This window comes from Ceratotherium simum, chromosome 33 (assembly GCF_057802395.1).
Source record: "Ceratotherium simum simum isolate JZ-2026a chromosome 33, ASM5780239v1, whole genome shotgun sequence".
NCBI classification, from domain to species: Eukaryota; Metazoa; Chordata; class Mammalia; order Perissodactyla; family Rhinocerotidae; genus Ceratotherium; species Ceratotherium simum.
This window is the reverse complement of record NC_141932.1, coordinates 21,346,085-21,476,317: the sequence shown is the minus strand read 5'-3', so window position 1 is coordinate 21,476,317 and position 130,233 is coordinate 21,346,085. Positions and strand designations below refer to the sequence as shown.

The window sequence follows — 130,233 nt, the reverse complement described above, 5'->3', positions numbered from 1 at the left end:
TATCCTTTCTCCTCTATAGGTAAGGTTGTTTTCCCCTCTGGCTTCTTCCAAAATTTTTTTGTCTTTGATTTTCTGCAGTTGGAATATAACATGCCTATATATGGTTCTGTTTTGTTTTGTATTTATCCTCCTTAGTGTTTTATGAACTCCCTGGATCTGTCTGTTTGTGTCTGTCATTAATTTTGGGAGGTTGTCAGTTTTTAATGCTTCAAATATTTCTTCTGTTTTTTCTTTTTCTTCTTTTCGTATTCCTATTACACGTTGTGTATCACCTTTTAAAATGGTCCAATACATTTCTAGTTTCATACCATTGTGATCAGAAAAGATACTTGATATGATTTCAGTCTTCTTAAATTTGTTAAGATTTGTTTTGTGGCCCAAAATATGATCTACCCTGGAGAATGTTCCATGTGCACTTGAGAAGAATGTGTATTCTGCTGCTGTTGGATGGAATATTCTGTATGTCTGTTAGATCCATTTGATCTACAGTATAGTTCAAGATTACTGTTTCCTTATTGATTTTCTGTCTGGATGATCATCTCTGTCTCTGCCTTTCTCTTACAAAGAAACTTGTTATTGGATTTATGACCCACTCAGATAATCCAAGATGATATCCTCATCTCAAGATCTTTAGCTTAATTACCAATTGCAAAGATTCTTTTTCAAAACAAGGTAACATTCACAATTTCCAGAAATTAGGACATAGACATATCTTTTGAAAGCCACCATTCCACCCACTTCACCTAGTCTACATACAAATGAGTGTATAAAATATATGTAAATCTTTTTTTGGACTGTTCCAAAAAAAGAAAATGAACACTCATCACTTAGCTTAGGAAATAAAACATTATCAGTACTTTAGAAGCCCACTCTGTCTGTCCTTTCCAATCATATCCTCTGCCTTCCCCCAGAAACTACTTCCATTCTGTATTTTCTGTGTATCATTCTCTTGTCTTTCTTTATACTTTTGCAAATATGATTATTCTTAGACAATACATTGTTACATTACATTAATTTTGCCTGTTTTTAAACTTTATGTAAATGGAATCACACTATATATATTCCTCTGTGATTTATTTTTTTCACTCATTATTATGTTTCTGCAATTAATCCATGTTGATGCATGTAGCTATAATTCATTTTCATTCATGGATGAATATGTTGTGTAAATGAATTCACTTTATGAAAGCACCAAAGTCTATATATCCTTTCTATTGTTGATGGACATTTTGGGTTGTTTCATGACATTTTTATACATCTCCTTGTGCATACTTGCATGAATATCTTCAGGGCATACACATTTAGGAGGGAGATTGTTGAGTCAAATTTGCTCAGTAAAGCAAAACTTTTTCAACATTGTCACATAATTTACAGTCCTACCATTTGTGTAAAGAGATTCTATGGGAACAAATTCTCTCCTTCAGTTGCTATTATCAGATACTTTTAGATTTCGCTGATTTGGTGAGTATCAAAATGATGTCTCAATTTGATTGCAATTTGCATTTCCCTGATTACTAGCGAGGTTAGGTATCTTTCACATGTCATTGATCATTTATATTTCTTTTTCTGTAAAATGATTGTGTCTTTTGTTATTATTGATTCTTAGAAGTTATTTATATTCAAGGATATTAATCTTTTGTCAGTTCAATGATTTTATTGTTTAATATTTAACTTATTCCATCCAGACTTCTTGGAGCAGATGGTTTAAGGTAATATCTACCTGCTAACAGTTGTTCAAAGATGGAGGCCTTCTTTATACTTCCAGTGTTTCTCTCTTGGCCCCTGACATCTTTCTGCTAATCTCCTTGGGATCAGCAGAAAAAGGCATAAACACATAAAGACAGGGATAAAATGTTGACCTAGCTAATCCTCAAATTATGGGGAATGCCAACAACCTTGTGTGCATTTTCCTGAGATTTTAAAGTCCCCACTCTCTAACTTACCTTAAACCCAAGGCTGACTCAGAGTTGAAATCTGACTCAGAAATTGTTGAAATCCTCAAATGCAGGAAAAGTACAAAGATGCCAAAAAAGAATTCAAACTACTTAAGAGAGCCTGAAGCCATGCTGTCATCAAAAAGCAGTTGTGCAATTTATTTAAGGATTAAAGTTAAGTGAATGTGTCATTAGCAAATTGAGCTCTACATGAACTGATTTCACTCAAATCAGCCTTTTCTTGTTCCTTTTAGTATTTCCAACACCTTGCATGGCAGGCTACAGTATTGTGTAGTGATTAAGAGATCGATCTTTGTAAACAGACAGACCTAGGTACAAGTTTTGGTTCTGCAGTGCCCTAGTTGGTGACCTCAGCTTCTTCATTTGTAAACTGTAAATAATAACATCACATAATACATAACAAATCTCACAGACCTGCTGGGAAAATTAAACAAGGTATTGAATGTAGGCCACTCAGCATAGTTCTTGGCACATGTCATTCAATAATCATTAGCTACAATAACAAATATAGTCATTGTATTAGTCAAATATAGCTGGCTTGTTATAAGATGCCATTTTTTTCTTTCCTGCTTTCGTGTCCCTTCCCAAAGTAGGTTCCTGGGCAGAATATCTTTGACCTAAATTCCTGGACACATTCAGAATGTAAACTCCATGGGGTCAGAGGTTGGACTGTTTTGCTGACTGCTATATCCTCAACACTTAGAACAGTGTCTGGCACATAGTAGGTGTTCTATTAATATCTGCTTAACAAATGAACCACTTGTCCATTTCCCAATCCTACTCAGAATAGGCTTTTCTCTCAAGAGCACAGCTTTCCTAACACTCTCTCCAATGAAGGTTACTCATTTGACTATCTCCAATGAGCCTCAGAGTCAGAAGGTAGGGTCAATACCTCTTGCTTCTCAATACCACTTTGATATCCTTGAGCATAGACATTGTAGGTGCTTTTAAAATCTGGTCAGCTAAATTCCAAGATTAGGATCATGCCAGGGTCGGTCTCCATCACTTGCTTTTTTTTATTGAGGATGGCCATATTTTCCTGTATCTTCATATGCCTAGTAATTTTGGATTTTATCCTGGATATTACAAGTGATACATTGTAGAGACTCTGCATTCTGTTATGTTCTGTTGAAGAATATTGAATTGTTTTATTTTGTTTGGGAGTAGTTAACTTGGCTGAGCTCAAATGCTTAGTTCTGAAATCTCATTTCAGTTTTTTTTTAGACTTGGCTGGCATCACTTGTAATTTGCCAGTGCATAAGCAGTTCAACAATTAGTCAGAAGTTTGGACAGAGTTTATACATAGAATTTGGGGCTCTTCATCTCTGGGTCTCTTCTTTTTGAGAAGCTACCACCACTACCACTAGGTGATATAGTCACCCTGAACTCAATCCTCTGGTTTTTCAAGTCAGAAAAACTACAAAGTTTCTATCTGGATTTGAGACACCTCAAGGTACCGTCTAAGACCTGTCTTCAGGCCAAAAGCTATAAGAAACAGGAAATTCCCTTCTTCCAACTCCTTTCAGTATCTGCCTGCTTTTATTCACTCTCCAGTGATTTCATGAAATTAATTTTTTTAAAATGTTTTATTCTGAGTTCGTAGTTGTTATTTTCAGGATGCTGGATACAATAGGAGCTACTCAACCATTATCAGAATCAGAAACTCCTCAGAGCACTTCTAGAGTATAACTCCTCCACTCCCTTATAAAAATTCATTTTTTGTCTGTCTCCTTCATCCTTGTCATCTTTCAAACTTTTACCCATCTCTCTACATAAAGTCCTGCCATTCTCCTGGGAAGGAGGCACTTCAGTGGTCATGGGCATGAGCTGTGAAATCAGACAGAAAGAACCATGACTTTCTTCTCTTCTGTGACCTTTTCCTTCACTCCGTCTCAGCCAACACTTCCCCAGCCCCACCATAATCCTTATCATCATTCTGAGATCTGAAACACAAACATATCACACTCTGACCAAAATTCCTTGTTCTCCATGCTCACTTAATATCTCATTGCCAATGGCCTGGGTGGCAACTGGTTGACTGGTCTTTGGTTAATGTACCAAGGAATGCAAAAATAATAGAAAGTCAAGTCTCTCTCCCATTAAGAGACCTTTTTAAATTTTATAACATTTTGGAATATTTTGTTTCAGGCTTACAGGCAAGTTTCTCAAGAACCACAGGCTATCAGGGACAGATTTCTGATGCTTTAGAAAGAAAAAAGGTGGGGCGTGGCAGTCCAGAGTGGTGGTTAAGAGCATGAAATTTAGAGTTACACCAGGCTGTGCCCAGGCTCTTCCCTTATTAGCTGTGGAACCCAAAGAAACTCACTTCAAACTCTTTGGGCCTTACTTAAATCATTGGCAAAATGGGGATGATAAAACCAACCTTATAGGCTTGCTATGAGGACTTTAATAAGATCATGCTCATAAAAAGCTTCACATAGTAAGATAATAAGCTCAATGAATGATATAATTATTAGCACTACTAGCATTTAAATTTAAAACCAGAAGGTTCACTGAAGATTCTCATTTGGAAGTGTTTTGGCACTAGTTAGCGGTGGTAGTTTCCCAACACTGTGAATGTACTAAAGGGCACTGAACTGTTTGCTTTAAAAGGGTTACGTTCATGTTACGTGAATTTCACTTTAATGAAAAAAAAGGTTCTCATTTGGGCCAGGGTCGTATATTTCAGGCAGCTTGTGGGCATGAGACAGGTTTTTCCTGAGAGTTTTTGGTCAGGCTAGGGGATAGAGGATAGAAAGTTGATTGATGAGTTTGGTGGAGGGAGCAGAGGGTGCAGCTGTCAAATATATTTGTTCTGTTCCATCCATCTCACATGTCCAAGCCCTGGCTTGTTTGGCTCTCTTTGCCTGAACTGCCCTCCTCTCTTCTCCTATCTGTGAACTCATCCCGCAAGACTCAGTTCAAATGATACCTCCTCTAAGAAGCTTTCCCAATCCTCAACCCTAAGTAGTAAATTATTACTAAAAATTACTAATGAGATCATTGAGGTCTTTAATTTATCCAGGTCTGCTCTCCCACTAGTCTAAAAAAATATCTAGGAGTAGGGACTGTGTCTGGTTCACCAACATGTCCAAAGTTCAACTCATTATCTCCTGCCTCCTAAACCTGCTCCTTTAACTGTGTCCCCAAATCAGTAAACAACACTATTATCTATCCCCTACACTGGACTCCTCCCTCACCCTTACCCCCCACAGCAAACATATAACAAAGTAAGAATTAGTTCTTCCATCTATATCTTTCTCCAACCCACCCCCTCGTCCCAATCCTCATGGTCCCATCCTTTCTCGCCCAGATGCCTATAGAAGCTACTTCCTCATCTCTCAGCTTGTAGTGTCATCTTCTCCAAAAATCTGAATAATCTTTCTGAAACATAAATCTGACAATTTTGTTCCCTTGCTTAAAACCCTCTTTGTTTCCCCATTGCCTCAGGACAGAGTCCAAACTCCCCACCATGTTGCATAAGGTCCCCCAAGGTCGGACTCCTGCTGATGGCTCCGGCGTCACCAGTGAACACAGCCCCAGATCTCTACTCTCTAACAGGACTCAACCATGCTCCATGGGTCTCTGGCCTTTATACAACCTGATTCCTCTGCTGGGAACTCTCCCTCCCAGCTCTCCCTATTCTTCCATGGAAAATCCCTACTTAGCCCTCCAGTGCCTTACCCTGAACCTATAAGTTTGAATCAGTTGCCATATCTGGGCTCTAGAGATACCTGTACCTCTCCTATTCCAGCTCTGACCCCTCTGCCTGTGCCTCCCTCATCCTAGTTCTGATCCTTCTGCCTGGGCCTTCTCATTCCAGCACTGTCCATTCAGAGCTGTCACTGTCTTGTGACTGGTCTGTTTCCCCCTCTGGACTGAGAGCTCCATGAGGGCAGAGCCCAGGGCTGTGTTGGTCACTCCTGTGTCCTCAGCATCACTCAGCACTGGCCAACACTGAGTAGTGAGTTTGTTGAACACTAGTTGAATGACTCTGTTAAATTTGTTGAATGGCTTAAGAGGCTGGGGTGATATTGTGGGAAACAGAATTTTCTTAGAGGATATTTAAATTGGTCCAATGGGAGTGACTTACCTCAAAAAGCTCTCAGGACACACCCGTCCTATGGAGTCTTTTTCTACCTAGTGTGACTCTTGAAAATGGAGGGAGGTAATATCCTGAAAAATAAGAGAACTACTTGTTTTTTTTCAGATGGATAATGGAGGTGGGCCATGGCTGTGTTTGAATATCAGCATAGACAGGCACAAGCAGATCTCATATGCTCACGTGTATACAACCTGGCCCACGTGCCTACATACTACACCAGAATGCACGCAAAAGCATCCATATACTCATATACAGTGACCAGTTGTACATGCAGACACACAGATGTGAATACACAGTCATACATCAGGTAGACATCCCCCGACAGGCATGTCCCAAAGCATGTACACATATTACTCACAGACAGACAGAGAGATGGGCTTGTTTGAGGCACACTGGCATAGACACACACACATCTTCTCATGCATTCACACAGATGTGCATGCATAGACATAAATAGGTACGGATACCCACTTATGCATAAAAACACACTCCAGAAAGATATGTGTATGCATAAATTAATATGTCAACATGGACATGCTGAAACACACATACACACAGACATACATAGACACCCCAAGCACGCACCCAAAATGACACACACACAACCACGTGTCACTTAATGACAGGGATACATTCTGAGAAATGCACCTTTAGGTGATTTTGTTGTGTGAACATAGTAGAGTGAACTTACACAACCTAGATGGTACAGCCTACGACACACCTAGGCTATATGGTACCAATCTTAGGGGACCACCACCATACATGTGGTCCATTGTTGACCGAATTGTTATGCAGTGCTGACTGTATACCGATATATACACAAGGAGAAATGTGACTGAGGCATCTAGGACAAAATGCACCAAACATCAAGACATCCAGAAGCACACAAGAGGGTTGAAGGGCAGGCTCACTTGCAGGGAAGGAGAAAGCGCAAGACAGAAAGTCAGAGACAAGGAGAGAGAGAGAGACAGAGACAGGCAAAGTCTTGTGCAGAGCTTCATGCCCATCCAGAACAACCTGAGGGTCTAACCTTGACCCACCCTTCTTTAGATGCTGCCTAATCTACCATCCCTCTAGGGGGCCACTAGAATATCAATTTCCTATTCACAGCTCCAGGATATAAAGCTGGGCTGTGCTGAGGAAGGAATGGGGAGGGAGGATCCCCCAAAACTTTCTCTCTCTTCCTTCTCTCCCAAGGGAAAATCTTTGGGAACTTTAGACCAAAGAATGTGAAAGTCAGAAGGGGGTTTAGTGAACCTCTCTTCCATATCCTTCATCACTTGGATTAATAAAAAGAACAGCTAATATTTATTGAGCACTTAGTGCCATGGATTTCACATGCATTAACCCATTGACTACTCATCAAAATAGCTAAACAGGTGGGTACTGTTATTGGACTCCTAAGGCTCAGAGAGGTGAGGTTACATGTTCAAGGTCACACAACAAAGAAGCGATAAGGTTAGGGTTCTAATCCATGTCTTAATCTGGCTCTTAACCACTGTATCATCTGTCCAGAAAGAGAAACTGAGGCCCAGATAGGAAAAGGGATTTCCTGGGTTCACGACCAGCTCACTCTAGAAGCCTATCCTGGGGCACTGCACACTTGCATGTGTCCTGCCTCTAGGAGGTAAGCCAGGTGATGACAGACACTGATCTCTCACTCCGTGTTCCAGGATTATCAACAAGCCAACCTCCCTTGACCTCTCTGTCCCCAAGTGCTTCTTCCAGTCTTATCCCCTCAACCCTTCCCTGCCCAGCTCATGGCAGCCTTCTGAACACTCAGTGCCATTTCTGGTGACAATCCCATTGAGAAACAAACTCCCCAAATTTCTAGCTTCCTCATTCTCAAGGAACAAGAGGCAAGAGGAGGAGTCCACGCTTGTGGCCAACGCAGATGCAGGCTGGTGATGGGACTGGGGTGATCAATGCATGCCAAGCCCGTGCTAATCCTCCTCCCTCCTCTTCTCCCTCCAAAGCCAACAAACAACTTCCTTTTCTCTGCTTTGTTCTCTGCCCAACGTTCCCTCCCCACAGCACTCGGAGTTCAGTGGCCTAGAATGATTTGAGCAAGAGCCAGTCCTGGGGGTGCCAACCTCACCCACCTACACTTGTCCAAAGTGAAAGGCAACACCTGAGGAGTAGTCCAACTGTCAGAGCCTGCCCAGTGCCCAGCTGGGACCCCTCTCAGGCCCACATAGGACCAATGTCAGCATCCACCTGATGCACATGTCAGAGTCTGCTGGGACCAACCTCAGAGCCTATATGGTGCCTCATGTCCTCCTGAAGCCTCAATGGCCACATGGGCCTACTCTCAGAGCCCTCCTGGCACCACAAGTGGCTCTATTAATGTTCTCCTGGTATCAAGTTTAGTGCTAACTTGTTTTCAATCCTAATGTTTACCAGGGGGCAACCTCAATGTCAACATGACACCATTCCCTCCCTGGGCCAACCTGATGCCAATAGCAGAACCTGCCAGTGTAATCCCTGTGTCCAATGCTGACGCCAGTCTCAGCACCCACCTGTTGCTAAACTTGGTCTCCACTTGGCACCAGGGAGGGCTAGACTAGTCAATGATGAAGAAAGGGAGAGGGTTCAAATCCCAGCTCCCTCACTTACTACCAGTATGACCTCAAGCAAGTGGCTGTATGGAGTCTGGGTCTTATGAACTGCAAAATTAGGATGATAATGAACCAGCCCCATTGTTATAATGATTAGATGAGATCATGCATACATAGACTTAATCTTCACAATTAGTGCTCACCAAAGGGTATCTGTCCTTATTATTGAGGAAGAATGTCAATGAGGGAAGGACAGCAGGGCCACTCATCTTTTCTCTACTCCCACCTTTAGCATCCCAGGGCCCATCTCTGTTCCCTACACTGGAGTTTACCCAAACCTCTCCTGCTGTACTTCCCTCTGCCTGCTAATAGCAGCCCTGATGAACCAGGAATCAGACCTAAAGGGAACTTTACACACCCTCAAATATGAATTCTCTTCCCACATACTCTCTTTCTACTGGTGGGAAAACCCAGTCCCAGAAGTGGGGGAATAAGATTGCAAACGAGGAGAGACAGGAGTCATACGTGGGCCCCCTGCCCAGTCTCTGTTTTCTGTCCTCAGCATACCCATATAGAAAGTGGGAAACACTGATAATGATAATAGCAATAATAATAGAAATGATAATCAACCTAGTGAGCTTCCCTAAGGATCTGGGTAGGGAACCAGTGGAGCTCTCTGTAAATTATAACCCTTGAGACAGTTGGTACTTTTTGGTACCATACTGGTGGTTGTCATCACTATTTCTCAAGTCCTGCCCAGTACCTCTGCCAACTGAGACCATGAGTTACTCCTCTCCTGTTCCGTGGACATTTGCACTGAAATGTGGCTATGGACTTCTACCTCTTTCCCAACCAGAGATGGGCAGTCCTATGACACTATTCCGACCTTGCTTTGAGGTTCTGATGAGGATTCTGGGCACAAAGAGGCAGTATTGTGTGCAAAACACCAGTGGGTCAATGCCTGGGGTCAGGCGCTGACTCAGTGATCCAGCTGGACTCTCCATATATTTCTCCTCCAAGAGACTCCACATCCACAGTCTGGGGTCCTCCCTCACCTCAAGACCCTCAGATCTATTCCCTGGAGTCTCTGCTCTTGAGACATTTAAACCTACATCCCTCCTCAGCAAAAGACCCTTAGGTCAGCAGCCACACATCCTATCTCATTCCAATACCATTATCCCAAGTCTTTGGATTCTTCTCTCCTGAGACCCCCAAGTCCACAACTTTGAGGTCCCTTCTCACTCTGAGAGTCCAAATCCCCATCTCAGGGGCTCACCTGGGGAAATATTCCAAAACCTTCTGCTCCGGAATTTATCTACTGCCCCACCCACCCCTAAAGCTGTGTAAAGCCACAGCTTTGGGTTGGCTCCTCTTGAGGGGCCACAAATTCATTCTTGAGGCCCACTATCTATTAATCTGCCCCAGGGTTCCCCTCCTCCTGCCTTGCTGGCTGTGTCCCAAGCTAGGTGGGGAGCATGGTGGGGGTGTAGTTGGGAGGTGAAATCAGCCAATTATATAATCAGGAGCAAAATCCACCATCTCTCCCAGGGAGTATAAAGGCAAACCATCCCAGCCACCACCATCTGCCAGTCACTATCCGTGCCACCATGCCGGCCTCAGGGCTGCTTGTGGTGGCTTTGCTGGCCTGCCTGACTATAATGGTCCTGATGTCTGTTTGGAGGCAGAAGAAGCTCTGGGGGAAGCTGCCTCCTGGACCCACGCCGTTGCCCTTCATCGGGAACTACCTGCAGCTGAACACAGAGCAGATGTACAACTCCCTCATGAAGGTGTCATGGGGCAGAGAGATGGGTGGAATGGGGGGGGTGTGGGGGTATTCCTAGTTTGTGGCTTTGTGGCAGGGGATTGTCAAGGTTGGACCAGAGTCTTAGGGAAGGGGAGTTTTGAAGTTTCAGCATCAGGGTCCTAGCCAGGAAAGACCAGATCTTGGGATGTCCATCCCCTTGACTGTCAGAACCTGGGGGGAATGCATCCCAGTACGTGAGGTCTGGGTACAGGGCCAGTTCAGAGTAGGGGCTGCTCCCTCTGACTACTCCCTCCCTGCTCCATCAGATCAGCAAACGCTATGGGCCAGTGTTCACCATCCACCTGGGGCCCCGGCGGGTCGTGGTGCTGTGTGGATATGAAGCTGTGAAGGAGGCTCTGGTGGACCAGGCTGAAGAATTCAGTGGACGAGGAGAGCAGGCCACCTTCGACTGGCTCTTCAAAGGCAATGGTGAGGGGGCCTCCTGGTGGGGGAAGGTGGGCAGGCTGACTTAATGGCCTCAGTGAGGTCTGTAGCCTTCTCCTTCCTCCCCATCCACTCAGGCTGTGGCAGAGCCTTCTTCTGTCTTCTCTGCCCCCGCTCCTGTTCACTGGCGCCTCTCCCTGTGTCTCTAAATCATCTTAGAGTTTCTGCGTCTCTCCTCTTCCCTGCCTTTCTCTGCCCCATCTCCCTGTTCTCTCTCACCAGAGGTCTCTTCTTTCTCTGTGTCTCTTAGAAGCTCTTCGGATTTCTGCTTTGGAAGCCTGGTCTTCTATCTCCCTGTGTCTTTTGTGTTTTTCTTCTTCTCAGCTTCTGTGCCTCCCCATGTTTCTCTCTCTCTCTCCTGCTTTCTCTTCTTCCTCATTCGTAGAATCTCACATTATTTCTGCTTCAAAACCCCCAAGCCTCTGTCTCCTGGTAAGCGTCTCTCCTCTCTCCAGACCCTCTCAGCTGCTCTGTCTGTATTTTTTTCTCTTCTCCGGCTCAGTTTTAGAATCCTTCACATTCTTATATCCACCTCTCAGATCTCCACATATCTCACTTTCCCACCTCCTTCCTCTATATCCTCAGATGAGTGTCTTTGCATCTCTCTGTTTCTTTGTGCATCTGTCTTGCTTCTCTCTTTAGTCTTTTCTTCCAGCTTAGTCTCTCTCTCTCTATTTCTCTGACTCTGAGTTTCTATGTCTCTTCTACTCTCTCTCTCTGCTCTCTCTGCAAGAGTCTCTCCATCTTTCTCCCACTCCTTCTTTCTGCTTACCCCCCTCTACTTCTCAAGAGCCCCTGGGGCTGGTCTGTGGTCTGTCCCCCACCCTCTCTGCCCTCTCGCCACTCCTATGCTCCCTCCCCAGGTGTGGCATTCAGCCAGTGGGAGCGCGCCAAGCACCTCAGGCGCTTCTCCATTACCACACTGCGGGACTTTGGTGTGGGCAAGCGTGGCATTGAGGAGCGCATCCAGGAGGAGGCGGGCTTCCTCAATGACACCTTCCGGAGCACAGGAGGTAAGTGGGTGCTCCCTGGAGTGTGGGGGAAGGAGGAGAAAGACACCTGATGCAGAAATGCCCATTCTGGCCCAGGAAGGGGACTAGGTTGGAGGAAAGCTTCCAGGCTCCCAGCTCTGGGGTCTGGTGCTGGAAGTTTGGCTCATCACTTCAGTGCTCTCCTCGAATTCTCAGACTGGCATTAGACTGCTGAGGTGACTCTCCCCCAAATCCCTGTCTCTCCCCGATGCCCCCCACCCCCACCCCAGGCACCTTCATCGATCCCACCTACTTCCTGAGCAGAGCAGTCTCCAATGTCATCAGCTCCATTGTCTTTGGGGACCGCTTTGACTATGAGGACAAAGAGTTCCTGTCACTGCTGCGTATGATGCTGGGAAGCTTCCAGTTCACAGCTACGTCTACAGGGCAGGTAACCCATCCCAGTCCAGCTCCACCATGCCCTAGCACAACATGCCAACTTCTCCTCCACATGGAGACAGATGCCCCCAACTCCCATCCTCCTCTAGACAGGTCCCTCAAATCCAACCCCCACTCTTGGACAACTTAACCAGATCCAGGACAGGTGCCCAATACCAAGTCTCTGGGGACACCCGGATATCTCAACAGATGCCCCCACTCCACCCACCTCCCAAAAGCAGAACCACAGACTGCAGGCAAGATTCATGCCCTCAACCCAGCTCTCTCACCTGAACAACTGTACATAGCTCCCAATCCAGATCCCCTAAATATCTGGACCGTTGTCTCCAACTGAGTCCACCTGAATGCCTAAACACCTAGACAGGTGACCTTCCCCCAATACCAGTCCTACTTGAATAGCTAAACAACTGGACAGGTGTCTCCCAACCCCACCTCACCAGAATATCTGAACACCTAGATGTGTGCTCCAATCCAGCCTCACCTGAATATCTGAAACCTAGATATGTGTCCCAATCTATCTCAACTAACTTCTTGGACAGGGGCCCTCACACTTAACTCACATGAAAACTTAGACGTCTATTCCCATCCAGCCCCATCTAAATACCTCAACATCTGGGCAGGTCCCTTTAACCCAATGCCTTCCTTGTCCTGAGACAGGTCCCACTGCCACCAAGTCCTGCCCACGAGAGTGTCCTTCCCTCTCCTTCTTCTCTCCCCCACACTCAGCTCTATGAGATGTTCTACTCAGTGATGAAACACCTGCCAGGGCCACAGCAGCAGGCTTTTAAGGAGCTGAAGGGGCTGGAGGACTTCATAGCCAAGAAGGTGGAGCAGAACCAACGCACCCTGGATCCCAACTCCCCGCGGGACTTCATCGACTCCTTCCTCATCCACATGCAGGAGGTACACCCCAGCAGCCAGATGGGGAGGTCCAAACCCAGGCAGAGGGAAATCAGGCTGGGGCAGGAGAGAACAGAGGCCCTTTCAAATGAGTCCCCTATTACAATAATCCTCACAATCCCCCTTATAATTAACATCACTGTTCCATCTACTGAGCACTTACCCACGGGCAGGACTTGTGCATGCAAATGATAACAGCAAGCACTTCCATAACACTACCATGTGCCAGGCACTGTTTTACGGGCTTTATGGTACTGGACTACTGAACACTCAGAACAGGTCTTGAAGGAGGTTCTATTATGAAACCCAGTTTTACATCTGATGAAACTAAAGCCTGGGGAGTATAAGTGGCCTGCCTGCTGTCACACAGCGAGGAAGCAGTGGGCTCTAGCTCAAACCCTGGTCTCTCTGACTCCAAGGCTGGTGCTTTTAGCCACCGTGCTCTTACCTTTTGTTCCCTGGTTATCAGATGCACCTGTGTGGACAGGTGACCTGGCTTTACTATGAGACAGTGGGGGGGCCCTGACCCCATATGGATGTCAATCTCCCTTCTATGAAGAAAGGAGATCAGGATTTATGGAGTCTGAAGTTCAAGGTGAAAGGATCAAGTGAGGGATTCCTCCATAGTAAGCTTCAAGATTTTTAGTGAAGGAATAGGATACTGTTGCTTAAAATTTTGTCTGTGTCTCAGAAAAATCAGTATCTCTTTAACTCTCTAACTCATTCTATCATGCCATCTCTGTCCCTCTTTCTCACTCACAGTCTCTTACTATCCCTGTCTTTCCAAATATTCTGCCACAAAACAAGACAACTAAGCTGATAATTAAAGGACAGATAGTCAACTGGCAAAGAATTTGAGAACATTTCAGACAGAGCCACCAACCTGGGCAATGGCTTGGAGAGCAGAAAGAGCCTGGCAGAACTAGTGTCCCCCTTTCCACCATTGGTCTGGATTTAAGAGAAGTGGGTCCAAAAGAAAAACCCCAGAAGGGCCCTGAGAACATGGAGGAGTGGGCTCAGCCTGAAGCCCTCTCTCCCTGCAGGAGCAGAAGAACCCCAACACGGTGTTCTACTTGAAGAACCTGGTATTGACCACGCTGAACCTCTTCTTTGCGGGCACAGAGACAGTCAGCACGACCCTGCGTTATGGCTTTCTGCTGCTCATGAAGTACCCAGATGTGGAAGGTAAGGCTGGAGGGGGCAGGGAAGTGGGCGTCACAGATCCTCAAAATAAGACCACTGCAATGTCCCCAACTCTCTCAGATCCCTGGGCCCTCAGGCATGCCCCGCTATCCATAGTCTGGGTGAAAATTAAGCCGATAGGTACCAGCTGCATTTCACGAGCTGTTGAAATATTTAAAATATCTGAATTCTTATGGCTGAGTAGTATTCCATTGTGTGTATATACCACATCTTCTTTATCCATTCGTCCCTTGATGGGCACTTAGGTTGCTTCCAAGTCTTGGCTATTGTGAATAACGCTGCAATGAACACAGGGGTGCATGTATCTTTACACATTGGTGTTTTCAAGTTCTTTGGATAAATACCCAGCAGTGGAATAGCTGGATCGTATGGTAGTTCTATCCTTAATTTTTTGAGGAATCTCCATACTGTTTTCCATAGTGGCTGCGCCAGTTTGCACTCCCACCAGCAGCGTCTGAGAGTTCCCTTCTCTCCACATCCTCTCCAGCATATGTTGTTTCCTGTCTTGTTAATTATGGCCATTCTGACGGGCGTAAGGTGATATCTCATTGTAGTTTTGATTTGCATTTCCCTGATAGTTAATGATTTTGAACATCTTTTCATGTGTCTGTTGGCCATCTGTAGATGTGGTATATATACACAATGGAATACTACCCAGCCATAAGAAATGATGAAATCCAGCCATTTGTGACAACACGGATGGACATTTCGGGTATTATGCAAAGCGAAATAAGTCAGAGGGAGAAGGTCAAATATACTATGATTTCCTTCATTAAGTAGTAGATAATAACAACAATAAACAAACACATAGAGACAGAGATTGGATTGGTGGTTACCAGAAGGGAAGGGGGGAGGGGGGAGGGCGAAAGGGATAATTCGGCACATGTGTGTGGTGATGGGTTGTAATTAGTATTTGGGTGGTGAACATGATGTAATCTATGCAGAAATAGAAGTATAGTGATGTACACCTGAAATTTATACAATGTTATAAACCAATGTTACTGCAATAAATAAAAAATTAAAAAAAAATAAAATTTAAGGCATCAAAAAAAAATCTGAATTGATAAAATAGCTCCTGTGCTAAACCCACTGAGTGCCACGGCCTGCCCTCCCACCCATCCCCCAAGACCCCTCCTTTGTACCTCCCTATGATTCTGGCGCTATCAGGTGAACAGGACCCTGCACCAATAACGCATATGGCAGAAGTCTGTTTTGAATGGTCTACATCCACGTCACACATGGACATACCATTGTTCATATTTGGACCATCATTCCTGCCTTGAGACCTCTAGATACCTAAACACATTCCGCTCCTCCCTCAGCCAAGGTCCATGAGGAAGTTGACCGGGTGATTGGCAAGAACCGTCAGCCCAAGTTTGAGGACCGAGCCAAGATGCCCTACACAGAGGCGGTGATCCATGAGATCCAAAGATTTGGAGACTTGATCCCCATGGGCCTGGCCCGCAGAGTCACCAAGGACACCAAATTTCGGGACTTTGTCCTCCCTAAGGTGCTGCCCTGCCCCACCTAGAGGGACATCCAACCTGTGCCCTCTGACTCAGCACCCCATCCCCCTTAGAAGCTTCCAGACCCTGTCCTGCTCCCTCAATCAAAGACTTCCCCAGCCACCACATCCCTTCAACTTCCCACTCAGAGACTCCTGAATCCCATATCTCCCCAATCCTCTTGGCTCAGGGAATATGAACCCCATGTCCCCCAAACTTCCTTTCTCAAGGGATATGAACATCAGTTCCCCTAGACGTCCTTCTGCAGGTACATGAACCCCACATCTCCAAACTTCCAGTCTCAGGGAGCATGAACCCCCATGTCCCCCAAACCTCCTCCTTCAGAGGACCAGAACTCCCATGCCTCCCATTTCTCTTTACCTAGGTCTCCCAAATTCCCCCTCCAACCCCCATGGGCTTTCAGCACACCTGTACCCCATACCACCTTATTGAAAAACCCTGCCTTCTTCTCACCAGGGCACCGAAGTGTTTCCTATGCTTGGCTCCGTGCTGACAGACCCCAAGTTCTTCTCCAATCCCCAAGATTTCAACCCCCAGCACTTCCTGGATGACAAGGGGCAGTTTAAGAAGAGTGATGCTTTTGTGCCCTTCTCCCTTGGTAAGAGACCACTATCTGCTGTCAAGCCACCACTCACACCAACAGGGGCCTCCTTCATCCCAGCTCCTCTCTCTGAGGCGTAGCCTAAGATCTTTCCCAGCTTGGAAGTCCCTTTTAGAATTTTCCCTGGAGCCAACCAGCTGCAACCCCCATAACTATCAAGGGCCTGGGCACAGGCAAAAGAAAAAGGATGTTCATATGCATTTCAGAGATGGGGAAAATCAAGGCCCAGAGAGAGTCAGAGATTTGTCCAAGGGCACTTAAATTCTTCATATTGCTAGGAAGGAGATGAGAGTCCAGCAGCCATATTTGAGTGTGTATTTGGCAGGAAGGGGCATCTACAGTCCTATTGCTACAGTCTGGTGTGGCTCACTTCCTTCCTATGTATGGCGGAAACTGAGGCTCAGAGAGGATTAGAGACGTCTCAGAAATCTCTGAGGCCACGGTATTCTAGCCTCTCCTCCCTGGGATCACGCAGCTGGGGGTCAGCAGTGCGGCGAGGCAGCCGTGAGAGTCAGCCTCACATCTGCCTCTCCCACCTCCTCTCTTCAGGAAAGCGGAACTGTTTTGGAGAAGGCCTGGCTAGAATGCAGCTCTTCCTCTTCCTCACCTCCGTCATGCAGAACTTCCGCTTCAAGTCCCCACAGGCGCTGCAGGACATCGATGTGTCCCCCAAACACGTGGGCTTTGCCACCATCCCACGAAACTACACCATGAGCTTCCAGCCCCGCTAAGCCTGGTCTTTGCCAGGGCGGGGCTCGTGGGAGGAGCAAATAGGGAGGGAGGGGCAGAATGGGGCTAATAGGAGGGGCGGGGCTAGCAGAAGGGCGGGGCTCAGGATAGGGAGTGGGCACGGGAAAGGAAGTGGGTTAAGGTGGCTAGGAGAGTAGAAGAAACAGAATGGGCTCTGTCTGTTCACCTTGATAGAGCTAGAACTTTCAGACCTGGGATGAGAGGAAGGGAAACCTTACACTATACTGTGAAGAAAATGAACAGCTATTGTTTATTGAGCAAGTACTCTGTGTCGGCTCTATGCTAAAAGCGTTACACATCATCTCAGTTAATGCTCACAAACCTAGGTGGCCGGGAACACTGTTCTTGCCCATCTCGCAGGTGACAAACGTGAGGCTCGGATAGGTTAAGTCTCTATCTGAGGTCCCAGAGAACACAGTAAGTGCTCAGCAAGTACTTGAACACAGATCTGTGCAGGGATGGCTACCCTTGGCCCACAGTCCTTTGGGTAGATTCTTAAAAGGCATCCCTTAAGTGAAAAACAACTTAGTATATTACTACACAACCGGAACAGCTCTGTCCAGGGGGTTTTTCCAGAGCCCTGACAGGCAGCTGACCTGGCTTCACTACACACTTGCCCACACTCTTGCCCATCCTTGCACACTTTGTATGCTAGGGCATACTTCGTGCCCCCCCACCAGATAAGGCCACTGTGTCCAATCAGAGTCAGACCTGGGGACAGGACTCAGCCCTCTTAATGAAGTGGGTGGGGGAGAGAAACACTTTCAGAGAATGCTGGGAGAACTTTGGTCATAGCACAGCCATGGACGTGTGTGCGTGTGCACAAATGTGTGCATGCTGGTATATGACTGCATGTTCTCCTGAGTGTGTGCATGAAGTCATATTTCCTATGAGTTTCTGAAGGTGGGGCCCTGTCTGATGGATCTGAGATCTATAGTAAGACCGAGCTAAGAGTCTCAGAATCATCTGCCTACTCACAAATAAGTTAGTGTATGTTCCCTTAGAAGCGGCATCCTTCAGCAGTGCGCATCTGAACATTCATACACATCAGCCTTAGATCTTGGTGTTAGATCTAGATTCAGATGTAGCCATAGATCTAAATGCTACACAGACCCCATCCCCACAAAACTTGCAACACCTGAAGGACCAGTGGTTGAGATCAAGTGAAGGGAAATTTGGTCTTCTAAACCCTGCATGCTTCATAACAGGATGTGATTCTCAAGTTTCTCAATTTCCACTATCTGTGTTTTGCAACTTGAGTTTCATGAGTTGGCTACTTCCTGCTCATTGGAGAAGGATAAAGATGGACCCATAAAGTCACACCCTTTGTTCTTGCAAAGAGATTAGCAATCCAGTCAAAATCACACTTCATCCATCCGTGTGCATGTCACCTTAAGAGGCTTCTAGAAAGCTCGACTGGGGAAATCTTAGAATTGTAGTCTAACAAAAGTGTTGAATCTTGGAACTGCGGAGTCCACAATTAATAATCTTGGAATCTCCGATCACCAGAACTTTAGACTCAGTGTATTTGAATCACTGATGCTTGGAACTCTTGATGCTCAGAATTTAACATCAGAGATTCCCCTGTGCACATCTTTGGGAACTGCATTCCCAGCCCCTCTGGGGGCAAATGTCAATTGTCCAAGCTGAATGTTCCTTCTGAGAAAGAGTCAAGAGAAGGGCTGGAGCTAGCTGGCTTCTGCCAATGAGGCCTATCCCCATGGGAAGAGAGAGTGGCTAGCAGGTCTTTTCCCTGCAAGGGAGAGGGGAGGGGAAAAAGAGAACAAGTATTAAGCCCCATAATCCTCAAACTTATACCTGGAAAAGAGAAAGCAGGAGTCCATCAAGGTACTACCAAAGGTGCTGAGAGAAGTCATATTGTAGCCACCAATGCCTGAATCATACCTGTCCAGACAGGACACTCTGAGCTTTGGTGCCTGGAAGGGCAAACTACCCAACCCAGCAAAGAGATAGTGCTGGGGCGGAGATGGGAACAGGAGCCCTGGATTCTTGTCCAAGCTCTGCTGCTAACTCCTTTGGCCTTCTTGAGCCTCTCTCTGGCCTCACTTCTCATCTGCCTCCTTCCTCACAGGATTATGTGAAGGTTGAATCATAGTTTGGTGTGGAAGAGTTTTAAAAACTCAATGGCTGTAGGAATGGGAGGATGAGATGGTGATGTTTCTGGGTAGCTCATTCTTTAACACCCTCTTCTGCCAAATCAAGAGTCCCTAGAGTTACGTACACTCACACACACACCTGTTCTTGCCATACTGTAACAGCAAGTAGCATGAGTGAGTGCCTGCTATGTGCCAGGCATTGTGCTGAGCCCCTTGTACTATTTTCCTAGGATGACTGTACCAAACCATCATGAACCAGGAGGCTTAAAACAACAGAAATGTATCATCTCAAAGTTCTGGAAGCTAGAAGTCCAAAATCAAGGTGTCAGCAGGGTCACGCTCTCTGTGAAATCTGTAAGGGAATCCATCCTTGCCTCTTAGCTTCTGGTGGTTTGCTGGCAATCTTTGGAAATCCTTGGCTTGCAGCTGCATAACTCCAAACTCTGCCTTTGTCATCACATGGCACTCTCCCTGTGTGTGTGTGTGTTCACGTGGCTGTCTTCTTAGAAGGGTAGAAGTCATACTGCATGTGTATGAAATTCTGGAAAAGGCAAAAATAGTGTGTTGAAATTAATGAAAGAAATCTTAATTAAATTGGAATGGGGAAGGCCTGTGGGCGGAGCTCTCACACCCTATCATACCTCATCAATTACACCAAAGGGGAAGAGAGGGAAGCTTGCGTCTCCTACAGGAAGTACAACATCTCTACTGTTGAAGGAAAGTTTCTCTCCCTACCCTGCAAAAGCCTAGCCAATGAGAAACAGTACAGCTCAGCCAATGAGAAGCCACTGCCATGCTGAACGGTTACTTTCTCCAAAGGGACTTTGCTTTACAACAGCCCATCACTATTTCCCCTTTATCTCTATAAATGTAAGCTCCTCTGCTTTGTTTGCTGGATTTGCCTATTGTTTCCCATAGCATGCACATCCTGGGTTTCAATTCTTTTGCTTATTCCTGAATAAACTCACCTTGAGGGTAAAATAACAGGTGAATTTGCTTTTTAAATTGACAACTATACAGAGACCAGATACATGGTTGCTAGGAGTTAGAGGTGAGGGGAGGATCTGAATACAAAAGACAGCAGAAGATAACTCTTTGGGGTGTTAGAATTATTAAGTAAGTATCGTGTCTGCAGTGGTAGTTATAAGAACCTATGCAATGTAACATCTCCTTATAAAAAGTGAGTTTTACTGTATGTAAAAATAGTTTTTTAACAGAATAAAGTGTAACTAGGAGATATTTTTTAAAAGATTGAGCCAAACATATAGGCAGATTTATGAAAAAAATCGTAGCTACAGATGGTATAAAATGTCCTGTTAGCTTGAGGTCACTTTGAACAGTCATGTGACATTTCATAATCCTATCCATAAAGGCTTAATCATAGAGCTTCATAAAACTGTGAGACAACAGACACTGGAAGTTGAAAGGGCTTTCTCCAAGGCCAACTTCTGTAGAGCTTATGGAAACCAAAGCCCAGGCTTTGATGCAATGCCATGTTAAGTGTCTATTGAAAAAGGTTTTGCCTTCCAAAGGATTAACAATCGTGCTGGAGAAAATGCAGAAGAAAATATCATCCAAATTGAGGTCTGGACAATTTCCAAAACAACTATTCTATGCTACTCAAAATGTCAAGGTCGAGAATGACAAAAGCTGAGAATCTATTCCAGATTAAAGAAGATCAAAGACATAACAACTATATAATGCATGATCATGGATTGGATCTTGAACTGGGGGAAAGGGGCAATTACTACAAAGGCTTATTGGGACAATTGATGAACATTTAACATGGACTGTGGATTTGGTAATAGTATGGTATCAATGTTAAAATCTCTGATTTTGATAATTGTCCTGTGGTTGTGTAAGAGAATAAATAAATAAATAAATAAATAAATAAATATATATATATATATATATATATATACATAAACAGAGAGAGAGAATGTACACTGAGAGGATAGGCTTACCCTGAATTATGTACGGCCCCATCGGGTGGCTGCTCATCAAATGGCAATCTTTAGGCAGTAAAAGAGAGAGTGAGAAAAAAGGGAAAAAGCAACCATTAGGTGGCCTGCTAAGGTCCACAGTCCTAAAAGTGGATGGCTCTCTAGGACGCTTAATTACCTCTGCTGATTTTGCCTAGGCCTCTGTTGCAACAAACATTCTGATTCTTAGTGTTATAGCAGAAAACATCCATGAAATACCTGCAGCAGAGTTAAGGGGTTCATTCAAACTTGACTTAAGCCTTATAAAGCAACTATTGCCATAGGGGATGCCCCTTATCCTGATGATACTGATTTGAGGCTCTTTAGAGTAAGAAATTTATAAGTATGAGCAGAATAGAGATGACCACCCCCTTCCTCCAAATATCCAATGATTAAAAAAGAAAGGAAGGAAGGGGGAGAAAGAGAGAGAGGGAGAAAGGGAGGGACGGAGAGAGAGAGACCTGAATACGGGGGTTGGAAACAAAAGAAAAAAACTGAAAAAAATTCCCCAGTCTGATCCAATTAGAAATCCTAAACTTACTGAAAGAATTTAGAGCCGAAAGATAAAAGGGGCTGGTTAGCTTTTGTGCCTCTACCACACAGGTTCTGAATTAACTTTATTTATTTATTTATTTTGCACATATAAAATTTATTTTATTTTATTTTTTCAGGAGAGAGTAGCACCCAATTGTTTCAGGCTTTGGAAGATAGGTCCAACCCCCCATGTGGTTCTTTGAGGAGCACAAGTCTTCTGCAGCTGACAAGCCCCACTGCCCACATCTCCACACACACAGTCAACACAGTCCTTTCCCGTGCGTGCACCCCGACCTCCTGAAGTGGACCCAGTCTCTCCAAGGCAGGAACCCCACACACTCCACCACCTCTCCACACTCTCCACCCACTCCTTGCACATGCCCTGTCCCACAGAGCTGGACCCTTTCACCAGGCTCCTGAGAATCCAGACAGCTCACTTAGCAGGCTCACAAGTTCCCCGAGGGCTTGTTGTTGGGTGGGGCCAGTCCCTAGGGTGGTCTGCCTGCCCCAGCTGAGCTGGATTAAATTGGTGTTCTAGTTGGTGGGGCAGACCCTGGGCTAGTAGGTGACATGGAGAACTCCAATGGTGTTTGCCAGTGTCTGTGTCAGCACAACCACACCAGGCCACAACAATGTCCACTGCCAATATCCCAGCCCCTGGAGAGGTGTCACCTCTCACCGAGAGCCTATCAAGTGTCTCTTTTCACCAAATGACTGTGTACCTTTCTTTATGGTGATTTTATGTTGCTTTCTGAATTGGGTGAGTTTTGCTTGGGCCCTGTATGAGCTGCCTTTAATTTCCTTGTGAACCAGCTTTTCTAGGGGTACTTCCCAATGTTGTTACTAGCAAGCAAAGTCAGATATTAGGCCACTTTTCTCAATTGTGCTGGGTCCAAAAAATGCCTATAGCACTGGCACTCCCCAGCCCAGGTCCCCCACTCCTCCAGGGAGGGCTGCCTACCTTTGCGTTGCTCCTGGGTGGCCATGAAGTGTTGTGGCTTGTGAAGGTGGCGTTTTTTCTCTCCAGAGGGGAATTTATGCCTCTGCCATCTCAATTAGGATTGTTGTTTGTTGCAGGAGTTCCTCTTATCCAGTTTTCAGATCTCTCTCAGGGGTAATTTTTCCAAGAGTAGTTGTAAATTGGCTGTGTCCATGGGAAGAGGTGAGTTCTGAGTCTGTTACACTGCCATCTTGACTTCTCTCCCGTGAATTAACTTTAAAATGTGCTGAAATGTACCAATTGGTAAGCCTTCATGACATTAATCAATACAGGGGCTCAAATTATAGTTACACCTGGGGATCCTACTAAATTTAAACATAGTACTCCCTATAATCTTAAGGGAGTTATTGAGTATAAAGTAGAAGACAAACAAGTATGCCCACATTACCCATTGGAACTATTGCCTTGCTTATGTTGCCCATGATCCTACTACCCATTACACTAAAATATCCCATCATGGGCATGGGATCTCTGACACAACAACAGCTATACACCAACAAACCGGATAACCTAGAAGGAATGGATAAATTACTAGAAACATACAACAATCAAGACTGAATCACAAAGAAATAGAAAATATGAACAGACCTATATCTAGAATGGAGATTGAATAAATAATAAAACCTCCCAACAAAGAAAAGCTCCAGACCAGATTGCTTCACTAGTGAATTCTACCAAATATTTAAAGAAGAATTAATGTCAATAATTCTCAAATGCTTTCAAAAACTTGAAATGGAAGGAACATTTTCAAACTCATTTAACAAAGCCAGCATTACTCTCCTACCAAAGCCGGATAAGGACACTACAAGAAAAGGAAACTACAGGCCAATATCCCTGATGAGCACAGATACTAAAATCCTCAACAAATACTAGTAAAACAAGTTCAATAGCACATTAAAAGGATCACACACAATGACCAAATGGGATTTATCCCTGGGATGCAAGGATGGTTCAACATATGAAAATCATTACCCATGATACACCACATTAGTAGAATGAAGGATAAAAACCACATGATCATCTCAATAGATGGAGAAAGAGTATTTCACAAAGTTCAACAGCCATTCATGATAAAAACTGTCAACAAATTAGGTATAGAAGTAAGGTACCTCCATGTAATAAAGGCTATATATGAGAACCGTATAGCTAATATCATACTACTGGTGAAAAACTTTTCCTCCTCTGAGATCAGGGACATGACAAGGTTGCCATCTCTCGCCACTTCTATTTAACATAGTACTGGAAGTCCTAGCCAGAGCAATTAGGCAAAAAAGAGAAATAAAGAGCAACCAAATCAGAAAGGAGGAGTTAAATTGTCTCTGTTTGCAGATGACATGATCTTATATGTAGAAAATCTTAACGACTCCACACAAAACTTATCATGCTAAGTGAAATAAACCAGACAGAGAAAGACAACTACTGCAAGATTTCACTTGTATGTGGAAGATAAACAAACATGTGGATAGAGAGAACAGATTGGCTACCAGAGGAGAAGGAGGCTGGGAGGTGGGCAAAAGGGTTAAAGGGGCACATATATATGATCATGGATAAAAATTAGACTACGGGTAGTGAACACGATGAAGTCTATACAGAAATTGATAAATAATAATGTACACCTGAAATTACACAATGTTATAAACCATTATGATCTCAATAAAATAATTGGACAAATTAGCTAAAAAAACCCCAACTATTGAATATATTCAATAAAGTTGCAGGATACAAAATCAACATTCAAAAGTCAGTTGCGTTTCTGTACACTAACAATGAACTCTCAAAAAGGAAATTAGGACAGCGATCCCATTTACAGTAATATCAAAAAGAGTAAAATACTTAGGAAAAAACCTAACTGAGGAGGTGAAAGCCTTGTGAAAACTACAAAACATTGATGAAAAAAATGAAACAAGACACAAATAAATAGAAATACATCCCATATTCATGGATTGGAAGACTTAATATTGTTAATATTGTTCATACCACCCAAAATGATTCAATTCGTTTGAAAATGAATTGAATTCAAAATGATTGCAGATTCAATGCAATCCCTATCAAAATCCCATTGGCATTTTTCACAGAAATAGAAAAAACTGTCCTAAAATTAATACAGAACCACAAGTGACCCCTAGGAGCCAAAAAAATCTTGAGAAAGAAGAATAAAGCTGGACTCAATACACTTTCCAATTTCAAAACATTACAAATCTACAGTAATTAAAACAGTATCGTACTGTCATTAAAAGCAAACACATAGACCAATGGAACAGAATAGATAGCCCAGGAATAAACCTTTGTGTGTTCAGTCAACTGATCTTCAATTAGGGTGTTAAGAATAAACAATGGGGGAAAGGATAGTCTCCTCTACAAATGATGTTGGAAATACTGAATATCCACATGAAGAATAATGAAGTTGAACGCTTGTCTTACACAATAGACAGAAAATAAACTCAAAATGAATTAAAGAATTAAGGACAAGATCTGAAACTGTAAAACTCCTGGGAAACGTAGGGGACAATTTTCATGATATTACTCTTGATACTCTCTTGGATGTGACACCAAAGCATGGACAACAAAAGCAAAAATAGACAAGTGAGAGTACATTAAACTAAAAAGCTTTTGCAGAGCAAAGGAAACTATCAACAAAATGAAAGGCAACCTACAGGATGGAAGAAAATATTTGCAAACCATAAATCTTACAAGGGGTTAATATTCAAAATATGTGAGGAATTTACATAACTCAATAGCCGAAAAACTAATAACTTGATTCAAAAATGAGCAGAAGACTTGAATAGATATTTCTCTAAAGAAGAAATACAAATAGCCAACAGAAGTATGAAAAGATGCTCAACATCACTAATCATAGGGAAAAACAAATCAAGAGCACAATGAGATGTCACCTCACACCTGTCAGGATGGCCATTATTAAAAAAAAGTAACACATGTTGGCAAGGATGTGGAGAAATTGGAACACTTGTACACTATTGATGGGAGTGCAAAATGGTGAAACTGACATGGAAACAGTACGAATGTTCCTCAGAAAACTAAAAATAGAACTATGATCCAGAAATCCCACTTCTAGATATTTATCCAAAAAAATTGAAATCAGGATCTCAAAGAAATGCTAGCACTCCCATGTTCATAGCAGCATTATTTCTAACAGCCAAGATGGGAAAGAACCTAAATGTCCATGGATGGGTGAATAGTTAATGAATATGTGGTATATACATACAGTGGAATATTTTCAGCCATAAAAAGGATAGAAATCTTGCCATAGGTGACAACATAGATGAACCTTGAGGACTTTATGCAAAGTGAAATAAGCCAATCAGAGAAGCAAAAATACAGCGTTATTCCATTTTTATGGGGTTTCTAATATATTCAAACTCATAGAAGCAGAGAGTATAATGGTGGTTGCCAGGGGAAGGAGAGGTGCAAATGGAGGGCTGCCATTCAATGTGTTTAAAGTTTCAATTATGGAAGATAAATAAATTCTAAAAATCTGCTGTACAACATTGTGCCTATAGTTAACAATACTGTATTGTAAACTTAAAAAATTGTTGAGTGTAGATATCATGTTGTATTCTTTCCACAATAAAAAAAGAAAAGAAAATGAATAAACAAAAAGTTGGAAGGATTTGCTGACACCCTAAAAGAGTGGATTAAAAATCACCTCAAAATGATGAATAACCTAGCCTTTATGAATTCTCAGGTCAACTTAATACATGAACAGTGTTTGGTAAGAGCATAGTGGCCTTTGTTTTACACGTATTTAATTTAGGCGACAGTGTGCACACAAACAAAAATGATTAAGTTGAAAATATAAAAATTATGGCTATAAAAATTAGTACGGACCTAGAAGTCAAATGCAAATAAATATCCTATTACACCTTGGAGAAAGTATCTTCCTATACTACCTTATTCACCTCAACCTCCTCACAAAGGAATGCTAGTAATTTGGGAGTAATATATAATGAAGGTGGGACATCCATCACAGGTATCATATTAGATGTTTAGAAATTTTTATAAATCTTTATAAAAAATTTCCATAACTTGAAGACATTTGTATATTTAGTACTCAAATATGTAGGGATATTTTGGAGAATTGATATGCTTTGAATTCTTGAGAATATCAATGAATACTGAACCATCATATCTTTTCAACTATGATGTAATATTGTATGAGAAGACTATATATTTCTGAAGAGAAAAACAGATCAATGTAAAACCCAAAATAAATCTAGCCAGAGTTGGAAGAAAACAACCAAGAATTTAAACCTGACGAGACAGGGACCATGTCTGCCTTGTTCTCCAACATAATTCTACTAACTAATACAGTGTCTAGCACCTATTATTTATCAAGGTAATATTTAAAATATTTAACATCTGGTAGGTCAGAGCACTGACCATCAGAATGGATACTATTCTTGCCTTTTCCCTATCTATTGAAAAGCAGTGTTTAATATCATGGACACTGGTGCCAGAGAAGTTCAGTTTAAATCCCAGCCCTATATCTTCCTGGCACTGTGACCTTAGAAGTGACTTAGTCCATCTGTCCCTCAGTTTCCCAATCTGTAAGTGGAGATGATAATAATGGTATGTAGTTCATGGGTCTGTTTTGGGACATAAATGAGTGAGCACATTTAAAGCATTTAGAACTCAGGCAGGTACATGGTTTGTTATGTGTAAGACATTATTTCTTATTCTCTCTGTCTATATTTTGCTCTCTGTTTATCACTTTCTATTTGCCTCTTTCTCTGTACATCCCTCTGTTATTCTCCCATTCTTGCTCTGGGTCCAGTATCCCTTCTGGGTTCTTATCTTTTTCCCTTCCACCTGAGACAGGAACTAGCCTAGCTGAGATGGGCCCTTGGTGTTAAAACCACAGGGCCTCTGACCAATCAGTAAGCTAACAAGACAAGACAAAATCTCACAAGAACCCCACCCCACTGCCTTGGGACTTTCCTGCACTCGTGCTTTTGTCCTAGCACCGAAAAGTTGACTGAAAGTAACATTTGCTTCATTATCATATTAGAAATCACTCACCTTGGCACCACAACAGTTTACAATTGGCATGGCAACAAAGGAAAATGCCCAAATTAGGCTATAAATGAGGTGGAACCTTGATTTCCCAGAAAAGCCTGCCCAATCCCCAGGAAGGCTCATGAATAATCCCTCCCAGCAATTATAGATAAGTCCCTCCCCATGCACAAATCTCAATAAATACCTAGAACCAAGACAGAATGGGGAGCCACTCACCTCCCTCTCCTCTCCTCCCTTTGTGTGGCTGGCTCCCTTGTGCACAAGCTAATAAATTCTCCTTCGCTTTGCTCTCAATCATTGTCTCCCTTGATTTATATCGTCAGGGATGACAAGAACCCAAGGTGCTGGTAACACACCTTGGTTCTTCTTTCTCTGTCTTCTGTCTTTAGTCCTTTACAGTCTTTGCCTCCCAGCCTGCTCCCAAAACTTTGATTCCACCACCACAGCTTCCCTGAGGTGAGAGCAGGAGTTATGCCTTGTTCCAGCTCCCTCCTTGCAGCCAGAACCAGCAGAGGTGGGCTCCTTCTATCTTTCCCAAAGGACCATTCTCCTCCCTTAAATCCAGCTGACTGTATCGGATTTATTTACAAGATAACTTTACTAGGAAACCAAACAAAAAATCCAGAGGAAGGTGAGACATGGACAAGTTTCAGGGCCTGTAAGTGACTAAAACAAAGGCATAGACTGGCCCTCTCTTGTGTGTTTTGCTGACTGTGGGTTGGCAGAAACCATGGGAGGGTGAGATTTAGAACAATGTTAGACTGATTTGGGGTGAGGTGAGAGGTTTGATGGCAAAAATAATGTAGCAACAGAAAGAGTGGAAGATGAGAAACACTGGCAGCCAATGTGGGTGGGGTCTCAGCGCATATGCAGGTGCATCTGGAAGGGCCATGGCAGCTTGTTGGGGCCAGATCCAATTGGGGTCAGGTCAATGTCTTTGAGTTCACACAGCAGATGGGGTGAGAAGCTCTGCAGGATGGTCATGAGGTAGAGGAACAGCCATGTCTGCCAGGGACTTGCCCAGGCATGTCTGACTCCCTGGAGTAGGGATAGGTTGTGAGTTGACATGGTAGATGAGATGAGAGATTAAGTGACTTTCTCAAGGCCTTATGTTACTGCACAAAATTGGCGTTCACTGCCTGATGCACATAAACAAGCCAATTAATTATGGCATCAGCCTTTGGGGATACAAGTCAGTTTTTATTCTGTAAGATCAATCTGCAGAGAGATGGGGGCATGTGCCATCAGATCTGTCTCCCCAATGCAGGATTTGGGGTGAAATTTAAGATGTTAGGGAGAATAGGCTGGCATGAGGAAATGCTGGTGGGACAAGTTTTGATTGGTGGGCTTCAAGCATTTATGGTAAGGTTTTAAACATTTATGAAAGGGTTCTAAATATTTATGATGGGGTTCTAAACATTTTTTATGAGGTGGTGAAGGAATTTTAACACCAGATCTTCCTGAATGAGGGACCTCTCGCTTCTGATAAGAATCTGACTTTCAAGTTCTGGTCATGTCATGGTCCTTGGGTTCTGTGGGGAGGAGGATCTTTAGTGCTGAGGTCATTTCAGGTCACAATTTCTTCTTTTATGCATACTCTGGCTATATGACTTTGCAGTTTTTCTGGAAGACAGTTCTTAATCACTCTGCTGATAAGAGACAGTGTCAGTTGAACTGGTCCTAGAGGGCCTGCAGTTACAAATCTCCTCTTTTTGTTGTTCATTCCTCATTCTTGGGGAACATAGGGTGATGACTGCTCTAGCTTCTTCCTGCTGATAAGGGGCATAGGTTGTTCCATATCATTAAATGAGTCTCTTAGTAAGACCGTGATGCAGGTGGGCTCCCAAAGTTAGGCTTATATTGTGCAAGCAAGAAACCAGGTATTTAATAAGAAGCATTTCTACAGAAACAAAAGAAAAGCAAGGTTAATGGTGGGGACAAATTATAAACCAGTTTATGAACCCAGGGGGCAGTCACTCAAAAAGATCTCTAGATGTCAGAGTTAAAGCATCTTTCGCAGTTTGAAATGTCTCTGATGATGTCATCAGGTGTTCAGGTATCTTTCTGAGTGGCTTACACAGCAACAGACACGAATCTCTCTTAAGTTTATATCACGTTGTCCAGCTTCAGTTTGCAGGGCTTCAGGAAAAAGGGCAGTTTCAGTTCTCAATGATTCCGAATGAAGAAATTATGGAAAAAAATTGAAAAGATTAGTTTGGATATTTGTACCCAGATATTTCAGGAGACTAGGAGAATTCAGGATCCAGTCCAGTTTACAGATAGGAAAAAAACCCTCAAGGATGGTTATCAGGACTAGAACATAATATCCACGAATGTGTACTATAGTTTCTGTTGAAAAAAATTTTCTCTCTCTAAAATCACCCACATTTTTACCAAAGATAGCCAATTAAGACTCAATGGTTGGCAAAATAAGTCTAATTTCAATAAAATTGGCCCAATATTACAGTAAGACTAGCAATGGATTACATAGGCTCTTTCAAATCTGCCTTGCTGGAACTTTTTATAAGAAATCTCAGATTGAACTTTATTGACCTCTTGAGGCCAGGAAAGCCAAGCCAAGGCTTCTGCCTGTGATACCTACAGATGTGGGTGAATTCCTCTCTTTTCTTGAGAGCCCTCAAATATTCTGAGGTTCCAGGCAACTGCCAGAGAAGTTACTTTCTTTACTCAACTGGTAAGGTTTCTGGGAACCCTGTAAACAAGGCACAAGGCTGGTATTTCCAAGTGGCTTTATTTCATAAAGTCAGCCTTTGTTCCTCAAAAGCTGTCTTGTCATATCTGAATCTGCATGTTTCTCTCAAATATTGCATTCCAGTCAAAGTTTTTGTAACATAACCTATGTGTCCAATTGTGTCCTGTTACAAGGAGAACGGATTTTTATTGAACTTCTGCAAATAATTGTATTGTCATGAAAACAATACTCACTCACTAAGAGTTTCCAAATTCCAGAGGGATCAGGTAGGGAGAAAAAAAATAAATATTCCAGTTCTGCTTACAAAGGTATAATTTTATCAAATTGCTATAAGTCATAGTTAGCTTAAGAGAAAGAGAAAAAGGTTTCCTTAAATATGGAAAAAACATAACATCAAAAAATCAGCAATATCTCAAACAAAAGGTTATATAAATTATAATCATCCTCATCAGTTCGTTCCATCCTGTGTAATTGATTCTTGATCTTAATCTTCTGTTAGCAGTTTCATGAAATCATCAGTTTCTCTGTTTGAGTTCTGTAATTTCTTCCCAAGTTCAGTTTTATGATCTGAAAGTTTATCAGAAACCTATATTCTAAAGTAAGTGTCAGAGTCCTTTCCATGAATCTCTCTGAACATGAAACATATTTACAAAAGCATCAGAGTAAAACAGCACTATCTGCAAATGACAAAAGACTCAAAAGGGCAATTGACATAGAAACTTGACTATTTCTGTGACATACAACACTTCAAGATAATAACTAGACTTATGACTGACAACCAGGATAGATCAGAATTTTAGGAATGTTACATAAATTGTAAAACATTTATATTAATAATGTTTACCCAGATAATACCACCAAAGAAGGTTTATCATCACTTATTTGACAATTCTTCCCATGTAATTTAACATACCAAATTAGCCTAATTAGTTTAGTATCTTCTTCTTTATAGAAAGAGAGTGAGTGAATATCTTTGAGTAGTCTCAAGGGTTCTCTGAAAATTCTCAAAGAAAATTTTTTCCTTCAGGTCAAAAGGAAGACTTCATTTAGGATTTGAATTTTGGGAGAAGCTTGTCAAAAATATCAAAAGGTTTTAGAACACTTGGTCAAACAGGAAACAACACTCACTGTGAAACAATGCTGTTATCCATTCAATCAAAGTGACAACAGAACCAGTAAAGGGCAAACAGAGAGTTAAAACAGTCAAAAAACACCTTAATAGAGAGCCTTCAGTCTTGTTGAACCTAGGACATTTTTTTTTAACAAAACATAGATCTTCTGTCTTTTAGGTAAACTTACTCCAAAGGTAAAGAAAAACCTTTTATAACATCTTTATCAAGAGCAGATTAACAGTCTAGGAAATATATCCTCCTGAGAGAGAGAGAACAAAATTTTAATTTTTGCACTAGATTATTTTTGACATTAAAACTCATTTACTTAATTAGATTTACTTCAATCTTAGCCAACTTGACCACGCATAAAACTCTTTTTAAGGTTCCTCTTTCACAAACCTTCTATAACTTTCTTTTTACATTCAGAATTTGTCCCATGCCTTCTTTCTTCCCTTCTAGTACTTTAGGACAAATTTATCTTTCTTAGCAAACAAAAATATTTCCATTATTTATACCTTCTTTACTGAAAACATACATCTTACATTTCTTGAATACAAAGATGTTTTCCTTATTAATTTTTAGTAGAATTTTTAACCCTTACAGACCTTAGTGAAAAGTAAAAAGCAAGCAATTATGAACTGTCTTTTGTATTATTCTAAACAGTTTTCATAATTTCTAGAACATGGTACTTCATAGTATAATCTTTAATAGAATATAAGGCCTAAGCATATTTTAGTTTCTCTGTAATAAGAAGCCAAAGGTAGATAAAGTTAGACAAGTTTAGTGATAATGTTTCAGTATGTTATCTTATTTGAAAATGACCCAGATATCCAGTGAGTTTTTATCATTTAATTTCACGTAGAAAATCTTCAAAGTTTCAAGGTACCAGAAAAGTATTGGAAGTTATTTTAAATACACATGCCATAACAGATAATTATTGTTAAAAAGTTCACCCATGGGCGGGCCCCGTGGCTTAGTGGTTAAGTGCGCGTGCTCCGCTACTGGTGGCCCGGGTTTGGATCCCGGGCGCACACCGATGCACCGCTTGTCCAGCCATGCTGAGGCTGCGTCCCACATACAGCAACTAGAAGGATGTGCAACCATGACATACAACTATCTACTTGGGCTTTGGGGGAAAAAAAAAAAGGAGGAGGATTGGCAATAGATGTTAGCTCAGAGCCGGTCTTCTTCAGCAAAAAAAAAAAAAAAGAGGAGGATTAGCACAGATGTTAGCTCAGGGCTGATCTTCCTCACACACACACACAAAAAGTTCACCTAACACTTTTATGTTTTCCACATCTACTTGGAAGACTGTGACTCCCACCCTCACCCCACTCACCAGCAGAGAAGGGCATGAAGGCAGGGCTCTTGAAGGACTGACTGGCATCCAGAAAGTGCTCAGAGTTGAACTCCTGGGGCGTCATGAACTGACTGGGGTCCTGGTGGACAGTGTTGAGGAGGGCAATAACAACCATGCCCTGTGGGGGAGGTGGAAGTCCATGCTATAGGGAGCTGGGCATGGGTCCTGGAAGCAGAACTCACATTATCCAGGGCTGCAGGCCTTAGGGACTTGAAATACAGAGTATTGGGCAAGTTAAAGTCTGAGATTCCAAGTGCTGTGTGCAGGTCTCAGGCTGAGATGTGTGGATGGGGGTCTGAGGTATGGGCATGGGCTCCCTCTCCTGAGGAAGGGCATCTAGAGTGCCTGACTTGGTGTTCTGGGAAAGGGGAATGGTCTCTGAGACCACTGGGCATACCCTGAGCCCCAGGTTCTGGAGAGGGATCCTGGGAAGGGGAACCTGGCCTTGTGACTTCACAATGGGTCCCAGGTCACTGGGCACAGGAGGGAATCCTGGGGAAGAGGTCTGGTTCTGGGTGCCAGGACCTTGGATGCCTGTTGCCATGGCTAAGGGTCGTGGTTGCCAAGGTCCTGAGTGCCCCTGACTAGGGTACCAGGGCCCAAGTGTCAGTTGCCAAGTTCACAAGTGGACACGAGTTAGTGGCACACCTTGGGCAGCAGGAAGTCATAGAATATATGTCCCCGGAAATGCAGCATGGAAAGTTCAGGGGAATGACATCTGCAAAGTGCTGTACCTCATGTATCACGGTGTCGGTGTAAGGCATGGTCTCGTGGTCCTCTAGTGACACCAGCCATGTGCACCCCACCACAAGGTTGATCTCTTCTTCCTGCTTGTAGGCTGTGGGAGAGGACATTGGAGGCCAGAGGCACTGTCGCTGAGGCTGGTCCTCTGTGCGAGGGTGTGTGGGGTAGTCAGGGTGAATCTATTCTCATTTTCCAAGCAGGAGGCAGGCCCATAGGAACTTGTTGGGATTTGTGGAAGACTGGGAGAGAAGGAAATACTAATTTGGTTGGTGGGTTCACATAAGATACTAGTGGAAAATGGTTGGTTTGGGTCATGGTGCTGAGTGACCAGGACTGTTTTGAGGAACCGTGGGTGGACAGGTCATAGAAAATGGGAGATATGGGTAAATTTTGGAGGCTAGAACTGAGTACATGGGCAGAACTTTTGGGCAAGAAGAATTGAGTCAGATACCCCTTGTGGGTGTGGGCAGAATTCAGAGTCCCTGCAAGTCTGGTGAGCAGTGACAGGGTGTGTGGGAGATACTGAAAGCAAAATTATGACCCTTTCAATAGGTTGGGGAATGAAATTATAGGGGTGTGTGTGTGTGTGTGTGTAGGGCTCAGAAGGCTCTCTGAGTGGGAGGCTTGGAACCGGCTCTGTGTGCAAGGTAGGATTTGAGCACCAGACTCCATGGACAGGGTTCCTGGGCAAGCTCGAGGGTCACACCTTGCACTTTTGAGTACTTTAGTAGAGACAGGAAAGCATGGAGCAGGCTGATACCCAAGAGCAGATTGTGGGTGGTGATCACCAAGTTGAAGTGGATAGCGGGTTTTCATGCACCCAAGTGTAGCGTATATGTGGCCACAGTCTGTACCTCTAGCATCTACAACATTACCCCATCAGATTTGCACACCTGTTCCTGGCTGTCAGTGTCTGCCTAGTCTAAACCTTCCCTTGGGGGAATTGGAGGATGTGAACGGGGAGGGCCTGATACCTCTCACCTTAAGGCCTTAAAGTAAAATCTTGGATGGTTCATTAATGACTTCTTAATGAGTGTTAATTGATGATCCAGGAGGAGGAGGAGGTTGGCTAATTTTTCTGGGGCAAAGCACCCAGGTGTTTGGGCTCCACCTGAGGTATGGTGGGGAGGAGCAGCTCAGAACAACCTATTCTGTTCTCTGAGCTTGCCCAACCTTATGTTGTGCTTCCTAGTCTTCTCTTGGGGCAGGGCCAGCAGACAGGCTCCAGGTCATACCAGAGAAGGGACTTCCAGGCATTTTGTACCTGTGCCATATTGGTGAGGAAGCAGTCGAGGAAGTCCCATAAAGAACGCGGGTCTAAGGAGGCCAGGTGGTCACAAGTGCTGTGGGTGTGAGGTCCTCCAGGCACTCTAAGTTATGGAAGAGATGTTGGTGTGGCTCAGGCAGCCAGTCTAGGAGCCTTGGGAAAAGGTTGTACATCTAGGTGTGGGGCAGGGTCAGGAGGGGCAGGTGGGAACAAATGGAATCAAAAAGGAAGGGTGGGGTCAGGTAGAAACCAGCAGAGGCAGGGAAAGGAATAGGTTGGATAGGTCCGAAGGTAAGAGGTGAGGTGCATGAAGTGGTCAGTGAAGTGTCTCCAACCTCTTCCCTGTGTGGTAATCTTCCCCACCCCATAATAGAACTTGGTGTTTCCTGATCCCAATATCCTCTGATCCTTGGTACCCTCTCCCCCTACCCCAAACTCCCTGTTCCCCAATTTTGATTGCCCTACCTCCAACTCAATCATATTGTCCCCTAATTTTCAAAGCTACCCAACCAACCCTGGATTAACATTCATCAGAAGGCCACCTTTGCCCCAATGGCTGTCAATGATCTGGAAGTTGTCTTGGAGGAACCAGCTGATGGTCATCATATGCTCATCCTCAAAATAAAAGTGGATCCTGAAGAGCAGGGAGCAGATTACGGCTCAGCACTAAAATGGGGTTAAGAGCTTGCCTACAGGTAGGGGATAAGGAGGATGGGGACACTGTTCTGGTTGCACCACCACTCAGGAACTCCAATGTGCAATACAACAGAATTTGTGCAGCCGGAAAACTAGTTCAAACGACATTCAGCTAATCTACAGATATATGATTGGCGCACAGAACGTGCACATGGCTTCATGACATATAGCCTAACAAAACTTAAAAATATATGGTAACCCAGAAGGTCCCAGGAAACACCTAACAACACATGGCAACCAAACACACAGCAAATATGACAACTGTGTGTTGTAACACACAATAAAATTCAATAATAAGAGTAATCCCAGAGAAGCCCACAACATTCAGAAGACATGGTGGCACCATACAAAATACACAGCTGCATAATAACAGTATGCACTAGAGTATTTCAGAACACAAAGTACAAAAAAGTGACAAATTGCAGTGTATTATGCAACATCAAAGTGACATACAGTAACAAAACAGACAGTACAGAACACATTACAATTGGCAATATGACACAACAAATCAAGGCAATAGGACAGAACAGGTGACACACAAACACTATTCAGCAACAGAACACTTGGAAACTCTATAAACAACTCACAAGTATACAACTTATAGAACTCAACCTCCAGCTACACGTCTCAGTGCAACCACACAGTACAATACCACAGGCCATGCTTGACTCCTTTGTGAGCAGCCCTATGGAGAAGCCCTTATGCTGTAGAACCGAAGGCTACTGCTATAAACTATATGATTGAGTTTGGAGCAGATCCTCCACTCCTGGTCAAGCTTTCAGATGACTGAAGCTCTGGCCAAGCTCTTGACTGTAACCTAATGGAAGACTCTGATCCAGAACTACCCAGTAAAGGCTCCTGCATTCCTGACTCTCAGGAACTGTAAGATTATATATATTCTTTATTTTAAGATGGTTAGTTTTGTGTAATGTGCTACACAATGATAACTAATTCAGTCATATTTTCCTGTCTGCTTAAATGTTTGGTAATTTTTGATTCAATGCCAGACATCATTGGGTACTGGATATATATATATATATATAGGCCACATTTTTTTAAATTGATGTTTTAATAGTTTATAAGATTGTGAAATTTTTGGTTGTATATTTTTGTTTGTCCATCACCATATATGTGTCTCCCTTCACCACTTGTGCCCACCCCCTACCCCCATTGCTCCTGGTAACCACAATGCAGTTTTCTCTGTCCATGTGTTGGCTTATATTCCACATATGAGTGAGATCATATGGTGTTTGTCTTTCTATTTCTGGCTTATTTCACTTAACATAATACCCTCCAGGTCTGTCCATGTTTTTGCAAATGGGATGATTTTGTCTTTTTTTTATGGCTGAGTAGTATTCCATTGTATATATATACCACATCTTCTTGATCCAATCATCAGTCGTGGGACACTTGGCTTGTTTCCACTTCTTCGCTATAGCGAATAATGCTGCAATGAACATAGGGGTGCATAAGACTCTTTGGATTGTTATTTCAGGTTCATTGGAGAGATTCCCAGTAGTGGGATAGCTGGATCATAGGGTATTTCTATTTTTAATTCTTTGAGGAATCTCCATACCATTTTCCATAGAGGCTGCACCAGTTTGCATTCCCACCAGCTGTGTACGAGAGTTCCTGTTTCTCCACATCCTCTCCAACATTTGTTGTTTTTTGTCTTGGTGATTATAGCCATTCTAACAGGCGTGAGGTGATATCTTAGTGTTTTGATTTGCATTTCCCTGATGATTAGTGATGTTGAACATCTTTTCATGTGCCTATTGGCCATCTGTATATCTTCTTTGGAGAAGTGTCTGTTCATTTCCTCTGCTCATTTTTTTGACTGGGTTGTTTGTTTTTTTGTTGTTCAGTTGTGTGTGTTCTTTATATATTATAGAGATTAACCCCTTGTCAGATATATGTTTTGCAAATATTTTCTCCCAGCTGGTGGGTTGTCTGTTCAGTTTGATTCTGGTTTCACTTGTCGTGTAGATGCTCTTTAATCTGATAAAGTCCCATTTGTTTATTTTTTCTTTAGTTTCCCTAGTCTGAGTGGGCATGGTATCTGACAAGATTCCTTTATGACCAATGTCACACAGTGTGTTGCCTATATTTTCTTCTATGAGTTTTATAGTTTCAGGTCTCACCTTCAGGTCTTTCATCCATTTTGAGTTAATTTTTGTGAATGGCAATAGCAGATTGTCCACTTTCATTCTTTTGCATGTGGCTGTCCAGTTTTCCCAACACCATTTATTGAAGACTTTCGTTTCTCCATTGTACATTCTTAGCGCCTTTGTTGGAAATTAGCTGTCCGTATATGTGTGGTTTTATTTCTGGGCTTTCAATTCTGTTCCATTGATCTGTGTGTCTGTTTTTGTAACAGTACCATGCTGTTTTGATTACTATTGCTTTGTAGTATGTTTTGAAGTCAGGGATTGTGATGCCTCCTGCTTTGTTCTTTTTTCTTAGGATTGCTTTAGCTATTCGGGGTCTTTTGTTGCCCCATATGAATTTTAGTATTCTTTTTTCTATTTCCGTGAAGAATGTCATTGGGATTCTGATTGGGATTGCATTGAATCTGTAGATTGCTTTAGGTAATATAGACATTTTAACTATGTTTATTCTTCCGATCCATGTGCATGGGATGTCTTTCCATTTGTTTATGTCATCATGGATTTCTTTCAATAATGTCTTGTAGTTTTCATTGTATAGGTCTTTCACCTCCTTGGTAAGATTTATTCCTAGATATTTTATTCTTTTTGTTGCAATTGTAAATGGTATTATTTTTTTCATCTCTCTTTCTGTTAGTTCATTATTAGCATACAGAAATGCAACTGATTTTTGTAGATTGATTTTGTACCCTGCGACTTTGCTGTAGTTGTTGATTATTTCTAATAATTTTCCAATGGATTCCTGAGGGTTTTCTATATATAAAATCATGTCATCTGCAAACAGTGAGAGTTTCACTTCTTCATTGCCTATTTGGATTCCTTTTATTCCTTTTTCTTGCCTAATTTTTCTGGCCAAAACCTCCAGTACTATGTTGAATAAGAGTGGTGAGAGTGGTCAGCCTTGTCTCATTCCTGTTCTCAGAGGAATGGCTTTCAGCATTTCCCCATTGAGTATGATGTTGGCTGTGGGTTTGTCATAGATAGCCTTTATTATGTTGAGGTACTTTCCTTCTATACCTATTTTGTTAAGAGTTTTTATATAATTGGATTTTGTATCTTGTCAGATGACTTCTCTGCATCTATTGATATGATCAGGTGGTTTTTATTCTTTGCTTTGTTGATGTGGTGTATGACATTAATTGATTTGTGGATGTTGCACCATCCCTGTGTCCCTGGTATAAATGCCACTTGATCATGGTGTATGATCTTTTTAATGTATTGCTGTATTTGGTTTGCCAATATTTTGTTGAGGATTTTTGCATCTATGTTCATCAGTGATATTGGCCTGTAATTTTCCTTTTTTGTATTGTCTTTGTCTGGCTTTGGTATCAGGGTGATGTTGGCCTCATAGAATGAGTTAGGAAGTGTTCCATCTTCCTCTACATTTTGAATAGTTTGAGAAAGATGGGTATTAAATCTTTGAATGTTTGGTAAAATTCACCGGAGAAGCCATCTGGTCCTGGACTTTTATTTTTTGAGAGGTTTTTGATTACTATTTCAATCTCTTTACTTGTGATTTGTCTATTCAGATTCTCCATTTCTTCTTGGTTCAGTTTTTGGAGGTTGTATGAGTCTAAGAATTTATCCATTTCTTCTAGATTGTCCAATTTGTTGGCATATAATTTCTCATAGTATTCTCTTATAATCCTTTGTATTTCCGTGGTATCCATTGTAGTTTCTCCTCTTTCATTTCTAATGTTATTTATTGGAGCCTTTGTTCTTTTTTTCTTAGTCTGTATAAGAGTTTGTCAGTTTTGTTTATCTTCTCAAAGAAGCAACTCTTTGTTTCATTAATCCTTTCTACTGTTTTTTTGGTCTCAATTTCATTTATTTCTGCTTTGATTTTATTATTTCTCCCTTCTGCTGGCTTTGGTCTTTGTTTGTTCTTCTTTTTCTAGTTCTGTTAGGTGTAATTTAAGGTTGCTTATTTGGGCTTTTTCTTGTTTGTTAAGGCGGGCTTGTAATGCTATGAGTTTCCCTCTCAGGACCACTTTTGCTGCAACCCATATGATTTGGTATGGCATATTTTCATTTTCGTTTGTTTCCAGATATTTTTTGATTTCTCCTTTAATTTCATCAATGATCCATTGGTTGTTCAGTAACATGTTGTTTAATCTCCACATCTTTGTCTCTTTCCTAGTTTTTTTCTCGTAGTTGACTTCCAGTTTCATAGCATTATGGTCTGAAAAGATGCTTGTTATGATTTCAATCTTCTTAAATTTATTGAGTCTTGCTTTGTTTCCCAACATATGATCTATCCTTGAGAATGTTCCATGTGCACTTGAGAAGAATGTGTAGTCAGCTGTTTTTGGATGGAGTGCTCTGTATCTGTCTACTGGGTCCATCTGGTCCAGTTTTTCATTTAAGTCCACTATTTCTTTATTGACTTTTTGTCTGGATGATCTATCCATTGGTGTAAGTGGGGTATTAAGATCCCCTACTATTATTGTGTTTTTGTTAATATCTCCTTTTAGTTTGTTAATAGTTGCTTTATGTACTTTGGTGCTCCTGTGTTGGGTGCATATGTATATATATATATTATAATTGATATATCTTCTTGGTGGAGTGTCCCTTTTATCATTATATATTGCCCTTCTTTGTCTCTTTAACTTGTTTTATCTTGAAGTCTACTTTGTCTGATATGAGTACGGCAACACCTGCTTTCTTTTGTTTGCCATTAGCTTGGAGTATTGTCTTCCATCCTTTCACTCTGAGCCTGTGCTTGTCTTTAGAGCTGAGATGTGTTTCCTGTAGGCAGCATATTGTTGGATCTTGCTTTTTAATCCATCCTGCCACTCTGTATCTTTTGATTGGAGAGTTCAATCCATTTACATTTAGGGTAATTGTTGGTATATGAGGGCTTAATGTTGCTGTTTTGTCACTTATTTTCTGGTTCTTTTGTATTTCCTTTGTTTCTTGTCCCATGTGTTTCGGACTGCCAATTCAGTTTGGTTGTTCTGTCTTATGACTCTTCTAGTTTTCTCTTTGTATATCATATGTGATTTTGTTTTGATTATTTGTTTAGTGGTTACCTTGAGGTTTGTATACAAAATCTTGTGTATGAGGTAGTCCATTTTCTGATGGCCTCTTATTTCCTTATACTAAGACAATTCAATCTCTTTCCTCTTCCTCTTCTAAGTCATTCTTGTTACAACTTATTCTATATTGTGTTGTGGATGCATGTTTACAGAGATGAAGTTAAATTTATTTTTGGTGATTTCCTTCCTTTGATCTTTGATTTTGGTATTTAAGTGGTTGCTAACCTATTCCGGTAAAGATCTACTATTTTTCTGATTTTATCTACCTATTTTTATCCTTGCTCCAAGCTTTGTATTCCTTTTCTCTTCTTTTTTTAAGGCCTGAGGGCCTTCTTGGGTGTTTCTTGTAGCGGGGATCTTGTCGCTATGAACACCCTTAGCTTTTGTTTCTCTGGGAAAGTTACTATTTCTCCATCATATTTGAAGGATATTTTTGCTGGATGGAGTATTCTTGGCTGAAAGTTTTTTTCTTTCAGTATTTTGACTATATCATTCCAGTCTCTCCTAGCCTGTAAAGTTTCTGTTGAGAAATCCACTGAGAGCCTGATGGGAGTTCCTTTGTACGTTATATTTTGTTTTTCTCTAGCTGCCCTCAATATTGTTTCTTTGTCATTGACTTTAGCCAGCCTTACCACTATATGCCGTGGAGTGGGCCTTTGCCTGTTGATGTATTTAGGCGACATTTTGGCTTCACTTACTGGTATTTCCTGGTCCTTCCCAAGATTTGGGAAGTTCTCAGCTATTATTTCCTTGAATAGGCTCTCTGTTCCTCTTTCCCTCTCTTCTCCCTCTGGAATACCTATAATTCTTATGTTACATTTCCTAATAGAGTTGGATATTTCTTGGAGACTTTCTTCATTTCTTTTCAGTCTTAGTTCTCTCTCCTCCTCCATCTGGAGCATATCTGTATTCCTACCCTCTATAATGCTAATTCTTTCCTCCATATTGTCAGCTCTGTTCTTTAAAGATTCCAGATTCTCTTTTATCTCTTCCATTGTGTTCTTCATCTCCATCAGTATTGATTGGCTTTTCTTTATGATTTCAATCTCTTTTGTGAAGAAACTCCTTATCTCATTGAATTGTTTGTCTGTCTTATCTTGTATTTCATTGAGTTATTTTATCATAGCTCTTTTGAAATCTCTGTCATTTAGGTTATGGATTTCTGTGCCTTCAGGGTTGGTTTCTGGGTGCTTGTCATTTTCCTTCTGGTCTGGTGATTTCATGTACCTTTGCATCGTGGTTCTTGTATTCGCTTTGTTTTTCCTCATCCTGGAAATATCTGGTTGCAGTTTCTACCTGCCACCACCGTGTGGGTGTTAAGGGCTGTCTAATCTGAGCCCCCTGTGCTCTGCCCTGGCTCCTCTCTGTGATTGGCCTGGCTGCTCAGTTTGCTTGGCTGAGCTGCAGTGTCGGGCATGTGGTGGGGGGCTCTCTCCTTTGCCCTCTGAGTCCCTGGTGTGGGGGGCTTCTTTCTCACCCCTCATTATCCACTCTCCTGGGGTGCACAGATGTTGATGGCACCCCTGCAGCAGTTCTGAATCCTCTCTGTGGGAGTTTCCCACTGGCTGAGAGAGCCTGAAGAGCTATGGTTTCACTGCAGAGGGCTGCCCCTCCCCCCTCTCTGGGAGCTGCACAGACCCCGATTGCTGATCTGATGGGGAGGGAGAGGATTTCTCCTTACTTCTCCCCACTTCCTCCAGGGGCCCAGCACGTCCACTCTCAGACGTGCAGCAGTGTGGATCTTTCCTATATTCCTTTTTGCTGTTTAGGAGTCTGTTGTTGGTCTGTGCCTGACCCTTTGTTGTGTCTTATTGGGGGAAGAGTTTACAGGAAATCTCACTCTGCCATGCTTCTCTACTGGACATATTTTTAATTCTATAAGGAGTCTTTAAGCCCTCATATGAGATACAGTTAAATTACTCAGAAACAATTTTTCGTTTTGAGGCTTGCCTGAGGCTTTGTTAGAAGAAATTAGAGTATGTTGTAATCTAGAGATAATTTTAGACAACTACTGAAGCAGTACCCTTCCAAGTGCTCTACTTAATGTCCCATACTATAATATTTTCCACCTTGATGGAGGAAACAGGAACTCTCTCCAGCCTGAATAAGCTATGTGGATTGTTCTTTCTGCTTCTTGTGGATGAGTCTTTCACTGCCCTCAGGTAGTTCTCAAACACATGTGCTGAGCATTCTCAGATGGACACAAAGCAGACCCTCTGCAGATGTTTAGAGGTCTCAATCTCTGCAGCTCTCCCCTTACTGGTTGACTTCTCTGAGAGTCTTGAGACCTTGGCCTCCCTAAACTCCCAGCTCTGTTTTCTCAACTCAGACCAACTCTTGGGCTATCCTTGGGTCCCCAATATTTCATATATTTGGTTCATTTTTTTAGTTATTTTACATGGAGCTAAAATCCAGTCTCTGTTACTCTATCTTGACCCAAAGCAGAAATTCAGTAATGATATTTAAATTATTATTTAACTCCTTTCCTTGAATCAGCACCCAGCAAGGTATGGATGAGCACAGATTTTGACTTGGCTTTAAATCCTAGCTCCACCACTTCCTGGCTGTGTGACTTTAGGACTCTGTGACTTAAGCTCTGTGCACATCAATGCCCTCCTCTGTAATGGTTCCTGCCCTATGTGGCTATTGTGAGAATGAAATGATATAATATGTGTGAATTGTTTGCCATGGTATCTGATATGCAGCAATCACTCAAGTATTAACAGGTATTATTGTGGAGATAATATCTTAGATGTGTACTGCATTGGTTAAGTGTGAACTCTAGTGCCAGTTCAACTTACATTTGGATCCTGATTCCTGCACCAAGTGGCATTATGACTTCAAGATGGTTATTTGATCTCTTTGTGTTTCAGTTTCCTTATCTGAAAAATGGATATTTGTGAGACTTATTTGAACTGATGTGGTTAGCACAGGACTGGACACATGGTGAATGTTCAGAAGTACCATCATCATCTCACCATCATCATCATAGTCTCCCTCACAATTACATATGTTGGACTCCAAATACCATATTGACAGATAACAGGACCAAATGACAGTTGCTGCCAAATGACATATCTTGACACTATTCATCAAGGGCACACAGAAGCACAGTCTGGGATACTTGCAACACTCCAGGGTAAGCTATTTACATTAGAGTTCAAGTGAATGAATCTTCCAGGAGTGCTGCTGTGCACAGCCTGTACTTCCATACAAAGTAACTCTGGCATAAAAAATAGAATATCAAAGAGCCAGGACCAGGGCTGACCTTCAGTTTTCCTTAGCTCTACCATCAGGAAGCTGACTTCTTCCAGCATCTGTTTCTCAAGGTTCTGTTTCCCCATCCTGATGTTATGCAGGATCTGTTCACCAAACTTTCACAGGACCTTCCACTTGCTGCCATTGGAGAAAGTAACGCCTGAGAGAAGAGAGGGTGAGCTAGCTCAATTGACATTTATTCCTGGAGATTACTGCTCTGTGAGTCTCCCTTTCCTGATACCTGTTTGGAGAACCATAGAATATATAAGTCCCCTACACTAGGAAGCCTTCTGTGACCTCCAAATCAGATCAGTCTTCCTCTCTGAGCTCCCAAAGCTTCCAGGGTTTTACTTTCACAACCTTGATTAGCTCAGCATATCACTGCCTAGTGACAGGGCTCTTCACCCAATTATATTAAGAGCTCTGAGAGGGCAAGGTCCAATTATCTCTGAAATGGTGACCTCAAAACAAACAAAGTACATTATCTCATTGAATCTTCTATCAGTCTTCTCAGATGAGCAAACTGGGGGTTAGATCAGGGAGGCTACCTGCCAAGAGTACACAGCTAGTAAATGGCAGAGCCTAGGCTGCTTTCTTCCTACTATGTATGGAATACTTATATGGTGTCTACTTTTAACAACATACTATGTATGTCCTCAGATGTTTTACTGTCCAAATTTAATAAGGTGACCTTATACCCGTTCTCTCTCTCCCTCTTCCAATATACATGGATAGCTGTAGTCATAAGCTCAAGCTAGAGGGGGCAAAAAAGTAGTGAAGTGACCTTAATATTAATAGAAAGAATTTTACCCCCAGACATCTCTGCTGCAAGTCAGACATCTGGAACCCATGCTATGATAAGGGCATGGGTTCCCCAGGAGACTCTGCAGAATGGAGAAAGTGATCTCAGGGTGCAGGTCTCCAAGTCACTCACTTTCACCGGGCATCTGTCTTTTTCAGCCTCATATTGAGCTTCAACCTAATATTTTGAATAAAGAATATGTGCTTAAAAAGTTTGAAAAACACAATAACTGTCGTTTTCTTGAGTCAAGATAGGACAAGCTATTGAATTGTCAGTGAGGGTTAGACCTAGCGTTTGAGGTGGATGTGGTTGGAGTTTACAATGGAGTTGATAAGGTGTAGCTTGGTTTGGTGACATGGTTGACAAGGGTTTGAAGCAAGGGAATTAGGTTAGATCAAGTATGGGATTAGTGGATTGTACTGAAGCTGATGATCACAATGGTGTTGAGTAGGTGAGATTGGTAATCTCTCTCCCCAAGCACTTCTGCCTCTCTTACTCCCTCACTGCCTCCCCACCAAGCTCATGGCAGCCTGTATGAACATTCAGGGCCCTTTTGGATGCCAACATCATAGAGAAACAAACTCCCCAAATTTCTAGCTCCCTCCTTGTCATTGAACTAGGGGGAAGAGGAGGAACCCAGGTTTTTGGCCAACACAGATGTAGGTTGGTGATGGGATTGAGGGGATCAATACATGTCAAGCCTGTGCTAATCCTCCTCCCTCCGCTTCCCCCTCCAAAACCAACAAACAACTTTCCTCTCTCTGTTTTGTTCTCTGCCCTTTGTTCCCTCCCCACAGGACTCAGATGTCAGCAGCCTAGAATGCTTTGAGCAAGATGTCAGTCCTGGGAGTGCCAAGGTTACCCACCTACGCTTGTCCAAGGTGAGAAGTGGCACCTGAGCAGTGTAGACCAATTGTCAAGCCTTACCAGTGCCCAGCTGGGACCCCTCTCAGGCCCACATAGGACCAATGTCAGCACCCACCTGATGCTCACATCAGAGCCTGCTGGGACCAACCTCAGAGCCTATATGGTGCCACCCTTATGTCCTCCTGAAGCCTCCATGGCCACCTGGGCTTAGTATCAGAGCCCTCTTGATACCACAAGTGGCTCTATTAATGCTCTCCTGGTATCAAGCTCAGTGCCAACTTGTTTTCAATCCTAGCATCTACCAGGAGTAAGCTCAATGCCAATATGACACCACTCCCTCTCTGGGCCTACCTGATGCCAATAGCAGAACCTGCCAGTGTAATCCCTGTGGCCAATGTTGATGCCAGTCTCAGCACCCACCTGTTGCTAAACTTGGTCTCCACTTGGCACCAGGGTGGACTATACTAGTCAATGATGAAGAAAGGGAGAGGGTTCAAATCCCAGCTCCCTCACTTACTACCTGTGTGACCTCAAGCAAGTGGTTTTGTGGAGTCTAGATCTTTGGAACTGCAAAATTAGGATGATAATGAACCAGCCCATTGTTACAATGATTTGATAAAAACATGCATACACAGACTTAATCTTCACAATTAGTGCTCAGCAAAGGGTAACTGTCCTTATTATTAAGGAAGAATGTCAATGAGGGAAGGACAGCAGGGCCACTCATCTTTTCTCTGCTCCCACCTCAGCATCCCAGGGCCCATCTCTGTTCCCTACACTGGAGTTTACCCAAATCTTTCCTGCTATAGTTCCCTCTGCCTGCTAATAGCATCCCTGACAAACCAGGAATCACTCCTAAAGAGAACTTCACAGACCCTCAAATATGACCTCCTCTTTCCAAATACTCCTTTTCCACCGGTGGGAAAACCCAGTCGCAGAAAGGGGGAATAGATTGCAGAGGAGGAGAGACAGGAGTCACATGTGGGCCCCCTGCCCAGTCTCTGTTTTCTGTCTTTAGCAGACCCATATACAATGTGGGAAACATTGATAATAATAATAGCAATAATAACAGAAATGATACAATCAACCAAGTGAGCTTCCCTAAGGATCTGGGTAAGGAACCAGTGGAGCTCTCTGTAAATTATAACCCTGAGACAGTTGGGACTTTTTGGTACCATACTGGTGTTTGTCATCACTATTTCACAAGTCCTGTCTAGTCCCTCTGCCAACTGAGATCATACTTCTCTCCTGTTCTATGGAAATTTCCACTGAAATGTGGCTCTGGACTTCTACCTCTTTCCCAACTAGAGATGGGCAGTTCTATGACACCTATCCTGACTTTGAGGTTTCAATGAGGATTCTGGGCATCAAGAGGTAGCAGTGTGTGAAAAACAACAGCAGGTCAATGCCTGGTGTCAGGTGCTGACTCACTGATCCAGCTGCACACTCTCCAGATACTTCACCTCCCAGAAACCCCACATCCACCACCTGGGGTCCGTACTCACCTTAAGACCCTCAAATCTATTCCCTGAAAGCTCCTCTCCTGAGATCTCTAAACCTACATTCCTCCTCAGCAAAAGACCCCTAAGTCCACAGCCACACATCCTGTCTCATTCTAATACCCTTAAATCCAGATCTTTGGATTCTTCTCTTCTGAGACACCAAAATCCACAATTTGGGGTCCCTTCTCACTCTGAGACCCCAAATCCAAAGCTCAGGAGCTCCCCCATGCAAATATTCCAAAATCCTCAGTTCTTGAATTAGTCAACTTCTGCTCCCCTCTGAAGTCCATAGCTCTGGGGTGGCTCCTCTTGAGGGGCCACGAATTTATTCTTGGGGCCCGCTGTCTGTTAATCTGCTCGGGGTCCCAACCCCCATTCCTTGCTGTTTGTGTCCCAAGCTAGGCGGGGAGGATGGTGGGGGTGTAGTTGGGAGGTGAAATGAGATAATTACATAATCAAGACCAAAATCCACCACCTCTCTCAGGGAGTATAAAGGCAAACCATCCCAGCCATCACCATCTGACAGTCACTCTCAGTGCCACCGTGCTGGCCTCAGGGCTGCTTGTGGTGGCTTTGCTGGCCTGCCTGACTATAATGGTCTTGATGTCTGTCTGGAGGCAGAGGAAACTTTGGGGGAAGCTTCCTCCTGGACCCACGCCATTGACCTTCATCGGGAACTACCTGCAGCTGAACACAGAGGAGATGTACAACTCTCTCTTGAAGGTGTCATGAGACAGGGAGATGGGGGGAATGGGGTAGGTGTGGGGGCCTGCCTAGTTTGGCTGGGGCTTTGTGGCAGGGGATTGACAAGGTTGGACCAGAGTCCTGGGAAAGGGGAGTTTTGAAGCTTCAGCATCAGGACAGATCATATCTTAGATATCCATCCCCTTGACTGTCAGAACCTGGGGGGAATGGGTCCCAGTACATGAGGTCTGGGTACAGGGCCAGATCAGAGTAGGGGCTGCTCCCTCTGACCACTCCTACCCTCCTCCATCAGTTCAGAAAACGCTATGGGCCAGTGTACACAGTCCACCTGGGGCCCCGGCGGGTCGTGGTGCTGTGTGGATATGAAGCTGTGAAGGAGGCTCTGGTGGACCAGGCTGAGGAATTCAGTGGACAAGGAGAGCAGGCCACCTTCGACTGGCTCTTCAAAGGCTATGGTGAGGGGGCTTCCTGGTGGGGGAAGCTGGGCCGGCTGACTTGATGTCCTCAGTGGGGTCCCCAGCTTTCTTCTCCTGCATCCCCACCCACTCAGGCTGTGGCAGAGCCTTCTTCTGTCTTCCTTGCCCCTAGTCCTGTTCATTGGTGCCTCTCCCTGTGTGTCTAAATCATCTTAGAGTTTCTGCGTCTCTACTCTTCCCTGCCTCTCTCTGCCCCATCTCCCTGTTCTCTCTCACCAGAGGTCTCTTCTTTCTCTGTGTCTCTTAGAAGCTCTTGATATTTCTGCTTTGGACCCTCGTCCTCTATGTCCTTGTGTCTTTTGTCTTTTTCTTTTTCTCAGTTTCTGTACTTCCCTATGTTTCTCTTTCCTTCTCTCTCTTCTTCCTCATTTGTAGAATCTCACATTACTTCTGTTTCAAAATCCCCATGCCTCTGTCTCCTGTTAAGAGTCTCTCCTCTCTCCAGACCTTCTCTGTGTCTTGCTCTGTGTTTTTCTCTCTTCTCTGGCTCAGTTTTAGAATCTTTCACATTTTTATATCCACCTCTCAGATCTCCACATATCTCACTTCCCCTCCTTCCCTCCTCTCTCTCTTCTTGTCAGTGTCTCTGTATCTCTGTTTCTCTGTGCATCTGTATTGCCTCTCTCCTTCTGATTCTTTTCTTCCAGCTCAGTCTCTCTTTCTGTATTTCTCTGACTTTGAGTTTCTTTTTTTTTTTTTTAAATTTTTATTTATTTATTTTTTTCCCCCAAAGCCCCAGTAGATAGTTGTATGTCATAGTTGCACATCCTTCTAGTTGCTGTATGTGGGATGCGGCCTCAGCATGGCCGGAGAGGCTGTGCGTAGGTGCAGGCCCGGGATCCAAACCCGGGCCGCCAGCAGCGGAGCGCGTGCACTTAACCGCTAAGCCACGGGGCCGGCCCCTGACTTTGAGTTTCTATATCTCCCTCTTTCTGCTCTCTGTTTCTGCTTGCTTTTTCTCAGAGTCTTTCCATCTTTCTCCCACTCCCTCTCTCTGCTCACCTCCCTCTACTTCTCAGCCCTCCTGGGGCTAGCCTGTGGTCTGCCCCTGCCAGTCTCTGCACTCTCTCCACTCCTACACTCCCTCCCCAGGCATGGCATTCAGCAACGGGGAGCGCGCCAAGCAGCTCAGGCGCTTCTCCATCACCACACTGAGGGACTTTGGTGTGGGCAAGCGTAACATCGAGGAGCGCATCCAGGAGGAGGCAGGCTTCCTCATTGAGGCCTTCCGGAGCACACAGGGTGAGTGGGGGACCCTGGAGTGTGAGTGAAGGAGGAGAAAATCACTTGCCAGGGACACTTGGTTTCTGGCTTGGGATAAGGACTAGATTTGGGGAAAGGTTCCAGGCTCCCAGCTCTGGGGTCTGGACCTGGAAATTTGGGTCATCACTTCAGTGCCCTCCTCAAATTCTCAGACTGGCATCAGAGTGCCAAGTTGAGTCTCTCCAAAATCCCTGTCTCTCCCTGACCCCACCCCACCCCCCAAGCTCCTTCATTGATCCCACCTACTTCCTGAGCCGAACAGTCTCCAATATCATCAGCTCCATTGTCTTTGGAGACCGCTTTGACTATGAGGACAAAGAGTTCCTGTCACTGCTGCGTATGATGCTGGGAAGCTTCCAGTTCACAGCTACATCTACGGGGCAGGTAACCCATCCCAGCCTGGCTCCACCATGTCCTAGCACACCCTGCCAACTTCTCCTCCACATGGAGACAGATGCCCCCAGCTCCCATCCTCCTCCAGACAGGGTTCCCTGAAGTCCAGCCCACCCTCTTGCACAACTAGACAGTTGCAGTGGAACACAGGATGGGTGCCCAATACCCAGTCTCTACTGACACCTGGGCATCTCCCAGATACAACCCCCCCCCAAAAAAAAGCAAAAGCAGAGCAAGATTCATGCCCTCAACCCAGCTCTCTCACCTGGGCAGGTGTTCCCATTCTATCCTACCTTAATATCTAACATATGCTCCCTGTTAAGAAATTCCATCTTTCCCTCTGAATTTCTTAACATCTGGACAAGTCACCACCTCAGCCAACTCCCTGAATATCTGAACACCTGGTGCTGCAAAATCCAACCCATCAAAATCATTTGATATCTACAAAGGTGTCCCCAAACAGCTAACTGGAATATCTAGACAAGTGCCCCCTACCCAGCCCACTAAAATATCTGAACATCTGGATGGGTAGCCCGACCAAGACCCCTAAACATGTAAACACCTGGGTAGATTGTTCCCTAAACACCCAAATAAGTGTCCCTCAACTTAGCACACTCAAACACCTACAGAAGTGCCCCGTATGAGGCCATTTGAATATCTGAACACCCGAAGAGGTATCTCCCTCAGTTTAATACCTGCACATCAGCCCCACTTCAATACTCGAATATCTGTACAGAAGTTCCCAATCCAGATCCCCTAAATATCTGGACGGTTGTCTCCAGCTGTGCTCACCTGAATGCTTAAACATCTAGACAGGAGACCCTCCCAATACTAGTCCCACTTGAAAAGCTAAACACCTGGAAACGTTTTTCCCAACACCACTTCAGCTGAATATCTGAACACCTAGATGTGTGCTCCAATCCGGCCTCATCCAAATATTTGAAGCCCCAAATCCATTTCACCTAATTCTTGGACAGGGGCTCTCACACTTAACTCACATGAAAACTCGGATTCTATTCTCATCCAGCCCCATCTAAATACCAACACCTGGATGGGTGTCTTTAACCCAGTGCCTTCCTTGCCCTGAGACAGGTCCCACTGCCATTGGGTCCTGCCTGCTGACAGCTGTCCTTCGCCCTCCTTCCTCTCTCCCTTGCTCTCAGCTCTATGAGATATTCTACTCAGTGATGAAATACCTGCCAGGGCCACAGCAACAGGCCTTTAAGGAGCTGCGGGGGCTGGAGAACTTCATAGCCAAGAAGGTGGAGCAGAACCAACGCACCCTGGATCCCAACTCCCCACGGAACTTCATCGACTCCTTCCTCATCCGCATGCAGGAGGTACACCCCAGCAGCCAGATGCGGAGGTCCAAAGCCAGGCAGAGGGAAATCAGGCTGGGCGGGGGGGTGGGGTGGGGGAGAACAGAGGCCTGTCCAAACGAGTCCCCTATCACAATAATCCTTACAATCCTGGTGATAATTAGCCATCACTCTTCTGCTTACTGAGCCCTTACCCAGGACAGGTCTTGGGCAGGAAAATCATAACAGCAAGCACTTCTATAACATTACCATGTGCCAGGCACTGTTTTAAGGGCTTTATGGTATTGGACTACTTCTCACTCAGAACAGCTCTTGAAGGAGGTTCTCTTATGACCTCAGTTTTACAACTGAGGAAACTGAGGCCCAAGGAGTATAAGTGGCCTGCCTGATGTCACACAGTGAGGAAGTGGTGGACCCTAGCTCAAACCCATGTCTCTCTCACTCTAAGGCTGGTGCTTTTAGCCACCATGCTCTCTTACCTCTCATTCCCTGGTTATCAGATGTACCTGTGTGGACAGGTGACCTGGCTTTACTATGAGACAGTGGAGGGTCCGCTCCCCCATCAAGATGTCAACCTCCCTTCTGTGAAGAAAGGAGATGGGTATTCATGAGTATGAAGTTCAAGGTGAAAGAGTCAAGGGAGGGAGTCCTCCGTACCAAGCTTTAAGATTTTTAGTGAAGGAATAGGATGCTGTTGCTTAAAATTCAGTGTCTGTGTCTCAGAAAATCTGTATCTCTTTAATTCTCTCTAACTCATTCTATCATGCCATCTCTGTCCTTCTTTCTCACTCACTGGCTCTCACCATCCCTCTCTTTTCAAATATTCTGCTGTAAAGAAGTGACCACTAAGCTGATAATTAAAGGACAGATGGTCAACTGGGAAAGAAGTTGAGAAGAGCATTTCAGGAAGAGCCCGTAGCCTGGACAATGGCTTGGAGACTGGAGAGAGCCTGACAGAACTAGGGTCCTTCTTCCCACGTTTGGTCTGGATTTAAGAGAGGAGGGTCCAAAAGAAAAACCCCAGAGGTACCCTTAGAGTGAGGAAGAGTGGGCTTGGCCTGAAGTCCTCTCTCCCTGCAGGAGCAGAAGAACCCCAACACGGAGTTCTACTTCAAGAATGTGGTGCGGACCACACTGAACCTCTTCTTTGCAGGCACAGAGACGGTCAGCACGACCCTGTGTTATGGCTTCCTGCTGCTCATGAAGCACCCAGATGTGGACGGTAAGGCTGGACGGAGCAGGGAAGTGTGAGTCACAGGTTCTTAAAAATCCTCTAAGCCCACTGCAATGTCCCCAACTCTCTCAGATCCCTGCACCCTCAATCATGCCCTGTTATCCAGAGATTGAGTGATATTCAGCTGATAGTTGCCAGCCAAATTTCACCAGCTGTTAAAATATTAAAAATATCTGAATTGATAAAATTGCTTCTATGCTAAGCCCACCTGGTGCCACCACCTGCCTCTCCAGCCCATCCCCCAAAACTTCTCCCTTGGGCCTCCCTTATGATTCTGGCATGACCAGGTGAACAGGACCCTGTGCCAAAAATGCCTATCACAGACGTCTGTTTTGAATTGTCTATATCTGTGTCACACATAGATGTACCGTTGTTCATATTTGGACTATCATCCCTGCCCTGAGACCCCTAGATACATAAACACATTCTCCTCCTCCCTCAGCCAAAGTCCGTGAGGAGATTGACCGGGTCATTGGCAAGAACCGTCAGCCCAAGTTGGTGGACCGAGCCAAGATGCCCTACACAGAGGCGGTGATCCACGAGATCCAGATTTGGAAACATGATCCCTATGAGCCTGGCCCGCAGAGTCACAAAGGACACCAAGTTTCGGGACTTCCTCCTCCCCAAGGTGCTGCCCTGCCCCACCTAGAGGGACCTCCAACCTGCACCCTGTGACCCAGCACTCCATCCCCCTTAGAAGCTTCCAGACCTTGTCCTACTCCCTTGGTCAAAGACTTCCCCAGCCACCACATACCTTCAACTTCCTACTAGGAGACTCCTGAATCCTGCATCTACCCCAGTCCTCATGCCTCAGGGAATATGAACCCCATGTCACCCAGCCTCCTGCCTTGAAAGACAGGAACTGTTTGTCCTCCAAACCTTCTGCCCCAAGAGACGTGGCATTCGTGTGCCTCAAACTTTCCTTCTCAGGGAAGAAACTTCTTGTCCCCCAAACTTCCAGTCTCAGAGAGCATGAGCCCCCATGTCCCCCAAACTTTCTGCCTCAGAAAGCACAGACCCTACGCCCCGCAAACTTCTTATCTCAGGAAAATGTATGTCAAGTCATCCGAAGCTCCTCCCTCAGAGAACCCCAACTCCCATGCCTTCCATTTCTATTTACTTAGGGCACCCAAATTCTCCCTCCAAGCTCCATGCACTTCCAGCATACCCATCTCCAATTCCGCCTCATCAAATCCTCCTTCTTCCTCCCCACCAGGGCACCGAAGTGTTTCCTATGCTGGGCTCCGTTCTAAGAGACCCCAAGTTCTTCTCCAATCCTGAAGATTTCAACCCCCAGCACTTCCTGGATGAGAAGGGGCAGTTTAAGAAGAGTGATGCTTTTGTGCCCTTCTCCCTCGGTAAGAGACCACTATCTGCTGTCAAGCCACCACTCACACCAACAGGGGCCTCCTTCATCCTAGCTCCTCACTCTAGGAGATAGAGATGTGAAGCTTAGTGTCTTTCTCCACTTGGAAGTCCCTCTTACAATCTACCCTGGAGCCAACCAGCTGTAATCCTCATAACTATCAAGTACTTGGGACCAGGCAAAAGGAAAGGGATGGTCATACCCATTTCAGAAATGGAGAAAATCAAGGTGCAGAGCAAGTCAGAGATTTGTCCAAGGGCACTTAAATTCTTCATATTGCTAGGAAGGACAGGACAGCACAGCAGCCATATTTGAGTGTGTATTTGGCAGGAAGGGGCATCTAAATTTCCCATTGCTACAGTCTGGTATGGCTCAGGCCCATCCTACGTACAGGGGAAACTGAGGCTCGGAGAGGATTAGAGACTTCTCCGATATCTCTCAGGCCACGATATTCCAGTCCTTCCTCCCTGGGAGAATGCAGCTGGGGGTCAGTAGTGGGGCAGGGTAGTGGTGAGAATTGGCCTCACCTCTGCCCCTCTCATCTCTTCTCTTCAGGAAAGCGGAACTGTTTTGGAGAAGGCCTGGCTAGAATGCAACTCTTTCTCTTCCTCACCACTGTCATGCAGAACTTCCGCTTCAAGTCCCCACAGTTGCCCAAGGACATCGACGTGTCCCCCAAACACGTGGGCTTTGCCACCATCCCACGAAACTACACCATGAGCTTCCAGCCCTGCTGATCCAGGGCTGTATCAGGGCAGGGATCCTGGGAGGACCAAATAGGGAGGGAGGGGCATAATGGGGCTAATGGGAGGGGCAGGGCTAAGGACAGGGGGTGGTGTGGGGGGAATTCAGGGAGACAAGGTGGATAGGAGAGGAAGAAGAAACAGAATGGGGTCTGTCTGTTCAATTTGCTAGAGATAGATCCTTCAGACCTGGGATGAGAGGAAGGGAAACCTTACACTATACTGTCAAGAAGAAGAATAACAGCTATTATTTATTGAGCAAGTACTCTGTGTCAGCTCTATGCTAAGAGCATCACATGCTCACTTCACTTAATGCTCACAAACCGAGGCAATGGGGGACACTGTTCATGCCCATCTTACAGGTGACAAAGCTGAGGCTCGAATAGGTTAAGTCTCTATCTGAGGTCCCACAGAACACAGTAAGTGCTCAGCAAGTACTTGAGCACAGATCTGCGCAGGGATGGCTCTACTTGGCCCACAGTCCTTTGGATAGATTCTTAAAGTGCACCAGTTCCTCAAGTGAAAAACAACAACTTGGTATATTACTACAGCACCGGAACAGCTCTGTCCAGGGGATTTTCCAGAGTGCTGACAGGCAGCTGACCTGGCTTCACTACACACTTGGCCACACTCTTGTCCATTCGTGCACACTTTGGATGCCGGGGCATACTCCGTGCCCCCCACCAGGTAAGGCCCTTGTGTCCAATCAGAGTCAGACTTGAGGACAGGAGTCAGACCTCTTCATGAAGTGGGTAGAGGAGAGAAACACTTGGAGAGAATTCTGGGAGAAATTTAGTCATAGCACAGCCATGTACATGTGTGTGTGTGCACAAATGTGTGCATGCCGGTATATGATTGCATGTTCTCCTGAGTGTGTGCATGAACTCATATTTCTTATGAGTTTCTGACAGTGGGACTTTCTCTGATGGATCAGAGATCTACTGTAAGACCTGGCTAAGAGTCTCAGAATCACCTGCCTACTCTCACTAAGTTAGTGTATGTTCCCTTTGAAGTGGTATCCTTCAGTAGCACACAGTCTGAACATTCATACACATCATGCTTAGATCTTTGTGTTAATTCTAGATTCAGATGTAGCCATAGATCTAAATGCTACACAGACCCCATCCCCACAAAACTTTCCACACCTGAAGGACCAGTGATTGAGATCAAGCGAAGGGAAATCTGGTCTTTTGAACCCTGCACATTTCATAACACGCTCCGATTCTCAAGTTTCTCAATTTTCATTATCTGTGTTCTGAAACTTGTGTTCCATGAATTGGCTGCTTCCTACTCATCGGAGGGGGATAAGGACGGACCCATAGGGTCACAACCTTTATTATTGCAAACAGATTAACAATCCAGTGTCAAAATCAAACTTCATCCATCCATGTGCATGTCACCTTAAGAGGCTTCAAGAAGCCTCCACTGGGGGAATCTTAGAATTGTGGTGTAACAAAACTGTTGAATCTTGGAACTGCAGAGTCCACAATTAACAATCTTTGATTCTCAGATTCCCAGAACCTTAGAGTATTTGAATCACTGATGCTTGAATCTTGATGCTCAGAATTTAGAATCAGAGGTTCCCATGCACACATGTTTGGGACCTGCGTTTCCAGCCCCTCTGGCAGCAAATATCAGTTCTCTAAGCTGAATGTTCCTTCTGAGAAAAAGTCAAGAGAGGAGAGGGCCTGGAGCTGGCTGTGTTCTGACAATGACACCCATCTTCCAGAGAAGATAGAGTGGCTAGCAGGTTTTTGCCCTGCAAGGGAGAGGGGAGGGGAAAAAGAGAACAAGTATTAATCCCCATAATCCTCAAACTTACACCCGGAAAGGAGAAAGCAGGAGTCCATCAAGGAATTACTAGTTTCCTAGGATGACTTTACCAAGGGTGCCGTGAGACATCACATTGTAGCCACCAGTGCTTGGATCACATTTGTCCAGACAGGACACTTTCAGCTTTGGTGCTCTGGAAAGGCCCAACTACCCAACCCAACAGAGACAGTGCTGGGGAGAAGGTGGGAACAGAAGCCTTGGATTGTGGTCCAGGCTCTGCTGCTAACTCCTTGGGCCTTCTTGAGCCTCTTGAGCTTCTGGCTTCACCTTCTTATCTGTCTCCTTCCTCACAGGATTATGCGAGGGTCAGAACACAGTTCAGTGATGAAGAGCTTTAAAAACTCAACGGCTGCAAGAATGAGAGGGTGGGATGGTAAGTTTCTGGATAGCTTATTTTTAACCACATTCTTCTGCCAAACCAAGAGTTCCTAGAGTTAAAACACACACACACGCACACACACACACACACACACACACACACACACACACCCGTTCTTGCCATACTGCAACAGCAAGTAGCACGGGTGAGTGCCTGCTATGTGCCAGGCACTGTTCTGAGCCCTTGTACTAGTTTCCTAGGATGACTTTACCAAACCATCATGAACTGGGAGGCTTAAAACAACAGAAAGGTGTTATCTCGATGTTCTGGAAGCTAGAAGTCCAAAATCAAGTTGTCAACAGGTCCTGAAATCTGAAATCTGTGAGGGAACTCTTCCTTGCCTCTTCTTAGCTTTGGGTGGTTTGCTGGAAATCTTTGGAGTTCCTTTACCTGCAGTTGCATAACTCTAAACTCTGCCTTTGTCATCACATGACACTCTCCCTGTGTGTGTCTGTCTTCATATGGCCGTCTTCCTAGAAGGACAGAAGTCATGCTTCATGTATATGAAATTCTGGAAAAGGCAAAAAACATTGTGTGGAAATTAATAAAGGAAACCTCAACTAAATTGGAACTGGGAGGACCTGCTGGGGGTGGGGCATTCATGCTCTATCATACTTTGTCAATTACACCAAACAGGAAAAGAGGGAAGCTTGCATCTCCTACAGGAAGTAAAATTATCTTTCTATTGAAGGAGAATTTTTCTCCCCATGCAGCAATAGATTAGCCATTGAGAAATGCCACAGCTGAGCCAATGAGGAGCTGTTGCCACCCTGAACTGTTACTGTCCCCTAGCAGACTTTCCTTTAGAGCAGCCCATCCCTACTCCCCCTTTTTCCCTATAAAAGCAGCTCCTCCCCTTTGTTTGCTGGATTTGCCTATGGTTTCCCATAACATGCACAAAGGATTGCAATTCTTTTGGCTATTCCTGGATAAACTCATTTTGAGGGTAAAATAACAGGTGAATTTTGCTTTTCAAGTTGACAACTGATACAGAGACCAGATCCATAGTTGCCAGGAGTTTGAGGTGGGGGGATGATCTGAATACCAAGGGCAGCGCAAAAGAACTCTTTGGGGTGCTGGAATTATTCAGTATCATGTCTGTAGTGGTGGTTATAAGAACCTAGGCATTTATAAAACCTCGTTGTAAAAAGTGAGTTTTACTGTATGTAGAAATACTTCTTTTTATAAAAAGAGTCACTAGGAGGTTTTTTTTTTTTTTAAAAGAGTGAGCCAAATGTTTAGGCAGATTTATGAAAAAAAGTCCTAGGTGTAGATGATTTAAATGTCCTATTCACTTAAGGTCAATTTGAACAGTCATGTGGCATTTCATAATCCTATCCATAAAGGCTTAATCATGGAGACTCATAAAATTGTGAGACAACACACACTGGAAATTGAAAGGGCTTCCTCCAAAGCCCACTGCTGTAAAGCTTATGGACGCCAAAGGCTAGGCTTTGATGCAGTGCCATGTTAAGTGTCTAGTGAAAAAGGTTTTGCCTTCAAAAGCGTTGAAAATTGTGGTGGAAAAAATGCATAAGAAAATATCAACCAAATTGAAGTCTGGACAATTTCCAAAACAACTATTCTATGCTATTCAAAGTTAAGGTCAAGGAAGACAAAAGCTGAGTCTATTCCAGATTAAGGAAGACCAAAGACATAAAAACTAAATATAATGCACGATCAATGGATTGGATCCTGAACTGGGGGAAAGGGGCAATCGCTACAAAAGGCAGTGGAAGAATCAATGAGTGTTTAATATGGACTGTGGATTTCATAATAGTATGGTATCAATGTTAAAATCTCTGATTTGATAATAGTTTGTGTTTATGTAAGAATACACACATCCACATGTATCTATGTATCTATAGATAGATATATAGATACATATCTCTATAGATAGATATCTCTATAGACAGATAGATAGATATCTATAGATATCTACAGATAGGTAAATAGAGAGAGAGAGAGAGTGACAGAAGGAGGAGGAGGAGGAGAGAGAGAGGGAGAGAGAATGTACACTGAGGGGAAAGACTGTACCCTGTATGATGTATGGGCCCATTAGGTAGTCACTCACGAAAGAGCAATGTCTAGGAAGTAAAAAAAGAGAGACAGAAAAGGGAAAAAGCAGCCATTAGGTGGCACGCTAAGATCCACAGTCCTACAAGTAGACTGCTCACTAGGACCCTTAAATATCTCTGCTGCTACTGCCTAGGCCTGTGTTGCAACAAAGTTTCTGATACTCAGGATTATAGTGAAAAACATCCATGAAACACCTGTGGCAGAATGAAGGGGTTCATTCAAACTTGCCTTAAGCCTTATAAAGCAACTATTGCCATGGAGGATGCACCTAACCCTGACAATACTGATTTGAGGCTCTCTGGAGTAAGAAATTTATAAATAAGAGCAGAATAGGGATGACCACCCACTCCCCCAACGTATATCCAGTGATTAAAAAAGAAAGGGAGGAAGAGACAGTAAGAGAAAAAGGGAGAAAAGGAGTGAAGGAGGGAGAGAGAGAGACCTGAATAGAGAGGGTGGAAATGAAAGAAAAAAAAAAAAACCAATTTGATCCAAGTAGAAATCCAAAATTTACTGAAAGAATTTATATAGCCAAAAGATAAAAGTGACCGGTTAACTTTTGTGCCTCCATCACACAGGTTCTGAATTAACTTGAACATGTGCTGAAATGTACCAATTGGCAAACTTTCATGACCTTAATCCATATAGGGGCTCAAATTGCAGTTATACCTGTGGATCATACTAAATTTTATCAAGATACTACATATAACCTTAAGGGAGTTACTGAATATAAAGTATAAGACAAACAGGTATGCCCATATTAGCCATTGGAAGTATTGACTTGTTTAAATTCCCCATGGTCCTAGTACCCATTACCCTAAAATATCCCTTCGTGGGCATGGGTATTCTGACACAACAGTTATACACCAACAAACTGAATAACCTATATGAAATGGATAAATTACTACAAACATACAAGCACCAGCACTGAATCATGAAGAAATAGAAAATATGAACAGACCTATATCTAGTAAGGAAATTGAAGTAGTAATCAAAACCTCCCAACAAAGAAAAGCTGCAGACTAGATTGCTTCACTAGTGAATTCTACCAAATATTTAAAGAAGAATTCATGTTAATCATTCTCAAACACTTCCAAAAATTTGAAATGCAAGGAGTACCTTCAAACTCATTTAACGAGGCCAGAATTACTCCCCTACCAAAGCCAGGTAAGGACACTACAAGAAAAGGAAACTACAGGCCAATATCCCTGATGAACACAGATGCAAAACTCCTCAACAAATACTCCTAAGCCAAATTCAACAGCACGTTAAAAGGATCATAAACAATGACCAAATGGGATTTATCCCTGGGATGCAAGGATGGTTCAACACATGAAAATCAATATCCATGATACACCACATTAGTAGAATAAAGGACAAACACCACATGATCATCTCAATAGATGGAGGAAAAGTATTTCACAAAATTCAACACCCATTCATGATAAAAACTCTCAACAAATTAGTTACAGAAAGAAGGTACCTCAACCTAATAAAGGCCATATATGAGAACCCTACAGCTAGCATCATAGTCAATGATGAAAAGCTTTTCCTCCTCTGAGATCAGGAACAAGACAAGGATGCCAACTCTCACCACTTCTATTCAACAGAGTACTGGAAGTTCTAGCCAGAGCAATTAGGCAAGAAAAAGAAATAAAAGGCGTCCAAATCAGAAAGGAAGAAGTTAAATTGTCTCTGTTTGCAGATGACATGACCTTATGTGTAGAAAACCTTAAAGATTCCACACAAGCAAAACTGTTAAAACTAATGAATAAATGCAATAGAGTGCAGGATGCAAAATCAACATACAAAAATCAGTTGTTTTTCTATACACTAAAAGCGAACTCTCTGGAAAGGAAATTAGGAAGGCAATCCCATTTATAACAGCATCAAGAAGAATAAAATTCTTGGGAATAATATTGTCTGAGGAGGTGAATGGCTTGTGAAAACTATAAAACATTGATGACAGAAATGAATCAGGACACAAATAAATGGAAATATATCCCATATTCATGGATTAGAATACTTAATACTGTTAGTAATGTTAATACTACCCATAGTGACCTACAGATTAAATACAATCTCTATCAAAATCCCAATGGCATTTTTCACAGAAATGGAAAAAATAATCCTAAAATTAATATGGAACCACAAGGGATCCCAAGGAGCCAAAATAATCTTGAGAAAGATGAATAAAGCTGGGAGCATCACACTTCCTGATTTCAAAATATGTTACAAACCTACAGTAATTAAAACAGTATGGTACTGTCATTAAAAACAAACACATAGACCAATGGAACAGAATAGTAGACCAGAAATAAAACTTTATATGCATGGTAAACTGATCTTCAACAAGGGTGCTAAGAATAGACAATGGGGAAAAGATAGTCTCCTCTGCAAGGGTGTTGGAAAAACGGAATATCCACATGCAAAGTAATGAAGTTGAACCCGTATCTTATACTATATACAAAAATAAACTCAAAATGAATTAAATATTTAAGGATAGCCTGGCCCCATGGCTTAGCTAAGGTTAAGTGCACGCGCTCTGCTACTGGTGGCCCGGCTTTGGATCCTGGGCGTCACTGACACACCGCTTCTCCCGCCATGCTGAGGCCGCATCCCACATACAGCAACTAGAAGGATGTGCAACTATGACATACAGCTATCTACTGGGGCCTTGGGGAAAAAAAAAAGGAGGAGGAGGATTGGCAATAGATGTTAGCTCAGAGCCGGTCTTCCTCAGCAAAAAGAGGTGGATTAGCATGGATGTTAGCTCAGGGCTGATCTTCCTCACAAATAAATAAATAAATAAATGAATAAATAAAACCGTTTAAAAAAAAGAAAAGGTTTAAGGATAAGATCCGGAATTGTAAAACTCCTAGAAAACATACGGGAAAAGTTTCATGACATTAATCTTGACAATTTCTTGGATGTGACCCAAAGCACAGACAACAAACACAAAAATAGACAAGTGAGACTACATAAAACTGAAAAGCTTCTGCACGGCAAAAGACACAATCAATGAAAGGAAAAGGCAGTCTATAGAATGGGAGAAAATGTTTGTCAACCATATATCTAACAATGGGTTGATATCCAAAATATATAAGAAACACATATAACTCAATAGCTAAGAAACCTATAACTTGGTTTAACCAATGGGTATAAGGATTGAATAGACATTTCTCTAAAAAGAAATACAAATGACCAACGGATGTATGAAAAGATGTTGAACATCACCAGTCATAGGGAAATGCAAAGCAGAACCACAATGACATATCACCTCACACCTGTTAGGATGGTCATTATTAAAATAAAGTAACACATGTTGACGAGGATGTGGAGAAATTGGAACTTTTGTATATTATTTATGGGAATGTAAAATGGTGCAACTGCTATGGAAACACTAAGAAATTTCCTCAAAAAATTGAAAAACAGAACTACCAAATGATCCAGCAATGCTACTTCAGTTTTTTTAATCCAAAAAAACTGAAATCAGGATCTTGAAGAGATACTAGCACTCCCATGTCCATAGCAGCATTATGCCCAATAGCCAAGATGAGAAAAAAACCCTACATGTCTGTGGATGGATGAATGGATAAAGAAAATGTGGTATATACATACAACGGAATATTATTCAGCCATAAAAAGGAAGAAAATCTCGCCATGTGTGACAATATAGATGAACCTTGAGTATTTTATGCAAAGTGAAAAAAGCCAATCAGGGAAGGACAAATACTGCATGATTCCACTTGTATTAGGTTTCTAAAATAGTTAAACGCATAGGATCAGGGAGTAAAATGGTAGTTTCCAGGGGCTGGGGCTAGGGAGAATGGGTAGTCACTATTCAATGGATATAAAGATTCAATTATGGAAAATGAATAAATTCTAGAAATCTGCTGTACAACATTGTACCTATAATTAACAATACCGTATTGTACACTTAAAAATTTAAGAGGGCAGATATCATGGTGTTTGTTCCACAATAAAAAAAAAGAAAAGTAAATGCATGAAAAACAAAGTGGAAGGATTCATTGACATCCTAAAAGAGAGGATTAAAAGTAACCTTAGAGGGAGAAGTGAAGATGGTGGCATAGGCAGACTCTGACCTCACATCCTCCCTCGGACACAGCCAATTTACAACTACTCGTGGAAAAATTACCCCTGAGACAGAACTGAAAACTGGATAAGAGGAACTTCTGCAACAATGGACAATCCTAACTGAGTTAGAAGAGGCAGAAACTCCCTTCTGGAGAGGAGAAACGCTGCCTTCATAAGCCAAAGTGCCTCACGGCCACCCGGGAGCAGCCCACAGGTATGCAGCCTCCCTGTAGGAGCGGGGCCCTGAGCCGGGGAGCACCCCTGCTGTGGGCATTTCGTGGACCCAGCACAATCCAGACAAGTGGCATAATATCTGACTTTGCCTGCTACTAAAACATTGGGGAGTAGCCCAAGAAAAGCTGGTTCACAAAGACATTAAAACCAGTTCTTAAAAGGCCCACGCGCAAACTCACCCGTTTCAGAAAGCAACCTAAAATCACCAGAAACAAAGGTGCACAGTGCTTTGGTGAAAAGAGACTCACCTGATAGGCCCTGTGTGCATCTCAGTGAGAGGTGAGACCTCTCCAGGGACTGGGACATTGGCGGCGGCCATTGTTGTGGCCTGGTGTGGGCGTGCTGACACAGACGCCATTGGAGTTCTCCTGGGGCCTGCTAGCCCAGGGTCTGCCCCACCCGCTGGAGCACCGATTTAATCCAGCTCAGCCAGGGCAGGCAGCCCACCCTGGAGACTGGCCCCCCCCCCAACAACAAGCCCTCAGGCAACGTGTGGGCCTGCACAGATTGGTGACTGGGTTCTCTGCAGCCTGGCAACTGAGCCGACTTCAGTGGGGCAGAGTGTGCACAAGGAGCAGGTGGAGTGTGTGGGGCTCCTGCCGTGGAGAGACTGGGTCTGCTCTGGGAGGTCGGGGCACGCACACAGGGCAGGACTGTGTTGACTGTGTGTGTGGACCTGTGGGCGGCAGGGCTTGTCAGCTGCAGAAGACTTGTGCTTCTCCAAGACCCACATAGGGGGTTTGCCCCACCTTCCAAAGCTTGAAAAAATTGGGTGCCCCCATGCCTGAGGCCAGTCCCACCCAGCTGCAATCCTCAGAGAACCGACAAGAGACCTAAAGGCTGGAGGCATATAGCAATTGTAAGGCCCTGAGCCTAACAACCTGCCACATTGGGGGCCTACTCATTTAAAAGAAATACTGGAACACAAATGTGGTATTAGAACTTGCAGCCAACTGTGCTGGGGCTCCTCACACCTGATAAAGAGACTGAAGGGCCCACCACAACTACAAGCAGCTGAGCATTACAACAGCTGGCCAGGAGCATAACTTGGACTCCCTGGGTGCCTACAGGGAGAGCAAACAGGCCACAACAGAAGTACACATGTAGCCCACATAGGGGTCACCCCTGGAACATTGAGAACTGAGAGAAGCACACTGGAAGCCTCCTAAGGCATCACTTACATAAAGTCACCTATCCAAGAGCAGGAGACGTAGCTGACCTACCTAATACGTAGACACAAGCACAGGGAAAGAGGCAAAATGAGGAGGCAAAGGAATACATTCCAAGTAAGGCAACAGGAGAAAACCCCAGAAAAAGAACTAAGTGAAACAGAAATGAGCAACCTACCTGACAGAGAGTTCAAACAAAGAGTGTTAAGGATGCTCACTGATCTGGGGAGAAGAATAGATGAACTCAGTGAGGATGTCAACAAAGAAATGAAAGATATAAAAAAGAACCAATCAGAAATGAAGAATACAATACTGGAAATGAAAAATTCACTAGAAGGACTCAAAAGCAGAGTAGAGGATTACAGAAGAACGGATCTGTGAGTTGGATGAAAACTAGAAGAAATTACCCAGGCTGAACAGATAAAAGAGAAAAGATTTAAAAAGAGTGAGAACAGTCTAAGGGACCTCTGGGACAACATCAAGCCCACTAACATCTGTGTGATAGGTGTCTCGGAAGGAGAAGAGCGAGACAAACGGGCAGAGAATCCATTTCAAGAAATAATAGATGAAAACCTCCCTAACCTAAGGAAAGAAACAGACATCCAGGTACAGGGTCAAGGAAGAAATCAAAGAAGAAATAAAAAAATACCTGGAGACAAATGAAAATGAAAATACGACATGCCAGAATTTATGGGATACAGCAAAGGCGGTTCTAAGAGGGAAGTTTATAGTGATACAGGCCTATCTCAACAAACGAGAAATATCTCAAATAAACAATCTAACAATGCACCTAAGGAAAGAAGAACAAACAAAGCCCCAAATCAGTAGAAGAAGGGAAATAATAAAAATCAGACCAGAAATAAATGAAATAGAGACCAAAAAAACAATAGAAAAAAATAATAAAACCAAGAGCTGGTTCTTTGAAAAGATCAACAAAATTGACAAACCTTTAGCTAGACTCACCAAGAAAAAAAGAGAGAAGGCACAAATAAGTAAAATCAGAAAAGAAAGAGGAGAGGTTACAACAGACACCTCAGAAATACAAAAGATTATAAGAGGATACTATGAAATGCTATATGCCAACCAATTCCACAATCTGGAAGAAATGGATAAATTCTTAGAATCATACAACCTTCCAAAACTGGATCAAGAAGTAGAGAATGTGAATAGACCAATCACCAGTAAGAAGATCGAAACAGTAATCACAAACCTCCCCAAAAATAAAAGTCCAGGACCAGACGGCTTCCCTGGTGAATTCTACCAAACATTCAAAGAAGACTTAATACCTATCCTTCTCAAACTCTTCCAAAAAATTGAGGAGGGGGGGAAGCTCCCTAACTCATTCTATGAAGCCAACATTACCCTGATACCAAAACCAGACAAGGACAACACAAAAAGAGAAAACTACAGGCCAATATTACTGATGAACATTGATGCAAAAATCCTCAACAAAATACTAGAAAATCGCATACAACGATACGTTAAAAAGATTATACACCATGATCAAGTGGGATTTATTCCAAGTATGCAGGGATGGTTTAACATTCGCAAATCAATCAAAGTGATACACCACATTAATAAAATGAAGAATAAAAATCACATGATCATCTCAATAGATGCAGAGAAAGCATTTGACAAGACACAGCATCCATTTATGATAAAAACTCTGAATAAAATGGGTATAGAAGGAAAGTACCTCAACATAATAAAGACCATATATGAGAAACCCACAGCTAATATCATCCTCAATGGTGAAAAACTGAAAGCTATCCCTCTAAGAACAGGAACCAGACAAGGATGCCCACTGTCACCACTCCTATTTAACATAGTAATGGAAGTCCTAGCCAGAGCAATCAGGCAAGAGAAAGAAATAAAAGGCATCCAAATTGGAAAGGAAGAAGTGAAACTCTCACTATTTTCAGATGACATGATTTTATATATAGAAAACCCTACAGAATCCACCAGAAAACTTTTAGAAGTAATAAACGAATATGGTAAAGTTGCAGGATACAAAATCAACATACAAAAATCAGTTGCATTTCTATACACTAACAACGAAGTAGCAGAAAGAGAAATTAGGAATACCATCCCATTTACAATTGCAACAAAAAGAATAAAATACCTAGGAATAAACTTAAGCAAAGAGGTGAAAGAGCTGTACACGGAAAACTATAACACATTGCTGAAAGAAATTGAAGAAGACACAAAGAAATGGAAAGATATTCTGTGCTCTTGGATTGGAAGAATTAACATAGTTAAGATGTCCATTCTTCCTAAAGCCATCTATAGATTCAATGCAATCCCTTTCAAAGTTCCAACAACATTTTTCACAGAAATAGAACAAAGAATCCTAAAATTTATTTGGAACAACAAAAGATCCCGAATAAGTAAAGGAATCCTGAGAAAAAAGAAAAAAGCTGGAGGTATCACACTCCCTGATTTCAAAATATACTACAAAGCTAAGGTAACCAAAACAGCATGGTACTGGCACAAAAACAGACACACAGATCAATGGAATAGAATCGAAAGCCCAGAAATAAACCCACACATCTATGGACAGCTAATCTTTGACAAAGGAGCCTAGAACATACAATGGAGAAAAGAAAGTCTCTTCAACAAATGGTGTTGGGAAAACTGGACAGCCACATGCAAAAAAATGAAAGTAGACCCTTACCTTACACCATACACAAAAATTAACTCCAAATGGATTAAAGACGAATGTAAGACCTGAAACTATGAAACTTCTAGAAGAAAACATAGGCAGTACGCTCTTCGACATCGGTCTTAGCAACATCTTTTCAAACACCACATCTGACCGGGCAAGAGAAACAATAGAAAAAATAAACAAATGGGACTACATCAAACTAAAAAGCTTCTGCACAGCAAAGGAAACCATCAACAAAACGAAAAGACAACCTAACAATTGGGAGAAGATATTTGCAAACCATACATCTGATAAGGGCTTAATCTCCAAAATATACAAAGAACTGATGCATCTCAACAACAAAAAAACTAACAACCCAATTAAAAAATGGGCAAAAGACCTGAACAGACCTTTCTCCAAAGAAGAAATACAGATGGCCAACAGGCACATGAAAAGATGTTCATAATCATTAACTATCAGGGAAATGCAAATCAAAACTACAATGAGGTATCACCTCACGCCCGTCAGAATGGCTATAACTAACTAGACAGGAAACAACATATGTTGGAGAGGATGTGGAGAGAAGGGAACTCTCATACACTGCTGGTGGGAGTGCAAACTTGTGCAGCCATTATGGAAAACAGTATGGAGATTCCTCAAAAATTCAAAGATAGAACTACCCTATGATCCAGCTATTTCACTGCTGGTATTTATCCAAAGAACTTGAAAACACCAATGCATAAAGTTACATGCACCCCTGTGTTCATTGCAGCGTTATTCATGATAGCCAAGACTTGGAAGCAACCTAAGCGCCCATCAAGGGACGAATGGATAAAGAAGCTGTGGTATACATACACAATGGAATACTACTCAGCCATAAGAAACGATGAAATCCAGCCATTTGTGACAACATGGATGGACATTGAGGGTATTATGCAAAGTGAAATAAGTCAGAGGGAGAAGGTCAAATACCGTATGATTTCCTTCATTAAGTAGTAGATAATAACAACAATAAACAAACACATAGAGACAGAGATTGGATTGGTGGTTACCAGAGGGGAAGGGGGGAGGGAGGATGGCGAAAGGGATAACTTGGCACATGTGTGTGGTGATGGGTTTTAATTACTATTTGGGTGGTGAACATGATGTAATTTATGCAGAAATAGAAGTATAATGATGTACATCTGAAATTTGTACAATGTTATAAACCAATGTTACTGCCATAAACAAAAAATTAAAAAGAAAAGTAACCTTAAAATGATGAATAACCTTGCCTTTATGATTGCTAAGGTGAATTTAACACATGGACAGAGTTTGGTAAGAGCATAATCGCACTTGTTTGACATACATTTAATTTAGGTGACAGTGTGCATACAAATGAAAATGATTAGGCTGAAAATACAAGAATTATGACTATGCAAATTAATATCGTCATCTTAAAAAGCAAATTTCTCCATTATTTTATTCTCAAAACAAGTGTATTCCAGGAATAACCATAAGAATTGCAATTTTTGATGTGCATGCTATGGCAAACTACAGGCAACTCTAATGAACAAAAAAAAAAAAAGAGGAACTACCTTCATAGAGGAAAAGGGAGAGTAAGGTGGGGCTGTTCTAAATGAAAGTCCATTGGGGCAAAGGAACAGTTCAAGGTGGCAATGGCTTCTCATTGGCTGAGCTGAAGCATTTCTCATTGGCTGGGCTGTTGCCGGGTGGGGAGAGAAATCTTCCTTCAGTGGTAAAGTAGTTTTACTTCCTGCCCAAGATGCAAGCTTCTTTCTCTTCCTGTTTAGTGTAATTGGTGATGTGTGGTGGGTCTGAGAGCTCCCCCTACAGGCCTTCCTGACCACAATTTAATACAGGTTTCTTTTATTAATTTCCACATTTTCCACTTTTGATCAAGGTCTTTCATTGAAAGCATCACTGATCAAAATTCAGGTTCTTCCTGACTCCAGTTTAGTTAAGGTTTCTTTTATTAATTTCTACATACTTCCCTTTTGATCAAAATCTTCCTCCCACAGCAGTGCTGATAACAGTCATGTTCTCTGTGTGTAGTGGTCTTGCCCTTCATTGCCAGGAAAGAGCGTTCCTGGTTGTCATGTCCCATGTTAGTGGGAAGGTGCATAGTGCTTGGAAACCATTTAGGACACCTTTGAGTAAGAGAAGGATAGGAGGGAGAACTTGCAGGCATTTCCCATTTAAAGTCTATATTTCTCCAACATCGTAGGCATTGGAGATCATCTTGAAGTGCTGAGACAGCATCACCTGGCTGGGCAAGTAATTTTTAAAGAGATTCAACCAGAAAAAGGTACAGAACTTTACAACAAGGATACAGAGCAAGATTAAGAACAATACTGTAAGCCTAGTTTGCAGGATGGTTCTAAACTAGGAGACCAGACCTGAAGGTAACCAGCTGGACACATCAAAAGACAGTGGATTGTTAGGTGAAACTTGTTGTAGCCAATCTGCTTTCTCTCTCATCTTATGTAATTGGGTTTCTACTTCCCCAGAGGCATTTATCCATGTACAACAGGAGGTATTTGCCACTGCAGAGACACCTCGTTTCTTGATAAGTAAATAATCAAGGGCTATACAGTTATGCAAAACTACCTTGGGCAATGAGTTAAGCAACTGTTTTTGAGCTGAAATTGCTCTGGTTATGGAATTGGTCAACTCTTCAAGTGTCAGGAAGAGATTTCTGATCATTTGTTCATTGGCATTCACTCCAATTCATGAGAAGAAAGCTCTTCCCATGGAGGCAAGCCTGGAGTCACGCTTGCCTCCTGGAAGTTCTTGTTTAAAGTAGTTATGGTGGTTTAATGGAACAGACCTTTGAAAGACCTCTGTTTGATTATCTAGCAAATATAAGACAGTGAATATGGCAAGGGCACACCGTCCTTGTATTCTCCAGCTGTCAAGGCAATGAGTTGCCCAAGCATAAAGGCCATTACGGAAACTGAAGCATTTGGAATCCCAGTGAAATTACTTATAGGGTGAACTAAAGGGTCATTACTGTCTTGGACAGACTGAGGTTTCTGATGGCAAATCCAGCAATCAGAGAGGTTCCCCATTTTTTCAAGGGCTTGGGAAATGTTAACAAGCACATTGTCCTTCCTGGAAAGAGAGAGAGAAAATAAAGTAAGAAACAACAGTGGGAAGAGGGTATACAGACCTGGTCTAGTCATCTTGGGAAAGCTGTCTGCCTCAGATGTCAGCTGCTTCTCTTCCTAGTCAATTTGATTTAGAGGTCTCTGGTGTTTGTACATGACTGGACGTTGGGTAGAGTATTCTTTAGCTGTGAGGTGTGTACCCAGGCTCCCTGAAGTTTGGCTGCGATCTGGATGGTGAAGAGGATCTCATATAGTTCCTTTTAGAGAGATTTCAAGGTCAGTAAAATTGGAAACATCAGTTTGTAGTATCATAGCCAGACATTTAAGGAAACTGCAAGAGTTTAGGATCCAGTCCAGCTTATGGGTACATAACGAAACTTTAAATACAATTAATAGGACTAGAATTTAATATCTACAAAGGTGCAAGCAAAATCTCTCTTTCCATAATAACCTCCATTTCTGAAAATAAAGATAATAATAGTAAAACTAATTTGTTTGTATTAAACTTGGCCTGATTATTTATATAAATGCAGCAAAAACAATGATTCACCATATAAATTCTTTGTAAAGATTGCTTTGCTGGAACCTTGTAAGCAAGGTACTAGGATCATTTTTCAAGCAGTTCCTTAAAGCTGTCTGGTCATATCTGAGTCTATGTACATCGTTTTTAAATATAATATTCTAGTCAAAGCCTTGGAAAAGTAGCCAATATTTCCAATTGTGTTTTGTACAAGGAGAACAGACCTTAACTGAGCCCATGCAAATACAAGTATTGTCAGGAAAAGAAAACTCAAAGGATCAGGTAGAGAGAAAAACATAAATATGTCAACCTGGTTGCAAAGATAGACTTTACCAAATTGCTTTAAGTTATAGATAGCTTAAAGGAGAGGAGAAGAAAAAGAAGTCCTATACATCTGGAAAATAAAACATTAAAGCAATCAGTTTTCCATTAGAGTTTTAGAAATTCTTGCCCAGTTCAGTGTTAGATCATAAAGTTATCAAAACCTGTGTTCTGGAGTACTTGTCAAAGTCTTTTTCATGAATCTCTTTGAAAATGACACATAAATGTAAAAGCAACAGAGTGAAACAATAACTATCTGTAACTGACAAAGACTTTTTGTTTTTTAAAAAAAGGTAATGATTAAATACAATTGGCAAGAAAATTTGGGTATTTTGTAACATTAGATAGTAACTGCAATTACAGGTTATATTACTATGTATATATTATACTAGGACATATCAGATTTTTAGGAGATTTATACAATTTTAGTTATACAGTTTTTAGTAACTTTCACCCATACAATATAACTTAAAAAGGTCTATTATTACTTATTTGACTATGTTTCTCATGTAATTTGACATACCAAATAAGCCTAGTTAGTGTAATGTCTCTCTTTTTATAAGGGAAGGGAATAAATCTTTTGAGATGTCCCAGGTGCCCTCTGGAAAATCCAAAAGTTATATCCACGTGAAAAAGGCATCATTTAGAATTTTAATATTTTGGGAGGCTTGTTAAAAATATCAAAAGTTTTCGACACTTGACCAAATAGGATCACAGATCATTATGACATAATACTTAAATATTTGTTTCACCAAAGGAACAGCAACAGGTTTCAAAGGCAAATACAAAAGGTTACATAGTTGTAAGCAAAACTTAATCCCTTCAATACTAAGAGGACTTAGTTTTCTTAAGTAATTAAAGACAAGACAAAAAACAACACAGGAAATTATTTTGACAAAATACAAAATCTGTATTTTCTAGACATACTGCTTAAAGGTAAAGAAGCTTTCACAATCTGTTATCAAGAGCAGACCAGTAGCCTAAGAAAATCTTATCCTTTCAAGAATAAAGGAAGCCAATTTTTAATTTTTCACCATCTTATTTTTGTATTAGAACTCATTTCGATAAATTCGTTTTCCAGCTCGACTACACATTAAAATTGCTTTCCCAAGATTCCTTTCCATAAACCTTCTCCAACTTTCTTTTTACTTTCAGATTATGTCCTATGTTTTCCTTTTTCCCATTCCCTCCCCAAAACAGCCTCTCTTTAAGACAAAGTTACTCTCTTTACCCTCAACAAAATGCATTTCCGTTTCTCCTAACTTCTTTTACTGAAACACACATCCTACTTTCCTTGCATACAGAGATGTTTCCCTTTTTGGTTCTAGTAGGTTTAGTTACATATTTTAACCCTTAGAATGCCCAATTCCTAGTGGAAACTAAGAAGTAAGCATTCATAGACTGGGAGATTTATAAATCTATTTTATAATTTCTAGGAATATGCCCTTTTGAATAGTGTGATCTTTCAATGTGGCACAAGGTAGACCCCCAAATTTATGCTTAGTTTCTTTGCAATGGGAAGCCAAAAGTAGATAAACCTATGTTCATAATTAATGTTTAAGCATTTTATCTTGTTTGGAAAATAATTAGGTATTCAATGACTATCCACTATTTAGTTTAACTTGGTATAAAGTTTGACTTTATTTACATTTATTTTAATTAGTTACTTTTGACTTGCTTGGATTAGACATGAAATAGCCAATCATCATCTTAAGTTACTTTCTTGTTGACAAATTTTATAACAGAGACAGCATCAGCCCGCTTGACTAGTAAACTCAGGCAGAGAGAAAGTTGCACATTTTCATTACACCCAATACTAACAATTCTGAAGACATGTCTTTAAAAAAATTTTTTTATTACACTAACAACCTTAAGCTAGTTTTTGTTTTTTTTTTTTTTTTTGCTAAAGATTTATTTAGGTCAAGTGAACCTGAAAAGCATTTAAGTTAGTTTCTATTATATTTCTGAGATTTAGGAACACTTAATTTATAAGCACTTAATTTTAAGCCAATTAAATAGAGCCTTTTACAAACCAATTCTAGCAATACCATCCAGAGGTAGAAAAATATCATATCTCTATAATATACATACATAGACACATAGACAGGTATAAACAGAGATCTCATAGCTTTCATTTTAAAACAATTACTCATGTCTCAGGTACAAAACTCAAAAGAATAGTTGGATCCAAATTGTATTTCTGGCAGATGGACTGAGTTAAGTTTACTTGTTCAGGTGGCCAAAGTCTTTTACTAACGATTTTTATTTGCACGCTGTAAGGATCATTTTAGAGCTCTTTTTGGAGTCATTTTTTCTATTATCAAAAGTCTAGGTCAATTGTTATTTAAATGTTTCCTTCTAGTTGTTTATTTGTTCCAGTTAAAAACTTAGCAATAGTAATTAAAGCTTCAGCATTTGAACATGCAGAGTGTCTGATCTTAAAGGGGGCAGGTTTTCACAGGGGGAAAGAGAGGAAGATGGTGTTGGGGTGGAGCATGGACACAAGATGGCTGCCCAGGTGGGGCCTGAGACAAAAGAGTCTGGGAAGATAAACAAGATGATGCCTGAGACAAAGAAGAAGGGGGAGAGGAACATGAATCTTCTGAAGCCATTTTGTTATCCCTTAGTTTTGTAGTTGTTTCAGGTAATTTAGACAAGTTATCTTGTAGTGAGGAAATTTTAGAGTTTTGTGTGTATCCAGAAGCTTCCACATACCAATGAAAATAGACATGCCATTTGTTTTGCTTAATTTTAGAGCCATGGTCTTCCAATTTGGTTTTAAGAAAAGCTAGTTTTGGGAGATCAAAAGTTCCCCATGGTGACCATTGCAATTCTGGACTGCTTCTGGTCTGTTTGGCCCACTTGTGCATTTAGGGGGCTCGAAGTTCTTAAAAATAAACCAAACTGGGGTTCCTAAAAGAGAGTTTCCCTCAGAACATTTAGATGACTGGGATCCCATTTCTGAAATTTACTCTGAAAACACAAGAAAGTTGCTATAGTCCCAGCCCTGATCCCCAAAGGAATCTAAAAACATGAGAAAAGTTGCTGGATTCCCAGCCCTAATTCCAAATGGAATCTGAATACTAAAGAAAAATGGATTTTCAGCACCCCAGGCCCCATAAGGAAGTGTGCTACCTTCAGAATACAACTGAGTACTCACCAAGGATGATGCCTTGAACCCACGGAAAGAGCCTTGAACCTTGAGGACAAAACTGCCCCCAAACCCCAGAGACAATAAAGCATCTCCTGGTCCTGAATAAAGTTTGAGAGCTCAGAACACAAAGGGAGCAGAGCTTGAAATCCAAGAGGAGACTCAACCAAACTGAAAGCAGGTAGCAAGTCACAGAAGCGATGAGCACTAGGGGCTCAGTGCAGGTCATTTCTGGGGGTCACCACATCTTGGGGTTGTCTCCTTTAGATTTCACTTCTGACACCATATAAGTCAACTTAAAAAGCAAATTTGCCTGTTATTTTATCCTCAAAATGAATTTACTTGGGAATAGCCAAAAAGAATTGCAGTTTTCGATGTGCATGCTATGGTAAACCATAGGCAAATCCAACAAACAAAGAAGGGGAGCTGCCTTTATAGAGAAAAAGTAGGAGTAGGGAGGGGCTGTTCTAAATAAAAGTCCGTTGGGAGAAAGGAACAGTTCAGTGTGGCAACAGCTTCTCATTGGCTGAGCTGTGGCATTTCTCATTGGCTGTGCTTTTGCAGGGTGGGGAGAGAAATCTTCCTTCACTAGTAAAGTAGTTTTACTTCCTGTCAAGATTCAACCTTCTTTCTCTTCCTGGTTGGTGTAACTGACGATGTGTGACAGGGCATGAGAGCTAGCCCCCTACAAGTCTTCCCAACTCCAATTTAATTAATGTTTCTTTTATTAATTTCCACAGTATGGATCTAAAATTCACATACAAATAAATATCCTGTTACAGGTTGGAGAAGGCACCTTCCTATACTACCTTATTCATCTCAATCTCCTCAGAAAGGAATCTACTAATTGGGAGCAACATATAATGAGGGTGGAACATGCATCACAGGTATCATTTTTAGATGATTAGAAAATTTTACAAATCTTTGTAATTTCCATAACTATGAAGACATTTGTAATTTGTACTTAAGTGTGTAGGAATATTTTGGAGAATTGACATGCTTTGAATTCCTGAGAATATCAATGAATACTGAACCATAAGATCTTTTCAACTATGAGGTAATATTGTGTGAAAGGACCATATGTTTTTGAAGAGACAAACAGATCAATCTGTAACCCAAAATAAATCAAGCCAGAGTTGAAGAAAACAAGAATTTAAACATGATGAGACAGGGACCATGTCTGCCTTGTTTGCCAACATAATTCTACTAACTAGTAGAGAGTCCAGCACTTATTATTTGTCAGAGTGATATTTAAAGTATTTGATATCTGGTATGGCAGGGCCCTGACCATCAGAATGGTTACTAGTCTTGCCTTTTCCCTTTCTATTGAGAAGCAGTGCTTAAGATCATGGACACTGGTGCCAACCAAACTGGGTTTAAATCCAAGCCTGATCTCTTCCTAGCACTGTGACATTAGAAGTGACTTCAACTCTCTGTCCCTTAGTTTCCCAGTCTGTATGTGGAGATGATACTAATAGTATCTGGTTCAGGGATCTGTTTTGGGAAGTCTATGAGTGAGTACATATAAAGCATTTAGAACACTGGCAGGTACATGGTTTATTATGTGTAAGACACTATTCCTTATTCTCTTTCTGTGTCTATATTTTGCTCTCTGTTTCTCAATTTCTTTTGCCTCTTTCTCTGTATATCCCTGTTACTCTCCCATTCTCACTCTCTGTCCAGTATTCTTCTGGGTTGTTGTCTTTTCCCCTTCCTCCTTCGCTCTTCTTTCTCTGCCCTCTGTCTTTAGTCCTTTACAACATTTACCTCCCAGCCTGTCCCCAGAAAATTTGGTTCTACCCACGCAGCTTCTCTGAGGTGAGAGCAGGAGTTCCAGTTCTGTTCCAGTTCCCTCCTTGCAGCCAGAACAAGCAAAGTTGACCTACCTCTCCCTTTCCCAAGCGACCATCCTCCTCCCTTAAATCCAGATGACCATGTTGGCTTTACTTCCAAGGTAGCTTTAATAAGAAACCAAACAAAAAATCCAGGGAAAGGTGAGACATGGACAAGTTTCAGGGCCTGCAAGCTACTAAAGCAGAAGCATAGACTCACCCTCCCTCGTGTCTTTTGCTGACTCTGGGTTGGCAGGTAACCATGGGAGGGTGAGATTTAGAACAAGTGGGAGACCTATTTGGGGTGGGGGGAGGTTCGATGACAAGAACTGTGAAGCAGAGTGTGATGAAGAGAAGCACTGGCAGCCAGTGTGAGCAAAGAGGGTCTCAGCACTTGCACAGGGTCATCTGGAAGGGCCCTGATATCTTATTGGGACCAGGGCCAATTGGGGTCAGGTTGATGTCCTCGGGCACCCCCAGTGGCTGCAATGAGAAGCTCTGAAGGATGTCGTGAGGTAGAGGAAGAGAGCCATGCTTGCCAGTGACTTGCCCAGGCACATCCGACTCCCTGGAGTAGAGATAGGGTGTGAGTTGACATGGTCGACGAGATAAGATGTTAAGTGACTTGCTCAAGGCCACACAGCTTGTAGTGACAGAGCCAAGATGCAGATTCCAGTGGTCTAGCATCTGTGTCCACGTTATTAAACCACCTCTGTAGTCTTTCTCATCTGTGCCGGGTGCACACAGTTGGCAATATCATAATTGTTACCTCTTACAATTATTCTACTGTTTTGCTACTATGTAAACATCAATATTTTTTCCATCAAGATAGTAGACTAAAACAAGAAAAACTTGAAGAACTTCCATTGCACTGAACGACAAAGTTCACATTACAGTACCCACTTCTAAGGTTTTAGTCACTCTCTGCCTCCAGCTACAGAATTGGACAGACTTGGGTGTGTCTCTGAGCACACAGAGCAGACACTTCTTGGGGTTTTCTGTGTTTCCAAAGCCGAAATAAATGCAGTGAGAGTGGGGAGTGGAATCAGGGCTGAGGGATGTAGGTAGGAGAATAGGACTCTGGACATTCCAAGGCTGTGACTCCCACCCTCACCCCACTCACCAGCAAAGAAGAGCATGAAGGCAGGCCACTTCTTGAAGCACTGATTGACATCCAGAAAGTGCTCTGGGTTGAACTCCGGGGGGGCTTCACGAGCTGACTGGGGTCGCGGTGGACTGTGTTGAGGAGGATGATAACATCCATGCCTTGTGGGGAAGGTGGAAATCAATGGTATTGGGGGTACGCATCGTTCTTGGAAGCAGAACTCATATTCTCCACGGCTGGAAGCTTTGGGGGCTTGAAATGCAGAGCGTTGGAGAAGTTAAAGTCTCAGGTCCCAAGTGCTGTGCACAGGTCTCAGGCTGAGATGTGTGGATGGGGGTCTGAGGTGTGGGCATGGGCTCCCTCTCCTGAGGAAGGGCATCTGGGGTGCCTGACTTGGTGTTCTGGGAATGGGGATCAGTCTCAGAACACTGTGGATAATTGCCTGAGCCCCTGGTTCTGGAGAGGGATCCTGGGAAGGGGAAACTGGCCTTATGAAGAGGTGGGGTGTTCAGAATGTGTTCTAGATTGCTGGGCACAGGAGGGAATCCTGGGGGAGAGGTCTGGTTCTGGGTGCCAGAACCTTGGATGCCTGTTGCAGTGGCTCAGGGTGCTGGTTGCCAAGGCTCCAAGTGCCTGAGACCTGGGTACCAGGGCTCAGGTGTCAGTTGCCAAGTTCCTAGGTGGAGATCAGTTGGTGATATATGTTGGGCAGCAAAAAGCCAGATAATACTGTGTCCCTGGAGATTTGACATGGAAACTTCAGGGGAATGACGTCTGTGAAGTGCTGAACCTCGGGTATCACAGCGTCTGTGTAAGGTATGGCCTCATGGTCCTTCAGTGCTGGCAGCCACATACACCCCACCGTGCAGTCAATCTTCTCCTTCACGTGGGCTGAGGGTGTTGGAGGTGGGAGATGCTGTCACCGAGGCTGGGCCTTTGTGTGGGAGAGTGTGGGGTAGTCAGGAGTAATGTATTCTGGTTTCTCCAAGCAGGAGGCGGGCCCATAAGAACTTGTTGGGATTTGTGGAAGACTGGGAGGGAAGGGAATGCTACTTGGGTTAGTGGGTTCACAGAGGGTGGTGGTGGAAAAAGGTTGGGTTGGGTCATGGCGCTGAGGGACTACGATTGTTTTAAGGGAGTGTGAGTGGGCAGATGACAGAGACCAGGAGATATGGGTCTATTTTTGGAGGCCAGAAATGAGTATCTGGGCAGGGCTTCTGGGAAAGGAGGTTTGAGTCAGATACCCTTTGCAGAAGTGGGCAGAATTCGGAGTATGGATGAGTCTGGTGAGTGGTGAAGGACTGTGTGGGAGAGACTGGAAGCAAAATTAGGGCCCTGTGAATAGGTTGCAGAATGAAATTATAGGGGGGTATGTGTGTGTGTGTGTGTGTGTAGGGCTAGGAAGGCTCTCTGGGTGGGAGGCTTGAACCTGGGTCTGTGTGCATTGTGGGATCTGAGAGCAGGACTGCATGGGCAGGACTCCTGGGCAGGCTTGGAAGTGCACCTTACACTTTTGGGTACTTTAGCAGAGCGAGGAAGGCATGATGCCCAATGGTTCTTCATTGGAAAAGAGCGGATTGTGCATGGTGATCACAAAGGTCTACAAGTTGAAGTGGATCAGGGGTTTTTCATGCTCTTAGGAGTAGGGTGTATGTGGCCACAGTCTGGGGATCAAGCATCCTCAATATTACCCCATGAGATTTGCACACACATTCCTGGGTGTCAGTGTCTGCCCTATCTAAACCTTCCACTGGGGGAATTGGGGTATGTGGAGGGGGAGGGCCTGATACATCTCACTCCAAGACCTGAAAGTCAAATCTCAGAGGGTTCATTAATGACTTCTTAATGAGTGTTAATCGATGAAGCAGGAGGAGGTTGAGGTTGGCTGATTTTTCCAGGGCAAAGCACCCAGGTGTTTGGGCTCCACCTAAGGTTTGGTGGGGAGGAACATCTCAGAACCCCCCATCCTGTCCTCTGAGCTTTCCCAACCTAGTGTTGGGCTTCCTGGTTTTCTCTTGGGGCAGGGCCAGCATACAGGCTCCAGGTCATACCAGAGATGAGACTTCCAGGCAGTTTTTACGTGTGCCATCTTGGTGAGGAGCAGTTGATGAAGTCAGGGGGAGAGCTCGGGTCAAAGGAGGCCTGATGTTCACAAATTCTGTAAGTAATGAGGTCCTTCAGGCACTCCAAGTTATGGAAGAGACAATGATGTGGCCCAGGCAGACAGTCTAGGAGCCTTGGGGAGAAGTTGTATCTGGGGGTGGGGCAGGGTTGGGAGGAGTGGGTGGGAACACATAGGATCAAAAAGGAAGGTTGGGGTCAGGTAGAAACCAGTGGGGGCAGGGAGAATGGAGAGGTGAGCCATGAAAGGAGGTGTTGGAGTGTCAGGTGAGGAATGGGTGGGGTAGGTCAGGAGGTTAGAGGTGAGGTGCATGAGGTGGTCAGTGAGGTGTCTCCAACTCCTGCACTGTGGGATAATCTTCACCACCTCATAGCTGACCTTGGTGTCTCCCTATCCCAGTATCCTCTGATCCTTGGTGTCCTCTCTACCACCCCAAACTCTCTGTTCCACAATCTTGATTGCCCTACTCCCAAACCAAATCATTTTTTTATTGATGTTTTAATAGTTTTTAACATTGTGAAAATTTTGGGTTGTACATTTTTGTTTGTCCATCACCATATATATTTCTCCCTTCACCCCTTGTGCCCACCCAAAGCCCCTGGTAAACACAATACAGTTTTCTCTGTCCATGTGTTGGTTTATATTCCACATATGAGTGAGATCATACAGTGTTTGTCTTTCTCTTTCTGGCTTATTTCACTTAACACAATACCCTCCAGGCCCATCCATGTTATTGCAAATGGGATGATTTTGTCTTTTTTTATGGCTGAGTAGTATTCCATTGTATATATATGCCACATTTTCTGATCCAATCGTCAGTCGAGGGACACTTAGGTTGCTTCCACTTCTTGGCTATAGTGAATAATGCTGCAATGAACATAGGGGTGCATAAACCTCTTTGGATTGTTGATTTCAGGTTTGTTGGATAGATTCCCAGTAGTGGGATGGCTGGATCATAGGGCATCTCTATCTTTAATTCTTTGAGCCAAACCAAATCATTTTGTCCACCCATTTTCAAAGCTGCCCAACCCATCCTAGATGGACATTCAGCATATGGCCAAACTTGACCCAGTGGCTGTTAATGATCTGGAAGCTGTCTTGGAGGAGCCAAGTGATGGTCACCAGATGCTCATCTTCATAATCAAGGCAGCTGCAGAGCATGGAGCAGATGGTGTTGCACAGAGAGCAACTCTGCAGTAAAGTGGTGTAAGTGGTGGATAAGGCCTACAAGTGGTGGATAAGGAGGGTGGGGACACTGTTCTGGTTGCCCCACCACTCAGGAACCCCAATGTGCAACACAACAGAATTTGTGCAACTGAAAATGTAGTTCAAACCACATACAACTAATCTACAGAAATATAATTGGCACACAGAGAATGTACATGATTGCACAACATATAGCCTAACAGAACCTCAAAAGTATACAGTAACCCAGCTGGTCTCAGCAAACACCTAACAACACATGGCAACCAAACACACAGAAAATACAGCAACCGTGTATTGTAACACACAACAAAATTCAATAATAAGGGTAGTCACAGGGAAGCCCAGAGCACTTCACAAGACACGATGACACTAAACAAAATACACACTGCATAATAACATATGCTAGAATATTCTGGAACACAGGGCACAAAAAATGACACACTGCACTGTAATATGCAACATCAAAATGACACACAGTAATAAAACAGACAGTACAGGACACATTACAATTGGCATTATGACACAACAAATCAAGGCAATAGGACAGAACAGATGACACATAAACACTATTCAGCAAGAGAACAATTGGAAATTCTGTAAACAACTCAAGTACACAACTTATAGAATTCAGCCTGCAGTTAAAAGTCTCTGTGCAACCATCCAGTACAATACCACAGGCCATGCTTGACCACATTGTGGTCAAGTCCAATGGAGAAGCCCATGTGCTGTGGCTACTTCTGTAAACCAGATGATTGGGCTTGGAGCAGATCCTCCACTTCCCATCAAACTTTCAGATGACTGAAGCTCTGGCCAAGCTCTTGACTGTAACTGAATAGAAGACTCTGATCCAGAACTGCCCAGTAAATGCTCCTGAATTCCTGAATCTCAGGAACTGTGAGATAATAAATTTTTTTAAGATGGTTAGTTTTGGTGTAATGTGCACACAATGATAACTAATTCAGTCAAATTTTCCTGTCTCCTTAAATGTTTGGTAATTTTTGATTCAATGCCAGACGCTGCTGGGTACTGGATATGTTTTTATTTCTATAAGTAGTCTTAAGCCCTATTATGAGATATAGTTAAATTACTTGGAAACAATATTTCCTTTTGAGGTTAGATTTAGGTTTTGTTAGAAGGAATTAGAGTATCTTGTAATCTATGGATAATTTTAGACAATCACTGAAGCAATACCCTTCTGAGTGCTCTACCTAATGTTCCATACTATAATATCTTCCACCTGGATAGAGGAAACAGGAACTCTCTCAAGTCTGAATGAGCTATGAGGTTTTTTCCTTCTGCTTCCTTTGCATGGTTCTTTTCCTTCCCTCTGGTCCTCATACACATATGCTGAGCAGTCTCAGCTGGACACAAAGCAGACTCTCTGCAGATGTTTAGAGGTCTCAATCTTTGCAGCTCTCTCCTCACTGGTCGATTTCTCTGAGAGAAGACTTCTCTGGTCAACTTCTCTGAGAGACATTGTCCTCCCTAAACTCCAAGCTCTGTTTCCTCGACTCAGACCAACTCTTGGGCTACCCTTGGGTTCCCGATATTTCATGTATTTTTTTTCATTTTTCTAGTTATTTCACATGGAGGTAAAATCCAGTCTCTGTTACTCCACCTTGACCAAAAGCAGAAATTCAGTAAGGCTGTTTGAATGATTTCTTAACTCTTTTCTTCATATCAGTACCCAGCAAGATGTGGATGAGCACAGATTTTGACTTGGCTTTGAATCCTAGCTCCACCACTTCCTGGCTGTGTGACTTTAGGACTCTATGACTTAAGCTCTGTGCACCTCAGTGTCCTCCTCTGTAATGCTTCCTGCCTAAGTGGTTATGGTGAGGATGAAATGATACAATATGTGTGAATTGTTTATCATGGTGTCTGATTTTCAGCAATCACTCAAGTCTTAATGGGTATTGGTGTAGAGATAATACCTTAGATGTGTACTGCATTGGTTATGTGTGAACCCTAGTGCCGGTTCAACTTATGTTTGGATCCTGATTCCTGCACCAACTGGCATTATGACTTCAAGATGGTTATTTGATATCTTTGTACTTCAGTTTCCTCATCTGCATAACTGATATTTGTGAGGCTTACATGAACTGATGTGGTTAGCATAGGACTAGACACATGGTGCATGTTCAAAAGTATAAACATCACCTCACCACCATCATCATAATCTCCATCACAATTATGTATACTAGACTCCAAATACTATACTCACAGATAACAGGACCAGATGACAGTTGCTACCACATCAATCATACCTTGCCATTAACATCAAGGGCACACAGCACCACAAACTGGGATACTTGGTTGCAACACTCCAGGGTAAGCTATTTACATTGGAGTCTAAGTGAATGAATCTTCCAGAAGTGCTGCAGTGCACAACCTGCATTCCCATACAGAGTAACTCTGACAGAAAAAGTTGAATGTCAAAGAGCCAGGACCAGGGCTGACCTTCAGTTCTTCTTACCTTTACCATCAGGAAGCTGACTTCTTCCAGGATCTGCTTCTCAAGGCTCTGTTTCTCCAACCTGATTTTATGCAGAACCTGCTCACCAAACTTTCATAGGACATTCCACTTGCTGCCATAGGAGAAAGTAATGCCTGAGAGAAAAGAGGGTGAGCTAGCTCAATGGACATTTATTCCTGGGGATCACTGCCCTGTGAGTCTCCCTTTCCTGATAACCTGCTTGGAGAACCATAGAATGTATAAGTCCCTTACACTAGGAAGCCTTCCCTGACCTCCAAGTCATCAGGCTTTCTCTCTGCACTCCCAAAGCTACCAGCATTTTCCCTTCACAACCTTGATAAGTTCAGCATATCACTGCCTAGTGACAGGGCTGTTTACCCCATTAGACTAAGAGTTCTGAGAGGGCAAGTTCCAATTTTCTCTGAATTGCTGGCCTCAAAAAAACAAAGTACATTATCTCATTGAATCTTCTCAGTCTTCTCAGAATAGTAAACTGGGGGTCAGATCAGGGAGGCTACCTGCCAAGAGTACACAGCTAGTAAACGACAGATCCTAGGCTGCTTTCTTTATACTATGTATGAAAAACTTAGATGGTGTCTATTTTTAAGAACATACTATATATGTTCTCAGATGTTTTACTGTCCAGATTTAATAAGGTGAACTTATCTCCCTTCTTCCTCTCCCTCTTCCAATACACATGGACAATTGTAGTCATATGCTCAAGCCAGAGGAATAAAATGAAAGTGGGGAAGTAACCTCAATATTATAGAAAGAGTTTTGGCCCCAGACATCTCTGAAGCTAGTCAGATATCGGGAAGCCATCTATGGTAGTGGCATGTGTTCCCCATGAGACTCTGCAGGATTAAGAAAGTGAGCCTAGGATGAAAGTCTCCAGGTCCCTCACTTTCAGCCTGGCACCTGTCTTTTTCAGCCTCATAGTAACCTTCAACATAGTATTTTGAATAAAGAACGTGTGCTTTAAAAGTTTGAAAAACACAGTAATAGTTTCTTTCTCAATTCCCAATAGGACAAGCTATTGAATTGTCAGTGAGAGTTTGACCTAGCATATGAGGTGGATGTGGTTGGGGTTTACAATGGAGTTGGTACAGTGTAGTTTGGTTTGGTGACATGATTGACAAGGGGTAGAAGCAAGGGAATCAGGTTAGATCAAGCATGGGATTAGTGGATTGTCTTGACGCTGATAATCAGAATGGTGTTCAGTAGGCAAGGTTGGTAATACAACGGGGGTGGGTAGAATGTATTAAAGCCTAATCAGCCAAAGACTACCAGGGACAAAATTGTAGTGTGACAAAATCAGGTTAATTGATTTGATACAGGGAGGAAGGACACTACAGAAGAACCATGGAGTGCTGGTCATTAAGTGGGATGGGAGCAGTGCCTTGTGTAAGATTCGGGTTCATGCTGAAGAATTCTGAGAAGAGTCTAAGGTAAGTGGAGTAAGTTCTGTAATAGTTGGTCTTTCTAAAGAGGGATTAGGAGAAGTGGAGATTACTTAGGGATTGGATGCAATCAATCATGAGATGTGGCTGATTGAACAATTGCATATTCTAGGCAGTAGATGGGTATAAAGAAGAAGTCTAGGGGGTCATTGTTAAAAAACATTAGGAGTCACTCAAAAGAGGGGGTCCTTACAGCATTTTACAGCTACTGCATGATGTTGGGAGGAACAATATTTCCTGTTTACTTCGTAGCTGGCTTTCTCTGTCTGTCCTTCCAGTCTGATTACTGACAGAACTGGATTTTCTTTTTGAGTCCAAGCTTATGTCACTCTTCCTGTGAGATTTTTTACTTTTTCAAATGATATTGGAGCATGGGATGGGTTTGGTATATTGGTGCTGAGATTTAATTTTGATTTAGGTTGAGGTTGGGTTGTTATTTGATGTGTTGGATTGGGTGATTGAGTTTGTAGGATTAGATGGAAAATAGGTATTGGAGATTGGTCAAATCGGAGAGTCTTTGGGATAAAAGATGGAGCTAGGGATTTGGAAGAAATTATGAGTTCATTTTGACCAATAGGATTGGGATGAGGTTGTTTACGGAAATTTATCATGCAGATTGGATCGAGGTCTAGGTGGACAGTCAGGACTGGTTCTGGATCATTTGACTTGTCAATTGAGATGGAATTTGAGTATCAGGTTGATGTTAAAATAAAGACTGATAAGATTGGTATTGAGCTTGAAATGGAAATGGGGATTAGAACAAAAGTACAATTTAAGATAATGATGGTGTCTGGAGACAGTGAAGCTTGGACAATTTCATCCCAGTCCTGGACTGTGCAGTTTCCATGCCATCTAATGCCTCTAAAGGAATCAGTGACCTTGAGGGACACCAAGACGGGAGAACTATCTCCGTCTTTCATATTGCAATAGTGGAGAAAGTGTTTTCTGGGAGGGAGGAGAGGAGGGGTAGGCTTACCATTTTCCTTGTTGAACTTGGAAAATAAGAGGAAGTCACTCCAACCACTGAAGTCCTTATCATGGTCCACAAGAGCCTCCTTCATAGTTTTGTACCCACTGAGGACCACCAGCTGCCTGGATCCAAGATACATGGCCCTGTGTACAAGGAGTATATCCCTGTACACAGGGTTGTACTCCTTACTGAGCTGTGGGTAGGAACACAGAGGTGACATTTGGCCTCCTTATTCCCTCCTCCTCAAGCTAAGGGGTCAGTGCCTCTGTGAGGGATGTCAGCATGCTCTGGGAGCCTAGCTTCAGCGGGTTTCCTATGAATGGGAGAGGTCTGATTCCTGCAGAAAGTCGATCCTTGTGCCTGAGTAGGGATCAGGAATAGACAGGTAAGAGCCAGGAGCCAAAGCAGGATGGCTGTGCTCAAAAGGCTCATGGTGAAGGCAGTTTCAGGCAGCACCTGAAATGAAAGAGGGAGAGGTTGTGGCTGTGGAAGGGATACTTGTTCCTGTCATCTCCATCTGGAACATGCCTTCCCCAGGCCCCAGATACAGGGGAAGGTGAGGAGAGGAAAAGAAGCAGAGAGGAGTAGAGACAGGGAATCAGACTTGAGAGAGAAAGGGAGGGAAGAAGGGTGGGAGGAAGAGAGGGAGAAAGAGTGGCAGAGGCACAAAGGGGCAGTCATAGAGAGAGAAACATTAAGAAAGAGACAGGCAGAGAGACAAAGATGGAGCCAGAGAGACATAAAGGATGAGACAGAGACACTGAGAGATAGGGACAGAAAGAGGTAGACAGAGAGTGACTTACACAGAGATAGAGAGGCAGAGACAGAGAGAGAAAAAGTGACAGACATAGCTTAAACTCAGAGAGACATTGGAGAGAACATAATAGGACAGCCTCTCTCTCTCCCTGTCTCTTTATCTCTCGCTCCCTCTTTCCACTCTCTCTCTTTCCCTCCCTTCCTCTGTCTCCTTTTCCCTGTGTGTTTCTCTGTCTCTCCCGCCTTTCCTTCTATCTCCATCCTTCCACATTTCTTCATCATTTTCACTATCCCCATCTGACCGTGGTTGGTGTCTTTAAGTTGTTCAATAGGTGCCTTGAGGTTTTTGTGAATGGAACAGGGTGAGGCTGAGGCGGAAGGTCCCAGAGCTGTTCTGACCCCATGGTTCATTGTTGGACAACAGGGAATTCTTATGGCCCCTGAATGGCTGAGCTGGGGGACACAGGATCAGGAGACCCAAGGGGAGAGCTCTCATTTAGGTTGTCCTTCTCTTCCTCGTGGCCCCTGCAATCCTGTGTGGCAGACATCATGAGTGAGAGAGTTGGTGAATCTCAGAATAGTACACTCACATCATCACTATTTCTTGCGGTAACAGACAGAATCATGGAAACATTTACCCTTAGATCTAATAGATCTTAGAATGATGAAACTTTAGAATCATAGACTCCTCAATCCCCTAGAACGTAAGCTCCATGAGGGCAGAGATTTTGTCTATTTTTTGGTCTGTGAATTTCCACAGGAAGTACCAGTGGCAGACTTGGGCTAAGATCCAAGTTTTCAGAACACACCCATTGCATCATCTCTCCATCATCCTCCTGTCTGAGACCAGAACTCCCACTCCTCAGTTCCTCACTTACTCTCCGCCTGCTATCCTGACTGTCAGTTTGGAGAAAGTTGAAGAAGAGCAGTACCCACATTCTCCTCCCTCTTCCCTGGCTTCCCCCTCACCTCCTTCAGGAAATTCCACAAGTTCTCCATGTGCACACCAAGGATATTTCTTACAACATGCTGGACTGCAGGGCTGACAACTAATGGCCAGAGGGGGAGGAGGAGAAAACCTGAGAGGGTCAGACACACAGCAGTACCCAGGTGCTTTATGCTTTTTTATCACCACCAAGCAACTGCTCCCAGGTCTTATCAGGACACTGTCCTCTTGCATCAGGTCCCAAGAATATGATGGGAGAGGGAAGTCCTCAGCATCATACTGAGTCATTGCTCTTGCCATCCTGCTGTGTGTATTAGTTTGCTAGGGCTGCTGTAAATAAGTACCACAGCTGATTGTTTAAATAGCAGAAATTTGTTGTCTGGTGGCTCCAATTCTGAGATCAGGCTTCTGGTGGTTTGCTGGCAATCTTCCCGTGTAGAAGCTTCACCTTCACCTTTTCCTCTATCTTCACATGCCATTCCCTGTGAGTGTGTATCTTTCTGCAAATTTCCCCTTTTTATGAGGACATCAGGCATATTGGATTATGGGCCTACCCCTTTCCACTTTGACCTCATCTTAACTAATCATGAGTACAATGGCCCTATTTCCAAATAAGGTCACGTTTTGAAGCACTTGAGGTTAGACTTTCAAGATATGAATTTTGGGGGAGACACAATTTAACCCACAACAACTGCATGCCCCCTGCTCAACTGTCTATAGGAGAGCTTTCCCAATTGTCCCATCCTTTTCCAGGGTCCACCTTTGGCTGACCTCACTCCATGTACCCCTTGGCTATATCCCGTTGCCTGTGTCCACATATCTCCATCTAACTGTGCTTACATAATTCTCCAGTCCGTGGTTAGTCCCTTCTGCTAACTGTCTTTCAGTCACACCTCAAGGACTGTGGTTTTTTGCATCTGCCTATTTTCTTCCTTCTTAGCTTACCCTTTTCCCAAATTCTCCTGTTATTTCCTTCTTTCTCTGTCACATCCCATTCAGCCATCACATCGAGATACTGGTGGTCTGTTGTCTTCTCCATGGATTTGCATGAAGCCATGTGGGAGTCCCCACTCTGTATGCTGTGAAAGACTCTGCTCCTCTAGCATTTTCTGTATCACTCTGTTGCAAGCACCCTGTTTCTCTGGCCTAACTCTTCTTTTGCCTGATCAGCTCCCCATTCTACTTCTATCTCGAGGTTCAGCTGCTCAGATCAATGACCCCAGAGCAGAATAAACAAACTACATGCTGGATGTCATCATGACCTTTTGACCAAATGCCCTAGGGACACCAGGTGTGAAATCCCACCTCTCCCAGGAGAAGGTTCTGGAGGACATACATACAGGTTTTTCTTTAATGATGGTCATCCTAACAGGTGTGAGGTGATATCTCATTGTGTTTTTGATTTGCATTTCCCTATGATTAGTGATGTTGAGCATCTTTTCACACATATGTTGGCTATTTGTATTTCTTCTTTGGAGAAATGTCTATTCAAGTCTTAAGCCCGGTTTTGAATCAAGTTGTTAGTTTTTTGGCTGCTGAGTTATGAGTTCCTTATGTATTTTGGATATTAGCCCCTTGTCAGATATATGGTTTGTAAATATTTTCTCCCATTCTGTAGGTTGCCTTTTCAGTGTGTTGATAGTTTCCTATGATCTGTAGAAGCTTTTTAGTTTGATATAAGTTTGATATAGTTCCACTCGTCTGTTTTTGCTTTTGTTGTCACATCCAATAAATTGTCAAGACAAATGTCATGAAACTTTCCCTCTGTGTTTTCTAGGAGTTTTACAGTTTCAGATCTTATCCTTAAGTCTTTAATTAATTTTGGGTTTATTTTCTGTCTATGGTGTAAGATAAGTGTTCAACTTCATTCTTCTTCATGTGGATATTCAGTCTTTCCAACGTCATTTGTAGAGGAGACCATCCTTTCCCCATTGTGTATTCTTAGCACCCTAATTGAAGATCAGTTGACCATACACACAAAGGTTTATTCCTGGGCTATCTATTCTGTTCTATTGGTCTATGTGTTTGTTTTTAATGACAGTACCATACTGTTTTAATTACTGTAGATTTTTAATGTATTTTGAAACGTGGAAGTCTCATGCTTCTAGCTTTATTCTTTCTCAAGATTGTTTTGGCTATTTAGGATCCCTTTGGTTCCGTATTAATGTTTGGACTGTTTTTTCTATTTCTGTGAAAAATGCCATTGAGATTTTGATAAGGATTGCATTGAATATGTAGATCACTTTGGGTAGTATGAACATTTTTAACAATATCAAGTTTTCCAATCCATGAATATGGGATGTATTTCCATTTACTTGTGTCCTGTTTGATTTCTTTCATCAATGTTTTATAGTTTTCACAAGTCTTTCACCTTCTCAGTTAAGTTTATTCCTAAGTATTTTTTTTGATGCTATTGTAAATGAGATTGCTTTCCTAATTTCCTGTTTGGAAAGTTCATTGTTAGTGTATAGAAATGCAATTGAGTTTTGTATGTTGATTTTATATCCCCCAACTTTACTGAACTTGTTCATTAGTTCTCACAGTTTTGTTTGGTGGAATCTTCAGGGTTTTCTACACACAAGGTCACGTCATCTGCGAACAGAGACAATTTTACTTCTTCCTTTCCAATTTGGATGCCTTTTATTTCTTTTTCTTGCCTAGTTGCTCTGGCTAGAACTTCCAGTACTATGTTGAATAGAAATGGTGAGAGTTGGCATCCTTGTCTTGTTCCTGATCTCAGAGGAGGAAAAGCTTTTCACCATTGAGTATGATGTTAGCTGTAGGGTTCTCCTACATGGTCTTTATTATGTTGAGGTACTTTCCTACTATACCTAATTTGCCCAGAATTTTTATCATGAATGGCTGTTAAATTTTGTGAAATACTTTTTCTCCATTGTGTGGTTTTTTTAATCCTCCATTCTATTAATGTGGTGTATCATGGTTATTAATTTTCATATGTTGAACCATCCTTGCATAACAGGTCATTGTATACGATCCTTTTAAGGTGTTGTTGAATTTGGTTTGCTAGTATTTGTTGAGGAATTTTGCATCTGTGTTCATCAGGGATATTGGCCTGTAGATTCCTTTTCTTGTAGTGTCCTTATCTGGCTTTGGTAGGAGACTAATGCTGGCCTTGTCAAATAAGTTTGGAAGTGTTCCTTCCTTTTCAACTTTTTGGAAGCATTTGAGAAGGATTGACATTATTTCTTTAAATATTTGGTAAAATTCGCCACGGAAGAAATCTGATCCTGGGCTTTTCTTTGTTGGGAGGTTTTTGATTACTAATTCAGTCTTCTTACTAGATATAGGTCTGTTCATATTTTCTATTTCTTTATGATTCAGTCTTGGTTGTATATTTGTAGTAATTTATCCATTTCTTTTAGGTTATCCAGTTTGTCAGTGTATAACTATTGTCATGTTAGAGTACCCATGCCCAAGATGGGATATTTTAGGGTAACGGGTACTAGGAACATGGGGAATTTAGGCAAGACAATACTTCCAATGGCTAATATGGGCATACTTGTTTTTCTTCTACTTTATATTCAGTAACTCCCTTAAGATTATATGTAGTACCTTGATAAAATTTAGTAGGATCCCCAGGTATAACTGTAATTTGAGCCCCTCTATTGATTAAGATCATGAACACTTGCCAATTGATGAATTTCAACACACATTTAAGCTAATTCAGAACCTGTGTGGTAGAGGCACAAAAGCTAACCAGTCCCTTTTATCTTTTGGCTATGTAAGTTCTTTCAGTAAATTTTGGATTTCTAGTGGGGTCAAACTGGGGATTTTTTGTTTGTTTTTTTTTTCTTTTGTTTCCACCCCCCCACCCCCGTATTCAGATTGGTCTCTCTCTCTCTGTCTCTCCCTTTCCATCCCTCCCTTTCTCCTTCTCTCTCTTCCCTCCCTTCCTTTATTTTTTGATCACTGAATATACTTAAGGGGAGTGGGTGGTCATCTCTACTCTGCTCATATTTATAAATTTCTTACTCTAGAGAGCCTCAAATCAATATTGTCAGGCTTAGGGGCATCCCCTATGGCAATAGTTGCTTTATAAGGCTTAAGTCAAGTTTGAATGAATCCCTTCACTGTGCCACAGGGGTTCCATGGATGTTTTCCCTTATAACCCTGAGGATCAGAATTTTTGTTTCAACAGAGGCCTGGGCAGCAGCAGCAGAGGTGTTTAAAGGCCCTGGAGAGCAGTCCACTTTTAGGACTGTGGACCTTAGCAGGCCACCTAATGGCTGTTTTTTTTCCCTTTTCTCTCTCTTTTTTACTTCCTAAAGATTGCTTTCATGGACGACCACCTGATGGGTCCATACATATACAGGGTATAGTCTTTCCTGTGAGGGTGCATGCTCTCTATCTCTTTCTCTTTCTGTATATATATATGTATATATATATATATATATATATATTTATATATATGTTAGATATTAGATATTCTCTTACATAACCACAGAGCAAGTATCAAAATCAGAGATTTTAACATTGATACCATACTATTATCAAATCCACAGTCCATATTAAATGCTCATTAATTGTCCCAATAATGCCTTTGTAGCAATTGCCCCTTTCCCCCAGTTCAGGATCCAATCCATGATCATGCATATTTAGTTGTTATGTCTTTGGTCTTCCTTAATCTGGAATAGATTCTCAGCTTTTGTCTTTTTTAACCTTGACATTTTGAATAGCATAGAATAGCTGTTTTGGGTATTGTCCAGAGCTCAATTTGGATTTGGTTGATATTTTCTTATGCATTTTTTCCAGTACAATTTTTAATCCCTTGGGAGGCAAAGGCTTTTTCAATAGATGCTTAACATGGCATTGCATCAAAGCCTAGGCTTTGGTTTCCATGAGTTCTACAGAAGTGGGCCTTTTCTGTAGGAGAAAGAGAAAGCCTTTTCAATTTCCAGTGTCTGTTGTCTCACAGTTTCACTAGGCTCCATGATTAAGCCTTTATGGATAGGATTGGGAAGTGCCACATGACTGTTCAAAGTGACCTCAAAGTAACGGGACAATTTAAATCATCTGCAGCTAGAATTTTCTTTTTTTCCATAAAGCTGCCTTATATATTTGGCTCATTCTTTTAAAAGAATGTCATGGTTGCTCTTTTTTTTTTTTTTTTGTGAGGGAGATCAGCCCTGAGCTAACATCCGATGCTGATCCTCTTCTTTTTTTTTTGCCGAGGAAGATTGACCCTGAGCTAACATCTGTGCCCATCGTTCTCTACTTTATATGGGATGTCACCACAGCATGGGATGACAAATGGTGTGTGGGTGCGAGCCCGGGATCCGAATGCGTGAACCCCGGGCTGCATGAAGCAGAATGCACACACTTAACCACTTGCACCACCAGGCTGGCCTATGGTTATTCTTTTTATATACCCACCCCCACTTTTCTTTTTCCGAAGAAGATCAGCCCTGAGCTAACATCCATGCCAATCCTTCTCTTTTTGCTGAGGAAGATCAGCTCTGAGCTAACATCTATTGCCAATCCTCCTCCTTTTTTCCCCCAAAGCCCCAGCAGATAGTTGTATGTCATAGTTGCACATCCTTCTAGTTGCTGTATGTGGGATGCGGCCACAGCATGGCGGGAGAAGCAGTGCGTTGGTGCGGCCAGTAGTGGAGTGCGCACTTAACGGCTAAGCCACAGGGCTGCCCCCGCCCCTAATTTTAAATACAGTAAAATTCACTTTTTACAAATGCATAGGTTCTTATAACCACCACCACAAACAGGATACTGAATAATTCCAAGACCCCAAAGAGTTATCTTCTGCTGTTCTTTGTATTCAGATGCTCCGCTCGCCTCTAACTTCTGGCAACCATGGATCTGGTCTCTGTATCAACTGTCAACTTAAAAACCAAATGTCCCTGTTATTTTACCCTCAAGATGAGTTTATTTGGGAATAGCCAAAAGAACTGCAATACAGAATGTGCATACCATGGCAAATCATAGGCAAATCCAGCAAACAAAGCAGGGGAGCTATCTTTATAGAGAAAATGGGGAGTAGGAAGGGGTGGTTGTAAAGGAAAGTCCGTTGGGGGAAAGTAGCAGTTCAGTGCAGCAACAGCTTCTCATTGGCTGAGCTGTGGTGTTTCTCATTGGCTGGGCTGTTGCTGGGCGGGGAGACAAAGCTTCCTTCAGTAGTAAAGTAGTTTTTCTTCTTGTCCAAGATGCAAGCTTCCCTCTCTTCCTGTTTGGTGTAATTGAGGATGTATGACACAGATGAGAGCTCCCCCTACAGGCCTTCCTGGCTCCAATTTTGTTCAGATTCCTTTTATTAATTTCCACAAAATATTTTTGCCTTTTCCAGAATTTCATACAACTGGAGTATGATGTGTGTCCTTCTAAGAAGACGGCCATGTGAAGACAGGCACACACAGGGAAAGTGCATGTGATGACAAAGGCAGAGTTTGGAGTTATGCAGCTGCAAGCCAAGAGATTCCAAAGATTGCCAGCAAACCACCAGAAGCTAAGAAGAGGCAAGGAAGGACTCTCTTACAGGTTTCAGAGGGAGCATGGCACTGCTGACACCTGGATTTTGGACTTCTAGTTTCCAGAACTATGAGATGATGCATTTCTGTTGTTTTAAGCCTCCCTGTTTATGGTACTTTGGTACAGTCATCCAAGGAAACTAGTACAAGGGGCTCAGCATAGTGCCTGGCACATAGCAGATACTCACTCGTGCTACTTGCTATTGTTGTATGGCAAGAACAGCTGTGTGTGTGTGTGTGAGTGTGTGTGTGTGCATGTTTTAACTCGGGGGAGTCTTGGTTTGGCAGAAGAGGGTGGTGAAGAATGAGCTACCCAGAAGCATCACCATTTCATCCTCCCATTCCTGCAGCCATTGAGTTTTTAAAACTCTTCAGCACTGAGCCTTGTTTCGACAATCACATAATCCTGTGAGGAAGGAGGCAGATAAGAAGGTGAGGTCAGAGGCTCAAGAGGCTCAAGAAGGCCCAAGGAGTTAGCAGCAGAGCGTGGACCACAATCCAAGGCTTCTGCTCCCACCTCCTCCCCAGCACTGTCTCTTTGCAGACTTGAGTAGTTGGCCTTTCCAGAGCACCAAAGCTGAGAGTGTCCTGTCTGGACAGATGTGATCCAGGCACTGGTGGCTACAATGTGACTTCTGACTGCACCTTTGGTAATGCCTTGATGGAATCCTGCTTTCTCCTTTCCAGGTGTAAGTTTGAGGATTATGGGGATTAATACTTGTTCTCTTTTTCCCCTCTCCTCTCCCTTGCAGGGCAAAGACCTGCTAGCCACTCAATCTTCCCTGGGAGATGGGCCTCATTATCAGAACCCAGCTAGCTCCAGCCCCTCTCTTGACTCTTTCTCAGAAGGAACATTCAGCTTAGAGAACTGACATTTGCTGCCAGAGGGGCTGGGAATGCAGTTCCCAAACGTGTGTGCATGGGAAACTCTGATTCTAAAATTATGAGCATCAAGAGTTCCAAGCATCAGTGATTCAAATACTGTCAAGTTCTGGGAATCTGAGAATCAAAGATTATTAATTGTGGACTTTGCAGTTCCAAGATTTGACAGTTTTTCTACAGCACAATTCTAAGATTCCCCCAGTTGAGGTTTCTAGAAGCCTCTTAAGGTGACATGCACATGGATGGATGAGGTTTGATTTTGATACTGGATTGTTAATGTGTTTGCAATAATAAAGAGTATGGTCCTATAGATCCATCCTAATCCCCCTCCAATGAGCAAGAAGCAGCCAATTAATGGAAATCATGTTGCAAAACACGGATAAGAGGAATTGAGAAACTTGAGAATCATAGCCTGTTATGAAATGTGCAGAGTTCAGAAGATCATATTTCCCTTCACTTGATCTCAGTCACTGGTCCTTCCAGTGTGGCAAGTTTTGTGGGGGCAGGGTCTGTGTAGCATTTATATCTATGGCTACATCTGAATCTATATCTAACACAAAGATCTGAGGCTGATGTGTATGAATGTTCAGAAGTATGCCACTTCTTGCTAACTTATTTGAGAGTAGGCAGATAATTCTGAGACTCTTATCTGGGTCTTACCGCAGACCCCAGATCCATCAGAGAGAGTCTCACCTTCAGAAACTCATAGGAAATATGAGTTCATGCACACACTCAGGGGAACATGCAATCACATACTGGCATGCACACATATGTGCACACACACACACGTACATGGCTGTGCTATGACTAAAGTTCTCCCGGCGTTCTCTGAAAGTGTTTCTCTCCCCCACCCACTTCATGAAGAGGTCTGACTTCTGTCCCCAGGTCTGACTCTGATTGGACACAGGGGCCTTATCTGGTGGGGGGCATGGAGTATGCCCTGGCATCCAAAGTGTGCACGAATGGGCAAGAGTGTGGGCAAGTGTGTAGTGAAGCCATGTCAGCTGTCTGTCAGTGCTCTGGAGAAATCCCCTGGACAGAGCTGTTCAGATTGTGTAGTAATATACTAAGTTGTTTTTCACTTGAGGAAGGGATGCACTTTAAGAGTCTACACAAAGGACTGTGGGTCAAGTTGAGCCATCCCTGCACAGATCTGTGCTCAAGTACTTGCTGAGCACGTACTGTGTTCTGTGGTACCTCAGATACTTAACCTATCTGAGCCTCAGCTTTGTCACCTGTAAGATGGGCATGAACACTGTTCCCCATCGCATATGTTTGTGAGCATTGAGATGAGTGTGTAATGCTTTTAGCATAGAGCTGACACAGAGTACTTGCTCAATAAATAATAGCTGTTATTTTTCTTTTTCACAATATAGTGTAAGGCATCGCTTCCTCTCATCCCAGCTCTGAAAGATCTATCTCTAACAAGGTGAACAAAGCCCATTCTGTTTCTTCTTCCACTCCTATCTACCTTGCCCCCTTATCTTCCCCCCAGTCCCTCCCCTATCCTTAGCCCCACCCCTCCCATTAGCCCTGCCCTGGTCCCTCAATTCCCCATTTGCTCCTCCCACTAGCCCTGCCCTGCCACAGCCTTGGCTCAGCGGGGCAGGAAGCTCATGGTGTAGTTTCGTGGAATGGTGGCAAAGCCCACGTGTTTGGGGGACACGTCGATGTCCTGGGGTGCCTGCGGAGACTTGAAGCAAAAGTTCTGCATGATGGTGGTGAGGAAGAGGAAGAGCTCCATTCTAGCCAAGCCTTCTCCAAAACAGTTCCGCTTTCCTGAAGGAGAAGATGAGACCAACTCTTACCACCACCTCGCTTCACAACTGACCCCCAGCTGCACTCTCCCAGGAAGGAGGGTCTGGAATATCCTGAACTGAGAAATTTCTGAGAAGTCTCTAATCGTTTCTGAGCCTCCATTTCCACTGTACTTGGGATGGAGGTGAGCCATACCAGACTGTAGCAATGGGAACTTTAGATGTCCCTTCCCCCCAGATACACACTCAAATATGGCTGCTGTGCTGTCATCTCCTTCCTAGCAATATGAAGAATTTAAATGCCCTTGGACAAATCTCTGACTCACTCTGGGCCTTGATTTTCCCCATCTCTGAAATGGGTATGAGGGTCCTTTTCCTTTTGCTTGGGCCCAGGTCCTTGGTTGTTTTAGGGATTGCAGCTGGTTGGCTCCAGGGTAGATTCTATGAAGGTCTTCCAAGCTGGGAAAGATATTATGCTACACCTCCGAGAGAAGAGCTGGGATGAAGGAGGCCCCTGTTGGTGTGAGTGGTGGCTTGACAGCAGATAATGGTCTCTTACCGAGGGAGAAGGGCACAAAAGCATCACTCTTCTTAAACTGCCCCTTGTCATCCAGGAAGTGCTCAGGGTTGAAATCTTGGGGATTGGAGAAGAACTTGGGTTCTCTCAGCACAGAGCCGAGCATAGGGAACACTTCAGTGCCCTGGTGGGGAGAAGGGAGGAAGATTTGATAAGGCAAAATGGGGGACGGGTGTGATGAAAGTGCATGGGGGTTGGAGGGAGTATTTGTGTGTCCTAGGTAAACAGAAATGGGAGACATGGGAGTTCTGGCCCTCTGAGGGAGGAACTTTGAGGGACTTGACATTCATGACACTGAGATAAGAAGTTTGTGTGACGTGGGGTCTGTGTTTCCTGAGATAGAAGGTTTGGGGGACAGGAAGTTTCTTCCCTGAGAAGGAAAGTTTGAGAAAGATGAATTCCATGTATCTTGGGGCAGAACGTTGGGAGGACAAGCAGTTCTCCTCAAGGCAGGAGGCTGGGGGACATGGAGTTCATGTCCCTGAGGTGGGAAGTCTAAGAGAAATGAGGTTCATGTCTCTTGAGACAGGATGTTTTGGAGACAGAGGGTTCATATTCCTTGAGGCAAGAGGTTTAGGGGAGATATGGGATTCAGGAGTCTCTGAGTGGGAAAGATTAAGGGACATTGTGGTTGGGGAAGTCTTTGATTGAGGGGGTAAGACAAGGTCTGGAAGCTTCTAAGGGTGATGGGGTCCTGAGTCAGAGGGCACAGGTTGGAGGTCTCTCTAGGTGGGACAGGGCAGCACCTTGGGGAGGATGAAGTCCCGAAATTTGGTGTCCTTGGTGACTCTGCGGGCCAGGCCCATGGGGATCATGTCTCCAAATCTTTGGATCTCGTGGATCACCGCCTCTGTGTAGGGCATCTTGGCTCGGTCCTCAAACTTGGGCTGACGGTTCTTGCCAATCACCCGGTCAACCTCCCCATGGACCTTGGCTGAGGGAGGAGGGGAATGTGTTTAGGTATCTAGGGGTCTCAAGGCAGGAATGATGGTCCAAATATGAACAATGGTACGTCCATGTGTGGCATGGATGTAGACCATTCAAAACAGACTTCTGCCATATGCATTATTGGTGCAGGGTCCTGTTCACTTGGTCGTGCCAGAATCATAGGGGAGGCCCAAGGTAGGGGTCTTGGAGGATGGTCTGGAAAGGCAGTGGCACTTGGTAGGCTTAGCATAGGAGATATTTTATCAATTCAGATATTTTAAATATTTTAACAGCTGTCAAAACTTGGATGGTGCCCATCAGCTTAATATCACCCAGTCTCTGGATAGCAGGGCATGCCTGAGGGTCCAGGGATCTGAGAGAGTTGGGGACATTGCAGTGGGCTTACAGGATTTTTGAGGATCTCTGACCCCCACTTCCCTGCCCCCTCCAGCCTTACCCTCCACATCTGGGTGCTTCATGAGCAGCAGGAAGCCATAACGCAGGGTCGTGCTGACCGTCTCTGTGCCCGCAAAGAAGAGGTTCAGCGTGGTCAGTACCAGGTTCTTGAAGCAGAACTCTGTATTAGGGTTCTTCTGCTCCTGCAGGGAGAGAGGGCTTCAGGCTGAGCCCACTCCTCCATGTTCTCAGGGCCTTTCTGGGGTTTTTCTTTTGGACCCACCTCTCCTCAATCCAGACCAAAGGTGGGAAGAGGGACCCTAGTTCTGCCAGGCTCCTTTCCAGTCTCCAAGCCTTTGTCCAGGTTGCTGGTTCTGCCTAAAATGCTCTTCTCACATTCTTTGACAGCTGACTATCTGTCCTTTAATTATTGTTGTTTAGTTGTCACTTTTTCATGGTAGGAATATTTAGAAAGAGAGGGATAGTGAGAGACTGTGAGTGAGAAAGAGGGACAGAGATGGCGTGATAGAATGAATCACAGACAGCTTAAGAGATACAGTTTTTCTGAGACACAGATAGAGTTTTAAGCAACAGCATCCTATTCCTTCACTAAAAATCTTAGTGCTTACTATGGAGGACTCCCTCCCTTGATCCTTTCACCTTGAACTTCAGACTCTATAATGTCCCATCTCTTTTCTTCACAGAAGGGAGGTTCACATCTAGATGGAGGAGGGGACCCTCCACTGTATCATAGTAAAGCCAGGTCACCTGTCCACGCAGGTGCATCTGATAAGCAGAGAACAAGAGGTAAGAGAGCATGATGGCTTAAAGCACCATCCTTAGAGTCAGAGAGACCAGGGTTTGAGCTAAGGCCCACCTCTTGCTCACTGTGTGACATCAGGCAGGCCATATATACTCCCTGGGCCTCAGTTTCCTCAGTTGTAAAATGGGTGATAATAGAACCTCCTTCAAGAGCTGTTCTGAGTGCTAAGTAGGAGAATAGTGCTAAGTAGGTGAATACCATAAAGCCCTTAAAACTGTGCCTCGCACACGATAGTGTTATGGAACAGCTTGCTGTTATGATTTGCATGCACAAGTCTTGCCCGTGGGTAAGTGCTCAGTAGATGGAACAGTGATGGCTAATTATCACTGGGATTGTGATAGGGGCTTATTTGAATGGGCCTCTGTTCTCCCCTATCCCCTGCCTGATTTCCCTCTGTCTCACTTTGGACCTGCCCGCCTGGCTGCTGGTGTGTACCTCCTGCATGCGGATGAGGAAAGAGTCGATGAAGTCCCGCGGGGAGTTGGGATCCAGGGTGCGTTGGTTCTGCTCCACCTTCTTGGCTATGAAGTCCTCCAGCCCCTGCAGCTCCTTAAAGGCCTGCTGCTGTGGCCCTGGCAGGTGTTTCATCACTGAGTAGAACATCTCATAGAGCTGAGTGTGGGGGAGAGAAGATGGAGAGGGAAGGACAGCTGTCAGTGGGCAGGACCCAAGTGGGACCTGTCTCAGGGCAATGAATGCACTGAGTTAAAGACACCTGTCCTGGTGTTTAGATGTTTAGATGGGGATGAATGGGAATCGATGTCTAAGTTTTCACATCAGTTAAGTGTGAGGGCCCCTGTCCAAGAATTTAGCTGAGATGGACTGGGACACATGTTCAGGTTTCAGATATTCAGGTGAGGCTGGATTGGAACACACATCTAGGTGTTGAGATATTCAGGTGAGGTGGGGTTGGGAGACACCTGTCTAAGTGTTTACCTACTCAGGTGGGACTGGTATAGGGGGGGTCACCTGTCTAGGTGTTTAGGCATTCAGGTGAGCTCAGTGGGACACAACTGTCCAGATATTTCAGGTATCTGGATTGGAGGCTTCTGTATAGGTGTTTGGGTAGTAAAGTGGGGCTGATGTGCAGGTGGGGCTGATGCGCAGATGTTAAAGAGAGGGAGATACCTGTTCAGGTGTTCAGATATTCAAATTGCCCAATAAGGGGCACTTCTCAAGGTGATTGAGAATGCTTGAGAGTAGTTATTTGGGTGTCTGCAGAACAATCTATCCAGGTGTTTGCATGTTTAGGGGTCTTGGTTGGGGTACTGCTCCAGATGTTCAGACATATTAGTGGGCTGGGTAGGGAGCACTTTTCCAGACATTCCAGTCAACTGATTTGGGACACTTGTGTAGATATCAAATGATTTTGATGAGCTGGTTTTTGTAGCACCAGATGTTCAGGTATTCAGGGGGTGGGCTGAGGTGGTCACTTGTCCAGATGTTAAGAAATTCAGATGGAAAGATGGACTCTCTTAACAGGGGGCACCTGTTAGATATTAAGGTAAGTTGGGATGGGAACACCTGCCCAGGTGAGAGAGCTGGGTTGGGGGCATGAATCTTGCCTGCAGGCTCTGGTTCTGCTTTTGGGGGGGTGGGGGGGGTGGGGTCATCTGTTGAGATATCCGGGTGTCCATGGAGACTTGGTATTGGGCACCTGTCCTGGATCTGGTTCAGTTGTCCAAGAGTGGGGGGTTGGATTTGACGGACCCTATCTGGAGGAGATTGGGAGTTTAGGCACCTGTCTCCGAGTGGAGGAGAAGTTGGCAGGGTGTGCTAGGACATGGTAGAGCTGTGCTGGGATGGGTTACCTGCCCTGTAGATGTAGCTGTGAACTGGAAGCTTCCCAGCATCATACGCAGCAGTGACAGGAACTCTTTGTCCTCATAGTCAAAGCGGTCCCCAAAGACAATGGAACTGATGACATTGGAGACTGTTCGGCTCAGGAAGAAGGTGGGATCGATGAAGGTGCCTTGGGTGGTGGGGTGGGGTCGGGGAGAGACAGGAATTCGAGGGAGAGTCACCTCAGCGGTCTGATGCCAGTCTGAGAACTCGAGGAGGGCACTGAAGTGATGAACCAAACTTCCTGCAACAGATCCCAGAACTGGGAGCCCTGAAGATTTTCCCCAACCTAGTCCCCATCCTGGGCCAGAACGCGCATCCCAATCTAGTGATTTGGATGTTTTTCTCCTCCTTCTGACACACTCCAGGGTCCCCCCCACTCACCATGAGTACTCCGGAAGGCCTCAATGAGGAAACCCGCCTCCTCCTGGATGCGCTCCTCGATGCCACGCTTGCCCACGCCAAAGTCCCTCAGGGTGGTGATGGAGAAGCGCCTGAGTTGCTTGGCGCGCTCCCCATTGCTGAACGCAACACCTGGAGAGAGCGTTTAGGAGAGGGGAGAGGGCAGAGATGGGCAGGGGCAGGCCACAGACCAGCCCCAGGGGCTCCGGAGAAGTAGAGGGAAGTGGGCAGAGTGAGAGGGAGTGGGAGGAAGATGGAGAGACTCTGAGGAGAGACAAGACAGAGAAAGAAACATAACAGAAATAGGGAGACAGAAACTCAGAGCCAGATAAATACAGAAAGAGAGACTGAGCTGGAAGAAAAGAATCAGAAGGAGAGAGATAAGACAGATGCACAGAGAAAGAGAGATGCAGAGACATTCACGTGAGGATATAGAGGAGGGAAGGAAGGGAAGTGAGATAGGTGGAGATCTAAGAGGTGGATATAAAAAAGTGAAAGATTCTAAAACTGAGCCAGAGAAGAGAGAAAAAATGTGAAGAGAAAAACAGAGAAGGTCTAGAGAGATGAGAGACTCTTACAAGGAGACAGAGGCATGGGGATTTTTAAGCAAAAATTATGTGAGATTCTAAGTTTGAGGAAGAAGAGAGAGAGGGAGAGAGAAACATGGTGAAGCACAGAAGCTGAGAAGAATAAAATGACAAAAAGACACAGGGAGACAGGGGGCCAGGGTTCCAAAGCAGAGATCCTGCTTCTAAGAGACACAGAGAAAGAAGAGACCTCTGGTGAGAGAGAACAGGGAGATGGGGCAGAGAGAGGCAGGGAAGAGTAGAGACGCAGAAACTCTAAGACGATTTAGAGACACAGGGAGAGGTAGAAGTCAACAGGGATTGGGGCAAAAAGAGAGTAAGACTCTGCTACAGCCTGAGTGGGTGGGGGAGGCAGGGTGGGAGAAGAAGGCTGGGGACCCCACTGAGGACATCAAGTCAGCCTGCCCACGTTCCCCCACTAGGGGTCCCACTCACCATAGCCTTTGAAGAGCCAGTCGAAGGTGGCCTGCTCTCCTCGTCCACTGAATTCCTCAGCCTGGTCCACCAGAGCCTCCTTCACAGCTTCATAGCCACGCAGTACCACGATCCGCCGGGGCCCCAGGTGGACCGTGAACACTGGCCCATAGCGTTTGCTGATCTGATGGAGGAGGGTGGGAGTGGTCAGAGGGAGCAGCCTCTACTCCGAACTGGCCTTGTACCCAGACCTCACATCCTGGGATGCATTTCCTCACAGGTTCTGACAGTCAAGGGGATGGACATCCCAAGATCTGGTCTTTCCTGGCTAGGACTCTGATGCTGAACCCTCAAAACTCCCCTTTCCTAAGACTCTGGTCCAACCTTGTCAACCCCTGCCACAAAGCCCAAGACAAACTAGGAAGGCCCCCACACCCCCCCCATTCCACCCATCTCCCTGCCCCATGACACCTTCATGAGGGAGTTGTACATCTGCTCCGTGTTCAGCTGCAAGTAGTTCCCGATGAAGGGCAACGGGGTGGGTCCAGGAGGCAGCTTCCCCCAGAGCTTCTTCTGCCTCCATACAGACATCAAGACCGTTACAGTCAGGCAGGCCAACAAAGCCACCAGAAGCAGCCCTGAGGCCAGCATGGTGGCACTGAGAGTGACTGCCAAATGGTGACGGCTGGGATGGTTTGCCTTTATACTCCCTTGGAGAGATGGTGGATTTTGGTCTTGATTATGTAATTGTCTCGTTTCACCTCTACACCCTCACCATGCTCCCCGCCTAGCTTGGGACACAGCCAGCAAGGAAGAAGGAGAGAGACTGCTGGGCTGATGAATAGGGAATGGGGCCCAAGACTGAATTTGTGGCCCCTCAAGCGGGACCATGCCAGGGATGTGGACTTTGGTGAGGGGGGCAGTAGACAAATGCCATAACTGAATGTTTTGGAATATTTGCATGGGAGAGGCCTTGTTCTTTGGATTTGGGGTCTCAGAGAGTGAAGGGACCCAAAGTTGTGGATTTTGGGGTCTCAGGAGAGAGGAAGCCATGGATCTGGATTTAACGATACTGGAATGAGACAGGTTGCATGACTGTGGAATTGGAGGTCTTCTGCATCAAAGAATGTAGGTTTAAAGATCTCAGGATGAGAGATTCCTGGGAATAGATTTGAGGGTCTTGAGGTGAGGAAAGACCCCAGGGTGTAGATGTGGGGTTCCTGGGAGGAGAAGGATATGGAGAGTGTGCAGCTGGATCAAAGAGTCAGCACCTGACCCCCGGCATTGACCTGCTGTTGTTTTTCACACACTGCTACCTCTTGATGCCCAGAATCCTCATCAGAACCTCAAAGCAAGGTCCGGATAGTGTCATAGAACTTCCCGTCTCTGGTTGGGAAAAGAGATAGAAGTCCAGAGCCACATTTCAGTGGAAATTCCCACAGAACAGGAGAGAAGTATGATCTCAGTTGGCAGAGGGATTGGGCAGGACTTGGGAAATAGTGATGACAACCACCAATGTGGTACCAAAAACTCCCAACTGTCTCAGGGTTATAACTTACAGAGAGCTCCACTGGTTCTCTACCCATATCCTTAGGGAAGCTCACTAAGTTGACGGTATCATTTCTGTTATTATTGTTATTATTATTCTTATTGATGTTTCCCATTTTATATATGTGTACTGAGGACAGAAAACAGAGACTGGGCAGGGGGCCCACGTATGACTCCTGTCTCTCCTGCTTTGCGCTCTTATTCCCACTTCCTGGGATTGGGTTTTCCCATCAGTGGAAAGGGAGTATTTGGGAAGAAAAGGTCACATTTGAGGGTGTGTGATGTTCCACTTAGGAGTGATTCCTGGTTTTTCAGGGTTGCTATTAGCAGGCAGAGGGAACTATAGCAGGAGTGATTTGGGTAAACTCCAGTTTCAGGAACAGAGATGGGCCCTAGGATGCTGAAGGTGGGAGTAGAGAAAAAAGAAGTGCCCCTGCTCTCCTTCCCTCTTTGACATTCTTCCTTAATAATAAGGATGGTTACACTTTGGTGAACACTAATTGTGAAGATTAAGTCCATCTATGCATGATTTTATTTAATCATTGTAACAATGGGACTGGGTCATTATCATCCTAATTTTGTAGTTCAGAAGACCAAGACTCCATAAAGCCACTTGCTTGAAGTCACACATACCTGTGTGAGGGAGCTGGGATTTGAACCTTCTTCCCTTCTTCATTGACTGGCCTACACCACCCTGGTGCCAAGTGGAGACCAAGTCTAGCAACAGGTGGGAGTTGAGAATGGTATCAACATTGGACACAGAGATTACAGTGGCAGGTTCTCCTGTTGGCATCAGGTTGGCCTCGGGAAGGAGTGGTGTCATGTTGGCATTGAGTTTGCCCCCTTGTAGACACTAGGATTGAAAACAAGTTGGCATTGAGCTTGTTACATGGAGAGCATTAATAGAGCCACTTCTGGTACCAACAGGGCTCTGAGAGTAGGCCCAGGTGGACCATTGAGGCTTCAGGAGGACAAAAGGCACCATATAGGCTTTGAGGTTGGTCCCAGCCGGCTCTGACATGTGCGTCAGGTGGGTGCTGACACTGGTCCTACATGGACCTGAGAGGGGTCCTGGCTGGGCACTGGGCAGGCTCTGATAATTGGATTACAGTGCTCAGATGCCGCCTCTCACCTTGGACGAGTGCAGGTGGGTGAGGTTGGCACTCCCAGGGCTGGCATCTTGCTGAAAGCATTCTAGGCCACTGATCTCTGAGTCCTGTTGGGAGGGAACAAAGGGAAGAGAACAAAGCAGAGAGAGGAAGGTTGTTTGTTGGTTTTGGAGAGGGAAGGAGGATTAGCATGGGCTTGGCAGGTATCGATTCCCCTAATCCCCATCGCCAACCTGCACCTGGGCTGGCTGCATGCCTGGGCTCCTCCTCTTCCCCCTTGTTCCTTGACAAGGAGGGAGGTAGAAATTTGGGGAGTTTGTTTCTCAATAAGGTTGGCACCAGAAAGGGCACTGAGTGTTCAGAAGGCTGCCATAAGCTGGACGGGGAGAGAGTGAGGGGGTAAGACTGGGAGAAGTACTTGGGGACAGAGAGATCAAGCAAGGTTGGCTTGTTGATGACCCTGGAACGTGGAGTGAGAGATCAGTATCTGTCATCACCCACCTTATCCCCCAGAGGCAGGACACATGCCAGTGTATAGCACCCCAGGATAGGCTTCTAGAGTGAGCTGGTGGTGAATCTAGGAAAATCCCTTTTCCTCTCTGGGCTTCAGTTTCCCTGTCTAGACTGATGGTACAGTGGTTAAGAGCAAGAATAAGTCATGAGTTGGAATCTTAACTTTATCCCTTCTTTGTTGTGTGACCTTGAACATGTAACCTCACCTCTCTGAACCTTAGAGGACCAATAACATTACTTACTTCTTAGGCTATTTTGATGAGGAGTCAATGGGTTAACGCATATGAAGTACATGGCAGTAAGTGCTCAATAAATATTAGCTGTTCTTTTTATTAGCGAAAGGGGTGAAGGAGACAGATAAGAGTTTCACTAAACCTCCTCTGGCTTTTACATTCTTTGGTCTAAAGTTCCCAAAGCTTTTACTTTGGGAAAGGAGGAAGAGAGAGAAAGTTTTTGGGGACCTTCCCTCCCCATTGCTTCCTCAGCACAGCAGAGCCTTACCTCCTGGAGCTGTGAATAAGAAATTGATCTTCTAGGTGGCCACCTGGAGAGATGGTGAATTAGGCAGTTCCTGAAGAAGAGTGGGTCAAGGGTAGACTCTCAGGTTGTTCTGGATGGACATGAAGCCCTGCAGAAAACTTTGCCCAGCTCTCTCTCTCTGTCCCTCTCTCTTTGTCTCTGACTCTCTTTCCATCTTGTTCTGTCTCCTTCCCTGCAAGTCAACCTATCCTTCAATCCTCTGTGTGCCTCTGGATCTCTTTATGTTTGTGTCATTTTGTCCAGTGGGTTCTCCTAGATGCCTCTGTCACATTTCTCCTTATTTATACCTCTGTTTACAGTCACACACTGCATAACGGTGTTTTAGTTGATGACGGGCCGCATATATGATGGTGGTCTCCTAAGATGAGTACCATAGAGCCTAGCTCTATAGTAGGCTGTACCATCTAGGTTGTGTAAGTGCATTCTGTGATATTCACACAGCGATGAAATCACCTGATGCGTTTCTCGGAATGTATCCCTGTCATTAAGTGACACATGACTGTGTGTGTGTCATCTGGGTATATGCTTGGAGTGTCTATGCATGTCTGTGTGCATGTATATTTCAGCATGTCTATGTTGATACATGAATTTATGCACACACATGTCTTTGTGGAGTGTGCGTTTGTGCATAAGTTGGTATCTGTACCTGCTTATGTCTATACATGCACATCTGTGTGAGTGCATGACAGGGTGTGTGCGTGTCTACACCAGTGTGCCTCAATGCACTCCCATATCTGTGTGTGTCTCTGGGTAATGTGTACATGCTTTGGGACATGCCTGTTGGGGCATGTCCACCTGATGTATGACTGTGTATTCAAGTCTATGTGTGTGCATGTGCAACTGGTGACTATATATGAGTATATGGATGTTTTTGCAAGCATTCTGGTGTAGTATGTAGACACGTGGGCCATGTTGTATACACGTGAGCATCTGACATCTGCTTGTGCCTGTCTATGTTTGTCTTCAAACACAGCCCTGGCCTAGCTCCATTTCCCTTCTTAAAAAACAAGTAGTTCCCTTATTTTTCATAGTATTACCTCTCTCAGTTTTCAAGGTTTACAGTAGGTAGAAAACACCTCCATAAGAAAAGTGTGTCCTGAGAGCATTCCGAGGTAGGTCATTCCCATTGGACCAATTTAAATATCCTCTCAGAAAATTCTCTTTCCCACGATATCACCGCCAGCCTCACGAGCCATTCAACAAATTTAACAGAGTCATTCAACCAGTCTCCACTAAATCCCTTACTCTCTGCCAGACTGTGCTGAATGATGCTGAAGACACACAGGCCTGTCTTCTCCCTTCATGGAGTTTTCACTAGAGGGGAGGAGGCAGGCTAGTCACAAGACAGTGACAACTCAGAATGGACAGTGTGGGGATGAGAAGGCATAAGCAGAGAGCTCAGAGCTGGGATGAGGGAGATCCAGGTGGAGGGGTCAGAGCTGGGATGAGGGAGGCCCAGGAAGAGTGATCAGGGCTGGGATGAGAAGGCCCAGGCAGAGAGGTCAGAGATGGGATGGTTGGGCACAGGCAGAGGGGTCAGCGCTGGGATGGGTAAACACAGGCAGAGAGGTCAGGGATGGGATGAGAAGGCCCAAGCAGAAGGGTCAAGGCTGAGATGAGGGAGGTCCAGGTAGAGGGGAAAGCAATAGGATGTGAAGGCCCAGGCAGAGGGGTCGGGGTAGGTTGAGGGAGTCTCAAGTGATGGGTCATGGTTTGGATGAGAAGGCCCAGGTAGAGGGGTCAGGGCTGGGATGAGAAGGTCCAGGCAGAGGGGTCATGGCTGAAATGAGATGGCCCAGGCAGATGGGTCAGGGTGGGATGAGAAGGCCCAGGCAGAGGGGTCAGGGCTGGGATGAGATGGCCCAGGCAGAGGGGTCAGGGTGGGATGAGAAGGCCCAGGCAGAAGGTGAGCTGGGACGGGAGAGGTACAGGTGGTTTGTATGAGCCTAGATATGGCACCTGATTCAACCTTGTAGGTTCATGGTAAGCCACTAGAGGGCTAAGTAGGCATTTATAATGGAAAGATAGGGAGAAAGTTTGGTATGGAGTGTTCTAGGTGGAGTAATCAGGTTGTATAAAGGCCAGAGACCCATGGAACATGGTTGAGTCCTGTTAGAGAGGAGAGATCTGGGGCTGTGTTCACTGACAAAGCTGGAGCCTTCAGCAGGAGTCAGATCTTGTTGCATTTTATGTGACTTGGATGGGAGTTTGGACTCTGTCCTGAGACAATGGGGAGCCACAGAGGTTTTTAAGCAGGGGAAAAAAATGGTCAGATTTGTGTTTCAGAAAGATTCTTCAGATCTTTGGAGAAGATTACACTACAAGCTGAGAGATAAGGAAGTAGATTCTATAGGCATCCAGGTGAGAGAGGATGGGACCATGATGATGGGGAGGAGGGGGTGTGTTGGAGAAAAATATGGATGGAAGAACTAATTCTTACTTAGTTTTATGTTGGCTGTGCAGGGGTAAGGGTGAGGGAGGAGTCCAGTGTGGGGGATAGATGGTAGTGATGTTTACTTGTCCTTGGAACATTAACCAAAGACCAAGTCAACCAGTGTTACCACCGAGGCCATTGGCAATGAGATGGTGAATGAGCCTGGACAACAAGGGGTTTTGGTCAGAAAGTGACTTATTTGTGTTTCAGATTTCAGAGTGATGACAATGATTAGGGTGAGGCTGTGAGAGTGTTGACTGAAATGGAGTGAAGGATAAGGCCAAAGAAGAGAAGAAAGTCAAGGCTCTTTCTGTCTTATTGTTTGCACAGCTCATGCCCAGGACCAATGAAGTGCCTCCTTCCCACCAGGACTTGGAGTAGGGAGAGGGGAAAAAGTTTGATACAAGACAGGGATGAAAGAGACAGACTCAAAAAAGAAAGTAATTTTATAAGGGTCATACTTTAGAAGTGCTCTGAGGACTTTCTGATTCTGGTAATGGTTGAGTAGCTCCTATTGGCTCCAGCATCCTGAAAATAACAACTGTAAACTCAGAATAAAACATTAAAAAAATTAATTCCTTGAAATCACTGGAGAGTGAATAAAAGCAGGCAGATACTGAAAGGAGTTGGAAGAAGGGAATTTCCTGTTTATTGTAGCTTTTGGCCTGAAGACAGGTCCTGGAAAGTGCCTTGGGGTGGCTCAAATCCAGATAGAAACTTTGCAGTTTTTCTGACTTGAAGAACCAGAAGATGGAGTTCAGGGTGACTACTGCACCTAGTGGTAGTGGTGGTAGCATCTCAAAAAGAAGAAACTCAGAGAGGAGGAGCCACAAATTCTATGTATAAACTCTGTCCAAATTTATGACTGATTGTTGGACTACTTATCTGCTGGAAAATTGCAACTGGTGCCAGCTAAGGCTAAAAGAACTGAAATGAGATTTCAGAGCTGAGCATTTGAGCTCAGCCAAGTTAACTGTTCCTTGAAACAAAACAAAACAAATCAATATTCTTCAACAGAACATAACAGAATTCAGAGTCTGTAATGTGTCACTTGTAATATCAGGATAAAATCCAAAATTATTAGGCATATGAAGATACAGGAAAATATGGCCACACTCAAGAGAAAAGGCAATTAATGAGGACTGACCTTGGCATGACCCTAAGGTTGGAATTTATCTGACAAGGCTTTAAAATTACCTATTATATCTATGTCAGGGATGTCAATGTGGTATTGAGAAGCAAGAGGTATTGACCCTACATTCTGACCCTGAGGCTCATTGGAGGTAGTCGAATGAGTAACCTTCTTTGGAGAGACTGTTAGGGAAAGCTGTGCTCTTGAGAGGAGAACCTATTCTGAGTAGGATTGGAAAATGGAGAAAAAGTTTGGACAAGTGGTTCATTTATTTAGCATATATTAATAGAACACCTACTATATGCCAGGCACCGTTCTAAGTGTTGAGGATATAGCAGTCAACAAAACAGTCCAACCTATGACCCTACGGAGTTTACATTCTGAAGTGTCCAGGAATTTAGGTCAAAGACATTCTGCCCAGGTACCTACTTTGGGAAGGGACAAGGAATCAGGAAGGAATAAATGGCATCTTATAACGAGCCAGCTGATAATAATGACTATATTTATTATTATAGCTAGTGATTATTGAATGCCATGCGCTAAGAACAATGCTGAGTGGCCTACATGCAATACTTTGTTTAATTTTCCCAGCAGCTCTGTGAGATTGGTTATGTTTTACCTTATGTTATTTATAGTTTACAAATGATGAAGCTGAGGTCACCAACTAGGAAGCTGCAGAACCAAGACCGGAATCTAGGTCTGTCTAAAGATAGATCTCTTAATCACTACACAATATTGTAGTCTACCAGGAAAAGTGTTGGAAACATTAAGAGGAACAAGAACAGGCTTGTTTGAGTGAAATCAGTTCATGTAGAGCTCAATTGCTAATGACACACTCACTTAACTTTAATCCTTAACTAAATTGCACAACTCCTTTTTGATGACAGCATGGCTTCAGGCTCTCTTAAAGAGTTTGACTTCTTTTTTGGCATCTTTGTACTGTGCTGCATTTAAGAATTTCAACAGTTTGTGAGTCAGCCTTGATTTTAAGGTAAGTTTTTTTTTTTAATTTTTTGTTTATTGCAGTAACATTGGTTTATAACATTGTAAAAATTTCAGGTGTACCTCATTATACATCTATTTCTGCATAGATTACATCATGTTCACCACCACAATACTAATTACAACCCATCACCACACACATGTACCAAATTATCCCTTTCACTCTCCTCCCTCCCCCCTTCCCCTCTGGTAACCACCAATCCAATCTCTGTCTCCATGTGTTTGTTTATTGTTGTTATTATCTACTACTTAATGAAGGAAATCATACGGTATTTGACCTTCTCCTTCTGACTTATTTCACTTTAGAGAGTGGGGACCTTAAAATCTTGGGAAAATGAAACGCAAAGTTGTTGGCACTCCGTGTAATTTGAGAATGAGCAAGGTTAACATTTTATCCCTCTCTTTATGGTTTTTATGCCTTTTTCTGCTGATCCCAAGGAGGCAGGCAGAAAGATGTCAGGGGCTGAGAGAGAAAAGATGTCAGTGGCCGAGAGAAAAACACTGGATGTATAAAGAAGGCCTCCATCTTTGAACAACTTAACAGGTAGACATTACCTTGTACCATTTGCTCCAAGAAGTCTGGATGGAATAAAGTTAAATATGAAACAAATCAAATCGTAGAACTGATAAAAGATTAATATCCTTGAATATAACTAACTCCTAAGAATCAATAATAACAAAAGACAGTCATTTTACAGAAAAGGAAAGGTAAATGACCAATGACATATGAAAGATACTTAACCTAACTAGTAATCAGGGAAATGCAAATTATAATCAAATTGAGACACCATTTTGATACTCACCAAATCAGCAAAATCTAAAAGTATCTGATAATAGCAACTGATGGAGAGAATGTATTCCAATGGGAACTCTTTCCACGGGTGGTAGGACTGTAAATGATATGATAATGTTGAAAAAGTTTGGCTTTATTGAGTAAACTTGGCTCAACAATCTCCCTCCTAAATGTGTATGCCCTGAAGATACTCAAGCATGTTTGTCCAGGAGATGTATAAAAATGTCATGAAACAACCCAATATGTCCAACAACAATAGAATGGATACATAGACTGTGGTGCTTTCATAAAGTGGATTCATTCACACAACATATTCATCCATGAATGAAAATGAATTACAGCCACATGCTTCAACATGGAGGAATTGCATAAACATAATAATGAGTGAAAAAAATAAATCACAGAGGAATATATATAGTGTGATTTCATTTACATAAAATTTAAAAACAGACAAAATGAATGTAATGTAACAATGTATTGTCTAAGAATAATTTGTTTGTACTCTTTGACCAATATCTTACCGTTTCTCCAACCCCCCAGCCCCTGGCAACCACCATTCTACTCTCTGCTTGTATGAGTACGACTTTTTTAGATTCCACATATAAGTGAGATCATGCAGTATTTGTCTTTCTATGTTAGAGTGAACCCTAATGAAACTAGGGACTTCAGTTAGTAACAGTGTGTCAACATTGGCTCATCAACTGTAATTTTGTCTCACTATCTGCATTTCAAGTGCTAATTGCCACATGTGGCTAGTGGCAATCATGCTGGACAGGGCAGATCTAGAGCGAAGAGGAAGTATCATCTCTACTCTTTCTCCCTCTGCCAAAATGGGAAAGGAAATTTTGTAATTAGGTGTCACTAAAGTCATATATTTCAGGGGTTAAAGGGGAATCTTGATAGCTCACCCCTTGGGAGCAGTGGGGTAGTCATCCTCTCCCTTTAAATATGAGTCTGTTATGCATACCCCTCTTGTGTTGGTAGGGGTCTCCAATGCTCAGATCCTTGAAGCAGAGGGATGAAACCTCAGCAGCAGAGAATTAAGAAAGTTGCACAGTTAACACCTGATGTTTGCTTAATATCACATTAAGTAGAAAATGAAAGAGACTTTGTTAAAATATTTTTACTAATGTCTTTCTCAAACTCTGAGTCTTTCTCCTGCTGAAGGAAAAACACCAGTTAATTTCTTTAGGGCCTGGTAAGAAAGATGGAGTCTTCTATTATGATTGTCCAAATATTTCCAGAAGATATTTTCATAACACAAATATTTAACTACACATTTTATGTCACTTTATGTGTCTAAATTTAAATTTTGACTTTTTATTGGGTAAATAGCATCTCATTGTGCGAGATGTACCAGTTCCCTATAGAAGGATGTTGTAAAAGGCCATCTCATGTGTGCAGTCTTTCGACCCCTGCTAGGCCACATAAAAATGGTTCTTGGCCCTGAAACACTTCCTTACCAAGAAACAAAGAGCCCACAGAGCCTGTGAAGGGCTTAGCACCTTGGGTGGGAATATCTTTCCCTGTTTAAGCTCAATGAGTACTCCTTCGTTCTGCTTGAGGATGTGCATCATATAGCACCTGGCCAATCCCACTGTTATATCTGTCCCCACATGGAGGGGATGGGGTTCTTCCATGTGGCACAAGAGAGGTGAACCATAGGTGAATTGCCCTGCATCAGCTGCTAAGACAGACCTGCTGGCCATGGGGGATGAATGAGCACTATTGAAGCTGATCTTGCTTTGTCTCTTCTCTATGTAATTAAAGCATTGTCCTACCCAGTGCTTGATTGCGTTGTATCTTCCTTGGCAGCTCCAATACCAAGATGCATTGGGCAGAATCGTTTGGACTTCTATTCCTGGTGGTTGGCATTTTGATGATCTTTGCTATCCTTTGTGTAGTTGGAGTCCTTCCCTGGGACTGGGAACCATTGCACAGTGTTCTGCTCCCTTGGAATTGATAACCAACACATGCTGCTCTGCTCAACAATGGACATATGGATTATTTACCTTATTTTTGTCTTGATAAGCATTGTTGAAATAATCATTCTTGTGTTTCCATCTTTGCACACTTGTTTGAAGTGTAATTGTTAGGTCAAAAGGTATGTACAGAAGAGAAGATATTTCTAAAACTAGAGATAATTAGAAAAATCACAAAAGTAAAGTTAGAAGGAATTTGATGTCATAAGAAGGAATTTCATTGTTTAAAAAAGTCTGAATTCAAGGGTAAATACATCATGAGAATCTCTTTACCCAAAATCAGAAATAAAGATCAGCATCTTCTGGGTCTGACAAACTTATAGAATCCATGAGGAAAATTCTGAATGTAGAGGAGGTACCTGGGTCAAGGACATGAATTGACAACTCATATAAGAAGAAATATAAAGGATCAACACCCAAAAGTCTTGTCTCATTACTAATCAAAGAAATAAAAATTTAAACCATAGGGTGTCACATTTTCTTGCTCACTAAATTCACATATTTTGAAAAGACTGACAATACATATGTCTCATGGGGAAGCAGTGTGAGAAATTCTGATAAGAATGCTGAATACATAACGTGAAGGTGCTAAGGACAATGACAGATAAACAGAGAGAGCTTTTCACACACTCCACAATGTCTCAAAATCTTCTGGGCAATCTATAAAGAATTCAATTTGCTTTTATTGATGATCCATCTAACTGCCCAAGGGCAGAACACTCTAACCAGTCCCTAATAGCTGCCAGCTCATCAGCAGCCTACTCAAGAAAAGAAAAAAAAAGGTCATGGTTCCCAAATCATCTGGTTTTTCCTCCTGCCTCTATTATCTTTCTGCTATATAAATCAGGATTTTGCCTTTGTTAGATGAACCCCGTCTATTATTGGTTTTCCTTGATACCAGTAATTAATGGGCTGGACTGTGAGCCCCATGTGGTCAGTGACTGGGTCTATCTTGGTCACATTGGTGTCATCGGGTCCCAACAGTGTGCAGGATTGAGGACGGGAATGTGTTTTGAATGGCTGGGTGCCTGGTAGCCTTGGGGATTTCTCCTCCTGAACGAAAGTGAAGAATCTTTGAGAGTCCAGAGCTCTCCTGTGCTTTACCTTGAGAGAATAGCAATTCTCTTCCCTACTTCATGCATTAGACTTACACACAGGAAAATCTGAGAAAAGATTTTTGCAACTAAGAAAGACTGTTGGACTATAGGCTTGCTATGTGTGTTGATAGCTCTGAAAACTATGTTATGGAAAGAGCGCCAAGGCTTTAATGATGTATGTTTGTATGTTTGCATCTGTGGCAGGCATGGAGATGTACCGCTGAGACCTCTGTTCAAGAAAGAACTTGCCATTCACCTGCAAGGAGTGCAGTTAGCTGACAGTCTCCAGCTGCAGCACCTTCAGGATCCACCTCTGCTTGGAGCAGAGTCTACACTCTTCCAGGAAATCCCCAACCAGGAACTGAGGACAGCTAGTGTACAGGGCATGACTGTTTGTGCCCAACATGAGACACCCCTAAAAGGCAATCTTCAATCTGGATGTACTTTTTTGATGGAATGAAACTCTATTAACTCTGTATGGATCTTGGGTCTCTCCCTTCCCAATCTTCCTTTCTCTCTTCTTTCCTTTCACAAGTGTCACATCTGCATCCTTGTCTGAAGAATTTTCCTGACCTATTTTGTTTCCTCCCACTCTTCTCTTTCATAGGCATTACCTCTCCATGAAACACTTGCCCTCCTAACTCCAACTCAGCCTCTGCTTCCTGAAAGACCCAATGGACATATTGTGTATAATGACATTTGTTGTTTCTTGCCTACCCAATCTCAAAATCCCTTCCAATTTTGGGTGAATCCCCTATTGTGAGGTTCTTGATCAGGGGCAAGGTTTTGCCTCCCACCACAACAGCTAGGGAGGCCATTTACTCTTCCACACCACACCCTGAGCCCTAAGTCTTTAACAGGTGACTGATTGGATAGTCTTGCCTGGAACTTTGACTATGAGGAAATAACCCCAAAACACAAATACAATCAGGAGGTTGTTGACAGTGGCAGTAATGGGTCAAATGTCCCATGGTTGTGCTGGTCAGTTCCCAGGGATGCAGAGTGGGGCAGCAAGAAGATGTCCATTTGCAAGCCAAAGAGAGAGGCCTAAGAAGAAACCCAGCCCACTGATGCCTTGATCTGGAACTGCTAGCTTCCAGAACTGTAAGCAAATAAATCTTTAAGGGGAGCCCCAGCATCCTTGAAGAGCTCTGTGATCACCCTTTTCTGTAGGTCAGAACTTCCCAGCATAGGTCAAAGTAAAATGTTCTAGAAATATGAAGATATAGGAGAAGGAGGAGAAAATAAATTACCTGTAGAAAAAAGAGACTCAGAAGTGTCGGAGATTATGGAATTAGCCGATAAGAACTTTAAAACAGCTATTTTTAAATATGTTGGAAGATTTAAAGAACAGTGTGCACATAATGAACAGAGAAATAGAAACTATGAAAGAGAAACAAAAGAAAATTCTTAAACTGAAAAATGCAATGTCTGAGATGGAAAGTTCACTGCATGGACTTAAGAGCAGATTAGACACTGAAGAAGAAAAGATTAGTGAGCTTGAAGACAAAAACTATACCCAGAACATATTTTTTAACTCTTACAACTCAATAATAAGAACCAAATGCAAAATGAAAAGTATGTACAAAAGATTTGAACAAACCCTTTACAAAAGAAGATATGCAAATGGACAAGAAGCATATACAATGAAGCTCAACATCATTAGTGATCAAAGAAATGCAAATTTAAATCATAAGATGCCTTTATATACACACTAGAACATCTAAAATTTAAACCACATGTGGAGCACCTGTGAGGAGCAACTGGAATGCTCATACATTGCTGGTGGGAATGTAAAATGGTGCAACCACTTGGAAAAACAGTTTGGCAGTTTTTTCTAAAGTTAAATATGCATTTTCTGTGTGTATTAGTTTTTCATTGCTGCCATAACAAATTACCACAAGCTTGGTAGCTTAAAACTACCCAAATTTCTTATCTTACAGTTCTGTAGGTCAGAAGCCCAATGCAGGAACCACTGGGCTAAAGCCAAGGTGACAGCAGGGCTGAATACCATTCTGAGGACATTAGTGGGAATCCATTCCTTGCCTTTTCCAGCTTCTAGAGTTCATCAATAGTCCTTGGCTTGTGGTTTCCTTTCTCCATCTTCAAAGCTAGCCAATTCAAATCTTTCTCTTTTTCATCATAATATCCCACTCTGCCTCTCTCTCTTAGCCCACACCCCACTCTGCTGCACACCACGCCTGCCATCCCAATTGCCGCCTGCTCCAGCCCTCCCTACCTGTGTGCACCCACGGGCACCACTAAGGACCCCAACAGCCCTAGCAGCCACTGTGGATCCCTGCAGCTTTTGCCACAGAGGACCACACAGAGGGGGATGAGGAGAGAGATAGGGAGAGGGAGAGGGCAGAAAATAAGATTAATAAGCACAGGACTTGCTGTTGCAGCTGCCTTGGGGAAATGTTCATATTCAATAAAGTAGGCTCTTTGGTTTCTTAATACCCACTCAAAAATAGAAGAGAAAGCCTTATGCCTGTCTTAGTCCATAAGCACCAATTATGTGGAATTTAGAAATTAAACTCCAATTTTGGTAGATTGGGTGCATTAACATCCCAATATTTCCTGCCTCCCTATTCCAACACCCTTTGATCATGCCTTTCCATCTGTGGCTTACACATCTATGGGCTCAGCCACTAGGACAATAGCAAACTTGACAAAAATGAAGATGTGAAAAAGTGCCTCTTATTTTCTACTTCCTTTCTCAGAACACTGCTACCACTATGAGAAAATACCTAGTATAGCCTACTGGAGGAATGGTTGAGACACATGGAAGAGAGCCAAATCATCCCATCCAAGGCTATTCTAGACCACCTGTCTCTCAGCCAATTCACCAGCTAACTGCAGCTCCATTAGTGAGCTCAGCCCAGGTCAGCAGAACCTTCCAGTCAACGCATATATTAAAGAGAAATGATAATTTGTTATTTTAAGCCACAAAGTTTTAGGGAGATTTTTTAGCTGTGATCACTAGCTGATACATATACAGAAAGGCTAGATCCTTACATGGCTGTACCACTAGATAGAAGGTAGAATAAAAAAATTCACTTGGTGACACAGTGAAGTGATGATGGAACTACTTTGTGTCTATCTGGGCTCTGGATGGGAGGGGGAAATAATACCTTAAAATCTATCCCATATGTCAACATAACACATTGTTTTGCTGTTCAAAATAACACTGTCATCTTCATTCCAAAGAATCTAAAACCAAGGAATAGCAGAAAAATTAGTACTAGATCAGTGACAACTCTGAGGCATATGGGAGAATTGAAAACATAATTAAGGCAAAAAGACTACAAAAAAAAAAAAACCAAGGTAAATTTGAAAAGAAACAAACAATTTCTAAAGATGAAAACCATAATAATCGAAATTTCAAACTTAGTGGAAAATAGACTGCAGAAGGATGTCAAAGACTTTTACTCTCATTGTGGCAAGAAAAAAGAGACAAAATTTGAACTCACACCTTTTGTAGGTGAGCAGAGACCTGCAGCAGTGTCCATACCTCAGGGAGAGCACCTGGTTGGAGTGTGGGTGTGTAGAAGAGTAGGCCTGCTATAGAGGAGAGAATTTGCAGGAATGAGAAGAAATAAGCTAAGACTTAGACAACAGTGTGGGCTGGTGGAAGGATCTGAACTCTGGAAGAGCCCCAAGAGAAATTACTCAGGCTTCCACTTCTCTCCATGAACTACCACCTTTAAACATTACCCAGAGAGAGACAGTGAAGGCTGGGCTGGAATGCAGAGGAAAAGTCTTGTAGACCCATGCATTCTCATGGTTCTCGGATTCCCTGTCAAAATTGAATCCAATGGTAAATTAAAATTAGATGAACCTGCAACTTACCATGCTTCCAGGTTCCCTAAGGCTTTAACCTGTGACTAATTGGATAGTCCTGCTTGGAATTTTGAATCTTGAAGAAGTAACACAAAATGAAAATACAATCAGGAAGTTGTTGACAGTGGTAGCAAAGAGTCAAATGCCCCATGGCAGTGGTGGTCAATGCCTGGGGTTAAAGAGTAAGAGGCAGTGGTAGCAGCTAGCTGCTAACTAGCCCACAGCTGATAGGTTTTGGCTGTTAGCTCAGTTGGGGCTCCTTTTTTTCCTACTCATATTCTGAGCCTGGGTCTCCAGAATTCACAAAATAATAAGAATTTACTGATGACTTTACAATAGCCAGCAGCCTTAGGTATTTAATTAGCCAAAGTCAGTTCATGTCCCCTAAAATTACAAATCCATTTATTATGGGAACTCATGTGCCTGGGAGATGTGAGGCAAAGAGAGAGATTCTGAAGGATGAGGTCTCATCCATAACCCTGTTTGTCTCCTACTCCACATCCAATTCATCAGAAAACACTACTGACTTGATCTTCATAGCTGATTCCTAATCCAGGCACTTCTCCCCTCCCCACCTACACAACTGGTACCTCTGCTACCCCCTTCCTCTATCTATTCTCCATGTAGCAGCTAGAGTTTTCCTTTTAAAATACGTCAGTATATGTCACCCTATGCTCACCAGGAATACTCATCTCACTCAGGATAAAAGCAAAAGTCCCGACCAAGGCCCACAAGGCCCCACACAACCTGGCCCTTTAATGCCCTGTCCTCATCCTATTTACTCCTAAACACCGCCTTCCTCCTTCACTCTAGCCATGACATGTGTCTCCTTGTGGATTCTTGAACACACACACAGCATCCTGTTTCACAACTCTGCTGTTTTTCATCTCTCTGCCAGACACACTCCCTTCCCAGATATCTGCATGACTTCCTGCTCCACCACCTTGTGAGACTTACCTTGACCATCCACTTAAATGTCAATCCTGGAATTGTTGAGGTTCTAACAGACTCTATCATCTACTTATCTATTATGTTTATTCTTCATTGTCTGTCTCTCCCACTAGAATGAAATTCCCTGAGGGCAGGAGTTTTTGTCTGTTTTGTTCACTGATGAATCCCAAGTACCTGAAGAGTGTGCTGGCACATATTGGATATTTGATAAATTTTTGTTGAATGAAATAAGATATGAGGAAAGACTTTTATCAGCTGAGCAAGGAGAGGGAGTGGAGAGAATTTGGTATTGGAAGTTGTGAAAGAAGTTCCCTCTACACCAGGAAAGTAGGTGTAGAAGGAGACATACTTGATGGAGGAGAGGGGCAATGAGATAGCAAGGTGGTTGAGAATGGAGTGTTACACAGGGCAGCCCACCAGGTGGGAAATTTCTGGTGGTGGACTGACAGGAAGGATAATTAACAACATGAATGTCTAAAAGGTCATCTTAAGTTGTTTTCTATGCCCTACAGTGATGTCACACACAACACACTATGAGCCTGCTACACAAAACAGTCTTGATATCTTGGCTGCTTTTATTTTATTTCGTGTGGGAGATGATAATCAGGGAGAGGACTTGTGAACTACATTTGGGTCAATATCAGTGCACACACACAAAAGAACATCATAAAGACATAGACTCTACAACAAGGATTTGGTGGAGACAGAAAGCCCTGGAGGAGGTAATCCCGAGAATGCAAGTCCTCAAGGTTATTGCTGAAACCTTGGACAGGGTATTGCTTTTCTACTGGATGTTGAAGATGTACAGGTCATATTTTCAAGTGACCACCCACTGACCTGTGGTCGTGTGACAATAGTAATAGTGCCTTCTCTTAGGGCTGTTGTGAGAATTTAGGGAAATGAGAAGGGTGGGTGTGCCTGTCCACATGGACACAGCTCTGTTCTCTGATACTTCCTTCTGTGCCCAGTAGGGGGTGCACAATGGGCCACCAGGCAGAGCTCTAGGGTTGGTGAGATGGTGCCAAAGCCTGAGGCCCTGGGTGTGATGTCTATGTTGGTGGGTGGCAGGCAACAGGCACAGGGAGAAGTTCTGACAGATGGAGGTGAGATAGAGAAAGAGTTCCTTGCTGGCCATGGCCTTGCCTAGGCAGCTACGCTTTCCTGTGAGCACAGAGGAGGGCCAGAAAATGGGTCACACTTGCACAGGATAATGGAGGTGAGGGGAGCATTCTGGCCCTACCACTCTCTGAACCTCAGCATCCCTGGGATCATGATAATATCCAATTTATAGGGTAATTATAAAAACTCAGTGGGTTCGTATCTTTAGTCCTTAGCTAGGATCTGCCACTTAAAGGGACTCAACACGTGACAGCTACTTCTCTGATGGCTCGGATTCCATCAGATTCCAAGATGGACTAGTTCTACAGGATCCATGAGTTTGAAGGTTTTGTTCATTTCAATTTCTTAAAGGTTTATAAAACACCTAATTGATGCCAGATACTGGTGAGGAAAAAAAAAGTAAGCTCACACTTAACAAGTGCATTTTATTGAGTTGCCCTTCCAGTGGTTTGGAGAGATTAATCTTCATTTTAAAGCTGGCAGGTGAAGTAACTCACCCTTGGCTGCACCATTTGTAAGTGGTGGGCTGGGGATCTGTTGCCTGACCACTGCACTGACTCCAGGTGCCACATGGATTACGTTTAAAGTGCCACTGTGCTAAGACTTTATGCCCTGGGTTGGTAAACCATGCCTGCGGGGAATGTCCACCCTGCTGCTTGTTTGTAGGGCATGCAAACTAGAAATGTTCTTTAAAGTTTAAAATGATTGAAAAATATGAAAAGAAAAATAGTATTTTGTGACACATGAAAATTAAATTCAAATTTCAGGGTCCATTAAAACAATGGCTTTTGGGAACCTAGACACTCTCCATCTAGGTTTTGGTTTTGGACACTTTTGTACTATACAGCAGCAGAAGTGAGTGGTTACAATAGAAAATATATGCCCTGCAAAATCTAAGATATTTACTATATAGTCCTTCACAGAAAAAGTTTGCTGACCCTGCTTAATGCTTTCACTGTTGTAATTTTTATTTTCCTAATGATCACAGTCAATGATTCTAATATTCTGTGATTCTAGGATTTTATGGTTCTATCTATGGCTTATGATGCTATGACTCAACTTCCTATTCATACATGAACGTAAAATACAGACCAATTGTTGGGGGACATATATAGCATGTTCCTGGGGGAAACATAGACCATAGAAGCCTAACAGAGGAAAAAGGCACAAAGGCTTCATTCTTGTTGAATTGGCCTTTCTCATTTAGGAAGTGCTAGGGATAGAAGGCATCTGGATAGCAGAGTTATTTGGGGTTGTTGAGGACTGAGCCAATCAGGGTAAACATGTTGGCGCCCTGGGATGAAGATGAGGGGAATTAGGAGAAATCAGGGTTGGAGTATGAAGTAGGGAACCAGGAGAGAAGGGTGAGTGGAGAGAGAGGGGGTGACGTTGAAGGTGCAACTCCACCTTGGGTAGAAGGCAGCCTCGGAAATGAGTGTCCCGGGTGACACTGTGGGGGAACTCCCAGGGGTACAGTTTTGATCACTCTCTGTATCTCATGGATCACAACTTCTGTGTAGGGCATGTTGACCCAGTCATCCACACTTGGAACTTGGTGTGGTCCAACCATCTGGTCAATCTCTTCATGGATCTTGGCTGGAAGAGGTCAGAATGCATAGCAGAGAAGGCCAGAGGGATTACACAAAATCCATTATGCAAGTAACAGGACAGTTCCTGGAACAAGGAAAGTGTCCAATAAATATTTGATTATATAAATTAGTAAATTAAAGTTAGACAATGAAGATAAGGCTAGAAAAGCTGAGTGGATATGGATTAGTCTCTCCCAGCATTTCTACCAGGAGAAAGCTATCAGTTTGTTTTTAACTGCGTTAGAAGGTAGAGGGGTTAAAGTGGGGTTTTTTCTTAAGCAAGATAATTAGTTTCTTCACTCACAGTTACCCAACAGACCAGATTACCACATGTTGGCAATGGATTTTATTTGAATCAGACACTAAGTAGAAGGTTATATTAAATAACCTCCCTGTGCTGAGAATCTGAAATTCTGTATTCAGTATATCTTGAAGTTCTAAAGTTGAAAGAGTTTAAGGCAATTTTAAGTTTTCAAGAGTATGTCTTCCTTCCCGCAGGGAGTGGGAGACATCTGGGGAGCAGATGGAGGGAGCCTTCACATTCCACCTCAAGATGCTTCATCAGCCACAAGAATCCATAGTAGAGGGTTGAATTCATTGATTTCGTGCCACCAAAGAAGAAGTCGAGAGTAGTATGGACCAAGTTCTTGAGGTTGAATTCTGTGCAGGGATTACTTTTATCCTGAAAATGAAGAGGATGTTAATCATTTTTTGTGTTTGTCTTCTTTTCCCCTCCTTATATTCAAGGAAGGTGTTTTTGAAAAAACAATAGCTGGGTAAACTGAGTGTCTGGGAGAGGATGTTCCGGGTAGAGGAGATAGCCAGAGCAAACCTCCTGAAGCAGGACGATGCCTGCTGTATGAGAGGAACAGCAAGGGGGAGACTAGTGGTTGGAGTGGAGTGAACAACAGGAAGAACGGGAGGAGTAAAAATACAGTGCCTTGGAAAATTTGAAAATCGTAGGACATGAGGATATGTAATTCTAAACTTCCATGTGCTAATGGTCTGTTATATAAAAATATAAATTTCTAAAATTCAAATATTCTAAGATTCTATGATTAGAAGTATTACACTTCTACACTTCTAAATCACTTAGACTTTAAACTTTCTCAGTTCCATGACTCTCATGTTATCATTCTACTTTCCTTCAGTTTTAAGTCTCTGGCACATATCATTAGGAAGTTTTAACAATGGAAAAGAATAGAGAGCCCAGAAATAAACCCACACATAAAATTTACGACAGAGGAGCCAGTAATATGTAATGGGGAATTGATAGTTTCTTCAATAAATGTTATTGAGAAAACTGGACAGCAACATGCAAAAGAATGAAACTGGACCACTATCGTACACCATTCACAAAAATTAACTCAAAGTGGATTAAAGACTTGAATATAAGACCTGAAACTACAAAACTCCTTGAAGCAAATGTAGGTGGTAAGCTCCTTGATGTCAGTCTTGATGATGATGTTTTGTATTTGACACCAAAAACAAAGGCAACCAGAGCAAAAATAAACAAGTTGGACTACATCAAACTGGAAAGCTTCTGCACAGCAAAGGAAACCAACAAAATGAAAAGGCAACCTACTTAATGGGAGAAAATATTTGCAAATCATATATCTGATCAAGGGATAATATCCAAAATATATAAAGAACTCATATAACTCAATGGCAAAAAAAAACCAAGCACTTTGATTAAAAAGTGGGCAGTGGATCTGAATAGATCTTTTCCAAAGAAGGCATACACATGGCCAAAAGGTACATGAAAAGATTCTCAACATCACTAACCATTAGGGAAGTGTAAATCAAAACCACAATCAGATATCACCTCACACCTGTTAGAATGAGTATTATCAAAAAGACAAGAAATAATGAGTGTTGGTGAGGATATGGAGAAAAGAGAACCCTTGTACCCTGTTGGTGGGAATATAAATTGGTGCAGGCACTGTGCAAAACAGTATGGAGGCTCCTGAAAAAATTAAAAATAGAACTACCATATGATCTAGCAATTCCACTTCTGGTTATTTACCTGAATGAAATGAAGACACTAACTCAAAAAAAATCTGCACCCCCATGTTCACTATAGCATTATTTACAATAACCAAGACATGGAAGGAGCCAAAGTGTCCATCATTGGATAAATGGATAAAAAATGTGATATATATATATATATATATGAATATTATTCAGCCATAAAAAGAAAGAAATATTACCATTTGCGACAACATGGGTGGATCTTGAAGGTATTATGCAAGGTGAAACAAGTGAAACAGAGAATGATAAGTACCATATGATCTCATTTATATGTGGAATATAAAAAAATGAAAACAAAAACAGAGCTCCTAGATACAGACTCATGGTTGCCAGAGGCTGAGGGTCAGGGGTGTGCAAAATGGGTGAAGGTGGTCAAAATGTACAAATTCCAATTGTTAAATAAATAAGTCATGTGGATGTAATGTATAGCATGCTGACTATAGTTGATAATACTGTATTTTATATTTGAAAGTTGCTAAGAGAGTAGATCTTAAAAGATCTTATCACAAGAAAAAAAATTTTTAACTATGTATGGTGATGGATGCTAACTAGACTTATTGTGGTCATCATTTCACAATATAGACAAATATTGAATCATTATTTTGTACACCTGAAACTAATATAATGTTATATGTCAATTATATCTCAATTAAAAAAACCACAGGATAAAAAAAAGAGAAAGTTTTAAGATTTGACAGCGACATCAGCAAGACATAGGAAGAATAGGAATAGAAAGCCCTGGACTCCACTTTTCCCCCTAGACCCATCAATTCAACAGCAACATAGGGATCCATTCCCTTTGTGAGAAATCCAGAAACTAGCTGAGTGACTCCTGCACCTGGATGAATGCAAAACCAGCCACAGATATGAAATTGATAGGAAAAAGGGAGATACCATCTTGCCACGATCCCTACTCCTGGCACAGTGCTGTATGATCAAGAGGGAACCCTTAGTTCTCAGAATATCCCTGATGATAGAAGGAAGTGGACCACAAGCCTAGTGTCCCAACTCTTCTGGCTGCTACCTGAGGAACTGGCTTCTATGTCACCTACCTCAGATCACTGACAGGGCCTGGAATTTGCTAGTTCCCTGGGGGTTACAGAGAACAAGGCAGTAGTTCGAACTAGCATGCAAGCACTTGCCACAGCTCCCACCACCAGCTCAATGCAGAATGAGTGGGAGAAAAACAAACTCCAGGTCCCAGTTTCTCCCTGAGGAGGGAAAGAGTTGGACTACACATCTAATGTCCCAACTTTTTTGGGTGCTACCAAGGAGCTGGCTTCTATCTCACTTGTCTTGGAGCACTGACAGGGTCTGACATAATAGTTCCTTAGGGGCTACAGAGAAAAAATGGCAGTTTGAATTACCATGCAAGCCCTCACCACAAACCTTCGCTCCACTTCAGCATAGAGTGAGCAGGTGATAAGTCCCAGCTCCCAGCTTCTTTTAGAGGAGGGAAAATGTTGGACTGCACATCTAACATCCTCTTTTCTTAGGGCTACCCAAGACTGGCTTTTGTATCATCTGTCTTGGATTTCTGATGGGGCCCAGTATACAGTCAAGCCCTGGGGGCTTCAGAGAACAAAGTGGCAGTTTGAATAAGCACGTGGGAACTTGCCACAGCTCCTTTCCCTGGCTCAAGGCACAGTGAGTGGCTGAAGAAACACAGTTCCCAGCTTTTCCATGGAGAGAGAAAGAGTTGGATTGCTCATCCAGCACTCCAACTTCTCAGGGAGCTCCAATCTGTCCCATCTGTCTCAGAGTGCTGAGGGTACCTGTAACACTCTAGGAGCATGGGGGCTCCTAAGAACAAAGACAGTGGTTTGGAGTAGCATGAAGTTTTGAGACACCCCCAGAAACTCTAGCCAGGTTGATTGGGGAATATCTTCTCTGTACTAGCCAACATGAAACCTGAAGAGGTAACACTTTTTCCAATGTGTAGATACCAACACAAAGAGTCAAGGAAAATGAAGAAATAGAGAAACATGATCCAAACAGAAGAACAAGATGAAACTTCAGAAACTGACTCCATACATATATCCTGAGATATATGAATGACCTGACAGAGAATTAAAAATATCCATCACAAAAATTCTCAACAAGGGAAACAATGAACAAAGTGGCAATTTCAAGGAAGAGAACATTTTTAAAAGAAGTAAACAGAAATATTGAAACTGGATAATATAAAAACTGGACTGAAAAATTCAATAGAGGGGTTCAATGGCAGAAAGAGCCAGCAGAAGGGATCTGAATTAGTGAACTCAAAATCAAGTCATTTTAAATTACCACTTAGAGGAGCAGAAAGAAAAAAAAAGGAAAAGAGTGAAGATAGGTAAAGGGACATATGGGACACCATCAACTGGACCAATATATGCATTATGGGAGTCCCAGAAGGAGAAGAATGAGACAAAGATGCAGAAAGCTTGTTCAAAGAAATAATGGCAGAAAACTTCCCAAATCTGGTGAAGGAAATGGACGTATGATTCAAGAAGCCTAAAGAATATGAAATAAGACAAATTAAAGAAATCCACACTGAGAAACATTGTAATCAAATAGTCACAACTCAAATATAAAGAGAAATTTGAAAGCTGCAAGAGAAAAGTGACATCACGTACAAGGAAACCCCCATTAGAATACCATGTGGATTTTTCAGCAGAACCCTTGCATGCCTTAAGGGAGTGGGATAGTATTGTCAAAGTGTTGACAGAAAAACTACCAACCAATAATACTACACTCAGCAAAAATGTCTTTCAAAAATAGTAAAAAATTTTCCCAAACAAAATCTGAAGGATTTCATCACCACTATAACTACCTTAAAACAAATGCTAGAGGGAGTTCTCCAACTTGAAATGAAAGGACACTAAACAACAGAATAACATAAGAAAGTATAAAACTTGTTGGTAAAGGTTAAATGTATAGATAAATACAGAGTACTGTATTACTGTAATGGTGATGAGTAAATCACTTTTAATATTAGTATAAAAGTTAAAAGACAAAAATATTACCAATAAAAATAACTAAAATATTTTAATAGATACGCAATATAAATAAATGAAAACGGAGAAATCAATAACACAAACTGTGGGAGGAGAAGCAAAAGTGTCAAGTTTTTGTATGAAACTGAAGTTAAGATGCTAAATAGATTGTTAGGAGTTAATTAATTGTAAGTCCCATGATAACCACAAAGAAAATACCTATAGCATTTACACACAAAATGAGAGAGAGGAGTAAATCAAAGCATGTCAATACAATAAAAACAAAAACAATGAAGCACAAAGGAAGACAGCAAAAGAGGAAAAGAGGGACAAAATAACTACAAGATAAACAGAAAACAAATAACAGAATGCAATACTAAATCCTTCCAATCACTATTAAATTTCCCAATCAAAAGACATAGATTGGCTCAATGGATAAAAAACAAGACCCAACTACATGCTGTCTACAAGAAACTCACTTTAGACTTAAGGACACATATAAGAGATAAATGAAGGGGTGGCAAAAGATATGCTATGCAAATCATAACCAAAAGAGCAGAGGCGGCCATACCTATACCAGAAAAAATAGACTTTAACTCAAAAACTGTCACAAGAGACAAAGATTTACATTATATAATGATAAAAGAGTCAATCCACCAAGGAAATGTAAAAATTATAAATAAAAATGCACCCAAAATCACAGCACCTAAATATGTAAAGCAAACATTGACAGAATTGAAGGGAGACATAGACAGCAGTACAATAGTAGAAGACTTCAATACCCTACTTTCTATAATACATAGAACAGCCAGAGAGAAAATCAAAGACATCAAAAGAAAAAAAAATAGGTCATTATCCCTGTTGAACATGGATGCAGAAATCCTCAACAAAATACTAGCAAGCTGAATTCAACATCATGTAAAAAGGATTATACACCATGATCAAGTGAGATCTATCCCTGGGATGCAAGGCAGGTTCAACATATGAAAATCAAATAATGTGATACATCACATTAACAGATAAAGGATAAATCACATGATCATTTCAATAGATGAAGAAAAGTGTTTATAAAATTCAACATCCTTTTTAAATAAAAACTCTCAATAAACTATGACTAGAGAGATATAACTTCAACATAAATGCCATATATGAAAAGCCTACAGCTAACATCATACTCAATGGTGAAAAACTGAAAGCTCTTCCACTAAGATCAGGAACAACGCAAGGTAGCCCACTCTCATCACTTCTATTCGACATAGTATTGGAAATCCTAGCCAGAGCAATTAGGCAAGAAAAAGGAATAAAAGAATTCAAATCAGAAAGAATTAAAATGGTCTCTGCAGATGCCATGATCTTATATATAGAAAACCTTAAAGACCTCACAAAAAACTTAAAATGAATAAATTTAGTAAAGTTGCAGGATACAAAATCAACATAAAAAATCGATTGAGTTTCTATACACTAATAACAAACTATCCAGAAGGAAATTAAGAAAACTATACTGTATACAAACTATACTACTTACAGCATCAAAAAGAATAAATACCTAGGAATAAACTTAACTAAAGAGGTGAAACATTTGTACAGTGAAAAGTACAAGACATTGATGAAAAAAATTAGAGGACACAAACAAATGGAAAGATATCTCGTGTCATGGAGTGGAAAACTTCGTATTGTAAAATTATCCATACTATCCAAAGATATTTGCAGATTCAAACTAATTTCTAACAAAACCCCAATGACATCTTTACAGAAATAAAAATAAGCTATTCTAAAATTTATTTTGAACCACAAAAGACCCCAAAGTGTTAAAACAATCTTGAAAAAAAAGAACAAATGCGGTGGCATCACACTTCCTGATTTTAAAATGTATTACAAATCTACAGTAATTGAAAGAGTATGGTATTGGCATAATGACAGACATATAGGTCAATGACAGAGAAGAGAGAGTCCAGAAATAAATGAATGCATATACAGTCAACTGATTTTCAAAAAGGGCTCAAAGAATATATAATGAGGAAAAGATAGTCTCTTCAACAAACGTTGTTGGGAAAACTGGATATCCACATGCAAAAGAATGAAATTGGATCCTTATCTTACACCATAGACAAAAATCAACTTAAACTGGATTAAACACCTAAAGTTAAGATCTGAAACTATAAACTGCTAGAAGAATACACAGTGGAAAAGCTTTATGACATTAGACTTGGCAATGATTTCATGGATATGACACCAAAAACACAGGCAAGAAAAGCAAAAGTAGAGTAGTGAGATTACATGAAACCAAGAAGATTCTCCACAGCAAGGGAAAAAATCAACAAAATGAAAAGGCAACCTACAAAATGGGGGAAAATGTTTGCAAACCATATACATAAGAAGGGTATGATATGCAAAATATGTAAGAAAACTCCTACAACTCAATGCAAAAGACTATTGACCTGATTTAAAAACGAGCTAAGGTCTTGATAGAAATTTCTACAAAGAGGACAAACAAATGGCCAACAGGTATATTAAGATACTCAACATCACTAATCATCAGCAAAATATAAATCAAAACCACAATGAGATATAATCTCACACCTGTTAGGATGATGATTCTCAGAAAAATAAAAGACAACATGTTGAACATGTGGAGAAATTGTAACCCTTGTACACTGTTGGTGGGAATGCAAAATGTTGCAGCCAGGATGGGAAAAGTATGGAGGTTCTTGAAAAAAGTAAAAATAGAGGTACCATATGATCCAGCAATCCAGCTTTTGGGTATGTATCCAAAAGAAGTGAATTCAGGAACTCAAAGAGATATTAGCGCTCTCGTGTGCATCGGAGTGCTATTCACTTTTAAGATTCAAAATTTTATTTAAACATATTCAAAGACTTTAGACTTCTACAGTTTCTACACTTTATCTCTTGATATAAGTAACCATGCAAAACTATAATTGCTATTTTGTCCCAAACAAGTTTACAAATAGGCTTAGGGTGGCAGGCACTATGAGATGAGAGGAAAGGATTGGGAAAGGGGAGCAGTACCTGCTGAATCTTGATGAGGAAGCAATCAACGAAGTCCTGAGGGTTTGGGGGTCATGGGATGCTT

At 42.9% G+C, this 130,233-nt stretch overlaps 3 protein-coding genes and 2 pseudogenes across 5 annotated transcripts; 2 read left to right on the top strand and 3 right to left on the bottom strand.

Moving 5' to 3' along the window:
• Positions 1–10,225: 10,225 nt before the first annotated feature.
• Positions 10,226–17,257, top strand: LOC101398997 (cytochrome P450 2A13-like). 2 transcript variants are annotated; one of them, XM_087422296.1, is made up of 9 exons: positions 10,226–10,405; positions 10,689–10,851; positions 11,730–11,879; positions 12,128–12,288; positions 13,023–13,199; positions 14,240–14,381; positions 15,722–15,909; positions 16,382–16,523; positions 17,076–17,257. In XM_087422296.1, exons 1-9 carry the CDS (start codon positions 10,226–10,228, stop codon positions 17,255–17,257), a joined length of 1,485 nt encoding a protein of 494 aa, XP_087278422.1. The 2 variants fall into 2 exon arrangements, with proteins under 2 accessions (XP_087278422.1, XP_087278423.1); XM_087422297.1 differs by lacking the exon at positions 10,689–10,851 and having other exon boundaries at positions 10,226–10,415.
• An 11,544-nt stretch (positions 17,258–28,801) lies between these two features.
• On the bottom strand, positions 28,802–86,107 carry LOC106803720 (cytochrome P450 2F5-like; annotated as a pseudogene).
• On the top strand, positions 45,933–55,101 carry LOC101390109 (cytochrome P450 2A13-like). The gene is given in 12 exon segments (XM_087422306.1): positions 45,933–45,979; positions 46,987–47,078; positions 47,952–48,190; positions 48,465–48,627; positions 49,741–49,894; positions 50,136–50,295; positions 51,468–51,644; positions 52,704–52,845; positions 53,300–53,402; positions 53,404–53,485; positions 54,074–54,215; positions 54,779–55,101. Coding segments are annotated over 12 exon segments (1,683 nt in total). The 3' UTR covers positions 54,961–55,101.
• LOC101390372 (cytochrome P450 2F1-like) lies at positions 76,630–81,451 on the bottom strand (annotated as a pseudogene).
• Positions 86,108–96,356: 10,249 nt separating the features above from the next.
• LOC101399438 (cytochrome P450 2A13) lies at positions 96,357–103,135 on the bottom strand. 2 transcript variants are annotated; one of them, XM_004441565.3, is made up of 9 exons: positions 102,956–103,135; positions 102,506–102,668; positions 101,466–101,615; positions 101,051–101,211; positions 99,675–99,851; positions 98,478–98,619; positions 97,840–98,027; positions 97,076–97,217; positions 96,357–96,538 (listed from the first exon to the last, which is right to left on the bottom strand). In XM_004441565.3, the coding sequence occupies exons 1-9, from the start codon at positions 103,133–103,135 to the stop codon at positions 96,357–96,359; spliced, it is 1,485 nt and encodes a 494-aa protein (XP_004441622.1). The 2 variants fall into 2 exon arrangements, with proteins under 2 accessions (XP_004441622.1, XP_087278421.1); XM_087422295.1 differs by lacking the exon at positions 102,506–102,668 and having other exon boundaries at positions 102,946–103,135.
• Between the last annotated feature and the right edge of the window lie 27,098 nt (positions 103,136–130,233).

Coding starts and splice junctions, on each gene's coding strand:
- LOC101399438 (XM_004441565.3), bottom strand. CDS start 103,135: ATGCTGGCCTCAGGGCTGCTTCTGGTGGCTTTGTTGGCCTGCCTGACT. Junction 101,616..102,505: donor CTGGCTCTTCAAAGGCTATG/GTGAGTGGGACC, acceptor CGCTCTCTCCAG/GTGTTGCGTTCAGCAATGGG. Junction 98,028..98,477: donor GAAGCACCCAGATGTGGAGG/GTAAGGCTGGAG, acceptor CTCCTCCCTCAG/CCAAGGTCCATGGGGAGGTT.
- LOC101398997 (XM_087422296.1), top strand. CDS start 10,226: ATGCCGGCCTCAGGGCTGCTTGTGGTGGCTTTGCTGGCCTGCCTGACT. Junction 11,880..12,127: donor CACCTTCCGGAGCACAGGAG/GTAAGTGGGTGC, acceptor CCCCCACCCCAG/GCACCTTCATCGATCCCACC. Junction 15,910..16,381: donor GGGACTTTGTCCTCCCTAAG/GTGCTGCCCTGC, acceptor TCTTCTCACCAG/GGCACCGAAGTGTTTCCTAT.